This window comes from Stigmatopora nigra, chromosome 5 (assembly GCF_051989575.1).
Source record: "Stigmatopora nigra isolate UIUO_SnigA chromosome 5, RoL_Snig_1.1, whole genome shotgun sequence".
NCBI lineage: Eukaryota > Metazoa > Chordata > Actinopteri > Syngnathiformes > Syngnathidae > Stigmatopora > Stigmatopora nigra.
Genome location: NC_135512.1, coordinates 14932714 through 15076892, shown reverse-complemented (window position 1 = coordinate 15076892; position 144179 = coordinate 14932714). Strand labels below are relative to the sequence as shown.

Below are 144179 nucleotides of genomic sequence, written 5' to 3'. Positions count from 1 at the left end.
CAGCTTACCATGCATGTTTTTGGAATGTGGGAGGAAATCGGAGTGCCTGGAGAAAACCCACACAGGCCTGGGGAGAACATGCAAACTCCACACAGGTGGATCGACCTGGATTTGAACCCAGGTCTCCCACTGTGGAGCCGACGCGTTAACCACTCATCTGCCGGGCCGCCCTGTTGTGATTAAACTGATGGAAATTGTACATGAAAAGCGTCCAATCATTAGTGATCATAATGAGATAGATTTATTAAAACTGATGAATTTAGCATATGGGTATCATCAGCCTAATGATGGTAACCTGTCTGTTGGAGATGTCCTGCTTGCTTAGTTTCAATGAGAATGGGAAAATCTATCTAGACTTTCCATTTTCTCAAACAGAAAAAAATATTTATTTAAAATTTTCATGAGATTTTAATGTACTCATGCAGATAAAATAAACTCATGGTAATTTAAATATTATTTTTTTTTTTCATGATACAAAACTGAAAAAACAATGGCTGCCCTTCACCTTAGTTTTTTTCCCCACAAATGGTGGATGAAGTAGTCACGATGGGGCATACTTTAGATTCTACGCTGCAAGTTCTGTAGAAATCTCATGTTATTGCCTAATTGTGCCCAAATTCGCTTATTCTCGTGAGAGCCTTTATGATTTCCTCTGTTCAACTGCCACAGACAGTCGAAACTAATAGAGGTTGACCTCAGACATTTTTGTAGTGATGCAGAGGCAACCCAGCTGTTCAAGTGTAATTTTAGGGTTAGAAAAATCATTTCTCCTCTCATACGCTTTATCCTAGAGCAATGGTTTTTAACCTTGTTGGAGCTACCGAACCCTACTACTTTCATTTACGCATTCACCGAACCCAAGCAGTTTCATATGCGCATTCACCGAACCCCAGCAGTCTCATATGCACATTCACCGAACCCCACCAGTTTCATATGTTAATTCAGCGACCCATACCCTAGTGTAAAATCAAATGCGATTTTTTTTCCAATTAAATATATATAAATTACTCGCAGCACTGATTGGCCCAACAATGTCACATGATCATCTGCAGCCAGTGATGGTCAAGCGGGGCATGTTATCGTGAATAGACATGATGAGTCGATATGTCTTGGCAGAGGCTCCACCGAACTCCTGAGACCGACTGATCGAACCCAGTTTAAGAACCACTGTCCTAGAGTGTCTTATAGTAGAGAAGCTTAATAGTAACCCTAAATGCTGTTGTTGTTGTCATTGTTGTTTTTGTTCAAAAATGACATTTTAGTTTTACTTTTTAATGTAATATAAGATAAACGAAAAATGTTTAGAGCTTGGACATAGTCCAGGCAAAGTAAAACAAGACAAGAAAAGTGGGTCAGGGACAAATACTCTCGGGATCCCTGCTGAGTAGGAAAGTAGTTGTGGCTGACATCAAATTTTCAGTACCCTATGTGTGGTTGCAAGCATAATCCCCAATTTGAGATTTTGAAACTTGACATGCTGCGATAACTGGGATACTTTTGTAGTTAATTGTTGCCAACTTTTGCATTGAGCTAGGATCATTGTGGATATATCTCTAAAGTCCTGCTGAGATTGAGAAAATCTGTAAAAGGCAGGGTGTATTGTAATGATCATTTTTATGCATGATATGCCAATAATATAAGAAACAAAATCAGAAAAAGTACTTTTAGTGCAGTCTTGATTCATGTCGATTTCTTTACAAAAGACAGGCTTTCATTTGTTGTCATGAATCACCCCTCCTCCTTCCGACTGGGGAGTCCAGATTCCTCACAAATAAAATATGAAATTTCGGGTTTGCTTCAGGCTCGGGCCTGCAAACCAAACAAAGTACAATTACTTGTTTTTGCAGTTAAACGTGCCCTGACCATAGATTTTACCATGTCAGCACATCGCAATAGTTAAGGCGAATCAAATATCTAGCGGTCGATTGTTAAAATATAAACCTTGATACCTACGTAATTTGTATGCCACTAATGCACCCAGAGACTGGGTAAATGCTACATATAGCGCTATTAACATATTTCCTGGCTGTGCAAACGTTACTTACTTTTTTAATTTGTCTACGTGCAAACAACCCTCCCTTTCGGAACACAGAAAGGAAATGATTATACATGCACGAATATGAAATAAAACAAAACTACGCTTAGATTTTTTTTAATTACTTGTTTGAAAGTGACAACTATTGCAGTGATATGACAAATCCAAAGAAATCAAGCTATTTCGACATTAGAAGCAATTTGGCCACCACATCTTAAACTTCTCGTAAGAAAATTCTAATAAATGTCATTAAAAGCATCGGGTCCTCTTCAAAATAGACTTTTGACGAAATAGACGTTTCTGTTTTAAATTTGATAATTTGATATTTTGCATTTACAAAGGCATATTAACGTATGATATTAACCCTAATAATATGCTTTTGATTCATAGTATCTCAGAAATACCAGGTGTTGATTTTTCTTAAGATTTTCCCTTCAAAGTAACAAAGTACACCTATTAAAACAATAAATATGGAAATGAAAACTGAGAATCAGGGGGCGGCTTATACGCAATAAATTGTAAAATTCAACAACATCAAGGCAATATTAAGGGTGCGGCTAATAAGCAGGTGGTTTATATGCGAGTAAATACTAATGAGTGGAGTGGACTGGTCCCGCGCTGCCAGTATGGCTCCAGATGGCACACCATCTATGATTGGAAAGAAAGCATGTGTCTTGACAAAGTTGAGAAAGTACAAGCCCTTAATCAAGAAGACAGTTTCTGGACATTTCACTGTAATTTGCACCAGGAGGCATGATGTTGTAAATCCTTGAAAATTGATCAAGTCATGGAGGTGGTTGTTCGCATCGTCAGTTCCACAGCGAGAGCAACATTACACACAGCCTGCCATACCACACTGAAGTGTGATGGTTAAGCCGAGGTGCTGTGCTGAGGCATTTCTTTTCTCTACGAGTGGAAATCAAACAGTTCATGGAGAAAAAAGGAATCCCTTTGTCGGAAATACATAAAATAAATGGCTTGCAGGACCTTGCATTTTACATGACGTTTGTGAACAAATTTTCTATGTAATGAATATCAATAGAACAAAAATGCGTTCAAGGCTCACACACAAGCACTTAAATGACATTCTGAAAGTGACAGCTAGTCGTGACATGACACCTGATGTTCATGCACTTCAACAGTCTAAAAAGTTTCAGGAAGAAAAACAAGTCCAGACTAGACTGATGTACTTCATGAGACTCATTTCATCGTAAACTTAATTAATACAACTTTCAACACCAGTTACTTGTTAAAATGTTTTGTAAATGTGCAGTTCAATAAGTTTTAGGTTAAATTTAGAATTTCACAATGTTCTTGTGCTTCTTTACACCAAAAAAAGGAAAGACATGATACATGGTAGTTTATAGCTACAAAGTATGCTATAACTTAAATGGTCTGGCCCATGATTTATGCTTAGGTGTCACATGTGGCCTGCGATCTGAAATGAGTTTGACATCCTTGTCTTATAAGAAGAGAAAATACCTTTGAAGAGATGACTAAGTAAAATAGTCAAGAGTCTGATCAGATTAGAGCAACAGAAAAAGGCAGCCAGAATCAATTTGGAGTTTATTTATGTATTTGTGTGCATCCGAGTGAGTCATTGCTCGGTTCACCAATAGGTATTCCCAAATGCACGCACAAATAAACTGACAGGAGACTCATCTAAGGTGTTTTTGCAAGAGAGAAACCGAACCTGACGCGCCTTTGTCCAAAGTTCATTCTGCCTTTAGACGCATCTCTCTTGCTGTTTATTAACTTCAGACATACAACAGACATCTCAGGGCCCACGGGAGGCGTGTGAAAACAGTTTTGAGAAGTCGATAGGGAGCGTTGTTAACAACAGTATGAGAAGTTGATAGTCAAGGACATGAGTTGCAAATAGGTTTAGTTCTCAAAACAAAAGAAGGTCCACCAGATCTTCTCCATATTCTAGCTGTCTAAGAGGAGTGACCTTCCTATTGTTTAGGATAACTCAGGAGCATGCGATTACACGGTTGCAAGCAGATGTACTAAAATGAATTTTCTAATGTTAATAAGCTAAATAAAGCAAAGTGTTCTTCATTGCAAGCAGATATATAATACCGTAAGACTAACAGTCATTTTAACTTGTAATCACAGATCAGGTTGTTGTTTTTTTTCAAGGATAAGCATTATGGGAAATGAATGCATATTTTTCGAGTGCATAGTACTGCAACATCTGCAAGATGTTACATTATATTTGTTTAGCGGATATCATTTCAGTCTAATTAAAAACATTTTATTAGGACGCTCTCAATGTCCCTGAACTATTGCCTTTGCTTCCCTGATGATGAAATATTTCCCATTTGTCACTTTAATTCTTTGGGACATGACAGAAATAAAACCACTGTGCATGCTATTGTCACTTCTTACGGGAAATACTGAGTTATTCTCATGCATTTCACAGAGGTCATTTTCAAGGGCTTTTTCCAATATTGCCAGGGGTCATATGGCATGCATGAATACCTTGAAGCACATCAACCTAGAGGGCAAATTATTAAATGTATGTGGTGGGTTCAGTAAAATCACCATAAAAACATGGTTTTGCTTTTAGTGTAATGCCTGAGGTTAAGAACTTTGCTGTTTCACACTACTCAGAGCAAATTAGAAGATTAAGCCTGTAAAGAGATGTGTTGCGAAGTAAAATATCAGGAGTCCGTTGAGTTTTCTCACAACTGCTTTTATTTTACAAATAAAAATGCCCATATCAATACCGAGGTTAAAAATAATAATAACATAGTAATCCAAAAAAGCAGAATTATCCTCACAAGGTTTGGCTGGAGTGTAATCCAGCCAACCATGGGCCGTCAGCAGGGGAACTTGTTGCCAGTCAAATGCAGGACAGAAGGAGAGCAATCAGTATTGCTCACTTCCATACCTAAGGACAATTTCGTATTCAGCCAGCCTACCATGCATGTTTTTGGGATGTGTTTGGAAACCAGAGTATTCTGAGAATAGCTATGCTGGCATGAGGAGAACATTCCTATTTCATACAGGAAGGTCAGAACCTCAGCCTGTTCCACGATGCCTAACACTATATATAGGTATACCAATTATGGATATGCATGTTTTTGGGATGTGTTTGGAAACCAGAGTATTCTGAGAATAGCTATGCTGGCATGAGGAGAACATTCCTATTTCATACAGGAAGGTCAGAACCTCAGCCTGTTCCACGATGCCTAACACTATATATAGGTATACCAATTGTGGATATGAACCACAAAATGCATATTAAAAAGATACAAAATGTATTTAATAAGGTACTAAAATGAATCAGACACACACAGACATTTTCAATTTGGGTGCATGGTTGAGGCAAATGTTCGGGATTTAAGAAAACCGAGGAAAACACGTATGTAAACACAAAACTTAACTTACAAATGTGTTACGGTTGATGAAATATCGATCTAATGACAGTTGGAAACGTTTTTATTGTTCTAAAAACTGCTGGCTTCCTTACATGAAGTATGCTGCTATGAAAGAATAACGATCCAATAAGCAGACTAAGAAAAACTCTAGAAATGTGTTAGAACTCACTGACGAACGAGGGTCGAAGGCAAACAAATCAGGAACTCACTGCCAGAGTGGGTTTATACTCTTCCAACCAGCAAATCTGACAGGGAAAAATATTTGATGTTTGAGAATGCAGGATACAGTGACAGAAACTAGCCGTGAGCAGATATGGACATTATTGCATTCTACCATATGTCAGGATGTCTTGTGTAAATACCATGATGTTCATTCATTCAGTCATTTTCTGAACTGCTTTATCCTCACAAGAGTTGCGAGGGGTGCTGGAGAACTTTCCCAGTTACCTTTCGGCCACGAAGCGAGGGACACCCTATCACGTCCATGGGGATGACGTCTAGTCGAGGTACAAGGAATTAGGACCCAATCGCGGGGAAGCAGGCGAGGACTAGGGAAATAGTGCTCATGACCTGAACTTTATTAACTAAGCGGCACCTTACAAAATAACAAAGACTTAGGGAACGAAACACAAAACCAAACCGGATTAGGGAAAACACGGGGAATCGAGGAATTAGGTAACATGGATAAATACATGGTAAGGGAATTTAGACCGGCTATCCGACAATGACATTATACTCAGTGGGGTTTGAATAGAGACAACAGGGACTAATTTTGAATCACGAATAGCTGCACGAGCACAACAGCATGGCCGGAAGGACAAACATGAGTAGGGAAAAGGCAAAGGGAAAAACAATGGCAGGCTACTCCTAACACACCTTGGTTCAGTGGCCAGCCAGAGGAGACATAGAACCATTCACGCTCACACTCATATCTCGGAGCCCTGGCTGGACGTTTTGTCGCCAAAATATTATTATAATTATTTAATTCAAGCGGTGTGGAACTATTTTCGCTGAGTACAGTACTTAAACTATTTACAATTTGTTTATTTATTGATTATATTTAAATATTAATGAAATACAATCCTTTCATATGTCTATAACTGTAATATTTAATAGATACACTTTTTGATAATTGTACTTGTTTGTTCGATTATTGTGGACATGTCTGGTCTACATTATCTGCAATATTCGAAGGATTACTGTAGTGTGTTTGGCAGAACTTCAGAAAAAGTTGAAGTTTTATTTATTTTTTTAAATCAACATACCCCAAGACAGTGTTTCCCAACCTTTGTTGAGCTGTGGCACACATTTTGCATTGAAAAAAATGTCTCCCACAACCATCTGAAAATCTTCTAATTTAAACATATGTCAATTATATTGACATAATAAAGTGGCTCTTATAAAAGTTTAATCAACAGGAATCAAACAAAACCAAAAGACAGACCACAAAGGCAGGTGAGCTCATCAGACAATATCAAGTTTTTGTGTAATTCCCACATTTTTTGCCCCAACTTGAATAAGGCCCCGGTCTTCTCAACGTAAGAACAACTGAAATATTGTAGTTTAAGGTGATGGGAAGTGATTCGGTTGAAAACCTTAAGGAAGGGGAAAGATGTTAGTAGTAAACTCTGTGTTAAGGAAAACACAACTTATACAATTTATGGTTGAGTGAAACTTTCACTCAACCTTAAATTGTATCAGTTGTGTTTTCCTTTAACCTTGGATTACTCATCATTCTGAAATAAACAGCATTAATGAAGTGGAATCCAAGTAGTACCCAAGTCTGATCCTATAATCAATAGGGTGTGTATTATTGGCGTGTGTACATGTTTTTAAATTTATGTGCTCCGGAATCGGACTTCTATTACCGTCAATGGCACCTGATGGGTTAAATGAGTGCTCTATAAGGGTTAAAAATAATATAATTCAGTGTATCAGAAGCTTACGTGGACGTTCTGATCTAACCACTTCAAGAAGTGTTGGGACATGACAATAATAGTATCGAATGTGGGATTGGGACGGGCGAGAAGAGTTTGTCTATACTCACAAGAGAATAGGACGTTTCATTCTGTCACCCAGGAACACATAAATAGAAAAACATGTACACAGACGCCAATAACACGCAATGTATTGATAATTTTGATATTAAATATTTAGATATTAATTCTCTGAGATTGTCAACGCAATGACAAACTCGATCACTCCCATGATTATAATTTTGAGAGCGAACAAATCCGGCGACGAATTGTCCGGTCGACAAAATGTCCGGCGACGATTCCGGCGACAAATTGTCCGTCGACGAAATGTCCGGCGACGAATCCGGCAACGAATTGTCCGTCGGGGAAATGTCCGGCGACGAAATATCTGTTCGATTAACTTTCCGGCCACCAAACCTCCAGGGAGGAAGTATCCGTTGACAAAATGTCCACCATGTGACAGTGCTGATAGAAGCTGCTTTGAAAGTCGCTACACTTGCCACCATTGATACACCCGATGGGTCCCAGAAATCGTGAAGAGACGATTTGCGAAGAAATGGTTGCTCTGTCGTATTTAGTCGATGGTCCTCTGGAAGCAGTTGTTGAACTTTTTACATCCCCAATACAACCCCCTCCCTCTCTTTTGCCTTGTTTACCGACTTTACAACTTGATGGGTAAATGTTTGGTCATTGAACTTGGAATACTCAGTAAATATTTGTACAACTGTCACTGCATGGAGCAGTTCAATGATGCTCAAGGCTACTTCACCATGTGGAAAACCGATTGAATTTGTGTGATTGATTCAGGTAAGTATTAGATTTTCTTGCACGAGCTAACTCCAAACACGGCATTACAAATAACCATGATATTGTTGAGTGCATGAGATTTGTGGAACATTATACTGAGTGTTTAGTGTACTGGTTGTACGTAAACTGGGGCAAACAATGTGAATGGGTTTTCAACCTTTCTCTATTGAACAGACTTGACTAACATGCATGGTCAACAGATCAGGGATTTGGTTAATTGTCAGAGAAGTCCCATGAGTTAATCTGTGTTGGTGTGACAGAAATTGTTGTGCTGAGCCAGAGAAGTGGGAATTTCCCCAAGCTTCCATTTAAAGCATGTTGCGGTACAGTCTCACTAAGTTGAGCTGCTTTTCTTTCGACACACATGAGATCTGGTGATGGAGTGATAAAAATTGCGAACCACTCACATGCCTCTGCACACCAGATAAGACTTTTTTCTTCTGAAAGAGCCTTTTGATTGTGGCAGCAGCAGTGCTGTCCATCTTCTGGACAAAAGGTACATCCCTTTTGGATTGATTCAGCCAATTGGTTCAAGTTAGTTGCATTATTTAAATATGGCATCCCTGTTACCCATTCATGGGATCCCCTAAGCAAATACATTACCAAAATATGTGCAATAACAACCTTTTCCAAGTAGGCGGGACCTGCTTGTATTTATTTAAAATCACAGCCAGCACTATTAAAAAAATACTGCAACAAAAAAAGTTTTTAAAATCCTTTAGAAATAATTACCAGAAAAAGGCCATGAGAAGATCCATGCCAAACACCACTCACCCCTAAAAACAACATATTTAGTGGTAATAAGCCTTTGCGGAAAGGGGAACTCTGCCTGCCGCTTGCTCAAGGAGTCAGCAACACAACATTATTGGACAGCCCAAATCATAAACTAAAAGATGACAATGAAATTAAATATTATGTTAGAATAGGCCAATAATATGAATGAAAAGACATTTGATAAGTTAATTTGATAGAGAAAATTACATTCACAAGCATTATCAGTTCACCCTGCTCTCTAATAGCACTAAGTACTGGGTATAAAAAAATCTATAAGGAACACTGGTTAGAGTCTTGTAAACATTGATCTTATCTTCTTTAGTCCCATGGTGCAGGAATGCAATTATGTTCCCGATATTAACCCCTTCAAGAGCTCCCCAAATAAATGGGGGGGACCTAATGCCAGTGTTAAATGAGGAAACAAATTAAAGATCGAGAGTGCCCCTTCTGTTTTTCTCTTGATCTTACCACCTGGGGGCCCATAAATAAGACACTATACAGGATTAACACAAAATGGTAGTACATTAATCTCTATTACACCGGCACAGCTATTTCATGCAGGTGGGCCAATGACGTTTGATGACAAAGAATGTTGAAAAATAATTAGAAGTACAGACGCTCCCCTACTTATGAACATTCAAATTATGAACAACGGTCCATACAAATATATCTGCAAATTGCATTTGTGTCGAAAAATGTTCGTAGGTTCGATTTTGTATTGCACGCCATTTTCCGAGTAGTGCTTCTTTCCGCCGCTAATACCAACACCCGGCGTTGTGAGAACTCAGCTCACCCAGCATCCACCTTCCTCTGCAGTGCAGAAGTGCGTGACGTATCTACAGTGCGCAAATAACATTTTTCATTTATATCATTAAATATCTCGTGCATCCATTATTCAATATGGTTGGTGAAAGCGACAGGCTTCTAGTGAGGGAGGTGTGAGGAAGAGGCAAGCCATTTCCTTTGAAACAAAAGTGACAATAATAAAGAAGCTTGATGCGCATAAGAAAGTGGCAAGCGTTGCACAGGAATACAACTTGAATCGTTCGGCCATCAGTACCATTTCTAAACAGAAAGATTGAGCAGCAGGACCCAAATATTGTATGTTGCACAAAGGTTGCAAGTCAATTAAATGATGCCATAGAGTGGTACCGCATCATTTATGATGGAAAAAAGAAGAAAACTGTGCAATCATCAAACATACAAATGCACTTATATAAATTTCCAATATACTTATATAAAGCTTAAACATAAACTATAATACAAATTATAGCACTGAATCAACTTACGAACAAATTCAACTTATGAACAAGCACTCGGAATGTAACTCGTTCATAAGTAGGGGAGCGTCTGTACCAGACAAAATTTGACATACATACCAATAATGGAGAGCTGCATGGATAAAATGCCTTCCAAGAGGACTAGTTCAGTAGGACGGGTATGAATGTGCGTGCTGTGTGACATTGGTTGAATACTCCAACGGAAATCCAATGTGACATGTTCTCAAGTGCTGTCACATCTGCTCATTTAATGTGTTCTTTTTTTTCATTTGTTCCCTACCAGATGGCGCTTTTTAAAGCAGCTTGTCATTGTGGACAAACAACTGCTTGCTTCTCCGACCTAAGATTTAGCCCATGGAACCCCTTAACATTCACATAAAAAGCGTACACAATTCAATTCCAAAATCTCAAAAGACATGAGATAGAATTATTAGTTCTTACATGAGCAACATAATATTAATAACAAACAAATAAAAATGTGGGTGTGATGTCTTTGCTTGACTTCTACACAATTATTTAACCAGAACGTAGCCCTGCAGCTGAGTGGTTGGCGCGTCGGCCTAACAGCTCAGGCGTCCTGGGTTCCATTCCAGGTAAGTCCTAATATTTGGTAACATGTCCCTTGGCCATTTTCACTTCAATTAGGCGCTTTTGGTAGCCATCCACAAGCTTTAATTCTTTTGAACGATCCTTTCGAAATAACGTTTGGCTAGCAAGTGATACCGCGGTGTCAGGGATTTGCGGGTGTAGCCACGTTTGCGTGATGAGAATAATGTTGCAGTTCCTAACAAAGTTGTTGGTAGTAATCTGAAGTTCCAACTCATCCATTTTGTGGGTGATGGATCTGGCGCTGCCTTAGCTTAGCAGTTAGGCCTGCCTGGCATCCACGCTTTTGCTTCTGTTCCTTACGCCGTTTCCGACGTACTCTGAGTGGGCTGACTATCCACGGAGATCCCGGATGTCTCGAGATGTCCTCGGGGATATCGTAGAATAACGAATGACACCAAACTGGAGAGCATAGAGCCACTGCACCCATGAGCATCGCCATCTTGGATTGTATAATATAGTACAGACGCTCCCCTACTTATGAACGAGTTAGTTTCCGAGTGCTTGTTCATAAGTTGAAGTGTTCATAAGTTGAAATTGTTCAAATTGAAGTTGATTCAGTGCTATATCTTGTATTGCATACTTCCGCACTCCAGAGGAAGGTAGATGCTGGGTGAGCTGAGTTCTCACAGTACCAGGCGTCGATTTTAGCGGCGGAAAGAAGCACTACGCGGAAAAAAGTGCGCAATACAAAATCCAACTTACGAACATTTTTCGACATAAACGCAATTTGCAGACATTTTCATATGTACCGTTTGTTCGTAAGTTGAATGTTCGTAAGTAGGGGAGCATCTGTATATAAATCTAAATATCGTTTAAAGTGACTGGGAATACACTAGAACTACTACGTTGTGAACGTTATCTGTGGTTTATACACTACAGCTACGCCATTGTGAACGAGGCAGGGACAAAACCGTAATTTGAGATCATTAGCAGTGGTTTTACACAAGCTGTTACGGCTGGCAGCCTGGACACACACTATGTAGGAGGTGTGTGCTTTCTTTTCTTTACAGGTACCTGCAGGTGTGGCTCCACCCCTGTGACAAAGCCCTGCCCAGCCCAACACAGCTGTAATTAATTCCCCAATCATCCCTCCTTCAATCAAGATTCACTTCCTGCCCTTATTTAAACCCTTTTCAGTTGTCACTTCGCCCTTGCCTTTGCCCTTGATGCCTTGCTGAGTTGCAGGCTTGCGAGTACGTTACTCCCTGTTATATTTTGTATGTATTGTTAATGACTTTTGGGTTGCATTGGGGGACTTGAGATAAGTTTAGACACCCCGGGGTATACATATAGTTATACCCTGTCTAGATTATATTACATCAGTTTAACAGTGGCATAATTCGGTCTTATTTCCTGTATTTTGTGGGTGTTCATTTGGACACCTGTCTGGAAGGGGGTTTTACCGTGTTTATTTGAGGGTGCCACTTTAATATCTCATGCTTTCCCTATGTTATCCCGTAGTCTGTGTTAATGACTTCATTGTAAATAAAATATAACTAAGGCTACTTGCAGTGTTTGTCCAAACTCATCTTTGACCGAACCTGTCTTCTGTGATAGTTGCGACTCCCTGGTATATCATACCCCAGGGGGAGTCGTAACACAAGCAATCAACTTGTTTTTCGTCTCTAAACGTCACCGTGAGGCTAGCTTGATTATTTTGCGTGTTCTTTTAGTTAATATTTCAAATTAATCTTTGTTACATACTAAAAAAATAGCGCATTTCACCAAGTATGCTTTGAAGTTTTCCTAATTCTGATTAAAGTAGCTAGTGTGATTGACTCTGGAGGAGCAAGTGAACGCAGCATTTGTGAAAGGCTTAGTGATCAACATTAGACGGCTATATTTAGATTTACAGAGCCCTGTGTGCCAATGGCACCCTGACACGTTTGCAATGTTGATGTGACTTAAAAGGGACAGGCACACTGCACACAAAACATTTATGTAGACATTTTTCTGCAAAAAAATAAGGAACTTGGCCGTGGTGTTTGCTTAGTTATGAAGCTAAGTGATTGACTCTAAGTTTCTGAAGAGAGTGAATGGTTAAGTTTTCTTGTTGTTGGAAAAAAAGCTTTTGTGTGAATTGCTGGGATCGGACGAACTTAACCTACTGCCTTATTGTTTGCAGAGAGCACACTTTGCACAATAGCACCCTTGGCAACTTTTATAGTGAAGTCTCTTGAGTTTGTGTAGCAGCATCATGACTTCGGAGGTCATATGTGCAGATTGAACAGATGTGACCTCTGTCCATGGTGCTGACTAACCAGTAAAACAATGGTTTAGGGAAGCAATAATTCGGTCAATTTCCTATGTAATGCTGATTAGTGAATGTTGTTTAATGTCGGCTTTTCTCCAATGAATGAGTTTTCCTGTTCAAACAACAATATATGGACAAACCAATGGTGATAAACAAATGGCCTTTATGTTGTAGTATCACCTCTGGTCAGTTTGTTGTGCTGTCCATTGAATAATCTGCCAGTATTGATGTGTGTGAATGTGTGTGCAATTCAGGACATGAATGAATACCATATTACATTTTGCATGTTTTCTAGCCTTTTAAAAATAAAATGTTTCAGATAATGGAAGTTCCTATTAAAAAAGGCAAGCTCATTTGTTTAAATCATTCAAGGCACATGGGACTCGACTGCCTAATGATTAATTACAGGGGGAAAATGAGCAAGAAGTATCCTCTGACCTGTTCTGGCCCCTCAACTACAGAAATGTCATGTTTTATCAGAAATTAGTGTCAGCTGGTTACTGTTTTGGACCTGCAAATTAATCAAAAATGCGACAGTGAGTAGGAAGTGTGACTCTCTGACACACCACTCGTCTACCTGCAATGTGCGCTGGTTTCGGAGACATACATCAAAGTGTGGGAAAGGACAGGTGGGGGCCATGAGAGATGGCAATCTCAAGGTGTGCAGGGAAAAACAGCAGATCCACTAGGTTGAATGGTGATTAGGAAAGATGATGTGACACAGTCGGGAATAGAGAAGACAAAGGAGAGGGTTTGCCGACAAAGTGAATCTTTTATAAAATTATAAAAGGCATAAAATGCTGGAGGATAGGAGTTAGAAACACAAACAATATGGATCTTACTTTGTTCCACTGCTCACTGTCATTATGGCAGATGGACTGTGCAGCTTTGTTTGTCGCACTTGCAATATTTATGGTAAATCTTTTTGAAACAGTCAAATCAGATTCAGTTCACCCATTGTACTTCCTCAAAGTTAAAAAGATAAAACATTGGGATACATTGAATCAGAATGAATTGAATGCTTTTCGTTTAATAATACAAGTATAATTTAAAGCTTTCACCACATAATGCACAAAAAACAACAACAAACAAACAGATGAATAACAAATAAATAAGTAGTCCAAGTGAGAATAGCAGAGAGAGTGGCCTTCTTTGGTCTGAAGTCCAGGATAAGTTCCATGGTTTTGGAGACGTTCACCGTTGTTAAGACCGCATCACTTGCTCAGTCTAAGGACCTCATGTAAGCCGGTTCATTCTTCCCTGTGATAATCCCCACCACCGTTGTATCATCCACAAATTTCCCAATGATATTCTCAGGGTGCGATCTCCAGCGAGTATAGTAGTGGACATAGCACACAGCCTTGAGGCGAGTCGGTGCTGAGGGTTTGGGCAGATAAGAGGTGGCAACCCAGGTTCACGCGTTGGGGTCGATTGACCAGAAATTTCTTAACCCAGGAGAATGAGGAAGGTGGGAGCCCCAGATTAGCCAATTTGGTGATAGGAATGTAAGGTTTTATGGTGTTATAGGCTGAGCTGTAGTCAATCAAAAGCTTTGTGACATAGCTCCCTCTTTTCTCAAGTTAGTTCAGTGCAACGTGGAAGGTGGTTGTTATTGCATCTTCGATGGATTTATTCTGCGAATATGTGAACTGATGCAGGTCGTGGGTGAGGGGTTAGACAGGCTTTGTTTCTTTGCCATTTTTTCAAAGCACTCAGTGATTATTTGTGTGAGAGCTTCAGAGCAGTATTCACCCAGATTGTTAGCGTGTGAATTCTTGGGTACTGGAATGATGGTAGTCGGTATTAGACAGGCTGGAACAGTGGCTTTTTCTGGTGAAAGGTTGAAATTGTCTGTGAAGACTAGTTAGTTGGTCAGCACAGGCCTTAAGTACTTTGCCTGGTATTCCATCCGGTCCTGTAGGCTTCCTGGGGTTGATTGCACGGAGCACACGTCTCAATCCACTACTTCCACAGTGAGTGGGGTGAAGCTCTTTCCCGAGCTTGTTGTGGGATCTACTGGAGGTTGAGGTGGTGTGACTGGGTGCTAGGCTTGGGACTCAAAGCGGTCCAAAAATTCTTTTAGGTCCTCTGCCAGTGCTGCATCTGAGTCTGCAGGAGTCGCAGAACGGCCCTTGTAGTTGGTGAATGTCCGTATGCTTTGCCACATTGTTCAGGGGTTGTCAGGTTGCCCTTCTATCTTCCCCTTGTAGTCTGCTTTGGCAGCCTTGATGCCTCTCCTCAGGTTGATGCCAACTGCGCTGTAGAATGCCCTGTCGCCGGATCAGAAGGCTGCATCTTGTGCCCTGATGAGTGATCTGACCTGGCTGGCCATCCACAGTTTCCAGTTTGGGTACACCTGGATGGTCTTCTCCATAGTGACCATAGTCATGCAGTACTTGATGAAAGACAGTAATGTGTCTGCAAATGATCCCAGGTCCTCCTCATGGTGGAATGTGTCCCACTGTGTCTGTTCAAAGCAATCTTGGAGTCGGGGGAGGGCATTGTCAGGCCATGTGATAATGGATTTTTTTAGTCAGCTAAAGGGAGTGTAACCTGGGGCCAATAATGAAGAAATGTGGTCTGACTGTCCAGTGTAAGTGTAGTGTGGAGTAAACATGATCCATAGTTTAATCGAGTTTAATCTTCTTTTTGGACAATTAACGTACTGGTAAAATTTTGTCAAAACAGTTTGGATATTTGCCTGATTAAAATCTCCTGCAATTAAGTGAGCTGCACTTGGGTAGGTGATCTGGTGATTGTTTATTGTGTCCATTAGTAGGGAGAGAATATTGTGGAATTAGATCTAATGCATAGTGCATATAGTATAGAGACTTGCACGACCGTCAGCTGAACCTAGTTATTGTTCATACAGGCACCACCATTATGACTGAGGTCTACATCTGGGCCCAAAACAATGTAAGTTATTTTATTCTGCATCGTTATTTAGTTAAACTGCCAGCACATATATTTCCTTTCACAAAAGTCAGATTCAATTTGAGTCAGCATTAATAATAAATAATTAAAAATAGCATTCTTTTCTACATGCATTATCTATTTTTATGACAGTGAATAATGATGTCATTTAAATCTTTAATGCTTACATACAAGTTATTTTGTGGAAAAACTGTAAGAATTGTTCTTACATCTTCAAAGCTGGCCACAACCCTTTGATGACTGGATACACTATATCCACATAAATTCCTGTTTGTTTTTACAGTTGCAGCATAGTTTTGTATCTGTTGGTACATTAGGATAAGAAAAAAAACATGAACACAGGAACAGGAGTGTATCACAAAAAAAACATTACATTTATTGTATTTGACATTGAATATGTGAAACCAGTGTCAGATAAAGGTGGAGAGAGCCTCTTCATTAAAATGGCAAACCAACACTGCCACCCTTAGGTCATTTGGGAACATAGCACATTGACGACTGAAACAACATGAGGAATTAACGCTACTTCACAGCCCAAATGCAATAAACCAAAATATTGAATAAAACAATTTAACATTCATTAGAAACCTTACTTTTAAATATATCTTTAGTAATTAGCAGATATGATTATTGCACGATAGGTGCATAGAAAACACCATACTAAAAACTCACTCTTGTACTTACCCATTATTCATGGTGACTAGTTATCTATGTTGACGTCTATTTATTATGTCTACTACTTATTTATTGATTGTTTATCAATTCATATTGTTATTGGGGTGGCGGGGTGGAGGTTCGACTAGTGCCCTGTATTTGGCTGCCCACCGATTCAGGGTGTTTGTCCCCCGCCCTCTGGCCCGGAGACAGCTGTGATTGGCTGCCTGCGGCCCCAGTGAGGATAAAGCGGTTCAAAAAATGAGATGAGATTATTATTGGGGCGGTCCTGCGACTTGTGGTTAACGTGTTGGCCTCACAATTTTAGGGTCTTGGGTTCAAATCCAGGTCGGTCCACCTGTGTGAAGTTTGTATGTTGTCTGTGGGCCTGTGTGGGTTTTCTCTGGATACTCTGTTTTCTTTCCACATTCCAAAAACATGCATGGTAGGTTGATTGGAGACTCTAAATTGCCCTTAGGTATGGTATGGTAGGGTATGAGAGCTGTCCGTCTCCTCATGCCCTGCAATCGGCTATCCACTGGTTCAGGGTGTTCCCCGCCTCTGGACCGGGGTCAACTGAGATAGGATCCAGCACCCCCCGCGACCTAAGTGAGGATAAAGTGGTTCAGAAAAAATGAATACATACTATTGGTGCGGTATTCCATACAAGCACTTTGAAGCCAGGCAAACAACCAGTCTTCACGCATAAGATTGAACATAACAAACTTGTCTTTTAATTTTTTTTAATGAAAAGAATAAAGGCTTTTGTTATTGCAGCTGTTATGTCTGCTGGTCAAAAAAACTCTTCCACCTGCACGGGCTTCATCTTATTCAGATGTTCTCCTTTCTTCTTAACACAAATCACGGGAGTACATGCACACATTTTCATTCTACATTTTTAACTGAATTATTATGTATTATAAAATTAGGACACAAAAAAACATTGGCGTTACAATAGATCAAGTTGCTGCGAAAATACTCGTGGGAGGCAGGTGAAAAACACTCCATATTTCTTGACTGTGCCTCGATCCCATTTTACATTGAAAGGTCCAAAAAAGTAAACACAGGGGTTAGTAAACGAGGGCTTGTCTGCCATGATACTGGTAGGTCACACATTTTTGCCTGCCAACCTTTCCACTGATTTAGCGACACGCAACACACTTAAAGATATATTTTTTCTGATTGCTGAGTTGGCATATGGTATCCAATATTTGTCTCTTAGTTGTGACAACACATTATTGCGTCCATCATTACTTCTTCTCCAGGACCTGTTTAGCTACAGGTGGTGGTGAATGTCTTGTCTTTTTGTGAGTGTGTACAAAATAATTTTAAGCTGTGTGCTTCTAGGTGCATATATATAGTGTAACAAATTGGCTTCTAATGTTGAGGTTGTATTTGCATGCTGTTCCAGATCGCACCGTGTCACTGAAATGACTTGCAGAACAGTTCGATGTAATTACAGTAATTCCTCGATTATCGCGGTTAATTTAGACCGGACATGGCCACCACTATTATATTTTGTGTCTTCAGTGCAGTCCCAGTAGCAACAGTGGCTTCCGCTAATGTGTTTCAGCGTGGATTTTCACATTTTTCTTATTTTAAAAAATCAAAGAAATCCTCAGTGCTGAGTCCTAGTTGTAAAAATGGCTTACGCTTACGAGTAAAAAAATTTAGTAATTTTTAGCGGAAAAAAATCACAAAATAATGAATTTGCAACGAGGGAAGACACAGTAATGGAGGGATTACTTACTTTTTTTGTTTTGTCCTCAGTACACGTGTTGGTGAAATTTCAAAATAAATGATTAAAAACAAAAGTTGTCAACCTCTTGGTCGATATTAGAGTATGATTACACTCGGAATTCATTGCAAAACATATTTGGCCTTATCAAGAGATAGCAGAAGTAGGGGAGAATAAAATAACTATTAAAACAGACTTTTGGCAAACATAAAACAGTTTCTCTCTCTCTTTTTGACCGCTTTATCTTCATTAGGGTTGCAGGGGGTGCTGGCCCCTATCCCAACTGACTTTGGGCCAGAGGCAGGGGACACCCTGGTGGCCAGCCGATCGCAAGGCACAAGGAGACGGACAAAACGATGCACACCATACCTAGGGGCAATTTTAGAGCGTTCAATCAGCCTGCATGTTTTTGGAATGTGGGCGGAAACTGGAATACCCAGAGGAAACCCATGCAGGCCCAGGGAGAACATGCAGACTCCACACAGGTGAACATGACCTGGATTTGAACCCATGACCCCAGAGCTGTGAGGCCGACGCGCAAACGGCTGGTGGTGCCCAGAAAATTAAAAAACAAGAAAAAAAAGAACTCCAAATTTGTGTGAGTGCATTTAATTTATTGAATTCAAGAGTTTTAATCTCCAGGAAGCAACAGTTGTTGCCACAGGACAGATTAATGCCTTCTCAATGGCAGACGGCATGTTTGCACATTACATTGAGTTCTGTTTATTTTCATTTCAGTGGCAGTCATTGTTTTAGTTTTTTTCTTTTTTATTAATTCAATTGTTTTATCAGAAAATGATAAATACTCTACGTAGACAGTGGACATGTGATTAAGTGACTTTTTTATTCTGTAAGGTTGAACATTGACTATAAATTGTAGGCATAATGTAATTTTGTATAACAAGAATGTGACAATATTTTATTTTATTTATTTATTTTTGATTGTCAATTTTAACTTTTCACTTGTTGGTAACTTCGCAATTTATGTTTTTTTTTTTTTTAACCACTAGTTTCAATAATCCAGTTAATGTTCCACTGGTGTATTAGGTAGATGATATCATAGCGATGTTGTGGCAGTCATCAATTACCATTTCCTTAGGTCCTTTTGTCACTGTGCAGATGTTTCGTTTGCCTTATCTGGTTATCAGATAAGCTATTGACTCCTACATCATGCTATTTATATGCAAATACATTATTATACTACTTAGGTGGCATCACCATCATCTCCTCCCTTGCTTGCCTGAATATCAAAATAACAAGTCTTAAAGTGAGGCAGACTTCTTTCATGTGCTTCTTAGTAGAATATGTTTAATGTTTAATTAATTGAAATAGGACCATAAATCAAATTTGGTGATGTGGATAAATGTAAGAAAATGGTTTGAAATCAGTCAAATAAAACCAGTATTTCCAGAAAGTTGCTGCCTGACATAGATGAACACATTTTATCAATGACAATGCTATTCAAACTAATTACCCAAAACAGCTTTTTTACAACAACAAAAAAAAACTTTGTCTGAGGGCAGGGGTGTCCAAACTATTCCACAAATGGTTGCAGGTTTTTGTTCCAACTGATCCAGCACAGACAGTTAAACCAATGAGGTGTCCACTGAAAGCGGCAGCACCTGACGGCAATCCACTGATAACACTTTAAAGACACCAGATTGGTAGAAATGTATCATTTTCTTCGGTTGGAATGAACATTTGCACCCAGGAAGGGGCTTGATGAAGGTGGTCAGAAATTGACTTCCAATCTTTCTTTTAAGTTATTTGATACCCAAGCTCTGTAGTAACCCTAATATTCAAGTCATTTGAGAATGTTAAGTTTTAGATCATCCTGCTGTTAGACCTTATACACCAACCTTAAACTTTTAGTAACCTTGACCATTAAAAATAACACACGGCAACACTTTGCATCAGGGGTGTGAAAACTAGTCCACAAATGAGTGCAGGTTTTCATTTCAACCCATAAAGAATACAGATTTTGACTAATCAGGTGTCCTACAAGTGCAATCAGTGGATTGCAGTCAGTTGCTCCTTGTTTTCTGCTGAAATGTTATCAGTTAAAGTGTCTGTGCTGGATCGGTTGGAACAAAAACCTGCACCCACGGTGGCCCTCAAGGACCGGTTTGTCCACCCGTGCTCTACATTCATCAATGAAAGCTCATCAAAAAATATATAAATATTAAAGCAGTGGTCCCCAACACTGTTCCCTGAGAACACCCATTCTGTTTTCCATGTCTCACTACTGCAACACACCTAAATCAAATAATCCAGATTGTTATTCATTTTATGAAGAGCTTGCTGAAAAATTGATCATTTGATTCACGTGTGTTAGGGAGAGACAGGTGGAGAACAGACTGGATAGGTGCCCACAAGGACTGTAGTTTGTGACCTCTGTATTAGAATGTATAAGCTTTGTTTTCTTTTTATTTGCGGGGTCTTGTTCAATATTTTCATGTATGATATACCAAAAACTCACCATTATCGGTGGGGTTTTTCCACAAGTCGGTAAAAACCTATTAATACCTGAGATATTTCAATAAGCTCATCTGAATATAGTCACAGTACACAATAGCGTACAACTCTTAATGTTGCCTTAATCAATAGTTTACTCAGACTAGCTCAGGGTTCAGGAACTTATGGCTTGCGAGCAAGAGATGTCTCTTTTGATGGGTGCATATGGCTCTCTGCAGACCTGTAAACTAAAATGTGGAACCCCGAGGGTGACAGAGCTGGGTCCCGCAAACACCAATAAAAGCTTCGCATTGGCACATCAAAGTGGCGCTGACACTCACTCTAGTGCCACTGCATTGACCAATATGACACAATGGCACAACTCTGTGTTTGCAACTCCCTCTCGAATGCGCTCCATTGACCTATAGGAGCTTCGTATTGACACATCAAAATTTAAATGGCGCCAATACTAACTCTACCGCTGCTTTAGTCATATTTTTTTAATTCAGTAGAAACCTTTGCGCTTGCTGCATACACTCGTTGATTGTCAACAGCGTGACAATGTTGTTAAAATAATTGAGATACTTATTGTACTTAAAGTGTTTCCCAAAGCGGAAACCATGAAGGACCAGCCAGGTCCGATCACTTCTCCGGCCCTGTGACGCCTTCAGATCCGGCCAGCATCATCGCAGAATTTCCTACTGACGCCTACAGTCGCCTACAGTCTGAATGATTCCAACCCTCAAAAACAATTTTATTGCTATAAAAACGTTACTGCAGCTACAGCTGCGACACAAAAAAAGCACCAACAATGACCTCATACAATAGAAATATTATTCAGAAATGTAGCCATATTTTACTCACCAAAATCGTCATCGTCGTCGCCGTCGTCGTCATAGTCGTGGTCGCGATCGCCGTCACCGTCGCGGTCGCCATCGCCGTCGTCGCCATCGCCGTCGTCGCCGTCCTCGTCGTCGCCGTCCTCGTCGTCGCCGTCCTCGTCGTCGCCGTCATCGTCATCGCCGTCATCGTCATACGCTGTCATACACATGGGACTAACTGTTACAATACAGCAGAAGGAGCAACACCTCAATGCCGCTGGAAATCCGGAGCTGGACAAAAGTGCTGGGAGAAGAAGCGACACTGCAGACCAACCATTCCATCATGGGATAAGATGGAAGAGCTGTCGGCGCTTACCAGGCCGGAAACAGTGTCGAAGTGTTGTACTCTGCTACTGTTGATTCTTCAGCTCCAGACTACTGAGGAACTGTGCGGATAAGCTTGAAAATTTGACTGCATATTCTCTACCTTGGTCACAGTCTGCAGAGGTTCCCCATCTTGTGGAAGACTTCTTGTGTGTGGTTCCAGTTTTATTCAACTCTATAACGTCTTTTTCTTGAGTCTGTGTCCGTTTTTGCTACTGCAACCAAGATGGCGCCGCTCAAGTGAAAGCCAGTAGCGGTAGCTCCCTCCGCTTTTGCTTGTTTTGGGTTATTGCTGCTTTTCTGTCTTAATTATTTGATTTAATGCTTTTTAATGATACCATATAGTAATTTGCTTTGCTTTGAAACTCTGTGCTTATGCTTTGTTGTTGTGCGGCCTTTGCCACTGTATTACCTAACTTGTAACTCTGTATCTGCATTCTCATCCTCTTGCTACTATTACAATGAAATTTCCTGCATACAGGATGAATAAAGGTATCCAATACTTTAAGGCATCCTAAATGTTGTTGAACGAGCGGCACAGTGTCATGGACATGATAATAGCTCACCCTGACCCATGTACTGAGGAACCTATGTTGAGTATGTTTTGTTACCATGACAACCACCTTCCAAGGTACGGGTTGCAATGAGAAAATGAAGCCCGGAGTGCGGGGATAAAAGACAAAAGTCAATAAGTGCCTCTTCACAGAGATAGGTGTTCATAGAATACACTTCCAATGGTTTAAAATGAAATTGTCCATGGATACGTCTATGTGGCACATTCGGCACAAACAACCATTCAAGGTCGACATTTCCACACTACAATAGCAATTGCTCTTAGACAATAATAATCCACACATTAAAAAAAGTACAGGTGAACTTTCCCTCTTTTTGGCTTTGACATAGTAGTGTTTTGTACAATATAATAAAACTGTTGTATGTATATTAAATATACATCTTAATTTATTATATGCAGGGGCAGTCATGTGCTATGGGCAATGAGGGCGTCCGAGCAAGGTGCAATCTATTTGGAAATTTGGTGTTCTTCCCCGGCTTGCATATGTTTTCTCTAGGTTTCCGGCTTCCTTCCACATCCCCGAAAACTTTTGTTGTAGGCTGGTTGAACCCTTTAAATTGCCCCTAGGTATGAGTATGAGTGAGAAGTGTTATCCATCTCCTTGTGCCCTACAATTGGCTGGCCAGCAATTAAGGATTTGCCCCGCCAAAGTTGGATGGGATGGGTTTCCAGGACACACTTCTGCAAAATTAACCAGGAACTCATGTCCTCATTCAAGGGTAGCATTTATGAAAAAATGTCTGAATAACAGACATGTTTGTGGTTTATTTGGTTAGTTAAAATATTTTACAATGCATAAACAACAATGTTTAAGTGCTTTTTGAACGTGTATCAAATTCACATTAATTACAAAGTGAGGTATTCTTCTTTTTATCTACATTCTGAGGCATAATTAACAACAAGAAAAACAAACAAAGAACACAAGAACAACAAAACCCAAACATTACAGGTCTTCATGAGGTTGGACAACGGTACCTCTTCCTTTTATGTAACATCCACCTGTTCTCTCATGAATATATTTCATCCTAACCCTATATCTTACAATACGATAATGATTAAAGATTAATCCATTGTTTCAGGCAAACTGTATTATGAAGATGGACAACAACAATTGAACTATAAATATGTCGGAAAGTGGCCTAATAATAATGTTGACAGAGATTATTTATTGACTTAATTTCATTTAATAAAATAGCAGGAGAATGTACTCCTTTATTAACTCCACTTTGATCCTGTAATTATGTTTATGTTTCAATACGTACCCGGGTTAATGGGGTGAGATGGAACAAGTCTGGCTGGATTAGTTGTTACACAGGAAGGTGAACAACAAAATGTTCAAATGTTAATTACAAATTGGCTCAGCTTGTAGACAATAAAGAGAGCAATTACACTGAGATGGAATCAAATGATACATTTAATTTTGCAAGATTTTCAACAAACACTGGAGTATTTCATTCACCGTTTCCAATGAGCCGTCCATGTCACAATAAAGTAAAAATAAAATCTAAATAAGTACTGTTTATTCAGTTCAAAAGTCTAAATTGAATGTATATGTTTATATGAGCTGATACTCTCTCTCATAAATATAATTTTGAGAGCTGGTTTCAACAGTAAACTCTCTGTCATAATTTGAACCTGTTCTACAAAAGTCCAGGCGACCAAAGTCTGGACGACCAAAAGACCGGGCGACCAAACGTCTGAGCGACCAAACGTCTGAGCGACCAAAGAAGGGTCTGCACCTCACTGACATGTTTTCAAAGTCTGGGGAACAGTATCGATACACAACAGTGCTATTCTTACTGATGCACTGATGTCAGTTCTACCCACACACGTACTGACTAAAAGACTCGAGCAAAGGTGCATTGGATAATGGGTATAAATGATAGATCAAGGAAGGACGTGATATTTGGGATACTCACATTTGATTATCAAATATTATACCAGCATTGATAAACTCTGTGCCCCAATGTTGGCAATCACTTTCTGAAAATGATTCTTTCTCAACAATTAAACAAAAACATAAAATGAATAAGATTTTGTGTTTTTTTTCAGTTGATCAAACAATGTTTTACCACTAAGATGGTCACGATGATGTTGTCTTTACCTTAATCATCAAACGGCTGAATGAAGAAATATGGAAATATTTTAAATGATGTTCATGTTCAACTCTGATAAAAAAATAGAGCCTAACATTGGCCACATGACTCAGTTTTTATTTACCAAAGAAGCTGCATAATGACCATTTTTCAACAAATTATTTAAATAGCTCCAAGAGTCAGTCAAATCGATACATTTCCTTGTATACAATTGCAAAAATGATGAAAATGGATTTTAATGATGCTTACTGTGACTGCTTGCTAAATGTGTCTAGTATTTTCCCATCTGGCATTAAAGGTACCTTTTAGTTCAAAATATAGACATTTTCTGCTCATCTCAGTGGCAAATGTATCTATGAGCAAAGATCAACAGGCCTCCTTTGGAAGCAATAAAGGAGAGCCTTGAGTATATTTATGGTTATTATTTATGACAAACTCACATTATTACATAATTTATTTGGTCTTTCCTGGTGGTCACAGCAGATTACAAGACAGTGTCATAAATTTTTCGTGCGTCCAACCAAGAGGCCACACTCCATTTATGAGAGACTAGAATCAGCCCATACTACACGAGCTGTCGGAAAGAGTGCAACGCGTGGGCACCCATTGTTAGGGAGGCAGGCCAAGTAACTGTCAGTCAGTGATCAGCACAGAGGCATTCTTAGGTATAATTCCAGTGCTCCGCAGCAAAAGAGCAAATATATAAACCGACTTTGGACTTGTTTCCTTTGCTATTAACAGGAAAATAAAAGACAAGGGAGTTGGTCATTATTTGTGTAAAGATTGATATGACCTACACCTAGCAATGTGAATGAAGTGGGATGGATGCAGTTATTGTCATGGGCGATCGTAATAGTATAATCAAGCAGGAACATATTTCTTTAAAAACCAAACAGTATGAAGTGCTGCCACCCTGGGTGGGTTCAAAGACTGAGAGAAATACAGTGAAAGGGTTCAAAATGTTGAACTTCTTTTGACACAATTTCAAAGTTGTCGGACCAACCATTTTGATGAGTTACAACATTTAAACCTTTTTTTCTTGAAATGTAGCTATGTATATATATATATATATATATATATATATATATATATATATATATATATATATATATATATATATATATATATATATATATATATATATATATATATATATATATATATATATATATATATATATATATATATATATATATATATATATATATATATATATATATATATATATATATATATATATATATATATATATATATATATATATATATATATATATATATATATATATATATATATATATATATATATATATATATATATATAACAGATCTCTCTTTTCATGGTGCTGAGTGTCCAGTAAAACAGTGATTTAGGTAAGCAATAATTCGGTCTATTTCCTATGTAATGCTGATTAATGAATGTTGGTTTGTCGGCTTTTCTCCAATGAACGTAGTTTTCTATCCAAACAACAATAAATGAAAAACCATTGGTGATAAACACATGGCCTTCATGTTGCAATAGCACCTCTGGTCAGTTTGTTGTGCTGTCCATTGAAGAATCTGCCAGTATTGAATAGACAAAATTCCACAGAAAAGCTTGGACGAGTTAGTGTGTGAGGTTACTCATATTTTGCCTATGAAGGCAATAGGCGTCCAATCCATTTTCATTGGGCGATTGGCAGTTAAAGAGTCCATTCATTCACTGCACTTGTCAACAGCACATTTCAACCAGAGGTTCCACTTTAAATTTATTGGTCATCTGGCAACTGCATTTGAACTTTACTTGAGTTTGAGTTAGATTTATTGGATAAAGGAACTAAACAAATTAATGAACATATACATGTAATTACGTAAGATTATAGCCACAGGTTAATTCCCTTGGTGAAATTAATTGCGCACGCCTGCTTTAATATTAAACCTCTTTTTAAAGTACATGCTTAGACCACCAAATTTTGAGAGCGACCAAATCCAGCGACGAACTGTACGTCGACCAAACATCCGTTTGACCAAACATTAGGGGACGAAGTGTCCATTGACAAAACGTCTGGTCACGTAATCAGGTTACAGATGCTTTTTTATATGCAAATGACTCAAGAAACCCCCAAAAAGTACATGCATTCCTCACGCGTTATCTTAATTTCAAAATATTGTCGTGGAGGTATTTATTCTCACTTTAAAACCTCCCCACACCCTACTAGGCTTCAATTGGCTGTCTCACAACAACCACTATCCATGTTTCACGATTCTCTCTTATGTACTTTTGGCTGCCGTTCGTCGTCACAGAGTTCTGACAGTGTTTTTTGTTTAGTTTTTCCAAGAGTGGATAAAGAGGCTGCATCTTTTTTCATTCATTCCAAGAAAATTTTCAGTGCGAATCAAAAGAAGTGATCATCGGGGGACCCACCCAGGATTCAATAGTTGATCTCAGAAATGTGAGGTCAATGTGCCAACCAATCGGTCGAGGGGCATAACACCAAACTCTCTTGTTATTGGAACACTCGACATTACGTGGGAATAAAACAAGAAGGCAGACGAGGCGGAAGCAGCAACCATTAGATCAGCAAAAATCAACGAAATGATGGAGCTATTTCACGAACTTTGTCTTCAAAAATTCAATTCAAAAGCCTTTATTGTGATCATACACAGCTACGTATAACAACATTGGTGGTGCAACTCCAAACTTTTCAAAGTGTTTTCCCAGTAAAAAAAAGAAAAAAAACATAAATGGTAGTATGAAAGTATAAAAAGTCACATCCTGGCTAGGTGAATTCTAAAATATTACACAGTCTAAGATATTACACATTGTTATTGCACACTCCGAAGTTATTTCACAAAAGGGATTGTGTGTCGTGCTAACGCAAGTTCAGAGTCCTGATGGCTGTGGGGGAAAAAGTGTCCTTAAGTCTATTTGTCCCCGTCCTCGTGGAAAAAAAACACCATTCAGAAAAAAACGAGTCACACAATTCCCCCCCCCCTTTTTTTTTAAATGTGCACCAACCAGCATGGCAGAAGGCCAATTTAAATCCAACCAGTTAAGAACCTGTGGTGACTAATAAAGTGGGTGAAAATTTTAATTTGTATATATTGTGTACACAACGCTTCTAAAAATAAACAAATTCTCTTAGAGTTCATGAAACAACAAACACTAATATCACAATATCATCAGGGACGCATACTCATCTAATTGCCTGAACCACTCTATCCTAGGGTTGTGGAGGGTGCTTGAGCATATCCCAGCCGCCTTCGGACTTTGGGCCTGAAGCGGGGCGATCGGCTGGCCACCGATTCAGACAGCCAGAATCGGTGGCCAGCCGATCGCATGGCACAAGGAGACGGACAGCCATACACAATCACATACAATTTAGTTTCCAATCAGCCTACCCTGCATGTTTTTGGAATGTGGAAGGGAACCGGAGTATCCCGAGGAAACCGACGTAGGCCCAGGGAGAACATGCAACCACCACACAGGTGGACCGACCTGGATTTGGACCCATGACCCAAGAGCTGTGATGCTGATGCGCTAACCCGGATTGCCATGGAATGTATACTTTAGTAAAATTTTCTGCAATATTCAAAGAATATGGGACACATTAATTGGTATTATTAAAAATTAGTTTGGGCTAAATTAATCTTTCAGAAGAGAACTACTCAGTCACCTCTAGAACCACCTCTTGTTAATATGTTTGCATTCTTTTACAAATACTTGCAGTGGAAGAGGAGCTTTGTGAAATGAGTTTACAATCTACGGTGTCCGGATAGAGAAATAGGGATAAAGTGAGACGTTCCCCCAAGAGGAGGCCACGGGGCCGGCCCAGAACATACTCGGGAGGCTCCAGGAAGAAATTGATCAAAAGGCGAGGGAATTCTGAGCTTCCCTGCTGAAATTCCTGCCCCCGTGACCTGACCTCATATAAGCTGAGGAAAATGAAGATGAATATTCTTATATAAATATATTGATTACGTTGTCTGAGCTTTTTATTTTGAACAGAGATGCTCATTATAATCAAATCTTGGGGTCACGGGAAAAAAATTGGCCACACCATTCCATATTTCATTGGGGAAGTTTGAGACATTATTATAATTGTGCATAAATTATGAAACATTAATTAGTGCTTTCATTGGTTGCTCTTTGTTCCTTGTATTGATCACCCGAGACTGGTCCGTTCTAAACACAACTGCAGAGGCAAATTTTATGTCAAATTGTAAGCACAACCAGGTAAAGATGGAGGGTAATTGGATTTACTTATGCAAATAGTTTACTACTGCCATAAATCATGACAAGGGAAAGTCATGTGCCCTCTATTTAGTGACCTGAAATAGTGTGGGAGGAAAAATTAACTCTGCTCTGCAAGCACTTCCCTCATCAATTCAGTTGGGGTTTATTGGATTTTATCCTGCTGGGTTTAAAATGCAGTGTGTTTGCTTAAGAGCTATTGGGAATAACTATCTTCCCCTTTATGAAAAAGTTATTTAATATTGTCTTGCTCCCCACCTAAAATAAAATAAAATTTTACTGTTTTACAAAACAACCTCTGTATCGGTCTTCAATGCATAATGTAGGAAACTCATGCAGGGGTTGGGATGTATTGTCCATGATGGACATCATCTTGACAGTCCATAAGAGAGGTGGGCCGACTGACCATCTTATTCAGCCTGTTCTTGTTCACCCTGTCACCATTGGCAAGCAGACTATTTTTAGCCTCACGATAAGAAACTAAGTACATTTACCATACATATGGCTACATAAAAAAGTTGGATGGACTAAACCCATGATGTCTTCAGTTAATCATTTTATTTATTTCATATTGCACAGCAACTTTTGTTTATGGACGCCTCTCAAAATGTCTACAGGTTTTCAAAATCTAAATAAAGTCAAAATCAAAAGCCTTTATTGTCAATATACACAGCTGCATATAACTATTCGGATTGGATTGGATTGGATAACTTTATTCATCCCGTATTTGGGAAATTGCATTGTGGCAGTAGCAAGAGGGTGATTAGACAGAACAGCCAAGCAAAAGCACAAAGAAAATCAAAGTAAATGGAATCATCAATCATTAAAACATAAAAGCAGCAAAACACAAAACAAACAAGAGTGGACAAAGCTACCGTGGCCGCCGGCTGCCGCTTAAACAGCGCCATTTTGGTTGCGGTAACTGAATCGGACTCAAAAAGACGTTGTAAAGTTGGACAAAAACTGGAACCCCACAGAACAGCAAAGCAAAAGCACAAAGCACAAAGCAAATCAAAGTAAATGGAATCATCAATCATTAAAACATAAAAGAAGTAAAACACAAAACGAACAAGAGTGGACGGAGTTACCGCAGCCACCGGCTGCCGCTTAAACAGCGCCAATTTGGTTGCGGTAGCTGAATCGGACTTAAAAAGACCTTGTAAAGTTGGGCAAAAACTGGAACCACACACCGGAAGTCTTCCACGAGATGGGGAACTTCTGCAGACTGTGACCGAGGTGGAGAATATGCAGAGTCGCTCTTGCAAGCTTATCCGCACAGTTACTCAGTAGTCTGAAGCTGAAGAAAACAGCAGCAGGGCAGAATACCTCGACTCTGTTGCTGGTAGGGGCCGACAGCTCTTCCATCCCAGGTGTTGCTCCTTCTGCTGCGTATTGTAACAGCTAGTACCATGTGTGTGACAGCGTAGGCATTGCTGACTGGTCCCCCCCCCCCCCCCCCCAAAAAAAAAAAAAAGAAGTGGCCGAAAGATGCCAGGCTTACAGAACAAGGAAAGTCGTAAAAACATTAAAGTAAAAAGTATAAAGTACAAAGTAAAGTAAAAAGGAATGTATTAGGAAATATTAAAATGTCATTTAAAAAAAGATAGAAGGGCTGTAAAACATGAAAAACATAAGAGTCTGACACCCTTGGTGCAGAGCTACTGCCACAGGCTCCTACTTGAACGGCGCCATGAGAGAGTTTAATATCTAAGCACTGTTTAATATCTAAGTACTGTTGAAACCAGCTCTCAAAATCATATTCATGAGTTTAATATCTAAATACGTATCTAATATCAAAATATCAATAAGAGCACTCATCTAACACACTGGCTGCTTCCATTGACTGTCATAGGCGTCCAATGAACCTTCATTGTCTCTGGGAGAACTTGAAATGTTGAAATACTTTAGATGGTCATTTTTGTCAAAAAAATAAAAGTCTTAGTATACTTTTAGCCTAGAAATTTACATTAAAATAAAAGGTAATAAGTAAAATTAATTAATTAAAAATATGACAAAGCAAATTCACAGATGGTGTTTTTATTCAAGCAGTAAAACTTAACAAAAATGACATATACAAACTTTTACAAATTCTGCACAGAAATTACAAATACAAACTTACAAATTAAGTACACAGGGAATTCACAGATGGGACTTTTTATTTAAAAAAACAGTATTTTTGTATAGGCGCAAAAACATTTAGTATGATAGTAATAATAGAGGTTATCCTACTTCACGGTTTTTCGATTATGGCGGCCATGTTTGGTCTACATTATCTGTGATATTCGAAGGATTACTGTCCCACCGTTCTTTTTAGTCTTAAGGGCAGGGGACAGAAGGGTGTTTAGGGTGGTGATTTTTATTCCAAATATTACGTTCATATAATATGGAGAAGTTCAATTATAAAAAGCCAACAGGAGGAAATGATTAAAAATAGGTACCGAAGACAAGAGACAGGGGAATTAGCTCTGTCTTTAATTACACTATGTTGAAATTAATCAAAGTGAGGGATGAGGTTCATTTCCTACTCATCTTTAATCACCATCAATACGAATTGTGAGGAACATTCTTCTTTGAAAATTCTAATAGTATAGCATGCCCTTATTTTACTTTTTGAATTTATAATTCACATTGAGAAAACACTGATCAGTCATAGAGCTATTAATTTTTATTCATGTCCACTCTCATTACATTTACCTTCAAGGATGTACTACATTTTTCCAATGTTTATTTATTGTCTAAAAACAATAACAAAAATGCATTAAGTTCATAGACATTAATGTAAACTTTAAGTATAAATTAATTTGATATGTAAATTATATATAGGATGCAAGAGCATAGCAATGGATTTAGTGTCTTCAATGGGAGAGGAATCACCGTAAAGGACCAAGAAATCAAGGTGGAGAAAAATCATTTTTCATCCTCTCATACCTATATTTGACACTTTAACAAATCAATGCAGGGTTGCAGCTCTCAAGCTCATATTGATATGGTTCATCTAACTACAATGATCCTTCTACTTACAAACTTAATTGGTTCCAGAACTTGTTTTGTAACTTGGATTTTCTGTAAATAGAGCAACATTTTATATTTAGTACATTGTCTAATTCGGCTCTCATCTCATTTCATGAACCGCTTTATCCTCCCTAAGGTCACGGGGGGTGCTGGAGTCTATCCCAGGTGACATCCTGAATTGGTAGCCAGCCAATCACAAGGCACAAGGAGACTGACAACCATGCACTCTCATACCCATACCTAGGGGCAATTTAGAGTGTCCAATCAGCCTACCATTGATGTTTTTTGAATGTGGGAGGAAAACAAAGTACCCAGAGTGAACTCACACAGGCCCAGGGAGAGCATGCAAACTCCACACAAGTGAAGATGACCTGGATTAGAACCCAGGACCCCAGAACTGTGGGGCAGACACCCTAAGAACTCGCCGGGCCGCCCAATTCAGATAGTCAAGCTTCTATTTATTTGCAATATTTTTCCATTGGAAAACTCACGACTCTAGCTTATGGGCATCGTACATTGCTATTGTCCTCCTTAACTTCTTATAAACATGGCGCTTATTTACTTTTAGTTATTTAAATTGGCTGTTAAAATCACTGCACCCACTTTCTGTGCGTATGTGGGTTGCACTAAAATATTAAACTCTGGATTGCCGCATATCCAAAATATGTATACACTGGTACCTCGTGGTACAACATGCTTATTGGACGACATGCTCTTGGTACGACGGAAATTTCGATCGAAATTTCGAGATGCGACCAAGCCAGGTGGCCATGACATGAGAGTCTGTTTATCATTGTAGCACACTGTCTTTTTTTGCTGCATCTCTTTCGTGTATAACAATATCTACGAGCACCGAACTATATATTCAGGCGAGTTTCGACCAAGAAACGCACAACGCGCATACCCACCTCTCTTCTTCCTTTACACTTGCTCCCCTCAAGGCTGTGTACTGAGTTCTCTTATGTACTCACTGTACACATACAACTGTACACCAACCCACCAGTCTAACTCCATCATCAAATTTGCTGATGACACCACTGTGGTCGGACTCATCTCTGGAGGGGATGAGTCGGCCTACAGAGATGAGGTCAACAAACTGTCTTTGTGGTGCTCAGTGAATAATCTTACACTGAACACCACAAAAACAAAAGAAATAATCCTGGACTTTTGCAAACACACCACAGATTTGGCCCCACTCCTCATAAATGGAGTATGTGTAGACAGGGTCAAGTCATTTAAATTCCTGGGGGTCCAAGTCACGGATAAGCTCTCATGGTCTACAGACACCAAGGCAGTATTATAGAAGGCCCAGAAACGGCTTTGTTTCCTTAGGGTACTCAGGAGGAACAACTTGGACACTAAGCTTCTGGTAACCTTCTATAAAGCCACTCTGAGGAGCATCCTGGCATACTGCATTACAGTGTGGTACACTGGAAGCACGGCAGCAGACAATAAGGCCATGCAAAAAGTGATTAACACTGGCCAGAAGATTGTCGGCTGCTCTCTTTCCTCACTGGAAGACATTGCCAGCCCTTGTTACCTCAGCAGAACCAGAAACATCATCGGGGACCCAAACCACCCTGGTCACAATCTGTTCCAGCTGCTGCCCTCTGGCAGACGCTATAGGTCTCAAAAAGTATGGACAAATACGCTTAGGGACAGTTTTTTTCCCCACATCCATCAGGACTCTAAACTTGCGGTAACACAATACACAATCCCTTCTGTGTAATAACTTTGGGGTGAGCTAACATGAAAAGACGTTGGGCGGCAATCTGCTTCTTACTGGCTGACTGAAGGTAAATGAAAGACAGTGAGTGGTAAGTGATCCGCTCGGGGATGATGCGATGTATCATCACGGCAGAATACCAAATTACGAGTCTGAAATTATCACTTATTTGGGTCTTTTGCCGGGAAAATGCACCTTATGGAGAAGGACTACCAATTTTGTCATATGCAGTTTCTGGGTATGATGACAATCAGGCTTTTGTCGAGTCAATGATGATGACAAAGCCTATGTCTGATTATTATTATTATTCTATTTTAGGAGAAAGGCATCAGTGCCAAGAAAACAATTAATAGGCCCTTAGTTTGATAGAAATAAAACATTGACACACATCAAATGTAACTGTAAAAACGAGCAAAAGGCATAATACTAATCATAAGCCAGTACGACACTCAAGTTGCATTTGGTCATTCCTTTTTTATTTGAAAAAGACGGAAACTCCTTAGGCCATGCCACATTTCTATATAATTGACACTCCTATCAAGGCATCACATAGAACAGATAAATTACTATGCGCCCAGCTGATTAGACTCAATTTTTCACCTCTTCATCAACCATGTGTCAGAATTCTGTCTCTCTGAGTTGTATAACTTGTGCAAGACATCAAGTTGGTCTCTCTTTGATTCTCCAGCCTGTCACATTGCATTGAGTCTTGTAGGGAGAATGGAATTATACCACAAGGCATGCATGATATAAGAGCATGAGAAAAGCTGCTTGTTTACATACATACCACCATGGAAATAGAACAACTGTGCTGAAAAGTTAGCTCTTATAGTGTGCATTTTATTTGGTCAATCTTAGATTTTCTTGATGGTCATTCAAATGAATCACATTCTTAAACTCTTTTTTCTAATGTGACAGCAAAACAACAAGAATAAATAAATATATAAATGTTATCGAGTGATGAGTTTGACTTGTTGGCTTGGAAATTGGGTTAAATTAAGCAATTCCTATTTGTTCAGATCATCATGGAAATGACATATTTTGTCTCAATAATATGTAATTATGCTTCTCCAAATATCGTAATATTGTAAAGCAAGAAGGCTGATTGGACACTCTAAATTGCCCCTTAGGAATGAGTGTCTTCTTGTGCACTTTAATTGGCTGGCCACCAATTCAGAGTGTCCCCTGCCTATGGCCCAAAGTCAGCTGGCCTCACAGCTCTGGTGTCCTGGGTTCAATACAAGGTCGGTCCACCTGTGTGGTGGTTGCATGTTCTCCCGGGTCTGTGTGGATTTCCTATGGGTACCCCTAGGTACGAGAGTGAGTGTGCATGGTTGTTCCCCACCTCTGGCCGGAGTCAGCTGGGATAGGCTATAGCACCCCCACGCCCTTAATGAGAATAAAGTTGGTCAGAAAATGGGATGAGATGACAGGAACAATGGATGGATGTAAAAAAAGGATACATAAAGGTTTAATAATGAAGAAAGTTTAAATAAAATCACTATATATATATAACTTCGCAAATAAAAAGGCTCATTATGTTAATGTAAGAAATTGACTCACATAGAACATATTGTAATCATTTTATGAAACAATATGATCCTGAGTTGGACTGAAAAGATCCAGTGGTCACTGATTTGTGCTGCTTGTTTGAAATCTTTCTGCCGATGAATGGAGAATGTCTTTTTTTTTTTTTTTTTGCTGATGACCTTACAGTTATTTCCACTCGAGGATGTTGTAAAATATTTTTTATTTATCCTTGTGGGTGGGGAGGTAAATAGTCTACCACTGTCCTGTTGGACTTTTTGACATTCTTTGGAGGTGGTTTTTCATTTGCTGGCTTTTTATTTTTACACAAGTACACATTACATTTTGGGCAAGTCCAGATCTATATCTGACCATTTTATATTTTAGTGCCTGTTGCCATAATATATTTATATGGCCCTTGTTCTTTTAGGCAAAGATGCTTCTGAATAAGTGCCGCAGCAACCTTGGCCGACTGCTTACTTATTGAGTAGGCAACATATAGAAAGAGCTTCTTAAGTATGTCTGAATGGATTGTGACAGAATTGAGCTGAATTGCATTCTTTTAAAATCTTAATTTCCTCTGGTCAGCACAACCTCTGTATTAGAAAAAAATTTAGGTACTGGAATCTGAGTGGGCCAGCGCTGTACACGTTGACTAAAATGTTTAGAAATTATCAGTGTGAGCATAAGTGGTTCAGAAAATCAATGAATTAAACTTTTTTTTTTACAAAATAATTCTGATTATAATAATAATTAATCATTGTATTTTTTACTAACTATTCTTATCTTGAAGCCTTTCTCAGGATATCCAACAGCTCCTTTTTAATTGAGCATTTCAATGGAAATTTACTTTGGTTACACTTGCATAGGTTTTTTTGTGATGTAGCTCCCAAGGCAAAATAAAACTTTTGCATGAATCAAAAAATACCTTCAGTTCGATTTATTCCCTGCTCATTGCCATTAAGTGATGGGGGAATTTGTGAGTCATGTGACATTGAAAAGCTTCACTATGCATCCCTCCAGTCAACATCAATTTGTATTCATTTACCATATGTACATTATCCAAATCTTATAGGCGGTGCCAGCGGGTGACCCGTCTTCATTTTTTTTTTTTTCATCTCGAACCTTGTGTTGCCTTTCAAACTAACCAAGCCCGCAAGTATCCTCACTGTATAGAACGCTGTTTGTATCTTGTATTGTCCCTTGAACAAAGCAAGTCCCAATAAATACCCACTGATTTTGCCATCCGCTCTGCATTCACAATTGAGTTTAGATTTAGCTTCACCTTGGTCGGCATCATTGTTTAGACAAGGATGACGAATGGGCATGGTGTGAAGATGAACTAAATTTGCCTTTTCCCCCCACAATTTTCTAAAAATCTGCATCTAGCTTGATAGTTCCACTCAAATGTATAGCAAATGTTTAGAGTAAAAATCAGATGCCGAGGCATTTTAACATAACTTTAAGCAGAAATCTGATATTTAGGAGCAAACATTATTTTTTTTCTTGCTAAATAGAGCAGATGTTGCATTGGGAATATTCACAGTTCATGTTATTATCATTTAAGAACACATTTATTCTGAGAAATTTACTTTCCCAGAACAGTATCAATAATGATAATAACGCTGATTACCAAAAAAAACATCTACAGAAAATGACAGTAAATAACAAGCATTAATGGCCAACAGCAGAATTTTAAACTATGTTTTCATTTCATGAATGAAATCAGAACAGACCGTGGTTAATGTATTCCAATGAAGATAAATAGGTACCCACCGAGGTGACAGTTAGACTTTAAAGAACAGGATAAAAAAATAAATGAACAAATAAAAAAAAGTATATATATATATATATATATATATATATATATATATATATATATATATATATATATATATATATATATATATATATATATATATATATATATATATATATATATATATATATATATATATATATATATATATATATATATATATATATATATATATATATATATATATATATATATATATATATATATATATATATATATATATATATATATATATATATATATATATATATATATATATATATATATATATATATATATATATATATATATATATATATATATATATATATATATATATATATATCCTTTTTTTTATTTGTTCATTTATTTTTTTATCCTGTTCTTTAAAGTCTAACATATTGCTTTGCTAAGGATAAATGAAGTACTTGAATACCTATATGCATACATATATGGGTGAAATTGCGTTGGCTGGATTTTCTGACACAACTGCAACATAATATATATATATATATATATATATATATATATATATATATATATATATATATATATATATATATATATATATATATATATATATATATATATATATATATATATATATATATATATATATATATATATATATATTATGTTGCAGTTGTGTCAGAAAATCCAGCCAACGCAATTTCACCCATATATGTATGCATATAGGTATTCAAGTACTTCATTTATCCTTAGCATATATATATATATATATATATATATATATATATATATATATATATATATATATATATATATATATATATATATATATATATATATATATATATATATATATATATATATATATATATATATATATATATATATATATATATATATATATATATATATATATATATATATATATATATATATTATGTTGCAGTTGTGTCAGAAAATCCAGCCAACGCAATTTCACCCATATATGTATGCATATAGGTATTCAAGTACTTCATTTATCCTTAGCAAAGCAATATGGGCATAACTATTCTTCAATTTTGTGATCCTCAATTTCTTCAGTTTGTATTTTGTGTTAATGAGTTACTGCTGAGTTTGATCCTGTCTCCCCACGGTTCCAATATCCAGGGTTAAAGTGTTAAATTGGCAGCATCACAGCACTTCCTATAATAATTCAATAATAAATTAAAGGCTTTAACTTTTTCACACATACAGTTTACAAAAAATTACAATTAATATACATTAGATGAAATTTAGGATATGTTTGAGGAAAGACCCGTCCAATAGTACTGACCCCCGCTGGACATATTTCTAAATACAACTGTGTACAACACTACAAGACTTATGTGAAATTCTAAGTGTCTTGGTGAGAATGCTGGTGAAGACACTTTTATTTCTAGTTTAAATTTCAATCATTTCCCAATATTTTTGGAAATATATATCCAAATGATTTGCTGAGCATCTTAATCGAAAAATTAATCTCAACGTTTTCTATGCATGTGTAAATTTTCTGGAGTAGGATTTCTACTATTTTCTACTATTTCTTCTGTTCTGAATGTCCTTGTTATTCCTAAATGAATGTTATCTGTAGTAGGCTGTATATGGCCCGTGGGGCCGAGGTTAAAAAACATATACACTCACACGACCGGGGGCGGGGCAACCGCGTCGGCGCAGCGTCCGGTCGGCTGGCTATCCGGTCGGCTAACTATCCGTCCGGCTAACTATCCGTCCGGCTAACTATCCGTCCGGCTAACTATCCTTTGGCCCAAACGCCCATTCGGCGAACTGTCCATCAGCCAGACGTCCATCGGTGAAACGTCTTTAGGCGAATCCGACCGTCACATTAGTGGTTAGAATTAGGGTTAGCGGATAGTGGTTAAGTTTAGTGGTTAGAATTGGGGTTAGGGGAAAGTGGTTAAGATTAGTAATGATAATTAGGCTTACCGGATAGTGGTTAAGGTCAATGGTTGGAATTAGGGTTAGGGGATAACAGTGGCGGTCTGTGCATTTTCTAGTATTACCTTGAACGAACCAATCCAACCCTAAAAAAATATTTTATGGCTAAAAAATCTTGACTGCAACTACAGCGGCAAAACAAAAAATAATCAATAAATCTATGCACTACAATGGGGTAAAATCCACTTGCTAGCAGCATTTATTGATTAAATACAAATACTGGAGCTTTTCAGACATCACAACTGGGCCAGTTGGGTGATTTCCCCGGGAAAAGACATCGATGGACGGCAATAGCGAAACGGCAAACATTGCACTGAAATGGGGTAAAATCCACTTCTTAGTAGCATTTAGTGATTAAATACAAACACTGGAGCTTTTCAGATATCAAAACCGGGCCCACAATTGAATTATTATTTAGGAAGATAGCCAAATTTTAATCACGAAAAATATTTTTTAAATGTACACAATATCCATCCTCCTTTCTTTCTTCCTTCTTTTCTATCGCCATCAAAGCTAATGTTGAAAGTTGAGCCTGTACTGTCGTATTTCTGGCATAATCTGTCTTGAAAATGGCTTTAAATCAACACAAAAATACATTTGCTTGTGCAGCTAGCTCCAGATAGTTTAGTAGCTGTGGCTGATCACTAGCCAACATAGTTGGTGAAAGTGATGAAGTATCCCTATGCTTGCGACAAGGCATTGTGGTGTTGCCAACTCGAAACCTGATTGGTTAAAGCAACAGTCTTATTGATGCTTGCTAAATCCAGCAGACTGTGCAGAACTGATTGTGAAGGCCTTGGGGCAGATTTCAGACCCTGGCAAAAAATGTTGGCTGAAATTTGATTGGTTAAATGCCTCGGTATGAAAACTGAAGGCCTTGAAGGCCCCGGTGGCCCACCACTGGGGAATAGTGGTTAACGTTAGTGGTTAAAATTAGGGTTAGGGTATAGTGGTTAACGTTATTGGTTTGAGTTAGGGTTAGGGGATAGTGGTTTAACATGATTTATGCAGCAAAACAATCGTTCGAGAGGAAGCAACCTTTCGACAAAAACGCTCTTTGACTAAATATCCATTTGACATATCGTCCGGGGACATGTCTCTATAACGAACTGTCTGGCGACGAACTGTCTGGTGACATGTCTCTATAACGAACTGTCTGGCGACGAACTGTCTGGTGACATGTCTCTATAACGAACTGTCTGGCGACGAACTGTCTGGCGACGAACTGTCTGGCGACATGTCTCTATAACGAACTGTCTGGCGACGAACTGTCTGGCGACGAATTGTCCTTCGACAAAATGTCCAGTTGATGAACTGTCTGGCGATGAGGGAAAACAGTAAGAAGGAGAAAAACCCAAAAATACTTAAAATAAATGTCAAGATCAAGGAGAAACCGATATAAACAACAGACAAATTAGGAATTTCAAAATGGAAATGAAGGCATCGCTTGACCTTAACTATCTTTCTCTTTATCCAAAAAAATTCCAAAACATGAAAATATATGGTTTGGATCTGAGGTACGCTTTCACACTAAATTCTATTTAGAAGACCGCACCTTTGGATGAATTACCATGCATTTACATCACAAAATATTAATTTATATTGTACATGTAAAGGACTTATAAAAGTCTTGAGAATTTAAAATGCTATTGTTGAGTGGCTGTAGATATAGCTATATATTTTATATTAGAGAGAAGAACATCTATAAAACCTAGATTAGATCCGTGAGGTTACCAGTCTTTAAATACATTACTTGAATGAAATAAGCAGTGTAATGTATGCATGAGTTTAAATCCTACAAATATAATGAACTAAGCAGTCTTTTTGGCATGTATCTCTTCTTTTTGTCCGTCATGTACAAAGACTTTGTACATGACGGACAAAAATGACTAATTGGCCAAGAGGAATCTTTACTTGAATGGAAAAAAAAGAGTGTGATATGTGTGTGCATGTTTTTAAATCCTATAAATACAATGAACTAATGATTTTTTAAAAACATTAATCTTTTCTTTTTATATATCATGTATCAAAGACTAACTGGCCAAGGGGAATCAATCAAATAAGGCAGACTCGAGGAGAAAAGTGGTTTTCAACATGTGGCTATAATAGGGGCTTATGTTGTGTACTGAACAATTTTCTGATAACATTGACAGCGGTGACGGCCATGGCAGGACCACATGGAATTGAGGCCATGTCAGCTTCAATTTCCTAGCCAACAATCCTACAGGGACCTTTGCTACATCAATGGTTACAGGATCAAACATACAAATGTGACGATGTTGCACATATTCACTTAGAAATAACAAGCAGAAGGGCTTGGCTTCGCCAGTCACTCCTGCTTGGGCGAGGTTGTTATTGAGCGTGTTTGATAATCTCTTTGTGTAAGTAGAAGCGCAGTGGCTAATCCATGCGTGGGCAGATTGCAATAAAAAGTTGAAAAGTTAGGACAGAAAAAAAAGTTTTCCCCGGAGCACCTGGAAACTCGCTGGCGGAAATTATTCCAAAAATGGCGTTGGTAAATGACGTGGAAAGCCGTCCTACTTTATGACTAATCAGCCACGTGTGCGTTTAGGCATGTCATGTAATAACAACGATGCATACATCAACTCTGCGTTGAGCTCTCACAAATGGAAGATTCACTCTACACAATTATGAAAGGTAAATAAATCCAATCACTTGTGTATTAGGATCAGACAGCCGTTTCTGGACACCATAAAACATTTCAACTCTCTATGATGCACGGTTTAGAAAACTGTAGCAAGATAATACATTAACATACACACAAACACACACCTAGACATCCATCGATAAATCATGCTTTATAAGGTTTTATGGGAGAAGACACCAGACAGACAAAGTTATCTAGCATTTAATTTTTGGTAAACAAGTGAGCCAGTAAAAAAATCCCAGGGGAATTAAGGTATTTTATCTGTTCCTAAGATAATTGGCGGATCCCACTCCACTAATTAGAATAAGTGGGCATGGCCCTGATCAAGCCATTCCTTCTCCATCTATTTGTGTAGGAATCTGTGTTTGGAATTAATTATGTTAGCTATTTCTATTGGTGTTTTTTATTTTCCATTCCATCTCATTATGTTGCGTTAAATTATTGTTTGATGTCCCCTTTGTGTTTCAAAGATTTTGGCAACGCGCTATATGTACCCATATGTTTTCTGAATGAGTTACTCTAGTCGTGTCTTGTTTAAGTTCAACAATGTGGACATCTGATTATTTTTTGATCAAATATGACATATTTTACAAAATCACAGGGAAATACACAGTAAGTTGAAAGAGCCACACATGGCTTTAGACCCTAAGGTGCGACTAAATAAAAAAAATAATTCAACCCTTAAACATTACAAAACAAAAAGACAAAAAATACTAAAGTTCTATATCTACAAACAGTTTAAAATTATTAAACCGTCACTGCCCTATAGTGTCATATGTACTACTATACACAGAAAGACAAATATATCGTCCTACTTACAGACGTTTGAGATTACAATGATGCAAAAACAAATATTTGAAAATTGGAGTATCTATTTTGTAATGTGATATTTCAATTATCGTTGTATGTATTTTTTCCTGTTTGAAAGGGTCATCCAGCTGAGTGGTCGAGTGGCTACTTGGTGGCTTCTATTGACAGGCTGCTCCTGCTGCTTCTGTTTGGTGCGACGGATGAGTTCAGTCTTATTTTGGTATTTTGGACAAGGTGGCCCGGGGTCTAATTAGCACGCTGACCTCACAGGGCTAGAGTTGAGGAATTGATCCCTCATTCCTTACATTGTGAAGTTTGTGTGTTCTCCCCGGGCCACCGATTCAAGATGTCCCCTGCCTTGTGTTCATAGACAGCTACTCAAACTTGTCTGTGGGTATGAGTTTGAGCATGAATGATTGTTTATTTCATTGTGAACTGAAATTGGCTTGAAACCAATCCAGTGTGTCTAATGCCTGCTGCCTGTGGTTGTCTGGGATAGGCTCCAGCACCCCCTGTGACCCGTGTGGATAAGCAGTAGAGGAAATTAATGAACAAAAGAAAAAAAACATTGCCCATGACAGACTTCACATAACAATACATTTCCTGATGACTTCATCAATTCCAGCTATGCTCACCCCACAGAGGTGTCAAACTCAAATTATAAATGGGCCAAAACAATACGGTAATAACCAGGATAAAGTCTAGGGAGAAACTCAAGGTCTGTTAATTTAAACTTGACTGCATTTGTTCATTATCTCTGGGTTGAACACTGTTGTTCATTGCTTGTTCATACATAAAGCTCAAATATAAAAAATCCCAAATATCAATAAAAATATATTTTTTCAAAATCAGTCATGTATGAGGCTTGTTTATTGTTTATTTTCTTTCTTTTTTTAATTTTCTGGTCCTAAAATGATTACTTTCTAATTCATTTCTGTCATTTTATCTTATTCATCATAGAAAGGAATATAGACCAAAAAATCATACCAGTTAATATGATGAAGTAGTCTTTGAGTTGAGAACTCCTGCTGCATTAAATCAGTCAGAAGGAAAATGCTCCTCAAATGTTGTAATTTTGTAAAGCAGATACAAGTGTACAATGGCCTCGAACATCTAGAATTGCCTGCTAAAATATCTGACTTTTATATTTTTAGGAGAAATGGTCAAAAGACACTCGAAAACAGGTTCCAAGAAATACAATGATGAGCATTGGGATATGACCTTTTTGTGACTCCTTACCCCCAGAATGGAGCTGCTTTTAGAACAGACCGGCAAACCTTAGGTCATCGGGGATTAATTAGCTTTCTGAAAGCTGGCCAGCAGATGTCAAGGTAATCTTTGGATGGAAGCTGTAGAGGTCAATGTAATACCTCACAGCAGAGAATGGAACTCACCAATGTCTATGGGATGCCTACATAGAACTTTGCAATCCACTGTGTGTCGTGCACAGTGTATGTGGAGGAAATAGGGTTAAATATCCGTTTGGTTTCATCCGATACTGGTAAGATGTAGTTGATGGACAAATGTTTATTTTTATGTTTATTCATCTTTTGATTCTCCAGGAAAAACCAATGTTTGACAGAAATTTCATTTGAATTGCAGCTGTGTATTATATGTGTCATTCATTCATTCATCTTCCAAATCGCACATCCGTGAAAGGGTTGCTAGTGCTTAACCCAGCTAACTTAGGGCACTAGGCATACAGCACCCTAAACTGATCAGCAGTCAGCCGTAGGGCACACAGAGTGACAAACAAACACGCACTCACAATCATAACGCCAATAGCGGGAATTGAGCTCATGCCTGCCCGCATGGAAGTCACGCGAGTGAACCTCTACACCACAAGGCAGCCTATAAGTTAAAATAACAGAGAAATGTGTGATTGTTTAAACCGCGAATCTAAGTTGTTTTTTTTTGGGTGATCTTTAATATCTCGTTTGTTCGTACTTGCGTTGGAAATTTGACACAAGTATAATTAAGTCTTTTTTTATGTAAAGAATAAGTAAATAAAGAACATGTTCTTTATTTAAGTCAAAGTATTAAGTGGATACATCCAATGAATACAGATACAGCAAGTGAAAAATGTGTAATCAACATTACCAACTTCAAAAACAAAAATCAATCAAATAAAATTGTAGATTTTTTAAAAACTTTAATTAATACATTTAAATTGATAAATCTTAACATGAGTCATCAAATGTTAATGGAGCAGTCGCAAATAAAACAATTTATATAAATAATAATAAATAAATAAAGTATTTCCGAGATTACATTGTCAGATGAAAACAAAAAACAACAAATATATATATATATATATATATATATATATATATATATATATATATATATATATATATATATATATATATATATATATATATATATATATATATATATATATATATATATATATATATATATATATATATATATATATATATATATATATATATATATATATATATATATATATATATATATATATATATATATATATATATATATATATATATATATATATATATAAACAGTACACAATATCCATCCTCCTTTCTTTCTTCCTTCTTTTCTATCGCCATCGAAGCTAGTGATGAAAGTCGAGCCTGTCCTGTCGTATTCCTGGCATAGTCCGTCTTGAAAATGGCTTTAAATCAACACAACAATATATTTGTGTGCAGCTCGCTCCAAAAACAGTTTGGTAGCTCTGTCCTAGTTAGCGCACTGAAAGTGGCGGACACACCATTTTCCCGGCTTTAACAGACCTGCTAGCTTCGGAGTTGACAGCATTTTCTTAATGATGTCTATTTTTTGTGGAAAAGTCTGTCTTGAAAATAGGTTTGTGAGCAAATCTGCAACCAAATCCATTTGTCAGCCATTGTGGGTGGAGTTTGCGATCTCTGGCTTGCTCACTTTGGCTTTGGTCCGCCTCCTCTACTCACTAGCCAATCATAGTTTGTGAAAGCGATGACATATCCTTATGCCTGCGAAATGGGCTTGGTGTGACCAAATCAAATTCTGATTGGTTAAAGCAACATTCTCATCGACGCTTGTTTAATGCAGCAGAGCCCGCAAAACTGATTGTGAAGGCCTTGAGGCAGATGAAAGGAAGAAAGGAGCAAAGGAAGGAAGCTAACCGACAATTTGGAATTATATATATATATATATATATATATATATATATATATATATATATATATATATATATATATATATATATATATATATATATATATATATATATATATATATATATATATATATATAATTCCAAATTGTCGGTTAGCTTCCTTCCTTTGCTTTTCCCCTTGGTTGCAATGCTTCCAAATGTGCGTTTTCATATTGAAGCATTTAACTAATCACATTTCAGCCATAAAATTCAGTGCCGGGCCTTCTCTGCTGGCCTAAGAAATATCCTAATCATATATTATATTGTATTTGAATATATTATCTGAATATATACATATACCATATTTTTTAATGACCTTACAGGAATTTACAATTTGGTAAACATTACCAGTTTTTAATTTTATAATGAAATATTTTCTTTAGTTTCCTTGATGTTACATGCTACAGTTGGGGGCAGTGCATTCTCTTAGACAGCAAGGGGTCTATGAACTACACATAACCTTAAGGTGTCCCACAAGCATAGAGATAGAATCACTATAATAGCTCATGGGATTCTCGTTTGCTGATGACCCTGAGCTCTGAATGGGTTGACTTTGCCTTGAAGGATAATTCTACCCGCAACTTCCCATTCTTTTACACACAGAATCATTTTTCCTGCTTGATTGACTTACCGAATTTTCAGGAAACTGATGTTTAGCTCATATGTTTCTTACCGAAAGCTCTGACCTTCCTCAAATAAGACAGTATGTTTAATTTGACAATACATTCGCTGGTGGGTTGAAATCTCACCTTGTGGGAAACGTAGTTTCTAAGTGATAAACATTAACTATTATAGCAACTGCGCTTTTCTGTTGAATGCAAGCAAGACTAAACATTACCAAATCAATGCAACTGAAAAGAAAAAGTTTACTCTGATGCCAGCGCCTATGTGTAGTTAGAATTGATGGCTGCAACATTTTTTGAAACATACTAATTGCTGATTTGATTAGGCTTTTATTCAAGAATTGCACCTGTTTATAAAACCAGTCTTTACGTTATGTAATAAAAAAAATGCTCATGTGGAAGAATCCCATCTGGCTACATTTTCCGAGATATTAGCAACATCAAGGTAACTTCTCGTTGGCCCCTTCTATCCAAACTGGATTTTTTTAAAGTCAAAATTAAAAATTTAGTATTTAAGACGTACAGACTTTTCAGGAGATAAACAACCTGTACTGCTCGTTATAAATGCAGTATAACCAATTTTTTATGAGTATACTGTACAGGTTCTTAAAATATGTTTTACATGTACATTTATGCCATAAAAATATTTTGGAATGTATAATAGTGATTCACTGTGGCAAGACATTCTGTGATGCATCTTGTCATTCTTAGGCAAGGAACATTTATTTGGATAGCAGCATTCAACACACTGTAATTCAAACTGCATAAGCATTGCTAGCACATTTAAAATGCATATGTCAGGCCCAGGGCAAGATAGGTGGGTAGTTCCTCCTGTCACCCAATCACAAGTCCAGCAGCTGATGGGTTAAGTATAGACATGTGTGGCTCATCAAACATCAACGACTATTTAAGCCAACCAGATCATGACCACGTCGCTGGATCGTCTTAATCAGTTCACTGTAAAGTACCTTCTCCCGCTACCTTCTTGTTTGCCTCACCTGATCGCCGAACTCTTGTTTTGTTTCCAGGACTTTGACCATGGTCAGGACCACGGACCATGGACTACAGTCACGATCTCGACAACATCGGGTACCTTTGCTTTGGATTCCTCTACGAACCTCTCAACTATCGACTAGCATGCTATGCAAGATGACGCTACTACGCTTCTCCCCTTATGCCTTCGCGTGGCCCTACCTCACAGCCACTCAAAATAAACAGAAAGCTCCACGTCCAGCTTGTGTGCATTTGACTGCTTCAGGCCCCTCAGTTCTCGACTTCTTTTTCTTTTTTTTTTTTTTACAGTCAATAACTTCACAATTGGTTACGAGCCAAGTTAGCCACAGGGTTTTTTTTCTTGTCCTGGGGTTGTTACCAATGAAAATCTTAATAACCTGGTACTACGTGCTATCTGGTCACCAACTAGAGGTTGTTGTTGTTGTTTTTTTTCAGAAGCTGAGATGTCTTGCACAAAGCTTCACTATTTGGTGTTACTGTATATTTTGAAGATTCCTGATAGGTGTAAGGAGAAGACCTTGGTTCATATTTAGACAAATTATATCAGATACTACTGTATACTTTGAACCTTCCTAATGGGTATAAGGAGAAGACCTTCATTCATATTTAGACAGATGTGTCATGCTTTCCACAAGAAATGTAATTTTTGTCATGAAACATGATGTGCCACTATGTAGACTTCATGATTGCCAATTACATCGCTGTGACACAAATTTGTTGTGATTAAAATTTCAAATTTCAGCTCATGAAAACTAGTTCTACAACAACACACAGTTTGGGTATCATGTTATCAGGACCCCTTAAGACCTTCTTTTTTCCTTAGTTTGCATGTAACAGTCAATTAATCAAAGGTCAGCTCTCCAAAAGTAAGTTGTGGGTACTCACAATTAAACCGATACTTTCCGTCTGCAGAACCCTCATCGCCAGATTGACCCATTTGGCACTGCTGTCAGTTTTGCCACCTACATTACTTGCTTTTTCAAGAGCAGTTTGTGATTGAATTTTTTTTTTCTAATGCCAGGTCTCTTCTCTCAGGTTCACATGATCCCATAGTGTTTGACCTCTTACTGAACTGACACTTACATGTTGCAATTCGTGTGCTCCGAGTATCATGTTATCTTATTGCTGCCGGCTGACATGCTTTTTCTCTAGCAATCCAATAATAAAGTAGTTTTTTTTTTACTCAACAATTATCTGCTTTGTTGTTCACACAACTCAAATCCTAACACACAATTAAATTGGGTACCTGTTCAGACGTAACCACATTTCTCATCTCATCTCATTTTCTGAACTGCTTTATTTTCATTAGGCTTGCGGGGGTGCTGGAGCCGATCCCAGATGTCTGCGGGCCAGAGGCGGGGGACACCTTGAATCGGTGGCCAGACAATCGCAGGGCACAAGGAGACACAACCATGCACATTCACACTCATACTTAGGGGCAATTTAGAGTGTCCAATCAGCCTACCATGCATGTTTTTGGAACGTGGGAGTAAACCAGAGTACCTGGAGGAAACCCACACAGGCCAGGGGAGTACAGGCAAAGTCCACACAGATGGACATGACCTGGATTTCAACCCTGAACCCCAGAGCTGCGTGTGAAGGCGATGTACTAACCACTCATTGCACCGGGCCACCGTAACCACATTTCATGCCATGTAGTACCTATAACCATACATGTTGGGGATTTAAGTAAACAGATGAAGTGCTACCAAAGTTCCTTGTCAACAGAAAATAATTATATGGAAGGACCATTGGGATGAGAGGTTAAACTTTCGGCCTCACAGTTCTGGGGTCGAGGGTTTGATCCCAGGTTGATTTTCACTGTGTAGAGTTTCCATGTTCTCCCTGGGATTGCATCTTTTCTCCGGGTACTCCAGTTTCTTCCCACATCCCATAGACAAGCATGGTTGACTGGTTGAACAGTCTAAATGGTACGTGTAAGTGTGGATGGTGGCTCGTCTTCATCTGCCCCACAAATGGCTGGCCACCAATTCCGGGTGTCCACCACCGGCTGCCAAAGTTAATCCTTGAGGGGACAAGTCATTTAGAAAATGAGAGAAAGAATAGTAAATACCTTGACCCCCCCAGAAATCCTGTTAAAAAATTAAAGGAAATTGAGTTTGACACAAAGGGGTTTATATAAGGTAGATCTGGAGGTCGTCCACATCGGAGTGAAAGCATATTTTATAAGTTGACCAAGTGGCAGCATGTTCGGAATGGGCCTGGTGATGTATTCATGTGTTTCACCAGAAAAGATAGGTAGAAGAGTGTCAAAGCATGGCACCTTGCAAGCCGGCAGTGTGTCATAGTTAGAAGCAAGTAAATAGATATAATAAGAAACAGAATGATGATGACTATCTGCTGTTTAAAAACATTGAATTGATGATGTGGTACCATTTCAGAAAAGCAGTGTTATATACGCTTTTGATCTGAAGCAGCACAATTTGAGGTGGAATTACTCTCCACCACAGTTGATTGAGATGTTATACTTTTATTTTCTGTATAAATACAGTAAATAACAAATCAAAATTCCTTAAAAAAGAAAAAAAAACAGTCAGGAAGAGCTCATTTTATGCAAAAAGAGTAACAAATTATTGACATTAATGAAGTGCATCTGGAAATGGGATATGAAGACCAGCTCAATTATGGATCCATGTTTTTTTCTTGTCATCATGCCACAATTCACGGCTTAGAACATGTCACAGTAAAATACTCTATCACCTAATGAGTCATATATTGAAGTGCCTGGCTAGCACATCCTCAAAGCAATTCTTTGGTAATTGACGTTTCTGTCCAAAATTAGTCTGAGTACCAGGTTGATTTTTTTTAAATTCTCATTGTTGCTGTAAAGCCTTACCCCCATAAAGCAATCATTCATTGGGTAGAAGGACATTTTCTTTTTCAATTACCCTTATAAGTTAGATGACATTTTTGTGTGCCCTACCCTTCTCACCATTCGCATGTCCCATTTATTTATTTTTTTATATATACTTTTTTATGTCAAAATTTGAATTATGATTAGTGACCATCATGTGAATTTATGGAACGTGCGAAATCAATCACAAGGAAATCTGTCTGCTGCACGTGTTAAATATTGAATTCCATCTATAATTAAAGTGATATGAATATATGAAAGTAATTAAAATTTTCTCTCCTCATTTCCCCATTTTCCTCTCATGTGACCCTGAGGAATCAATGCAAAAGATGTTTGTGCATGCGAGGGACTTTCTTGTCAAGTGGAAATGTGCACCAGCATCCTGTTGATGTATTGCCAAACACATTTACATGTAGTGTTTAGTACCTAAATTATGAATTAATTCCATTGCCATGAACAACATGCTTCAAGATAACTTCTCTTACTTTAATTAGATATCCATTATTTTGAGGGAACCTTAGTCTGTATAAACACCAATGCCAGATTAGGGACTGATCTTCTAACTGTGAAATATATAGCAATCTTGATCTTGTTTTGCCCTCTCGCTTGTACACAGCTGGCTCTAAACTACATTAAATATAGTGTATTTACGCCGCAATTCCCCAGCGTTGATGGCATGGTAGATATAGCTGATTTACTTTATGCACATTTATCCTCAAAAGAATCATGGGGTGCTGGAGCACGCCAATTGTCGTCAGTAGGTGGAGGACACTGAATTCGCTATCAGCCAATCGTAGGGCACACTGGGATAAACAAAAAATCAAACTACTCATTTTTGAATAGCCCCTCTAAATATCCACAAGACCCAATATGGATCTTTCTGACTTTCTTTGGTAATGCTTTCTCAACAAGTCCATGGAATAACTCACAAACTGGAAAAATGCTGAACGCGTGCACATATTTTTTTTACCTTTTGTAGCAAGAACTGTTTCTTCCACAATTTAAAAACTAAAAGCAAGTAAGTCATGATACGAGCACCCTAGCTATAAGACCATCGTGATGAAAGAAAAATATGCTAAATTGTTATATGAGCAGGTTTACACTATACTATGGCTGTTAAATGTACTTAGAGATTAAACCCTAACCTTAACATTAATCCTAACCCTGACTCTAACCGTAACCTTCACCGTTACCGTAATCATAACCGTAACTTTAACCCTAACCCTAACGGCGAACAAAAGACCGGCGACCGAAGAGCGGCGACCCAAAGACCAGCGACCAAACAACCGGTCGTGCATTTTCTGAACCGCTTTATCCTCACTAAGGTCTTGGGGGGTGCCGGAGCCTATCTCAGCTGACTTCGGGCCAGAGGTGGGGGACACTCTGAACTATTGCCTAGCAAATGGCAGAACACAAGGAGACTGATAGGTTCACCCATAGGTATTCCCAAATTTGCCTTTAAAAAGAAGAGGCATCTGACTCATAACCAGTGTCTTGCAAGAGAAAATCGATCCCGACTCGTCCTCACCCTAGATCATTCTAATGAATCGAATCATTTCCTGCCCATTTATTTTCTTAAGAGTTAACAACAAGCAAGCATCTATTCAACAATTATTGAAGGTCAGAAATCAAAACAATTGCAGGTCCTTTCGGGGGGCAAGCGGTATTGCCACCTGGTGCGGAGTTCAAGTAAAAACAACCTTGCTTGTCACCGTGTGAGAAGTCGAGGTTTCAAAGCAATTGTGAGTCCTCTCGGATCCGTGTGAGAAGTCAACTTTGATAAGTCCAGCTGGATAGAGGAGCGAACATCATGTTGTTTATCACGGTTACAAAAGAAGTGTTATCCTTGCAAGAATTGTAAAACAATGATATTTCTAAATAAGGCAAAGCATTCGAGCAAATTTATAATTATACTACCAATAATAACCCTAACAAAGACAAACAACCATTCACGCTCACACTCATACCTAAGGGCAATTTAGAGTCCCAATCAGGCATGTATTTGGAATGTGGGAGGGAACCGGAGTACTGGGAGAAAACCAATGCAGGCCCGGGGAGAATATACAAACTCCACACATGTGAACCGACCTGGATTTGAATGCAGGTCCCCCACTGTGTGGTGGACGCGCTAACAACTCTGCCGCCAGGGTGCCCATCATTCAGATTTAAATAATTTAATTACAAATTAATAAAGAATGCAGATGATGGCGTCACATCAATTTTACAAAGGTTTAGCTTTTATTTGGTTCATATAAAAATGTTGGTGTTATAAATAAGACAGAGTAAAATCATAACTATAGCAACAATTCAGCAATTAATCTGTATTAGTATTGAATGTAACACTTGGCAAAAACAGATAAATAAAAGGGGAGATTTTTCAAGTTAAAAAGTAAAGTTAAAATAATGTGGAAGTGTTCTGTCTTGGTTACGTGGAACAATATATTTTCTTCTTTTTACTCTTTCAACAACATGCAGTGCTCAGAGAGGATGGGTAAACCAATGTAACTCAACCAGATGCTTGCTGGAAAAGATGAATTGCTCAAGACTCCTCACAGGAAAAAAAGGTATGCTGCCTTGATTTAGTCTGGCATAATCTTTTTGTATATTCATTTAATTTAGGTTCGAACTCAACACCAAAACAAAGAAATACATCTTACCTGAGTTTGCTGAAGAGGAATGAGAGAAAAAACATTGAAAGAAATGGTTTACTTTTGTGATGTTTCCTGAACAGATTTGCATATTTTTAAGTAAATCATTCATTCATTAAACAACCATTCAGGCTCATACTCGTCCCTAGTGGCAAATTATAGAGTGTACAACCAGCCTACCAAGCATGTCTTGGGGATGTGGGAGAAAACTGGAGTTCCCGAAGAAAACCCACGCTAGCTGCAAAGCAGGGTTCGAACCCTGGATCTCAGAACTGTGAGGTCGACGTTGTAACCACTCACTCACCCACAATAGGAATAGAAGGAGAGAGTTTCCCCACCCGAAGGTTTAGTGGCTCTTGTGCCTGACTTCGGTTCGGGCAGTCTCGGCTCAATTCCTATTCGGTGGCAGTGTAGTTGTAAGTGTGAATGGTCGCCCTACAACTGACTGGCGACCAGTCTAGCTGGGTGGGTTAGGCTCCGGCAACCCTTGCAATAATTTCGAGGATGGGCGGTATGTAAGATGAATTAATGATGAAGAGGTTGCATATATTGATGCAGATATTTGAGTGTACAAATTGTAACTTGTGACTAGATTTCATAGGAAGTGAAGAAGGCATAGTCATGGAGATCTTGATAGGGATGTTAAATCAAAATGACAAATGAATGTTAACTTGACACCCTAAATCAGTTCATTACATCTTTCAGATGACAAATAGACAAACCAATGATGCATTTCTCAGTGATGAATAGAATTAATATGGCACCCAGTAGTAGTAGTTTACAATACATTATAGCGGTTAATAAAGTCAGGATTGATTTGCCCTCATATAATCATCAAGCAAAAAACATGAGTAATAAACTGATGCAGCTATGATTGTGGGGGTAGATTTGGTCGAATGTCCGTTGTATCAATGGGGTTCATCAATCAAATGATGCAGACAGTCCTGATCTGTTCAGCTTATTGAACTTTGTGAAGATCATTTGGATATCTAACATGATAAAAAGCCTATTCATTTTTTGTTAGGGAACACATACCTCTTGCCTTCTCTTGGTTTATATTTTTCAATACACTCTTTCTTTCAATATTGACACTAATATTCACAAGACATTTGTCTGTAAGAGGAACCAAAACATTTTTTTAAATGTTATCTTTCATATTATTTTAATGTCTTATCAGGTTTAAAAAACAATTTACATTTTCTGGTAAGTTTAGGTTATTTTAGAGATTATTTTGGGGCTTTTGATATTTTGCCTTTTTCCTCTGCGTGACATGTCCTTGTGAATACCCATTGAGTTCACTTGTTGTATCCCGTCACCCATATTTTTCCTTATTCGTTACCGCTCGCATACCTGTCAACCTCGGCCAATTACTCTCCTTATTAATGACTGAAATTCGCCTTATTAAGCAATAAAAAAAAGGTACGAATGGGCGGTCCGGCGGTTGAGTTGTTAGCGCATCGGCCTGACAGTGGGGGACCTGGGTTCAAATCTAGGTTGGTCCACCTTTGTGGAGTTTGCATGTTTTCCACAGGCCTGCGTGGGTTTTCTCCACATACTCAGGTTTCCTCACATATTCCAAAGACATGCATGGTAGATTCATTTGACACTCTAAATAGCCCATAAATATGAGTATGGGCATAAATGGTTGTCTCCTTGAGCCATGCAATTGGCTGGCCACCGATTCAGGGTGTCACCCCCTCCAGCACACCCCTAGTGAGGATAAAGCTGTTCAAAATGAGATGAGATGGGAAAACCTTACAAATGCAACCCGGCACATATTTACTCACAACGTCACACATTAAAGTCTAAATTTTTCTCCAAAGCGGATGGCTTTCTGACGTGCTTTATTTACATTTACAGTGGAAAGGCGGATGGTTGAAAGAGGAAAGCGAGTATGCGTCTCATGCTTAAAGCATCGCAATACGATTAGCAGTCGCCGATGACGTTTTCATCTTTTTCCAGTGACCGAGACGATCAGGATTAGAGCCAAAATCTGTAAAACAAGATCAGTTTTACAAAACACGTATTTAAAAAAAAATACTGGAGAAAAGTTGCTATATGGCGTACACAGTTTGAATCTAGAAAAAAAACATAAAATATGGGAAAAACTTAAATTGGCAGGTATGCTCTCGTATCACCCAGTTTTTTCCGATTATCTCAACCCCCGTCAATCTATTTAATCCCTTAGTAATTGTCAGCTCATTGGCAGATTGTCAATGCATGCCCATGTCCAGGACTTTTTGTGCTCCTCCTGTTTTCACCTGTAAGTTTGGTTTTGCTATTTACAATTACTACTACAAAGTGGTTATTTTTATTATATTAATACAAACTCCCCCCCTTACCGTGTCTGCCGTCTCCCCTGCATTTCGATTGCGTCCGTTCCTTTTGCTTACCCCTCATGCCAAACTTAACATTTTCCAGCTTCTTTAGTCAGTACTTTTTGTTGTTTTTCTCTAAAATCTCAATTCTCAATTATACATACCTGGATGTTTCCAACTGGTTTGTCTGAATGGCCATCAAATGATTGAATGTTAAATACCTTTGTAGGTGGAATACAACAATGGCAGCTTTGGCAATCACAAAAATGCTTACACTTATAATAAATATAACATTAAAAAACTTGCCACTAACACACTCAAATGATACATCATAACTGGCTGTCATATTTGTGGAGAAATCTGACAGTGCTCTTTATAGGACAGAAAATAGGTGAATGAGAACCTGAAACTGAGAAATCTCTGCCAGTGACCAAATTAAGTGAAGTAGCTTCAATCCAGGTGAACGGTCACTCGCAAATAAGAAAGTCACTGACTGAAAGTGGTCTTTCAAAATTAGTATTATACAGAGCGGAAGAAAATGCATGTGTTATAAATTTAAATACTGCATTATTTACACTCTATGTTAGGGCAGGTCAATTTGGAATCAGTTAGTACAGTAATTCCTCGAAAATCGCTGTGAATGAAGACCAGACATGTCGGCATTATTCGAAAAATCCTGAAGAAGGATCACCCCTATTATAAGCATTTTTTTTCCTTTCAGTGCTGAGTCCTAGTAACCAGCGGGAGACAGGGGAGTGGCTTCCACTTTTCAGTTTCAGCCTGGATTTTCACATTTTTATGGACTTAAAAATATATATATATATCACTGTAGCTCACTAACATTTTATGTACACACAAACATATAGATGATGAGCACGACATGATTACACTAGTCTGAAAAATAGTCCATCACTGGTTTTATGTTACATATATTTTAATATCAATTTTATCTACAAAATATTGACTCCTCTGTATTCTGGAATTTTTGGAAAGTGCATTGTTACTGAAGCACAGGGAAATAAAAAAAATTCAAACAAACACCAGTAATTTTCACCATTCATTGCGTTTGGTGTTTACAGTAAAACTGAGCAGTCTGATGGATAATGATTAGATTTTCCTATAATGTCTGGTATCTGAATTTCTACTGCAGTATTCTTTACTTTTGCCTTCCTCTACATTGAAAACGATGCCATTCTTCCACCAAATGTCATACCCACGAGAGCAGTCTTTACAAAGCAGAAACTGCAGGCGGGAGTACGTTCTGCAGTTGCTCATTATTGAACGCTACATAGTTATCTGTTAAAAGACAGAACATATGTAAACAAATGCACCATCACTGGTGTGTCCATTAAAGTCCATGTGATCGTCATCATGTGACAATTTAGTGAGACCTTGCATCAAACAGCTGTTAACTGCAAAGCTTGGTGGTTTCATATTCCAGTGGATTGGGCAGACGGGAACTGAAGGCCTCCAAGGAGGCATTGATGCGAGCTACTTCGCTGGCAGTTAGTTTAAGCCTGTGTCGGAGAAGACAGGCAAACAAGTCCAACCGTGTTTGACCTTGAGGCGAAAGCCGGTTTACACGATCACGTATTTCCAAGAGCTGCAGCATTGCTGTGTCCTGTGAACCTTGTGTATAAGGGTAGTCCAGTTGTAGAATTATGTCACGTATAGCCTCTGGGTCAAAGTGCATACTGTAACCAAAAACCTGGATGCTGTTGATTTTCATGTAGCCCAGATTCCGTCCAGTATCTGTCATCTCCATAGGTTCATAATATACAGTTTCATTTACTCCGTTTGGTGTTGCTATCCTGCTCCGCAAGTAGACATGTATTGTTTCGAAGAATGTTTTCCATTTGTTACCAAGTGTCAATGTCCAATTGTAGCACTGAAAGGGCAGGTCGAGCTTCGTGGGTTGCCAGTCAGGAAAATTGTTCTCGTTTACAGGAATGTACCAACTCTCTGAATGGCTACCACCAAAGGGATTAATATAGAGTGTAAGGGCAGGTTCCAGTGTACTGTTCTTTGTAAGGCAAACCTGAAGAGATATTCCTAATAGCATGTGGACCATGTTTGATTTATATTTATTACTTTTTAATGTCAGCAGCATCCTTTTTCTCCAAGAGGGGTCAAACCAGGTATTCAGGCGCATGTCATTGCTGATGAAAATTGCATGAACCTGAAATGAAAAAGGCATGATCACCCATACTGTAAGGATATTTGCTTGCATCTATTGCGCAAAATAAAACATGCATAGTGTCTTAAACCTTGTTACGATAAATAGGTTGAAAAGATTCAGCCTTGCCATTAGCTTTAGGATTTGTAATGTTGAGGATTATGTGATATTTTGAATACGGTACCCCAATGCTTTTTAGCATGGCATGCTGTTTTTATTTGTAAATTGTCTCTAAAAAAACTATGTTGACAAAGAGTTATTGGTTTTACATTTTTTAAAATACCTCAAGCCTACGATCCGCTCGTTGAAGAAGGTAGCCTAGTTCCAAATCTTGGAGGTCTGTCTCCAAACCCAGGTAGTTTTCTGTGGAATCCGCCACCATTGGCTTGCAGACCCCTTGTATTAGAACAAAGGCTGGATTGCACCCCCCGCAACGGGTGTGGTTGTCAAGCGCACATTCTACACAAGCAGAGCCTTCGCCAACAGAGCAGGGTGGAGGGAGCTGACAGGGGATGTGTTCATATCGACAGCTGCAGCTGTGGAGCTCCTCAGAGAATGCACCAAGCTGGTTGTTCTCTGAACAATACAAGAGAGACTGGAAATGACTCAGCCAGTACGACTGAGACCTGCAGGAGGGAATGCAGGAAAAGAGACAAAGAACACACTTTATCCTTCCAGCTTTTTCAGCATTGACATTCAAGACATGTTATTAACATATTCAAAGTCTTGGAATGAATGCTGAGAATAACATTCTCAATGCTCTCAGGCTGCTATTTTTAAGTGCAGTCTTGCTGGTATATTTTATTCAGGTTCAGCAAGGAAACCTTATAATCCTTTTAATTTTTGTCACTTAGTACACAGTGGAAAATCATGATCAAGGTGTTAAATTGTGTTCAAACTCAATAAAACTTCAATAATTACAGAAGGGTATCAAAATAACTCAATTTAATTTTGAAAACAAGCATAGCTACATAAACCTTTGGACCTCTACTGAAAGTGCTATGTTAAAAAAAAAAGAAAACATCAGTGTATTTGTACTCTTCATGTTAACAAGGGCTAAGCTATCTTTTGTAAAAAATAAAAAAATTAGCGTAATTAGCATAAGAAAGCACTCTCAGTATTCCCTATACTCATTTGTTCATTTTCTATTCCGCTTAGCCTCACAAGTGTCAGGGGGTGCTGAAGCCTATCCCAGACAACTATGGGCTGTAGATGTGGTAAACCCAGAAGTGGTTCCTAGCCAACCACATAGAATAAAGATACAAATAACCATTCACACTCATACGGAAGGATAATTAAGAGAGGATTTTGGAAGAAACAGGGAGTTGCCTGAGGGTGTAGAGCAGAGGTCTCCAAACCGGTCCTCGCTACGAGTGACTGTTTTTGTTCCAACTGATTTAGCACAAACAGTTCAACCAATGAGGTTTCTGCTGAAAAAAGAAGCACCTGACTGTAATTCACTGATTGTACTTCCAGGATACCATATTGGTGGAAAGGTTCCTCTTACAAGTTGAAACGAAAACCTGCACCCTTTTCTGGGATAGTTTGGGGACCACTGGTGTAGAGGTTCACTCGCCTGACTATGGTACAGACAGGCGCAGGCTCGATTCAAACTGATGGTATGATTGTGCATGTTGAAGGTCGCTATGGCTGACTGACGACCAGTCTGGTGTGCAGTCTACCTTTCGCCCAATGTCAGCTGGGATGGTCTACGTTAGTGGTCCCCAAATTATTCCAGAAAGGGCCGCAGTGGGAGCAGGTTTTCGTTCCAACCTGTAGTATGAAGAAACCTTTGCCACCAATCTGGTATCCTAGACGTGCAATCAGTGGATTTCAGTCAGGTGCTTCTTTTTTCAGCAGAAACCTCATCGGTTAAATTGTTTGTGTTGGATCGGTTGAAACAAAAATCTCTACCCGCAGCGGCCCTCGAGGACCAGTTTGGAGAACTCTGGTCAACCTCAACCCCTGCAACCCTTATGAGGATGTTTAGTATGGAAGATGAATGAATAAAGTAACTGGTCTATCTGCAGGAGAAAAAAAACATACAGCCAGAGAAAGATCATGCAAAATCCACACGGGATGTTCAGAACCCGGTAGATCATGATACCTATTTACCCTATATAAACAATATTTGGCTACAATTAAACAAATACATTAACAAATTCAATTTCTTTTTGTGAAATAGAAAAAAGGATATTAGATTTTTTCTTGTTTGATTGAAAGTCAACAACAAACAATAACAGGCTTAATCACCCAAGTTGTTTAATTTCTCTCTAATTGCCGTATTGTGCCAGAGTGGGACAAAGCCAAATTATGTCGATGGGTTGTTTTGTGATCAAATGAATGTTAAAAAAAGAGGCAGTGAAATTATGTGATTTGGATTAGTGTTTTCATAGTATTTGTAGCAGTGATGCTAGTTGACATAACAAAAATGTTCTAAGATTTATTGCAAAACATGAATCTTATGATGATTTTGCTTACCTTTGTCTCGGTGAGCGAATTTTTGGTTGTCGGTGACATCGTTTGCTTAAACCGAAAAGCTTAAAGATGACTCTTTCTGCACGCTTGGCAAGGACATGCATGTTGTTCTCCAGCTGCTCATATCGCCCATGGAATAAGTTGTCAAGTGACCACAAGTGTTGGATTGTGGACATGTTAAGAAATTTGTTTTGAGGCAGCCTTGCATAGAAGGTTTTGAATTCATCTGCAACAAAAAATTATGAATTAATTTTGTAAAAATATCTCCCTATAATAAATTCAATAAAACCAGAGTTTGTCTCGAGACTACATCTGGTGAACTTTATCTTATCTGTTCAGGGGTCGCACAGAAAATCTGGAGATAAACACTTGAATTATCACTCTCTACTCTAATCTGCTATGCTAAATTGTATGGAATGCAGTGTTCATTTTACATCCAGGACTGTTTGTAAAATTGGATGTGCTTTCCCCCAAAAGTGTGCATCGCAGCTACAATTCAGTGTATCCCAAATAACTGTACAAGTACTGTGGGTGATGCTTGTTTTTTAAATGTTACATGGTAGAATGTACCTTATAATATTTCAACAACAAATAACTTCAATGTGTAAATAAATATTCTATTTATTTTCAGTTTCTTTTCTTAAAGCAACAATGCACAATATCAAATACAACACTGTGATATAATGCTTAATATATTGTCAAATGTATTTCAGTTTTATGGGTGACCCGGCGCTTGACTGGTTATCACGTCAACCTCACAGCTCTGGGGTCATGGGTTCAAATCCAGGTTTTTCCACTTTTGTGGAGTTTGCATGTTATCCCCCGTTCTCCTTCATGGGTTTTCTCCAGGTATTCCCACATTTCAAAAAGATGCATGGTAGGCTGAATGGACACTCTAAATTACCCCTAGGTATGAATGTGAGCGTGAATAGTTGTCTTCTCGTGCCCTGCGATCGGCTGACCACCTATTCAGGGTGTGCCCCGCCTCTGGCCCCTCTGGTCTGCTGGGATAGGCTGCAGCACCCCCCGCAACCCTAGTGAGGATAAAGCGATTCAGAAAATGAATTAATGATTGAAAATATTTCGGTTTTAATTTTTAGATCCTTCTCTCCTCGCTTTCCACCGTAGTTCTGGCAGTTCAACTCTTATTAGGCGGTCTTGAAAAAACACATATGGTTTATTTCTTCTTTCGGTCAATATCCTGGGTGTAAGATATGCTCTCCCAATTGGCTGTGTGGAGGGATGAAGTGTGGGGTTATTTGAGCAAAGGTGGTAGAGTTTGGAAAGTCTTCTTTGTCATACATTACAGTGCACCTCCAAAGAAGATGTATATTTTTCCTGCGGCATGTCTGTGCATGCACAACTTCTTTCACCAGCTCCCACTCTTTCTTTGTTGCCTGTAAAATCTTCACTCATTTATTCACTGTGTTTATCCTCACTGTAATGATCACATAGTTGACTCTAGCAATAATCTGTTATTGGGCTCATGAATATTAAAGCCCTCACTGCATTTTCTTACTGCATCAAGTAAATTGTAGAACAAATCCTTACAATGCAAGGCTTGCATCATCTAATTTGGAAATACATTATATCCATTATGAAGTACATATATGGTCAAGATTAATTTTACTTAAGCCACTTTTTTGTAGAGTCCAGCAGCAGAAAGGCACCGGACCGAATGTATGAATATTAATTTTCATAACAGGCTCATCCAAAATAATTTGAACATCATGCAATGATGCCACAATATTGTTGCTGCCATGTAAATAATAAAACACACTTGTGAAGACTTCTTGGTGGTTTTTGAGAGCAGCAACATTCTCTACAGCTTAGGATGTGCAGAAGGGAAGTCTATGCCCGATGCAGTGCAAATTTATGAGGTGAAGGTTGCTCTGTTACAAAATATCCCTAACCCATTTTTTTTCTTGTTAGCCATGAGCAAGACATCATCGCTGCCCAAACACATGCATTTTTACATTGGAGTGCATCACTTTGCCAGGAAAGGGAATCGCCAAAACCATCAATGCATGATGGTTTTGGCAATACCCTTTCCTGACTCTAAAATACATGATACATTACACAAATAGTCTACTTGGTTTGATGGTGTTTGCATTCATTATTTGCACATAAAAATCAGATATTTTCCAACTGGCTACAGCAGTTGACTCAACTGCCAATACACTAATAAACTAACAAGCTTGGATCTTTGTCTATAATACCTCTTCAACACCTTTGGCCAAGCTTTTCAAGAGGGAGGAGTCATATTGTAGTTTTTGATTGTTTAACAATTCAAGGTTTTGTACTCCTAATTCGTGCATATCACGGAAACACGCACTTTGTGGAGTAGCACCATGCAATATACATATTATATATATATATATATATATATATATATATATATATATATATATATATATATATATATATATATATATATATATATATATATATATATATATATATATATATATATATATATATATATATATATATATATATATATATATATATATATATATATATATATATATATATATATATACATATACATAACCCATAAAACACAAATAAGTAAATTAAAAATTCACGTCCGGGCAAGGTAATACCAATATATTGCACATTTTATTGCACATTTTATTGCACATGCCGAAGCTGTTGCACAGTCAAGGGATTGCGTTTTGTGCTAGTGCAAGTTCAGAACCCTGATGGCTCTGGGAAAAAAAAACTGTCCCTGAGTCTATTTTTCTGTATTTAGTGAGACCTGTAGCATCTACCAGAGGGCAGCAGCTGGAACAGGTTGTGACCAGGGTCAGGGTCAAAAGGGGTCCCTAATGATGCTCTGCTGAGGTAGCGAGGACTGGTAATGAAATCCAGTGTGGGCAGAGAGCAGACGATGATCTTTTGGGCAGTGTTGATCACTCTCTGCATGGCTTTTTTTTATGCTGCCGTTCTTCCAGCGCACCACATTGTAATGCAGTATGCCAGGATGCTCTCAAAAGTAGCTCAATAGAAGTTTACCAGAAGCTTAGTGTCCAAGTTGTTCCTCTTAAGTACCATCAGGAAATTGAATCGCTTCTGGAACTTCTTTGCCATGGTGTTGGTAGACCAAGAGAGGTTGTTTATAACGTGGACTCCAAGGAATTTAAAGGACTGGACCCTGTCTATGCATATTCCATTTATGATGAGTGGGGTCAGATCTGTGCTGCGTTTGCGAAAGTCCAGGATTATTTCTTTAGTTTTCATGGTGTTTAGTGTGAGATTGTTCACCAAACACCACGGAGACAGTTTAGTGACCTCATCTCTGTAGGCTGATAACCTTGCACACTCTTACCCATACCTAGGGGCCAATAAGAATGTCCAATCATCCTACCATGCATGTTTTTGTAATATGGGAGGAAACTGGAGTACCCTGAGAAAACCCACACAGGCCGTGACATGATTTGGATTTGAATCCAGGACCACAGAGCTGTGAGGCCGACGCGCAAACCACACGTACCCTTTATACGAACTGCCTGTTGTATAAACTAATGCCTCATTTTATTATTAAACATCATAACCACTAGTCATGGGAACATAACTATTTTATGTCACGTAACGGGTGCATCCGTTAAGTGGCTCTCTCAAATGGGGACTTACAACCAATACAAATATGTTTTTCCATTGTTATATCTTGTTTTATGGTGGTTTTCTTTCAAAGGGTGGGAACGAAAATAATCTGTATTCAGTTTATTTCTATGGGAAATGTTTATTTGAGATATGAGTAAATCAACATACGAGTTCAGTCCCGGAACATATTCATCTCGTATCTCAAGGTACCACTGTACATGAAAACATTTCATGTTTTTTCTTCCTTTTAACCTAATGTGAAATAGTGGAGAGCTGCCATGAGTTTTGTTTTCTATCCTTGCTTCGTGTTTAGATGACTATCTGTCTGGACTAGTCACAAACTGATAAGGTGGCAGTATGGAAATCACTGATATCCTTGACTGAAGGACATAATGGCACCTTGAAACTTTGGATTCTGGGCATGCGTCAACTGACTTCACTATAACCTTGACCATCAAAGTGTAAACTTGGAATGTAATTGTAGCTTTAAGATGAGAGAGGGAAAATTGTAATTTATTTAATTTAGAGTAATAATCACTTGTTCAGGATGACCAACCACTGCAATAATAACCAAACATTAGGCTCAATTTCAATTCCAATTCCATCCTCATTTTTTTACAAAATGAATATTTTGATGATTAATTGCCTCCTGATGTAATATAAATAATTTGAGACTAAAGCATTTTCCCCACTTGGTTATCATGTGTTATGAATTGCACAGCTTGCACAAAACTTTCTTTCAAGTAGTCTGGAAGGATAATTTGCAAACCTAGGGAACCAAACTTTGTTTAGTAAAATTTAAAAGTCCCTCTTTAGCGTAATTTAATTGAACAGTCAACAGTAGAGCTAAAAATAGTACATTATTACATATTGCTGTACAATAGGAGTTGTACAGTTTGTATTATGTGATCTGGCAAAATGTCATTACAGTGCTAGACCAAAAGTAAATAGTTGTCGCAGTCACACACACACACACACATATATATATATATATATATATATATATATATATATATATATATATATATATATATATATATATATATATATATATATATATATATATATATATATATATATATATATATATATATATATATATATATATATATATATATATATATATATATATATATATATATATATATATATATATATGTTTTTTTTTTTTTTTTTTTTACAAATATATTAAAAATTACAAATATTTTTTTACAAAATGAATATTTTGATGATTAATTGCCTCCTGATCTAATATAAATAATTTGAGACTAAAGCATTTTCCCCACTTGGTTATCATGTGTTATGAATTACTTATTTAAACACATTACACCTGAGGGAAAAAAACATTCAAAACCACATACCTAAGGTCACCTTTTAGATGCAGAAAAATGAACAACAAAAAAATAGAAAAAAGTATGGAATTGAAGATGCAATCCTTTCCAATTCAAATACTTTCCGATGAATAATTTATATCATGAAAGTTTGATTTTGCTGTGGCATTTACGAGGTGTGAAGTTAAAAGTAATTTTGCATGGGAAAGCAAGAATTGATTATCCTTAAGGATATCTCACCTGATTCTTCAAAATCTTTGTAAAGCTGCCCCCATGTCTCAGTGATTCTCTGCAGACTTTCCTCCATGGCTTGAATGTCCATATATGGGCAGTTGCATTCTGGGAACTTGGTGTCGCATCTGCACCAGCAGTTATTATCTTTGCAAACAAACTCTCCTTCACCATTACAGGCTATGTAACTTAGAGCAGCTTGCACAAAACTTTCTTTCAAGTAGTCTGGAAGGATAATTTGCAAACCTAGGGAACCAAACTTTGTTTAGTAAAATTTAAAAGTCCCTCTTTAGCGTAATTTAATTGAACAGTCAACAGTAGAGCTAAAAATAGTACATTATTACATATTGCTGTACAATAGGAGTTGTACAGTTTGTATTATGTGATCTGGCAAAATGTCATTACAGTGCTAGACCAAAAGTAAATAGTTGTCGCAGTCACACACACACACACACACACACATATATATATATATATATATATATATATATATATATATATATATATATATATATATATATATATATATATATATATATATATATATATATATATATATATATATATATATATATATATATATATATATATATATATATATATATATATATATATATATATATATATATATATATATATATATATATATATATATATATATATATTCCACACTGCCAGTGAGTCATTGTGTTCATTTGTGAGTTGTAATTAACTCATAAATACAAAGTATTCATCAGAGAGAATAAATGCATTTCAATTGGAGATCAAAATGAATATTATTAATGATCATCATAAGAAGAAAAATGTACAGAGCGAACTAACCTTGTAGCTGGACCTTGTTTTCAGGGCTCTGAACCAGCACTGAGCTAACCGAGTCAAGGTTGTCATAGTTACTGCATCCCAGGGGACCAGTACGAGTTTCTGTCACCTGGGCAACAAGAAAAAAACATAAATAAGTCACCAATAAAGTTTAGCCCAGTATTTTTGGTGATATAGATTATGTTAGGGAGGGCATCTGGCACAAAACATGCGCCAAATCTATCATGCGGATCAACTGTTACGCTGTTGCGATCTCTGAGGGGATAAGTCGAAAAGCCAATCATATTCTGTCAACAATAATTAAAATAAGAATTTAATAAAAGTAGTGATTGCTTCAATTAAGACAAAAAGTGCTTGTGAAAGTTGTTTGCCAAGTGTTTGACTTTCAAAACCATTTACATTTACAAGAATGTGATTAACATATTGTTCTCTCTCTCTCTCTCTCTCTCTCTGTTGCAAATCAAATATATTATATGGTTTTAAAAGAGAGAAAAATGAGCACTTTTAACTGAATAATTGGAATTCTAACAAGTAGAATTATAAAGACTTCTCTTAATATTTATTTTTTAAATAAAGCAGTATTTATCATTTGTCCAGATAAAGGCAAAAGAAAGCACATTTTCATTAATTGTGACATACTAAAAGTAAAAGGCTCAAATAAAACAATGTCTCTTTTAGACTTAATGTCTGATTGAGGATGTTTACTTTATATTTTATTTCACCCTTCACTCTAATAAAAACAGTGTCAACTCCAATCAAATAAGGTAACAAATTGCATTGACTTTTTTAAGAAGATCCATCTAAAACCTTTCAGTAAATCTACAGAATTTCAATATTAGAAATTTAGTTATTTATGGACAACTAATAGGATATACTCCCTCCTGCAAATAGTTAATTATTTTGAACCAGTTTAACTTTGATCATATATCTTAGAAAAAATATGTTTATGGTAAAAAAAAAATGGACCTACTAACTCTTAATAAAAAGAACAAAGTTAAATTGAGCTGAACAATGTTAATGTTAACAAATATTTCGATGAAAAATTCAACTCAACCAATTACATTTAGTTAAAAAGTGTATAATAAATACAGGTTAATCAACAGATGAACCGCCTTGGTTATAATAAACTGTTAAATGTTAAATTGTATTTGAATTTAATTTCAACTCTGATAATTTTAGGTAAATCAACTAAAAAAAATACCCCTGAAGAATATTCCTTATTTTCAATATATAGTCAATAATTTCCTGTCTGAATCAATACAACCCCCAATACCATTTTTTTCTCTTTAAAACCTTTACTGCAGCTACACCTGGACAAAGCACAAAAAAACATCAATAATAACCTCATAAAATTGCAATATTATTTAAGAATGTTGGCACATTTTGATAACATGATTTTACTCACTAAAATATTGTTTTATTTGTACACAAATTCCATCTTCCGTTCATTAGTAAGGATGATTTCAATTACTCTGTCACACAGATTATTCATGCGTTTCCCTTTTATCAGGGAGTTTTTATCGCTATCGAAGCCACTCCTGTGAGTCAAACCAGCTCTGTCGTACTTCTGACAAAAGTAATTTCCCCAAAGTCAAAGCTCCTGCTTGCCCAAAAAATGACACAACCTCTCAATCTTATTAAAATGTCCATATCTTTTCTTCATCTTTTTGTTGTGGAGCTCCGTTCTATGCGCACTTGCTCGGTCAGCTGTAGATCCACTCTGCTTTCCTCAAAGGTTTTGAAGAGCATTGCGGTTTGTTAAGGCCTGGCAATACTTTGGTGTCGTGTTGCTTGTTGGCAAGGCAAGTCACATTTACAAATTCCGTCTCTCAAAAAACATGTTGATCTGTGTCAAATTTCAAGCACTCCCCAGCAATACAGTTTGCTGTGTTCCTCGCAGCCTGTGAACCAGGGATACTGCTCCGTGTTAGTGCACTGAAAGTGAAGGATCATTTTCCTGGTTGTGACAGTGTTGCTCTATTTGGAACTTTCTTTAGCTTTGCATGAAAAGTCCGTCCAAAAATGGATTTAACAGTAAATTGGCAATCAACTCAATTTCTTCTCTTCCTTCAGCCATTTTGGGTTGACAAAACCAAAATTAAATCAAAACAACAATATATGTATTTGCTTGTCCATCATGCTACATAGGAAATTTGCTACTAGTCGCTGACGTTTCCTTATGCCTGCAAGAAAACCTTGTTGTCGCTAATCTAAATCTGATTGGTTAAAGCAACTGTTTTACTGGCACGTGTTTTATGCAAGAGGGCTCACAAAACTGATTATGAAGGTAGCCAGGTAGATTTCTGACCAGGCAACAAATATTGGCTGACTTGTGGTTTCCCAATTTCTTAAATATGAAAACACATTCTGGAGAAAATGCAATGAGTGGAAAGGCAATGAAAATAAGTTGACAATTTGGAATTATTTAAATATTCATTGACCTTATATAATTTACATAAGTCTATGATTCAGATATTTTAGGCCAGCAGAAAATACCTTGCAGGCCCTGACTGCCCACCACTGGAAAATGAACATATATAGAAATGTAAATGTCTATACCTGATCAGCAAGTAACTGGCAACAAGAGATAATTATACAAGAAAGAACACAATTACAACTGAACATTTATGGAATTAGAATACAGCATAACATTTAGTGGAGCTCTTTATCTTTTAGAGACATCACCATGGGACTAGCCCGCAGAGCATTAAGCTCAAGGGATATGTTTTGAAATGCCTCAAAAAAGTCATTTTTATTTTTTATTATGTAGCTCAAGGTGAGTGAATATACTTGAGTTCAATGAGCAAGGCACATGGTCCCGCCGGGACAGTCAGACCATCCAGGACTTCGACTCCCCCAATCACTACCGTTGCACTGGCTGGTTGGAATGTACCTTAGGTCACAAAAAATCTTCTAGCTTCATCGCCTCCCTGGCATAAGTAGGTCAGAATCGGTGTAAGTCCTTTTTGTTATAAGTACGTAGAAGTAAAAATAATTGCAGTCTATCTTAACTTATAGTTTAAATTCAGCATTTATTCTGGTCTTTTCAGGCCGGCTGTTACTAGCAAATCAAAAACATTTTGGTGTTATACTTATGACAAAGAATAAGTATTACTGCAAAATCCTGTTCGAACTGTATGAATATTCCTTTTCCTTTATTTAATTTTAAACATGTTTGGACTGGATAGTTAATTTTAAACATATTTGGACTGTATAATTGTTGTTACCTATATAAAGTGATTTCCTTTGACAAGTTAATTTAATAAGAGAAAATTGTATAAATTATTTAAACCTAATTTGTGGTAACATACAGTGATTATATTTTTAACACCCTGCTATATTGCAAGTTTTCCTACTTAGAAATGATGGAGAGTCCTGACATTTCCATCGCAGTTGCATGTCCACTATCACAATCTAAAAAGAAAAATCCAGAAATCACAATGTATGTGTTTTTTTTAACAATTTATTTTTATGATACAGCTGCAAGTAAATATCTTAACACCTGAGAAAACCACTAACAATATTTGGTGTAGTAGACTTTGTTTGCAATTTAGAAAGGTCAAATGTTTCCTGTAGTTTTACACAAGGTTTGCACACACAGCAGGACGGAATTTGGCCCACTCCCAGGCCTACTACAGCCTTCATGAACAAAACATTTTTTCTGGCATTTTTAAGAGAAAGCTATCTTTTTGAAAGGTGCACATGAAAAGAGATTAAACAATTAAAGACTAGATAAAGGGCGCCCAGCAGATGAGTGGTTGGGCGTCGGCCTCACAGTGGGGCATCTGGGTTCAAATATTCAAGTCGGTCCACTTATGTGAAGTTTGCATGCTCTTAACGCCGGTTACTCCGGTTTCCCGCTTCCACATTCCAAAGACATGGAGTTAGGCTGATTGGACACTCTAAATTGCCCGTAGGATTGAGTGTGAGTTTGAATCGTTGTTTGTTTCCTTCAGGCCAGAGCCAGGTGACATCATAGGGCACAAGAAGATGGACAACCGTTTACACTCACTCATACCTAGGGGCAATGTAGAGTATCCAATCAACATGACATGCATGTTTTTGGAATTGTGGGCAGAAACCAGAGTACCTGGGGAAAACCCATTCAGTCCCCGGGAGAACATACAAACTCTAAACAGGTGGACTGACCTGGACTTGAACCCAGGAGCCCAGAACGTTGAGGCTGACTCACTAACCGTTCAGCCGCCGGGCCACCTTGTGCATGAATGGAAACTTTAAATTTGGACAAAACGATAAACACATTTCTCTTTAACCTTCACTGCGAAACAAATATCATTGAATGCTAATTTCAAACTTTAGGCTGCTACTGTGCACAACCTCATAGACCGTGTGGCAGAAAATGCCTGAATCAGATTGTGACATGACACAAGATGAAAGACAGAGTAGCTACACAGGGTCAGTGGCAACAGGAAATTATGTAGCAGAAACCGGTAGCACTAGTTCAAGGGATGTATGTCAGCAGCTACATATACAGCAGTTTGACATGAACTGAACTCAATAAATTCATGTTTTTCTTTGTAAAAAAATGAAAAAGATCCAATCTAAACATATGGGTCTGGCTCGGTTAATTTATCACTTCATGTTTTCAAGTTTTACCAAGATTACAGCCAAAAATGTGACCTTGTAGCTAACCAGTATTAGTTCACTTCATTCGAAAATGCTGAAACACATTGGTTCTGCTATTTTGGAGATGCCATAACAACGCTCAAAATAGGAAACCAAATGTTCAAATAATATATCCAACCAATTTTTCAAAATAATAGCGTAAATTAAAATGAATACGAGCGCTGTTTTTTTTTGATAGGAGACGTTTCATGTGGTATGACACAAATCACACAACTCAAATGCTTTTAAAAGAGCTGGCCTTTTTAAGATTTAGAAAAACAAAGTATGCAACCACTTATCCGAAAGCATGATTTGAAAATTGTACAAAAACTCATACCTCAATATTTTTGATGACGAATTTTTGGGTCATACTAATTTTACTTTTATTCATTTAAATGGATATTCATTCATTTATTCTTCCTCATGGTGCCTCCTCACAAAGCTTGCTGAATCCTATCCTTGCGGATTTCGGAAAAATACAGACTACACCGAGACTGGTTGCGAATCCACCAAAGGGCACACATAGAGACAGACAATTACTTTCACTCACATTTAGGGCCACCGAACGGGAATTGATCCCATGTACGCCTGCACCGAAGTCAGGCAGTGAACCACTACACCTACAGTATTTTGCAGTTATTTAACTTCTTCCAGTTTCCAGCTATGACTAGAGCCATAAATAGAATAGATAATTGAATGTGACAAATTTCAGTCCCTGAAACATCTAAGTAAGATCGAAAGAAGTTGATATTGGTTAAAGTCATGCTTATTTTGTTGCTGAAACATTATTTAACCTAAAAATGTTCAGTATTTTAAGCCGGTACAGGTACATTTAATATGTTAACAACATGTTACACTGAGCACACAATTTTATTATTTTATGTAGAAAAACGTCTTGATTTTAAACACAACTCAAAAACCCATATTTTCTGACTAATAAACCTTTAAATTAAGTCATGAAGTTATTATCACAAGTTCAGATAGCAAACACATAATTTTATTTTCTCATTTCATCTCATTTTCCGAACTGCTTTGTCCTCAGGGTGGCAGGGTGTACTTGAGAATATCCCAGCTAACCTCCGGCCAGATGTGGGCGAACACTCTGAATTGGTGGCCAGCCAATCGCAAGGCACAAGGAGACAAACAGTCATTCACACCCACACTCATACCTAGGGGCCAATTAGTTTGCCCAATGTACAAGCTACCATGCATGTCGTTGGAATGTGGGAGGAAACCGGAGTACCTGGAGAAAACCCACACAGGGGAGAACATGAAAACTCCACACAGATGGACCGGCCTTGATTTGAACCCATGTCCCGTACTGTGAGGCAGACACACTAACCACTCATTCACCGGGCACCCTAATTTTATGTTGAAAAAGCTAATAATTTTATTCTCAACCTAACTCCATGTCTAAATTCTTAGAGTGCAGTCAGTCTATGTCACAAAAGTATTATTACATGATGATGAAGTAAAATTTCATATTTTCTACAGAATACATTTATTTAATTAGGTTATCAACTTGTAATTATAATTAAGTCCATGTAGCAATTATATTATTTCATGATGATAAAGCTTGTGATTTCATGCTCAACTGACTAAGACAGTGAATCATTGCTTGGAGTGTTGGCACAGAGTAATTTAGGAATAGCATCATCTTTCACTTCATTTACAAAGCATATTACTCATATCATATATCATGGTTTGCCCAAGTTATTTCACATTTTTCTTTCCTTGTGGTTCGAGACACAATTTTTTGAGCCACTACCGTGTTAATGCTTTTCATTTGCCAGTTAGAATACTATGACAGAAGAGGTAAAACAAAGACAGTCAGTTGATCACTAGCTATCATAAACAGTAATATCTTGACATACGAGTGACCCGACATACGAGCAATTTGAGATATGAGTAAATTTTCGAGCAAATATTTACTTTGAGATATGACACAAATGTTGATATATGAGCATACAGCCTACGCGTATTAGAACATTAGCTCGTCGCAACTCCCTCGTGTAAATGTCTCTACAAGCACTGGGCGGAGCCTTGCAGGTTTTTTTTCCTGTTAGTCACTACAGAATAGTGCTTACTCACAAATATGAGAGGAATATACTACATCCCATTGGCAAGCGGTCGTGCATTAACCTTTTGTGAAGAAATTTGTGTGCATCATTTTCAGAATATTTTGAAGGGAAAACAAAAGGAAACAACCGGGATAGGTTCCTTTTACAAATTGCAGCTGAAAGTCAGGGTGGAGGCGAGGCAAATAGAACCAAGAAAGGTGTAAACATTTCAAACAAAATTTGAATTCAGTTTAGTGTAAAGCTAGAATAAACCTATTTTCGAGTGTCTGTATCGTAATCCAAATTTATTTAAGTTTGTTTATGTTATGTTACGAGCACGCCGTACAAAAAGTCTCTTTCTGTCTCTCTCTGTCTGTCTCTCTCTCTCTCTCTCTCTCTCTCTCTCTCTCTCTCTCTCTCTCTCTCTCTGTGTCTTTCTGCCCCTCTCTCTCTTACCTCAGCAAAATCTGTCTAAATTTAGTACTATTAAACATCATAACCACTAGTTTGTTACACTGTTAATTGACGGTGAATTAAAACAAATGAATGTTTTTCCATTCAAATATGATGTGCTTTGGTATTTTTTCAGAGGGTTGAATGAATTACTTTGTTTTTAGTTCATTTCTATGGGAAACATTGATTTGAGATACAAGTGAATCAACATCCGAGCTCAGTCCCGGAATGTATTAAGCCTGTATCTCAAGGTGCCACTGTATAGTCGAGGAGCTTTCAAACATAAATGACCAAGATTAGTGGCTGGTTGCGCCTGCCACCCAATCACAGGCCCCAGACCGGATTGGTGGCTGGTTGTGCCTGCCACCCAATCACAGGCCCAACCTCTAATCACTCAAATGCTTCCAGGTGTGATTCATCAGCCAGTGGGGAATATTTAAAGCCAAGAAGAACATGACAACAATGCTGGATGTCTTAATCAGTCTCTTGTATTGTCTCCTTGCCTGCCTCTGCTAATCTCCGACCTCTTGTTTATGCTCCCAGGATCCCAGCCACGCTCAGCCCCACGACCACGGACAACGACTTCACTCTCAATCATTGTACCCTCCACTCTGGACTCCACTACATACTTCATGGTTACCGACCTCCCTTCCACGACTAACTACTCGCCTAAGCTACTCCCTTTTGTGCCTTTGCCCGTCTGTTGGATGATTCTAATAAATATTTGATATCCAGTCTCGCTGCCATTGCATGCTTTGGGGTTCTCCATCCCCGATCATAACACCAAAGACAAGATACATTCGTGAATGCTCCATGCTAGTAGTCACAGAGACATGTCTACACCCAAAAATACCCAGCACTTCGGTGAAGCTAGCAGGCCACACGCTAGTTAGGTCAGACAGGACGTGCAATACAGGAAGAAAAAGAGGTGGTGGGATTTGCATTGATGTGAAAGAGGGATGGTGTCACAATACCATTGTTCTGGTTAGACACTGTTCCCAAGACAGAATTAACATCCGCGAGAGACATTTCTTATTCTATAGAGACATAGCCGTTGTTATCATCACTGCTGTCTACATCCCACCGGACGCCAAGGTAAGAACCACTCTGTCCCTACTAATGGACACAATAAAGAATCACCAGAACATCTACCGAAGTGTCGCACACATTAGTACAGGAGATTTTAACCAGGCAAATCTCAAAGCTGTTCTGCTGAAATTTTACCAGTACATGAAATGTGCAACAAGCGGGTATAAAACTCTGGATCATATTTACTTGAACATTAAAGGTGCATACTGAGCCATACCATGCTCACACTTGGGACAGTCAGATCACATCCCTTTGTTCTTGGGCCCAGTCAAAAGTCAAAGCCACAAAGGCAAACCATTATAGACTGACGATGCCCTCCCCCAACTTCAAGACTGGTTTGAACACACACAGTGGGAAAATTTCCACCACGTGGACCCGGGAACCTTCACAACACAGTACTGTCTTACATCAAGTACTGCATGGCTACGGTCACTGTGGAGAAGAACATCCAGGTGCACCCAAACCGGAAACCGTTGATGACCAGCCAGGTCCGATCACTCCCCCGGGCGCGAGATCCAGCCTTCTGATCGGGCAACAGTGCATTCAATAGTGCAGCTCGCGCCAGCCTGAAGAGAGTCATTAAGGCTGCCAAAGCAGACTACAAGGGGAAGATAGAAGGGTAACATGCCAATCCCCGAAAGATGTGGTAGAGCATACAGAAACTCACCAACCACAAGGGCTGAGCTTTGACTCCTGCAAACTCAACTGGGCACTGGCAGATGACCTAAACAACTTTTCTGCCCGCTTAGAGTCCCAAGTCCACCATCCAGTCACACCACCTCAACATCCAGTTCATGCCACACCAAGCTTTGGGGAGAAGCTTCACCCCACTCACTTTGGAGGTAGTAGATGTGTGCTCTATGCCGCCAACCTCAGGAAGGCCACAGGACCAGATGGAAAACAAGGCAAAGTACTTAGGGCCTGTGCTGACCAAGTAGCACCCGTCTTCACAGATATTTTAAACCTTTCACAAGAACAAGCCTCCATCCCAACTTGTCTAAAGTCGGCCACCATCATCCCACTACCCCAGAAGTCATTCGCTAACAATCTGATTGACTCCTGCCCAGTACCTCTCACAGAAATCATCACTAAGTGTTTTGAAAAAATGTGTACTGAAACACAATAGAGAGTGTCTTCCCCTCAATCAGTGTAGAAGTCTATTGCTGAAAGAGCTTCGAAGGAACTCCACAGACTCATGCAGAGGGTGGGAGGTGCTGTCCATGATGGACATCATCCTGGTCAGCATCCTCCGCTCTCCCATATCCTCCACGGATCCCAAAGGACAGCACAGCACAACAGAGCTGGTCTTCCTGATCAGCTTATTAAGCCTGTTCCTGTCCTAGCTAGCGGGAATATGGTGGTTAAAACACGAAAATAAATGCACAACTGCCAATTAAATGTTTTAGAGGGTTGAACCCATCACTTACACTAAACTTAATTTCAGTTTTGTAGTACATTTTTATATATCGTATTCTCCCGGCCGGGTTGGGTCTGTTACAGATGCAACCTATCGATGGTAGTTTGCTTTTGTATTCTCTTCAAAATAATCCAAAGATTATGCATACAAATGTCCTCACAATAGGATAACGCACGACCACTTTCCAACAGGTAGTATATATAACTCTCGTATTAGCGATCGCCTCGCCATTCGAAATGACTAACGGGAAAAATAACGGGAAAAGTACCACTCAAAAAATGCAACGCTACGCTCAGTGCTCGCGGAGACATTACAAGAGGGAGTTGCGACCAGAGAGACATTACACGAGGGAGTTACAGGGAAAGAGAAGTGCCCACGATGTTCTTATGGGCAGCCTCTCACATCCGCTGTCTGCTCGTATCTCAAAACGTGTCTCATATCCCAAGATAAATATTTGCTGGAAATTTTACTCGTATCTCAAAATGTGTCTCATATCCCAAGATAAATATTTGCCGGAAATTGTACTCGTATCTCAAATATCTTGTATGTCGGGCCACTCGTATGTCGAGGTACCTCTGTATATTGATTATCTATGTGTTTCTTTGTTTGTTATTGAGTCCATAGACGCAGCGAGTGGTGTGCTCTCAACAACTTAGTTGAAACCATGGAACTCATTCTGGACTTTAGAAAAATGTTCACAAGCAACGTAGGAGGGCTGGATGAGGGAAGGGGGCACGGCATCTATGGGAGGGTGTATTGTCATAGTTTTTCTGAACTTTTTCAACAATATTTCCATTAAAATAAAAAATCCCCTGCTTCTTTCATAATGAAATGTATTGGTGAAATGAATATGAGGAAAACAGACAACACTGGCATTCCGTGGGCATGATTATTAAAAGCATATAACATAATGTATTATTTGATAAGTCATATGATAAAGTACATAGCATAAATAGGGACTGATGAAGATATATTTTAAATTCATGTTTGGATTGCAGCCGCTACTAGTTTAGAAATATTTTATATAATATTATTTGTTTAATGTATTTAAGCATGGCTTGATTGTGGTATGAACACTCTGGGACATTTTCCCTAGCTTTTCTCGTTAGTTGGAACATTCATTTAAATAAAAGTGAGCAATGGCTGCTGTGCAAAAAGATAAGCGCGGTGGATAATTGAAATTGCATAAGATGTCAACTCTATACTGACAATTAGACACATTTTACAAGCAAAAATAGACAACTGAAGCATATATTCTCATACAATTCCCTTTTTTTTTAACTGTAATGAATTTTCTTCTCAACACTTCAACTGTATTCAAGAGGTATGGATCCAGCCTAAAGAGCACCTCAGTTATGTCTACTGGAGAAAAGGTCACACAATTGACTGATGATTATGAACCAACACCTCAGATATATTGGAAATCTTTTTCAAAGTAAGCATGTTGATGCATATACTTCTCTGACCATGCAGAAGCATCCAGAAATGTTTCATTTTGCACTGTTTTATGGTGTAACATTTTATCAAGAACACGGAGAAGGGTAACTCATGGTGTTGTGCAAAAATATTCAGCTAAAATGTGAGAAGGTCCAGTTTTGCCAAATGAGCAAAAGATTGCAATATTCAAATCACCACTTGTGTACAAATTATCACTTAATCAATAACTCAGTAAAGGCAAATTATTCCAGTAAATGTTATTGGATGACTCCTTTTAAATTTTAAACAATCCACATACAAAAACTAAAACAAGATGTAATAGAATATAATGTAAGACAACAAATGCCCCAAAAATATTTTTAAAAATACAAAATGATTGGGGGTGGCCCGGTGTTGCGAGTGGTTAGTGCGGTGGCCTCACAGCTATATATATGGTCCTGAGTTGAAATTCCATGTCGGTCCACCTGTGTGGAGCAATGTTCCCTCTAATTTTTAGTTTGTCTGGGCAGAAAGACAACCTCCCTGAGCACACCGAGTACTAGTGTGAGCAACATCATCATTGCTCGCTATGGGCCACACCATTATCACCCCTGCCATAAGCAGGTGCATGTCCACTACACATAAAGGATTTAGTAATACTAATAAAATGTAATGATTAATATCTATGAATGTGTGGCCGAGCGGATGACTGGTTTGCACGTCGGCCTCACAGCTCTGTGGTCCTGAGTTGAAATCCAGGTCGCTCCATCTGTGTTGAATTTGCATATTCTCCCTGGGCCTGCGTGGATTTTTTCTGAGTACTTCGTTTTCCTCCCACATCCCAAAAAATGCATGGTAGGCTGGTTGGACACTCTAAAATACCCCCATCGGTATGGGTCTGAGTGTGCATGGCTTTCCATCTCCTTGTGCCCTGCGATTGGCTGGCCACCGAAACAGGGTGTCCCCTGCCCCAGGTCCAAAGTCAGCAGGGATAGGCTCCAGCACCCCCGCAAGTGATAAAGTGGATAAAGCCGTTCATAAAATTACTAAAAAAATATCTATGAATAAAAAATCTTCATGAATCCCATTAGGATATACACAAATCCGACTTAAATTTTACCGTAATTTACACATCTGTCCTTCTCACTTCCCATTCTCGTTCAAATGACTTTTCTGCCGAATGTGTTACTTGAGATAGTCAAGTTTTCATTTATATGCAATATTTACCATGTTTTTGCTTTGATTTATTTAATAAGGGATAACACATATTAATGAACCTATATATATAAAATTGTAACCGAGGGCTGATTTCCATTTATAGTCCATTGTGTAGTTTGAAGACAAACGATCACCCATGCTAGACACACTCTCACACACATGCACACAACCACACACACAGCAGATTTAGATAGTTCTCACCTGATTTCACCGCTTGTTCTTCTATTTGCACAGTAAAGTAAAAATGAATGTATCAGTAGAGCTACTATCACTGGCTGCCGCGTGAACGCCGCCATCATGGGGAAAGGGGGGAATAAAAGGGTCAATCTTTATTGATACTCTCATTGTATATATATATATATATATATATATATATATATATATATATATATATATATATATATATATATATATATATATATATATATATATATATATATATATATATATATATATATATATATATATATATATATATATATATATATATATATATATATATACATATCTATCTATCTATCTATCTATCTATCTATCTATCTATCTATCTATCTATCTATCTATCTATATATATATATATATATATATATATATATATACATATATATCTATCTATCTATCTATCTATCTATCTATCTATCTATCTATCTATCTATCTATCTATCTATCTATCTATCTATCTATCTATCTATCTATCTATCTATCTATCTATCTATCTATCTATCTATCTATCTATCTATCTATCTATCTATCTATCTATCTATCTATCTATCTATCTATCTATCTATCTATCTATCTATATATATATATATATATATATATATATATATATATATATATATATATATATATATATATATATATATATATATATATATATATATATATATATATATATATATATATATATATATATATATATATATATATATATATATATATATATATATATATATATATATATATATATATATATATATATATGATTGTTGTCGTTAGAATTACCCATATTGGCTGATTTTTTTTTTATTGTGAATTTTTTTTATCATTTTCTCCAGCTCTAACTGTAATAATTAAATCATTTAGATGTTACTGCTTTACATTCATTTTCAAAATGTTTGAAACTGGAAGATCGCGGTTTGATGAAGGGAAAATGACTCCAGCAGACAAAATACTATTGCCTTCATAGAGTTTAACAGTTGAATCAGTATGGCACCAGTAGTAATGGATACTATTTAAAAGTCTGTCATAGTAAAGAAGGAGCTGACAAGCAAAGCTCTCTATCTATTGGTTGATCTATATCTTGACCCTCATTCATGGTCATGAAGTCTGGGTTGTGACTGAAGGGTGTCTGGATTATTTTACAGATAGGGTGAAAATGCTGATAATGATGATAATGTAGAGATACTACTAGTATGCTGTATATCAATGTAATTTACTCATGCTAAAAACTAATGCATCTCAAGTACTCTATTAGGTGATCGCGGAGAATAAGTTTTTCACCCACCACAATAGTAATGGACTTTTCCAGCAAGTTGAGCTTCAATTTCACCTTGCATGCTGGCACTAGGCTGGTGGGGCTTCAGGGGGATGCTTTACCTTTTTCCATTCCATCCTCAACTTGTTTGATTTCCAATCATTCGGAGAGCGCTTAGAGTGATGCATTCTGCTACTGTGTGGGTCACTGCCCCATGAAAATGATACACCGGGTGGGGGAATTATTCTCCTTTGCCTCATTTCAAAAAATGAAGGAGGTGAATGTACCTTTTCCCTGTCAGTTACGCCAGATGACTGCCTCAAGAGCATGAAAAAAAAACACTTTTACTACATTGCCAAATGTCTGTAGTTACGAAAAAAGAACACCTAATCTGCTTCAGATCCTAGGATGTACCCACCAAGCAAGCAGCAAGAAAAGGCCGACCGGCATTGCAGATGAAGCTCTGACATTCAACAGAAAGGCTAACTCAGGTTCCACTACAGCAACCACACATCATTCCCTGAGTGTTGCCGTGTTCCGAAGAATAAAAAAGACAGAAATAAGGGTCACCCTCTCGTCTGTCACCATAATTGCTCTGTGCTACCTGAAGGTGACAACCGGTGGCAGCAACCTGTCACTGGCACCATTTCACAAGATTCATTTATCTTCCCCTCGCCATATGCGCTCATCAGCGTTCCTGCTGACTCAATGTGCTGCTGGAGATTAAATCTTATAATGAGCACACGGATAAAAAGTCTTATCTCGTTGCTGTCTTTATTTTTACAACTCTGAACAAATTAATTGTAAAGTGGAAAGAGTCCAGATATCAAGAACCAGCATACTTATTACATTCCTCACTTTCCCATAGTGAAAAATTAAATTGTCATTAAAATCCAACAAAAATCTCTTTTCCACTAGATTGTTATGCCAAACAACAGTGTTGTACATTAAATACAGAATGTGTCTTTTTAATTCACTGGATAATGGTTTCATGAAATTTTTCACTGAATAGTTGCCGTGTTATCCCAAATGCTAAAAGATGCTTAAGTGATATGTAAATACATTTCTAAGGCGCCTCATGGAGTAGAAATTCACCCACCTGACCTCGGCTTGATTAGGCACGGGCTCAAATAATGCTGGTGGTTATATGATTGTGAGTGCGTGGTGATGCTCTGTGTGCCCTAATCTGTTTGGTTAGGCTCCAGCAACCCCCACAGCCTTTGCGAGGATGCGCGATATGGAAAATGAATGAATGAAAAAACATGTCTGCAGGTTTTATTTTTCATTACTTTTCATCGTGTAAGGGGGGGGGGGGTTCTTATCTGTATTGAACAACAGAAGCACAAAAACACTTCATGATATTTCATTCATTCATCTTCCGTACCATGCCGGTGCCTATTTCCTGACTAAAGGCAGACTAGTACAACATAGACTGGTCGTCAATCAGTCGTAAGGTACACAGAGAGACAAACGACCATCCACGCTCACAATGATCCTGCCACCTGCGGGAACCAAGCCACCACTTGCCGGCACCGAAATCAAGTGATCCACTGACTACACCATGCATAGGCTCCCCAAAAAACTTTTTAAAATCTCTTACTTTTCTTAATGTACAGTCACACAGTTTCTTTCATAACTGAATAGCAAGGAAAGTAACGTATTTAGTTAGTCAAAGAAGTTTGAAGTTTAAAATTTGAAAGACAAAACATTTGATAGTTATTGCTCTCTCTCTCTCTCTCTCTCTCTCCTCTCTCTCTCTCTCTCTCTCTCTCTCTCTCTCTCTCTCTCTCTCTCTCTATTACTATTACTATTACTATTAATACTATTAAAATTAAATAGATATCTATGCTTCTTTAAAGATTACCTGCTTTCAGTACAGCAATTTTTACCTTGATGGCATTGGAAGCAATTTGAATGTGATGCAGCTTGCGGAGAGTGGTTTCCCTGTCAATGAAGTAGGATGCAGCCAGCTGGTGTAGAGCTTCCAGGCTGACAGTCGATGAATTACTTGAGTAATCGCTCACTTCTCCTTTTTTACTGAGCTTTCTCTTGTCAACAAATATTGTCAACGCTTCTTCCCCTGCAAAAAAACAAGAATGTTTTTTTTTTCTTACCAAAATTGTACAAACAAGCAATTTGTTATTTCATGACAAGCTACTATGTATTATTCATTTAAATCAGGGGGCTCCAACTCCGGTCCTCGACGACTCCTATCAAGTCTTTTTTTTTATATATCTCCCTCCACCGAGACACCTGAATCAAATAAGCGAGATAGTGATCAAGCTCCTGAACAGCTTGCCGATTAGTTGATCATTTGATTTAGGTGTGGTAGATGTAGAGAGATATGGAAAAAAAAACTGGATAGGGGCCCTCGAGGACCAGAGTCAGAGACCGCTGATTTAAATACTATTGCCGAGTGCAAGTCTTCCCAAGCAATGGGATATATGTTCTTCCTTGAAAGATCCTCTAGGATGAGCTTAGTGCGTGATGGGAAGAGGGGTTCAAGAAGGCATTTGAGAAAAAAATCAAGGGATTGGGTATAGAACCAGAGATAGAAAGACTAGCAAAAATAAGTAAAAAATAAATGAATAAATAACTCAAATAAAAGTATTGTGATCTTGTTGAAATTTTAAAATGAAAAAAATGTATGGTGTATCTGTCACTGAAGTAAATGTAAAAGATTGCTAGATGATGATGTATAAATTCAGTAAAACAGTTTTTTTTTAAAAATCAGTTATTATGGAAAAACTGACTTCACTCCATGTTGAAATGCTGTTTAAAAAATGCACTTTTTGTATGCACTAAATTCAAGATTCTGAATATGTCACTGTATGACGCTGACTGCTTGATTGTCTGGGTGCATTTATTGCTGAGGCGCCATATTTATATAGTGAAAATATGGACGTTCGGCAAGTCGGGCATATGAACTCTGAGCATTCCAGGAAGTTTGAGTTTGAAACTACAAACTATGGACATTGCCATAAACCATGCATTCAAAACAGAGTTGCGAACGGCTTGGGAGAAATGGATACCCAATGGTATACATATCAGAGCTGCCAACTACTCCGGAATTTACGTAGTTTAGCCCGAAATGCAACGCAAACTCTGCGACTCTGAACAACCTTCCGAAACTCAGGAAAGCCAAAACATTGTCAATTAAATGCTTGTATAAATATGAGTACCTTTCACCTCAGTAAAGCAAAATCTAAATTTGTTTTGCTCATGTTGCCCTTTAAAAAAACACAATAGCATAACATATGCTTGCAGGCATCATGTCCTGTGTGAAAATATGGTAATTCAAATCACACAATATTTTGCAGTTTTTTGTTAGTTTCAATGTGTTAGGGCTAGAAATTGACAATGAGATATTGAAGATACAATTATGTTTCTTTTCATGTTTTTTATTTTAATTGAGCTTGCCATCTGCAGTAATGACTCGAATATAGCGTGTGATGTAGACCAGACAAGGCCTTAGGGTTAGTTGGGGTGTTGGTTTGTTTTGTTATAAATGTTTCCTTGTGTGTCCTGTCTGTGTGCTTTTCACCTCTTGTGTTTATCCGGGCTTCCTTTCCTCTTTTTCCAGCTCGTGATTGATAATCAGATATTGTCTGTTTATTTAAACTCTGTGTGTTGGTTAGTCTTTGTTGGCTCTGCCTGCTTTGTTTACTCCATGCCACGTTACCACACCATGTTCCATGCTCCTCGTTGCCCATGTCATTCCGTCAGGTTTGATTTTGTCATTTAATTCTTAACCCTTGTTTTTTTGTGAAATTCCTCCTGCTTCAGCTATCAAATTTTTGTTAGAGCACTCCATTCCACGTCATTGATTGCTTGCCTGCATTTGGGTCCTACTCAATATTCCACGCTCGACGTAGTCATAGACAACACGCGATCATTGAAAGACCGCAAAGTAGGATCACCCGTATTAGTATTTGTAACATAGTACTCTTTGTTTTCATGCTTATACAAAAATACAAGTACAATCATCAAGGAGTGTATTTATTAATTACTACAGTTATATACGTATGAAAAATCTAATTTTTCTCAACTCCCATCTCATCTCATTTTCTGAACCGATTTATCCTCGCTAGGGTAGCGTAGGGTGTTGGAACCTATCCAGGTTGACTTTGGGCCAGAGGCGGGGGACACTCTGAATTGGTGGCCAGCCAATCGCAAGGCACATTCAGCCATGCCCACGCTGTCCTACACATGCTACTAGCTGTTACAATATGCAGCAGAAGGAGCAACATATCAATGCCACTGGAAATGCAGAGCTGGACAAAAGTGGCGGGAGAAGTAGTGCTACTGTACAAATGCAAATCTCCTCTAGATCAGTGATGTTTTGGGGCTGAAGTTGGGCAACACCGACTTTCAACTCCCTCCACAGAATTTTTATGGGGTTGAGATCTGGGGGCTGGCTATGCCACTCCAGGACCGTGAAATACTTCTTATGAAGCCATTTCTTTGTTGCCGTGGCTTTGTGTTTAGGAGCATTGTGATGCTGAAAGACTCAGCCACGTCTCATCTTCAATGTCCTTGCTGATGGAATGATATTTTCACTCAAAATCTCTTGATACATGGCCCCATCCATTCTTTCCTGTCAGGCCTTAGACTAAACTGGAGGCTGGTTGCACCCGTCACCCTATCACAGGTCCAGCCCCTAATGACTCGAGTGATGCCAGGTGCGAGTCATTAGCCAGCAAAGTGTATTTAAAGCCACCAGGAATGTGACCATGCTGCTGGATCGTCACAACAGTTTACTGTTAGTTACCTTGTCAAGTTTTTCCTTGTCTCTCTGATTGATATATGACCTCTTGTTTGCCCCAGGATTCCTGACCATGCTCTTCCACCTGACCACGGAAAACGGATCACTGACCACGCCCTCACTTCCTACCCGGTACCCTCCACACCTACGCCACGTAAACCGACCTTGCTGTAACGGCCAATGACCCACCACCGATATCCCCTCGTGTGCTCGCCAGCTTCGTGGACGAGCCCAGTAAAGATTTGGAAAAGACTTATCTCACATCCTTGCCTGCCTTGGGGTCCGCCACTATCATCCGTAACATTTCCTTTACACAGTTCAGTCGGCCTGGTGCCGTTGCAGAAAAACAGCCCCAAAGCATGTTGTTTCCGCCCACACGCTTCAAAGTGGGTATGGTGTTCTTTAGATGCAATTCAGTATTCTTAATCCTCCAAACACGAGAACCTGTGTTTTTACCAAAAAGTTCTATTTTGGTTTCATCTGACCATAACACATTCTCGTAGTCCTAGTGTATAGCATAATGAACATAAGTTTATCTTTGTGTTTGGGTCCTTTTACGTGCATTTTACAGTCAGTAATTCCACCATGTCTGACGCTGAAGTCGCACTTGTGCAATGTGCAAATGTCGGTCCTTTTTCCACATGGGATATTTCCTCGAATATGAACCAATAAATCCTGGAGACGTACAAGACGAATCATTAGTCAGAACTTGTAACTTGGATGATTCATAATGCACTTGTGTTACTGAATCCATCCAATTTACAGTGCAATTGAATCAAATGTAGAAGTAAGATGGGTAAGCCGTAGCGATAGTGTGAATTTTGAGGTAAAAAAATTGAAGTGACATTTTTTTTCATTTCCGGAATTTAGGGAGGTTGTCCGGAGTCCCGGAGTTTGCGTTGCTTGACCGGGTAAGCTTCAGAAATTCCGGAGAAGTTGGCAGCTCTGTGAAAGGTGTCTGAGCACACATATACAGCATTGGTATGAGCACAAAATGTAGTACTTGATCCACTTTACTTTGTTTGCCCTCGCTGTTTATTATATTTTCCAGGATAATGCAGTGCTAATGCCCATGAGTAACGTTTCTTCTCACTTGAGTTCGGCTGCTGAAGAGTATCCTCTTGTAATAGAAAATATAATCATTCATTCCATCAACTCATCTTCGTTTAGTTTGCCTGTATTTGTTTTTTAATGTGTGAGGTATCCATTAAGATATTATATTATATTTCTGGCAGCAGTCCAATCTATACTCCTTACTCGCTTCATTTCATATCACTAAGTACTGACCAAAAGCCAAGAATCTGGTGTGGCTGGTCAACCTGTATTGTGTATACAGCCACTAACAACGGTAATCTTTTAAAAGAGTAGTCTCATGCTTAAAGTAATTAAGTGTTTCATGAAGCAAATGCATTTTGTAAAGTGTGCTTTGTCATCTGCGGCAATTCAAGCACGCATTTTGTGAGCGCCCAATCAATTTGATCAATCTTTCAATGTTCAGTGTTTTAGGTGATTTTTTCGATGGAAGATTTTCTGTGGATTTGGTATTTTGTTTGGAAAGACAATGTCTGTGTATTTAAACCCTGTTTTTGTGTGCGTTGGCGTGCAAGTCAGCCTTTGTCGGTGTACATCTCCCTCATTTTTGTCCTCCTCAGTTAAGTTTTTATTTTTGTTACATTTTTCCCACTTTTATTGTTTATAAGGTTATTTTGTAGTTATTTATTTCCGTTGACACCTCAAGCTGTGCACCGGCACTTCTCTGTTACCTTGCCTGTTTCCTGTCCTGGGTTCCACTCCGCAGCCGAGGCACAACATTACATTACGGGACTTTCCTGTACGAGTCGTTTGCACGAAGTCCTTGTGGACGAATGGTTAGCAAGTCATCCTCACAGTTCTGGGGTCTAAGGTTTGATCCCAGGTCGTTCCTCAATGTGTGGAGTTTACATGTTCACTCTGGGCTTGTAAATGTTTCCTCCCGGTACTCCGGTCTCCTCCCACATTCCAAAAATATTCATGATATGTCGATTCGACACTCTTAATTGTCCCTGGGTATGGGTGTGAGAGTGTCTCTTTTTGCCTTGCGATACCAATTGAAGGTGTCCCTTGCCTCTGGCCTGGAGTCAGCTGGGATAGGCTCCAAGCACACATCAAAAGTGTTAGTGGATTGGCTAAATCAGGCTAGAATTAAGGTTTTCGGGTGGCCTTCCCAAAGTCAAAGACTTAAACCTCATTGAGAACCAGTGGAGAATGCTGAAGAAACAAGTCCATGTCAGAAAGCCATCAAATTTAACTGAACTGCACCAATTCTGTCAAGCGGAGTGGTCAAAGATTCAACCAGAAGCTTGCCAGAAGCTTGTGAATGGCTACCAAAAGCGCATTTTTTTAAGTGAAAATGGCCAAGGGACATTTTACCAAATGTTAGCGCTGCTGTATATATATTTTTCATCCAGCAGATTTGATCATTTTTTTCTGTTCACCCATAATAAAGTCATAAAAGAAACAAACTTCATGAATGTTTTTTGTGACAAAGAAGTATATTTTCAGATCACTCTATCAGTGAAAAATCAGAGTTGCAGTAATAAGTGGAAACTCAAGAAAGCCATGACATTATTTTCTTCACAAGTGTAAGTAGACTTTTGACCACAACTGTATATACAATGCAAATCAATTTCTCTGTTTACCTCCAAGTGTAGCTGACAGTAGGAAGTGTGTTCCATATTTCTTGATCAGATTATCATTGATCAATTGGGCGCTGGGCCTGCGGCCAAGGAGTCGAATATTCCTGATAAACTCAGATGTCAAAGGTAAGGGGGACTTTGAAAACTCTCTTCTTTCTGATGCCAAATTGTTCACCTTCCATCTCCCAAACTCCCTGGATAAAAACAAACAAATAAAAAACATAGTCAAAATGCATGTTTAGAATATGTATTAATAGGATTTGAAATATGTTTGGAAATGTTCGATTGAGTGCACTCAACCATAAACATAAAACTTTGATAATCATCGTCATCATCGTCATCATCATCAGATGCACCGATGTAAAAGTGTATTCCCTATTTGCAATAATCAAACTGAAATGAATGATGATAGATGTGTGACAACAAAAGATGCTCTTGCTACTGTATAATAATCTATGAACTAAATTCACAATTGAATACTCTCCTCAACCATGGTAGTTAATCCTGAAATAGGGGCAATGTGTAGAGAAGAAAAAGGAAAACAATATGAAATGGCACAAATTTTTACCAATTACAGAGCTGACTGAATGTACCATCAAGTTATTTCTAATGTATTTACCTGATACGCTGGCTAAATCAACTATAGATTCTGTGATTAAAGGTAAAGTGGCTCTTGCTTGTTACAAGCTAATATATTTGATCTTCCCAGAAGTGTACTATTGGTATAGGAAAAAAAACTGACATTGCAATTCTTTGAGGTTTACAATATATATATATATATATATATATATACATATTGTGATATTTCATCTCATTATAAGAACCGCTTTATCATCACTGGGGTCGCGGGTGGTGCTCGAGCCAATCCCAACTGACTTTGGGCCAATCGCAGATATATGGCGATATGAATGATTTAAGATTTTTCACCAGGTGACTTGAATAGCTATGTAAGAGGTACCTTCTTGTGATACAGGATGCATATACCAGATGGTCGGAAGCCTGTGCATGTGGAAAAGAGGGTGCGACATCAGTGATTAAAGCATTTGCTTTTTGGGTGAGTAGTATGTGGCTATATTCCAAAATAATATTTCAATAATGAGCTTATTATTGGTGCTTTTTTATGTGTTTAGGTGTTATAGCCACCTTTTTTATTGAGGGTTAGATTGATTCACACATGGCACTACTGAAGGCCGAGTTGTGAAATGCACGGCCCGCCACTGGATTCATTAAATGTTCTCATGCTTCATTTTAGAAAGCAGACCCAGGACCATCATCAACATGAGAACGAGCAGGCAGTGAAGCGTGGGAAGTTTCCCGGAAGTGCCTATTTAAGGACCTACAAAAGTGAATGGAGTCAACCCCAACCTTGAAGGTACCGAACTAGTCTCCTTGTCTGGGCAAGGCATGTCACAGACAGGCCTTTTGTTAACACTTAGTTGCAAAAACCCAGTTTTGGATTGGCAGAGGCAGGATAAAGGAAGGAGACTCGGGAGTGAGGAAAAGACCTGACTTTTTTCTGTGCCTGACGGGAAGGATATTTTTGAACTCCTGGAAAGAGCTCATATCGCTCTTCTTTAATTTGTATTTTTGTCCTTATTTACCAATGTACTTCATTTTGTTTGTATCATTTTATTGTCTTGCAGACAATTATTTTCTATCCACTTGAGAGAATAAAACAATTTGCGAATAGAAAAAAACAGCCTAGCTTTTCATTGCACCGTACACAAAAAAGCTTCTTCTTCAGAACAAAATGCAAGGATGCATGCTGAATCAAAACTAGGGTTTTTCTTTACTATACACAAAGTCGTATACAAAAAACGAAACCTTAAATACAGAAACAGGAGAAAATGACAAACTAACAACTTAACCAACAATACTCAATTTACCTGAGGATAACACTGAGGGGACAAAGAGCACTGCATGGGAACAAGCATTAACAGAATTGAGCAGACCCAACCAGGTAATAGCAGGAAAGACCAAAACTGAACACACTATTTAACAAGGGACTCAGGTTTTAAATAGACACCGGGTTTGATGAGACAATCAGAAAAATCTGGGTAAAACAAGATGCAGGGAGCAGAAAAGAAAACAGGGGGGAAACAACACGTGAACTCAATGGGTAATCCCAAGGAAAAGTCACAAGAGGAAAACACCAAGAATACAAAACTCTAAACTAAACCCCTAAAGAACCAATACCAAACACAAACAATGCTTGCTGTTGTTTAGTATTCATACTCATTTAATGCTTTATTATTTGTATTTCATATTCAATAATAAGCGAAAGGTTTTCTATCATTCAAATATTTTTATGGAGGAAATAATGTCCCTCATGAGAAAGTAATTACAGTCTCACCAAGCTTTTTGGTATGTGGGGATACCTAGATTTGCTCAAAACCCTGGGGAAATATTCAGAACAAAGAAACGACACAGAGCATCAATAAAGATTTTCATAGACTTGAAAACCAGCAACTGAGGAATCTGCTCTAAAACGCTCACTAAACTCTCTTTAGAGCACCCGTGTAGTCCCCTATGGTTTAGCAAATGTGCTGATTCTAATTTTACTTGAGGAGCTATTATGTCAAGAAAAACACCTGTATTATATTTGGTAATATCTTAATTGCCGGGAGCCTCCTGCAGGCCATGATTTTGCTAAACATACCGAGGCTAAGATTACAAAAAAATCAATTGGTTTTATACTATGATTTGTACATTGTGATATATATCTACTTGTCCAGCTTATAGTATGGCATCGTTTTTTCTTATTTAATATTTATTTTTTTCCACTCAAATTCACACTTTTCATATGATATAAAGCAGGGGTAGGGAACCTAGGGCTCGGGAGCCACATGTTGGTCTTTTGATGGATGCATAGGCCTCTCTGTCAACCTGTGATGTAAAATATGCACATCACTGGTGATGGAGCGTAGTCCCGAATGCACCAATAAGAAGCGTCACTGTGGCGTTGACACTACTTTTAGCGCCACTTTATTTATTTATTTTTTTCATTAGAACACTTCTTCATGCATACTCACATTGGTCCACATTGATTAGCAAGTGTAACAATTTTGTCTAGAGAATTTAGAGACTTTGTACTTTCAAAGTGGTGAAATGACCAAAAAATGCACCCATTTTCATGCATTTTCTTTTAAATTCTAAGTATGGCTCTCAGTGAATAACATTTGAAAATTGGAATTGTTTAATGCTCTCTCTGTCAAATAGATTCCCAACCCCCGATATAAGGTTAGATAAAATTATTACAGGCTGTCTGATAGTGTGAGGTTGTCTTGCCTGACTTCGGTGCGGGCTCTCTGTGTGCCCTTTGGCTGACTGGCGATCAGTCTAGTGTGTAGTCTGCCTTTCACCCGAAGTCAGCTGGGATAGGCTCCGGCAACCCCTGCAATCCTTATAAGGATGCGTGGTAGGGAAGATGAATGAATGAAAATATTGCTCATAGGCATGTTAGGAGTATACAAAATTCTGTTTCTTTTTTATGTAATCAATGCCTGTAATTGCACACAAAAAACTGAGGCTCAGAAAATTAATACATTGTTGGTTCCAATATACCAATACTGTTATTAACACACTTTAACTACTAAGTACATATAATAAACTAGTATTTGGAAACACGGAATACAAATGTTCCCACTCCGCTATCTTCTTGCCTTTGTCAAACTAGAGCCTGAAATTAAAGGGGACAAATTGTGAGTGAATTTAATTTGACAAGATTCACAATATATTTACTTTTAAGGATCATTTCCCCTAGTAATATCATCACTATTAATCAACGCCACATTGTGATAATGTGTATGGCTTCAAACACCACCTTGCAGCTGACAGAATCCTCTCAGGGGATTCTGCGATAATGTGGAGTAATAAGTGCTAAGAGATCTCTAATCACTTGCCCACATGATGAGACGATTAATCTTCCTGCCTAAATCCAGTGGACAACTTCCATTTGCCAAGGAGAGAAAAATTAAACACTTCTAACGTAGTGACCGGTCCATGATTGGATAAATTATATTTCAGCTTGAGACATAGTGGTAACATACATGGAACATGCCCCTTAATTTTCAGAACCCTGAGTGAAATCATTCTATGCCAACGTGGGAGTAGGCGTCAGTAAACTGTCAGTCTAATGCCCAATTGCCTGAATATATTACTAAAGTGGGGGGGAGTTCATGTAAGAAGGAGAGGGGTCATTAAAAATATTGTTGCAATCTCAATGTCAAGATTTGATCATATGGATATGGTTCAGATTTAAAGTGATGGGTCGTGAGCAAAAATGAAAAAAAAAAAAAACGACAACACATTCTGGAGGACAGTAAGAACACAGAGGTACCCTAACTGCATTTTTAAAGTTCATTTCATTTAAGAGGAAACGTGTTCTCTTTGAACACCGGTGTGGATTTTCAAATATGGGTCTTTATGTTCATCCCTGCCTGGTTTAGCAACGGGGTGATTTAGCATTCTACCTGACAACACAGGCAGGCCCATTTAAGAGAAGGTGGTTTGTGCTGCTACATGAGTTCATATAGTTGACCCCATCCAATGCCAATTGAAGCGTGGGAAGCCTGTCATTGGTTGAATTGTGGCACATTTCAATGTTGCACAGAGACATCTAAAAGTAGACAGCAATCTGTACTGTACACAGTAATCTTTACATGACAGAAGAATTGTCAGTGTGATAACAACAGATTTAATCAGCTACACAATTTTATTGAGTCGGGGATAACCGCTGGCAACTTCAACATAACTGCAGACCTCATATATTTATTCTTATTTTTGCTTGTCTATTGACATTACTTTGCCTTTGCATTAATTTGGCACAACATGGTAAAGTATATTGCTTACTTGGGCAAAGTGAGAAAGAGAAGCTATATTAGCAGAACTAATGACCAAGTGACTCAAATAGTATTATACTTTTCCCGGTATAAGTCTCATCTGAGTGAGTATTATTTGCACTAGCCTAAATGTGCCAAGTGAAAGGGGAATAAATATATATTTATATAGGTTGCACGGCAGTATAGGTTGTATTTTGGGAACATTTTATATTATAAAATTCAAAACATAGAACATATATGTCATATAAAATGTTCATATTGTAGGAAAAACAAACTTGATATCTAGATCACCGCCTAACCACTAGGTTTTTAAAGCTATATTTTTCATCATTATCTATGTCAGATTCATTTAACCCCTTTTTGCTCCCCACGCTCAATTAGTCTCAAAGGTATAACCATCTTTACGCATCCAAATTTGTGAGGATGATGTGCTATCACTTGATCATTGTGCTGCCTGACTTTTGTAATAGAAGTGATTTTTAATTTATTTATCACACAATCTTCACTTATTTGGACAGTCTATATGGACACTGTCATTGTAAATAATTTGACAGAATTTTCTAACCCATTTTAATTAAGATATATCAATTGGAAAATTCATTGGATCATTTGAGGGTGTTTATGAGGCATATATTAGCCATTCAGAATCAGTTTTACAGGATTTAAATATATATATTCCAAATTATAATCCTGACAACTTTTAAATTGAGGTTTATAATTGAAGCTATTCTTTGATTAATTACACAATCTTCACTTAGTATCTAGACTGTATATACTAATCCTGTCATAGTAAATAATTTGTAAATCATATTTTTAACCCTTTTTGATTGAGGTGAAAATTAGATTTGAAGACTTTTTAAAAAGGGCTAGTAGTTCAATGAAACATCTTGAAACTGTGATATTTCAGATATTCACTAGTGTAATCGTTCACTGACAAAGGTTTTCCTTTTAAAAAGGGTGCAAGTTAGATGCTTTTTTTGGCATATATTTCCAACTATATCCCTCAATAGACACTGTTCTTCCATATATTCCTTATTTGATTGTTTAAGAAAATAATCAAATTCACAAAATAGAAAATAGAAGGAAAAATGCATTGTGTGTGGGAAACTGGTGGGCTTTTACATATAAAATGGTTCACAAGAAAAACGGCTCCTCTATGGCAATTTAAAGTAACTTATCTCCCGTAATTGAGAGGGCTACCTTCCAGTTTTTTTCTTTGAATGTCAAAATAAAGCTATTTTGCAAACTTGTAAAACATTTTAGTCATGTTTAATTCTTAAATTTTAAATTTCAGTGTAGTATGCAGTTAGCTGCAGTGAAAATCAAGGCCATTTTATTTAATTATAAAAACTGAAACCTTGAAACCAACTTCGCCTATCACTAAATCACAATTTTTTCACAAGGAAAAATTATGTTACACACTAAACGATCAATCTTTAATAAATCTCATATCATCATTCAAACAGCTGGATGACATAGTTATTGAGTATATTAAGAACTTGCACATAAGAAGGGTTTTGCATTTTCTTTGGTCGTGTTGACAAAATAAATTGACACGTTAGGGTTTATCAATTGCTTAATGCTTAATGCGGCTAATTGCTTTAAAAAAGAATGTGTAGTCCCCAATGCCATTAAGCCAAAGCTAGATGAAAAAAGCCGATGGCAGGATTGCAAACATTGGGTTACAATATCTTCAGAAGGGACCATATGGTAAACCACGGCGGAGGAGTGATTCTCTATGTTAGGGAACACCTTAAATTAAACAGATAGCATGGGCCAACGTATATCAAGCTTGAATGCATCAGCCTTAAAATATCTCTATCTCCACAGATATCAATTACTTTGATTGGCATATATAGACCTCCATCCACCTCTAATATATTCTATAAGGAGCGTTGGGCCCTACTTAGGGAATGCAACACAAAAAAATAAAATTATCTTGCTTGGGATTTAAATGTTAACTGGCTCAATAAATCAAAAGGGAGACCGTTGAAATCACTGATAACTAAATTCAACTTTACATAACTAATCAAAAGTTCTACCAGAATAACTTTTCTTCGGAAACATGCAAAGATATGCTCTTTTCCAATAAGCATGATTCAATATGATTACAGCAGTGGTGTGCCGTCGGAGCCTTCTCTGCTGGCCTAAGAAATATTTGAATCACAGACTGATGTTGATTATATTTTGTCCACAAATACTTATTAAATAATTCCGAATTGTCCTTTGATTGCTTTCTCCCTGGTTACACTGCTTCCTGGTGTGTTTTTTTTCATATTGAAGCATTTAACCAATCACATTTCAGCCATTATTTGTTGGCACAGTCAGAAATCTGCTTTAAGGCCTTCACAATCAGTTCTGCAGGCTCTGCTGCATAAACCAAGCGTCGATAAAAACGTTGCTTTAACCAATCAGATTTCGATTTGGTGACACCAAGGCCTTCTGGGAGGTGTAGAGATACACCACCGCTTACACAAACTATGATTGGCTAGTGATAGAGTAGAAGGGCAAAAGCCAGAGTGAGCGAGCTAGAGTGAGTGAGCCAGAGCTTGCAAACTTCACCCACAATGAAATGCACAGGTATTCTGTACAACAGAGTAATTGAAATTGTCTTGAGGAAAGTAAGGAATAAATAATTTGGGGGGAGTAAAATGTGTCTATTTTCGTAAATATTTTTTAAATTTTTGAGGTTTTTATTGATTATTTTTTTATGTGTCGCAGCTGTAACTGCAGTAAAGGTTTCATAGATATAAAATACTGACAGTTGGATTGATTCCCACGTAGCACTACTGAAGGTCTAGCTGTGGAATGCATGGCCCCGGCACTGGATTTCAGGTCCATCAGACCATAACCTCATCCTATTCTAAAGAAATCTTCCTAAAAATAGATACTCATGTGTTCAGTTATCACAACCAACAACATACCTATACGCATCATTCAGTCTTTTCATAAATTATTTGTGAAGCTGTTGTCCTTCAACTGTCACCTGCCAAATGTTTGCGAATGATTTCCTTTGATATGTCCAAGCGTAAGACAAAAAATAGGCCCAGGAACTCACAGAAGATTACAAACATGAATAACTGCCTTAAAAAGTCCCAACTAGTCATCCCAATGTTTTTGTCCAAGAAGAGACAATCAATGTAGTCCAAGAATTATACCTATTATTCACTCTTGACTCTCAAATTGTCTTTGAACAACAGCGGAAAAAAACACACACAACATAAAATTACATTAATTGTGTCCAATATAGTTTAATTCAATCTAACACCTGAGTCAGCAAAATTATATTTTGACACAACGATCGTATCACACATGACTTACTGCTTACCAGGATGGTCATTGGCTTGCAAAACAAGACAAAAACCGATAGAAATACTGTTAAATATGCGGATGCCAAATTAGTTTACAAAATCTTCCAACTAAAAAGCTCCTCCTCCACTGCAAGATTGTGACAAACTTTTCCCAACAGATCAACAAGGGTTGGCTCTAAAGGTGACTCTGTAGTTCCCTTCAAAAAGGATGATTTCAGCCAAAAGCCCCTTCTCTGTCCGTTAGTAATAGAATGAAGGACGATCAGAAGTATAGCACACCACTCCTTTTGGCACTAAATAGGCTTCTGCAGCAAAGGCATGACAGAAATTTTGTTTGATCAAAATCACAATACAGTGGTACCTCTAAATATGAGCAGCTCTAACTACGAGATGCTCGAGATACGAGGAAAATTTTGAGCAAATAATTCGCTCTCGGTACGAGAAAAAATTTGAGATGCGAGAAAGTCAGGTGGCAATGACATGAGAGGCTGTTTATCATTGTAGTGGTCTTTTTTGTCGCTTCTCTTTCATGTGTAAAAGAAATCTACGAGGACTGAACGATTTCTTCACGAGTTTTACCTACACATGGACCAGAAAATGCATAACGTGCATGCGCGGGCAATGAAGAGAAGTGTAATGAAGTATATTCGTGCACACAAAACCGATAGCCAATGGCACCCTTTCGCAGAAAAAAACTTCACTGCCCACAATCAATACGTCGGTAGGTTGAGCTGTTGCATTTCCTATTTTCCTTCCTTAGTCTGTCAGCTCCAGCGATCGCTGATTCAAGACTACTTATCGTTGGCAAGTGGTCGTCCATTATCCTATTGTGAGGACTTTTGTTTGCATCATTTTCGAAATATGTTGGAGGGAATACAACAGCAAACAACCCATCGATAGTGGACGTGAGGGTGGAGGTGTGGCAAACAGCTAACCCAGAGAATGAAGGTAAAATTAAAAAGATAAAAGTTTTGTGTAATGTTACATTAAACATGTTTGAGTGTGTCAAACACTGTGTGTGCCATTCCCACTAATGTAAATAATAGAAGAATAAAGGACAGATTTTTTACTCAGAGAATTTATGGCCTGAAATTCTGCCTTTACCCTCCAGCTTCATGAATTCCTTCACTTTCAAATCAAATGATTAGCAGAATTAAACTTCTTTAAGTTAACCTGTGCTTTTGCATTTATTAGAAAAGTTCATTTCCATCTCACCATTTCTATTCATAATCAAGGTATTCATTCGTTTGAAATGCTTTTAATTCCTTTACATAATGCATAGGGCACGGTGACTGCCTGTGTGGGTTGTTAAAAGATATTTGTCTTGTTAAAGGTGACTTTAAGCTGTTTTCCAATATTTCTGGTCAATACCTCACCTCAATGGCATTGAAATGGGCATGTACTGTGGAAAAGTGGCGGTTGGCTGGGTATACTGACCTATATGTGTGCAACTCGTGGGGGGGGGGCGGTTGTTTAGATCAAAAGGTGCGTACTGGAAGGGGATAGAAAACATGCTTATGACTTTTAATGATTCTGAAGTTATATAATTCAGAAGTCCTGCCCTTTGTTAGCACTTTTATTAAAGCTAGTGATCCAGCATCATATGTCACCAAACTCTACTGGCTATGGATTATAGAACACTATTGATCATACACTCATTTCCCAGAAAGCCAAGTAATGTATGTTTTGCTCTTTGATCAAATAAATCATTATATGAATGTAATGAAGTAATTAGTGGTAGATTTCCAGGAACTCACCTGTATATCTTGTATCTGGTTGAAAAGCCTTGCCTGTTCTTCTCCAGAAAATCAATATACTCTGAAGAGTGGTGGAAGGGCCCCTTGTCCGACAGGAGCCAGTCCAAGGGGCCCCCAGGCTTGTCATTTGGCAGTGTAGATGTTGCTGCTTCTCCCAGTGAGCGTAAACAAACCCAGCAGAGAAAGTTGATACTATATATGGGCCATAGAGCCATCAGAGACTAAAAAAGCTGGTGAGGGATGTGGGTACTGCAAGTGGTTGTGGAATTGGTAGAGGGGAAACATTCAATGGCTAAAGTTTCTTTTTACAAGCTGGCTCCTCCACTGGTATACCAGAAAGTTCTGCATCACATCATTGTCCGTGAAGCACCTGAATGAAAGAGGTACAAAAGCAAATAATGCACAAAATACAAATGAACCACAAATATACATATATGTTTTGATACTGCCTAGCTTAAATTCTCTCAATAATTAATCAATTTTATCTGTTGGGTTTATGAAGGGCGATCGTCAGTATATTTGACGATACCATATGAACAATAAGCCCACAAATAAAAAATAAGATAAAATGTGAATGAAAATAAAAACCCCAAAAATGCAAAACACCTACTGGTCAGACTCATGTCTCTCAGTTTTTCCACCATCTTAACCAACCTTTGAGGTATTTCTTCTTCACAGGCACATCTAACTGCAATGTGCATGTTGCAGTGAGGCGTTAAGTCCAATTATATGGTAGTATGCAGATAACAATCTATCAAGTTTACTCGGGCATGTGACTGCGCCAAAAGTCATTATTCTCAGAAAAAAAACCACAACAGGCAATCTGGAAAGAAGTGTTGTGGGTGGATGGAGCAGCCAAAACTATGCAAAATAATGTTTGCAGATGTGTGATGTGAGTGTGAATTGTCCCTTTTAAAAGTTTCACTGAATTAAAAACTACCTCTTAAACAGGCACACCAACCTATACCAAGAACCTGATATGTGTATACATACGTACTTATTGAGGTAGATGGAAAAGAAGAATGAGAGGCTGTGTGAGTTATGAGCACAGACTGAACACAAAATTGCTTTTGGTATAACAGTAGGATTTTTACGTAATATTACACTAAAAAAGTAAAAGCTTAAAGTCATTATATTTCTAGGGAATATTTTTCAATGTTTTATTTGGAACTAAAAGCATGGAACAACTACTGTAGGCCGTAGCTGAAAAAAATATCAAATCCCCTCTCCCTTCAGTCAGGGACAACTTTTGGACATAACACCATCAAGGCTCTTGGCGACAAGCTTGGTGTTTTCATGTGACGGCTTGATTTGGCTCTGAACGCATCATATACGTATAAACCAATGTTCATCCTTTTTCCGATAATCTTCTAATTTTATGCCTCTTTTCAATGGGAATTGCTTGGAGAACACCTTGAATCGGTGGCCAGCCCATCGCAGGGCACAATGAGATAGACAACCATTCCAAATGACAAACACTCCAAATGACGCGAAAAAGAATAGGAATGTGGTCTTTGTGGTACATTGAGAAATCGGCAAGAAATGTTCAATAATGCTCCCAGTTTGAAACAAATTCTCCCAGAGATTGACGACAACATGGTCATAGCCATCAAACATGACAAACATCTTGACAGGTTCATGTCCTTGTATCAAAGCATATTTGTACAACAGACGAAAGAGCGGTTACAACTCCGCAGCAACATCTTACTTTGCGCCGGAAACCTCTTTCAAAAGGTCCCCCTGAAAATCTCCCTTGTGGTGTCTCTTGAAGATTCCATCGATGATCCAATGCCTCTCAAACCTGATGAAAAAGACATGGATTAGCGAGCTCTCATAACCTGTTGTTTGGATTTAAATCAAGCGGAGAGGAAGTAATTTCAATGGGAATACAGTACTTAAAGTATTTACATTTTTTAATATATAGATTATATCTTGATATGCATCAGTCTTGTCATATACCTATATCTGTAACATTAAATAAATATACTTCTTGAGAGTACTCATGTACTTCTCTTTCTGTATAGGCGTGAAAACATAAACTGTGATCCTTCACCACTTTATCGTTTCAATTCATTACGATTTTTTATCTTAAGTATAAAAAAATACATAATCATCACAAAATTCAAATGTCAAAAATATCGCTGAAACTCGAACACAGAAGACAGGAGATGAAAAATAGCAGTAAAAATGGCAGAAGTCAGGGCGCCGCTTCTTCTGCAGTGAATGCCACCCATTTGAATGGCGAAGAAGAAGCGGGCCCCTGACATCCGCCATTTTCACGGTGGAAGAAGAATGACGCACCAGTAATAGAAGCACATTGTTCCTTTTCTTCGGATTACATTAGTTACATTTCGCATCGTACATAGAGGACTATGCCGAGTTTCTTCCAGCATTGTATGGATTTTGAATTGGTGTTGAAAAAGCCTAATAAAAAGTATTGTGTCATCTAATGCATCATGAATTAATCTACTGTCCATTATGTCAAGAAGGAAGAAGCGAACATTCAGTAACCTCGAGGAATACGATCATTGGTAAGATGGAGAATGCCCTATCGGCAAAAATGATTCCTTTGGATACCAACTTGATTATAACCAAAGCCAAGACCTTTTATGATAGGTTAACTCCTGACGAAAACAATAAAGATGAACCGCAGCCTCGTTCCAGTGCCGCGAGTGACCCTCCTCTTCAGATCGGGAGGCTCCTTTGAGGAAGCGTTCCCTCACATAATTCAAGAGAAAGGTTGGTTCGCAAGTTTTTATACATGGATGAGACTAGCCTTTTTAGAATAGGATGCCTTAAAGGACATTCTTATACAAAGATGAGCTGAAAATGCTGGGGTTCACACGGATTGCCTGATGCTCGTCATGTGTCTGGATGCTCATGACTGGCTTGATGGTAAAGCCAACCTTAATCTAGAACTTTGACCGTCTTCATGCTTTAAAAAAAAAAACAAGAACAAAGCATTGCTGCCTATCCATTGGATGAGCAACGGGAAAGCCTAGATCACGAAAGGATTCACAAAGGACTGTTTCTTAAACTGTTTCATCCCGAACCCGAAGCTGTACCTTGCTGTAAGGGGGCTGCCCTCCAAGGTCAACATCCAACCAACACAATTGCACTTTCTTACAAAATGTTGAAATATCCTTACTAAATGTTTTGAATTTGATATCAATTTACCAGTATGATAAAATCATGCCGGTTTGAAATCCTTATAGAAATCATTCTAAATTAAAGGAGAGTATACTCTGATGGGCAACCGACGAAAATGTTTTTGGATGAACAACAATCTGCTGTTTTATATTCCTCAGTGGCTCTCTTTTCCTATCTTGAAAACATGTTTGTCACTATGTTTCTGTTCGAACCACCCACTTGCTTCCTCCTCTGCATTCTAGAATATCTTTAAATCCCCATTTTGAGTCATATCCTACATGTTTTTCCACAATTGCAATCGCAATCCTGTCAGCAAACATTCATCATCCTCAGACAGGTCCATGCCAGTTTCATAATCACATTATCTCTTAACAAAGCCATCCGCTGAGCCTTTATTGTCAGATGCCTGAATGATATTACACACACACAACATAGTACTCAGTTTACAAGAGCACAATCTGCCAAAAATTAAATTACATGCAAAATATATTTTCTCATTAAACAAACTATTTTAGTCAGAGGGTCACCATTGTTGGAACACATTAAGTTCAAGTGCATAATGTGGAGTATCTTAAAGAAAAAATAAAAATTCTTTTTTATACAGATCTATACAGATCTAAGATGTAGATTGTATATTAAGTACATTCCCATTCATTTGTAATGCTAGTGTAGAGCAGTTTTTTCCAACCACAGTGCCGCGGCAGAGTAGTGTGCCGTGAGCGATCGTCAGGTGTGCTGTAAGAATTTACAAGGATTCATAAATTGTAATATTCTGAGAGGATTATTTTCATATCCCCTGATTAAAATCTCATCATATCACATTTCATTTTTCGCTATATCCTCATTAGAGTTGGGGGCGGGGCTGCTGGAGCCAATCCCAGCTGCCTCCGGGGCATAGGCTGGGGACACCCAGAATCAGTGGCTAGCCGATCGAAGGGCACAAGTTGACAGACAACTATGTACACTCAGACCCATACCTATTGCATATTTTGGGAATGCGGGAGGAAACCGGAGTACCCAAAAGAAACCCACACAGGGCCTGGGAGAACATGCAAACTCCACAGAGATGGACATGGACCCCATAGTTGTGAGGCCGACTCGATAACCACTCGCGCCACCGGGCCGCCTGATTGCATTAATATTGGGATTAAAAGTTGTAACGTTCCAAGATTTGGTTTATATGTTACGTGAAACGGAAGTTGTTTGATTTCAAGGGCATCGACTTTTGAAGAAGTGAAGTCTGTGTGAGCACAACACTGCTTTTTATGCCAATAAGAATACCTAAGAATTATCGGGAATACATGACACTAAATTATGAAATCAAAAATGTCACATTACTTATTTTTACATAATGTGAACCGGAAGTTGTTCGGGGTCCATAGACATCAACTTTTTCCTGACATTAGTTCGGTGTAAAATTTTTAGAAGATTTTGGAATATTTTTTGGGGGTTTGTATGATTCCTGTCGATAAAACTTTGATGAGAACAACTTCATGTTAATATACCATATTTTCACGACTACAAGGCGCACATAAAACTTTTCTCCAAAATAGACAGGGCGCCTTATAATCAAGTGTCCTTTATATATGGACCAATAATAAAATTATTATCAGGATAAAAGAAATCAGTCAATAAATCAGTCGATAGGACAACTATGGCAAGCAGCCCCCGACTCTACTATTTTCCCGTGGATAAATTACTGTGCAGTGACTGCTGGGATATAGAGTTCTTAATACACCCAGTATGATGGCGAGCACACTAATATGGGTACTCCGGTTTCTTCCCACATTCCAAAAACATGCACGGTAGGCTGATTGGACACTCTAAATTAACCCGAGGTATGGGTGAGTATGAATGGTTGTCCGTCTCCTTGTGCCCTGCAATCTCCTGGCCACCGATTAAAAGTGCACCCCCCCCCACCACCTCTAGCCCGGAGACGGCTGGGATTGGCTCGGTGGGAAGGTAGGAAGGTGGGAAGGTTGGAAGGCAGTAAGCTGGGAAGGCAGGAAGGTGTGAATGTGTGAATGTGTGTATTTGTGTGTGTGTGTGAATGAATGTATGTATCTGTCAGTGTGTGTATCTGTTCGATCCCTATCGACTTTGAAATTACCAATTTTCATGAGAATTAACAGTTTTACTTTAGGCGTCTGGAAGTGTCATAGGCTAGATTTTGTGTCAGAGCACCCCCAATAAGTATCGAAAATCGATAATAAAAAAAATAGGGTTTTCAAAAAATTTTCAGATTCAGACTAAATTTGACTGACATTCCTAATGTGTTAATCTGGAGTTTCAAGTACGTCAATCTCTAAACAGCAAAGAAAATTGATAAAAGAAACTAACCCAACCAAACTCATTTAAACTAAGCCAATCAAAGTTTAATTTCATTGCTTCAGTCAAAAGCAAAAAAAATGACAAACCTTTCATAAATGCATTGTCTGTGCGTGTTTGTATGTGTGCGTGTGTGCGCATGTCTGTGTGTGTCTTTTTGTTCCCTAATGAATGGACCATCATGTTGTGGCCCAGAAGAGGTGGCGAACGGCGCAACGAAGGGAGATTAGGAAAGAAGGGCTGGACGCTCTGGACGCTCTAGCTCCCGAGTTAGCGCCTCGCTTGCCTTCACCCGTCTGACAGTTTATCTTTGACGAAGCCACGAACCAGTGTAGGCCCGTCAGTCATTGCCGTGCTGGCTGGCCCGCCAGTCATGCACGTGCCGAAGACAAGAACCAAGGTTCCTGTGCCCGGTTTCCCACCAAGTTTCTCCCCGCCCAAAGGCACTTTCCGGGCCCCCTGGACGAGGGGTTTGGCGGTCGGCGACTCTCTTGGCTCCCCTGACGAGCGGAACGGCAGCAGCGACTTTCCGGACCCCCCGAACGAGGGGATCGGCGGCGGCGACTCTCTGGGCCCCCTGGACGAATGGATCGGCGGCCCCCGAGCAGCCAGGGTAAGGTGGCCGATGGTCTTTCTGAATTTCTGATGTCTGTTCTGGGCAGGGTGCTCGGCCATCACTGAAAAGGCCGGCACGGACGCCCACCGGTACGGCCAATGTCACGTCTCGTCATGGGCCGGCGCAGACGTCCACCGGACCGGCCACTTCCTCGCATCATCAAGAGCCGGTGCGGGCGCCCGCTGGATCGGATACTTCCTTGCCCGGCAAACTATGTTTTGAGGTCTCCCCCTTCTCCCCCCCCCCCACCCCCCTCCGGGTTTTTTTCCCGTAGACATTCGCCCAATCTTCATTTGAGGACAACCTCTAATTTCTTTCTTTCTTGATATCAACGAGTTTCCCTGTTGTATGCAAATGATATGAAAACTTGTTAAATGTTTTCTTTTTTAAATGACCACCTGAGATCAGGGGTTTTTGTGAGCATAAATGTAATCTGCTTGCCAATGGAGATTATATCTTCAGTTGATTATAATATTTTGAATTGCACAGAAACGTTTGGTTTGAAGGCAACTTTATTTAGAGAAAATTATAAGAAAATCATTTATTATTGTTGTGTATGTATATAATTTATCTGTATTGATACACAGGGGACCAAGAGGAAGCTAATGGCATGCAAACTATAGATAACACACAACCACTGTCATGTCTTGTTTTGGGTGGATTTTTGTGTTTGTGTGTTTGCTTTTCGCCTTTCGTGTCCCTCCGGGCCCCGCGGAGCAAGACACAAGAGCCGAACAGCAAACAACCCCCCCCCCCCCCCACACACACACACACACACACAAACACACACACACATGCACACAAAACTCTAACAAGACATGGCAACCACACTCAAGAAATGCAACATTAAGACATTAATCTACAAAAAAATAACATTTTAGGATTTCTTTGGAATTTAATTTTTCACCAATTTTATTAGTTGATTTCACTTCCCCTTTTGCCCTGCTGATTGACACATGTTTTGAAAACTAAACTATCCAACGACATTTGCCTTTGAAGACTTTAAATAATGTTTCTATAATGCAATAGACAAACGTCATCAAAGTTATCGATCGCACGGCTCGTGCATACTTTTTCTGTGTGTTTTTTTCTACAAAGTCAGAACATTTTTTTGAAATGTCTCCAGCATTTCTTTGATTTTAGCTGTTGCATTGCTCGCTGCTTCCTCCTCGTCTGCTTTTCGAGTGCTCCATTAACTCAAGAGTTTGTTTTTATGCCCCTCGACCAAGTCAGCATTGTCCTCCATGCTGACCACATTCGCACTTGTAATTTTCTTGGGAGGCATGTTGATAAAAACTCGCAACTTGATACTCACCAGGAGCAATACTCCCCAAATGTCAAGTTTCCTCCTGGGATTTGGTTGGCAACTGCCTTACTAGAGCTTGACTCTCACCTTTTAGAGGACACAGTACATTTTATGAGGTATGGGAATTCCAAAGCTTAATCCTTCATAAGAGTATACCACCCATTAACATTGGAAAAAATGACAATATCTGGCAAACATCTGATTTGTAAACTCTTGTATGGCAAACTGGAATGGCCATCTACCTGAATTGTATGAGTGTGTTTCTGTTTTTTTTTTTCTCGTTGGACTCAATTGAGTGTATTACATGACCTCTGGCCAAAATATGTAAGAAAGTATGATTGTGGATACATCAGGAATAAATATTAGAGTGCACAGTCAACCAAATGATTAATTGAGAATTTCTTGTTTGTTTAACCTATGAATATACAATATTGTTATTTTTCTCTGAGTACGAATACCAGCTCTTTGTTTTATGGACCAAGGCCCCTTTCTATGTCCTACAGTTCTGCAAGGCCACAAACTCCTCCCCACCACCTTTTAAAGTACAGGTGCAGACAGGGTGACAAAATTAAGCATGTCCCTTTTTCCTTAGTTATTCTGATGAAGTACTGTAAAAACGGGTTGACAAAACCTAATAATAATTTTGAAGAATAGACAACTTAAACATACCCGTCCCTTTGCCGACAGGAAAATAGTCAAACGTATGTTAATATATTTGCCATTTTCAACCAAACCTTTTGTTATGACACACGGACCCTCAGTCTGATAACTGATTGACAGCTGCTTGTCCTGCCTCCTGACGATGTTTCTTCACAGAAGCATGTATAAACTCTTTCATTCCAAGACAAAGAACTTTATAACACCATGTCTTCTAATCTGACAATTTATAGGAGCAACCCAAAATAACATGCAGGTTAATTTAGCTTTGTTAAGTGCCTGAAGTCAAATTATGTGGGTGATACAATATAAATAGTACCCATGAAGTAAATGTATAATATTGACTGGAGTGGTGCATTACCATTACATTGTAGATATATTTATCAGAGTCATTTACCCCTTTGGAGGTTGGCACATTATTAAAAAATGTAATTGGAATTATTTCGACAGGATCCACTTTGTAAATTGACTGTAAGGCAACCCCTAAACCATTGTAAAAGAAAGAAAACAGGAACTTTTAAACTCCTCTCCTCTGTTCTGTTCTGACTAATGAGGGATTTTTTGGCACTAATTAACCTAGTTAACTTTCCGGCTACAACCGTCAACAATACCTCTTGTACGAGTGCCTAGGGTGAAACAGCCTTTGTTTGCAATATGGCTGCCAGTTGCATTTATCCGGCTGTCTCACAAACAAATACAAAGAAAGAGCTCTCAAATGTCCTGGGAGAAAGACATCAAAGATAAAATTGTCACTGTGTGGAGGCACATGAATGGTCATGAATAAACATGAAAAGATCTGAAACCTATAACTTATGAACACAACATGAAAATTATTTTGTAGAAGGATTGGCTTTTGGAGGTTAAATGGTTTTCCATGAAAGTAGGGCAAAAATTGTCGCATCTCATTTTCTGAACCGCTTCATCCTCATTAGGGTCACGAGGGGTGCTAGAGCCTATCCTGGGTACCGGTGCACTTTGAAGTCTAAGATTTATAATAAATTCTAGATGTAGTGAAGGTACCGTATTTCCGCACCGATAGGGCAGACAGGCTGATAGGGGGCTCTCCCAATTTCAGGTGCAATTTCTGTTTAAATTCTTTTATTAAAAAAAGTCCATGTCTTTCAAACCAAGTTCTCGTTGTGCGTTAATGTGGTAGACTCTGTTTCAGGCCGGGGTCTTTCTATCAGACGAAGCGGCCACAGCTGTCTGTGTAGATGTCTGATAAAAATGACTATTTTATCAGCTTTTTCTTTGTTTATCGGCCAATGGCCGATGATGATTAAATTTCATGTATCAGCCCAATATTTTGGCATGTTCTATAGACGTGAAAATACGATACTTGAGCTTTCATGCTAATTTGGTCATTTTACATTGTTTTGTTATATATATATATATATATATATATATATATATATATATATATATATATATATATATATATATATATATATATATATATATATATATATATATATATATATATATATATATATATATATATATATATATATATATATATATATATATATATATATATATATATATATATATATATATATATATATATATATATATATATATATATAATTTGCAGTTTAGCTTTGAATGCTCTGTTGACGCTAAGATCTAGCGGCAGGGTTTCTTTTGGAAATGAGCCGAAATGATCGCGAGCACCAAATTAGTGTGCACACCGTCATACTGGGTTTATTGAAAAACTGGGTGTATTAAGAACTCTATATCCCAGCAGTCACTGTGCAGTACTTTATCTACGGGCAAATAGAGTCGGTGGCTGCTTGCCGTGGTTGTCCTATCGACGGATTTATTTTATTTTATCGTGATAACAATTTTAGTATTTGGTCCATATATAAAGCACACTGGATTATAAGGCACCCTGTCTATTTTGGAGAAAATTTAAGACTTATATGTGCGCCTTTTAGCAGTGAAAATACGGTAATTCCCAAATTCACATATTTGTCTTTATTTACTTTTAATGCATGAGTAAATCCCAAATTCCTGAATGACATATTTTACTTTGAGAATGCTCAGATATCAACCTTGACTCATCTCTCGCTGCTTTATGCCACTTCAGTGCCATGTTTCCAAACTGTTTAGTAGAATGAATACTAACTTCAGTTTGCTCATTATCATAATATAATGAGCCGCAGATAATGAGCAGAACAGTGAAATACAACCAATCTACCAGTATTTCTTCTCTTTTCATCATCGTATTTGTGTTTTTCAGCCTTTCTTCATCTTCTTATGTCAGGCTTATTATGACTCCCACGTCCCAGAAAATGACGTTCCAGCAATTCACGCTGCTGTTTCATTGCATGTGCTTAATTTTATCATCAAAGCTTGTTTACAGATCTTTACTCCATGTGTATGGAAATCAGCTTTGAGTCTACATATTGGCACCAAAGGGACTTTCCGAAAATCTACAAATGTGCCTACATACAATGTCACTTTATCCTATGGTACAATTAGCTCTATTTTTACGAGATGTGAGCTACATTCACATCATCATGGCATTTTTAATAACACTAGTTGAGTGGAGGCACTAATAATACTGATCAATAATCTGTACTGGTCTGTAATACTTATAAAGCGTGATTTATGTGTGTGTGTGTTTCTGTGTGTTTATGTTAAGTTTCTCTCACTACAGTTTTCCAAACCGTGCAACGTAGAGTTGAAATTCTTTATGGTGGCCAGAAATGGCTGCCGTATCCTAATAGACGAATGATTTAATTTATTCACCTTCTCCAAGTGTGTAAACTTAACTTTTGTGTGTTACAGCTGAAAGCAGAGTTAATGTTTGAATCGTTATTTTTACATAGTGGCTGATTGGTCGACCAGTGAGTTCTCAGTGCTCTCGGGAACACTTTTTTTTTTGTCATGACGGTAGTTATTAACATCCACCCATCCATAAATAATGGTTTATCTAATCCCTAATCCTTATAAAGCGAGATGTTCAGATGGATGTGGGAGTGTGCAGCTGGAAACTTGCTGGCAGAAATTCCCAAAATGACGTTTGTAAATGACGTGGAAAGGCGTCTTGGGTCAGTGCGTCCAACACCAGTGTGTCTCGCCGACTCTTTTCGTCATGACAGGAAAAAAAAATGTTTTGGGAGCAGGAAAACATAAAGCGTGATTTCTGGGTGGATGTTTTATGTTAACATGCTCACGCTATTTTTTGTCCAAACCCTGCCTTGTAGAGAGTTGACATTATAGTGGCCAGAAACAGCTGTCGGATCCTAATAGACGAGTGATTGGATTTCTTTACCTTCTCTAAGTGTGTAAACTCAAGCCTTTAGTATTATCAATGAGTATGCCTGACCTGGATTATGTTATCTTGTTTCTCTCTTGTGCTATTGAAGATATAAGGTGGGAATAAGAGTAATACAGTAATAATTAATAAGTGGAATGTGTTATTGGAAAAACTAAAAGGTGTTCCTTAAACTACCTCGGTCACAGTCTTGCTCGTTTTGTGTTTTTGCTGCTTTTTCCGACTTAATGATTTGATTTGGTGATTCTTAATGATCCCATTTACTTTGATTTGCTTTGTACTTTCTGCTTTTGCTTTGTTGTTCTGCTGCAATTGTGACTGTACTGTTTAACTTATAACTATGCGTTTTCTTGCTATTGTCACAATGAAATTTCCCGAATATGGGATGAATAAAGTTACCCAATACAATCCAATTCAATATAAAATCATAAACATTATTTTCCCAAGGCATAGGTAATTAAACTGGGTGATGAATAGACTTGAGATACAACTAACTTTTGGGGCACTGTGATAAAAATATAGAATAAAACTTCTTAGATGCCCAGGTGGTTTCTGGCTACTCCGATTTCTTCCCAAATTCCAAAAACATCAATGGAAGGCCGATTTAGCACTCTAAATTGCAGATATGTATGAGTGTGAGTGTGATTGGTTGCCCGTATATTGGTGCCCTGCGATTGGCTGGCCACCAGTTCAGGGCGTCCCCCACTTGGTGCCCAGAGTTAGCAGAGATAGGCTCCAGCACGGACCTTGTGGGGATAAACAGTGCAAAAGTGTATTAAATGAATGCATTAAGCACATTTTTTACGATCGCGCCGCGACGTCGTGGCACGATCGGGGGGAGTTGGACCCAGTAGCGGGGAAGCGGGGGGAGGCGAGGCATGCAGTTCTCGTGACAGTAACTTTAATGACTCAAAGGCTTTACATATACTATATATATATATATATATATATATATATATATATATATATATATATATATATATATATATATATATATATATATATATATATATATATTTTTATATATATATATATATATATATATATATATATATATATATATATATATATATATATATATAGAGAGAGAGAGAGAGAGAGAGAGAGAGAGAGAGAGAGAGAGAGAGAGAGAGAGAGAGAGAGAGAGACCACAACTGTACCATGCCAGTGGCCACTATCGTACTCGTAGCGGCTCTCCTGTCTGCCTAGAGTGCCATAGTATAGCTTTTTTTTAAATTGAGAACCATGCATTACTGTATATAGCAGGGGTGCTCGAACTTTTTGGCTCAAAGATGTACTTTTTAAGGAGTCAGCGTCAACTCTGTGAGACTAGTTGACTGGCACTACTGGGACTGATCAATACAACCATTTTGGGGGATATACATCTGGGTCGGCTGTGGTGTACATTCACCGCGGTCACACCGTCAAGAACGTAACCAACTAATGATTCCTCCTTCATGTTGTCCACATTTTCAGTTTTATTTTTTTCTTCCGTCTTTGTCGGGCTTCTTTTCTTTTTCATATTGACTCCAACTGAAAAGGTTGAATGGTTGAAAGCTCATCAAACAGCCTGTCGCACCATTTTACGTCGCTAGTAATAAAAGCACATTATGTAGAAATATTTATCTCTAGTATTATACTAAACTGCAAATTATTTTTCAAGGTTGTCAATGTAATAGATTAGTTACTGCCATATAAAATTAGACATATAGAACCAGCATGGGATTTTACACAAAGATCCCTGTAAGCAGGCAATTTTAGCATCATGACCCAATATTACTACCATAGCTATGTATTTTTTTAAGCAGTCCATATGCATCCATGCATCAATAAGATGAGTGCATGTTTATGGTGAAGTGGATACATATTTTTCTTTGTCTGGAGCAGGAGAGAGCTTGAAGGCAAAATATATATCTTTTCAAAAGATGAGACAGTGTGCCTTTTAGGCTTGGACACGGTCAGGTTCGCCAGTCTCCTGGGATAGATGAGGACACAGCTGAACAGGGAAACTGTTGTGGCCCAATAAACAATCTGACACTTCGGCACTTGAGCCCAAAACTGGGAAGTGTCAGTGAAAATCACAGTTGTGATTGAGTGTCTTCCATGGAAAATTATGCTCCAGAACCACCCTGATCCTCCTTTCTCTGTACCTCTCACCTAAATGTAATTCCACTTATTATGAGTACGTCAGGCTAGTATTTGACACATTATTGCTTACTCTTAAGACATTTAGTTCATTACAAAAATTCTGCTTCATGTGTTTCTTGTCTATAATCTTAGAGTCAAATGTGTAATTATGAGATGAATGGGACATTGTCAATGACAAGTGGTAAGTACTTATAAAGAATATTTACCTACATGTTTTAACCATGTTCAAAGTGCTTTACATCTGCACCCATTCACCTACACATTCACACACCAATGGTGCCGTTGCCATGTAACACTTTGCCAACCCAATGGGGGAAAAATTGTATTCAGGGGAACTTCAACAGTGGTCAGTCATAAATTGGAAAGCTGACTCTTTGGTGCCAGGCAAACACAAGGTAAAAAATGGGCCACAGCCACCCTTGATAATAGTGTAATAAATAGGTTGTATCCTATAACCCAGCAAAGCATAAACCTTGACAAGCTGTGAAATGTGTCAAGTGTGTTTCATTTAGGATGCAGCTGTGTACAGAAATGTTGGCAATTTTTTTGTTTGTTTTTTTGTTTGTGAATGTCTGTGCCCAATGGCAAAGGGCACTGGTTCTTAACCTTGTTCAAGCTAACGAGGCAGTTTCATATGGGCATTCACGGAACCCTACTTTAGTAAAAAATAAAATATATTTTTTTTCTTCAAATTCAAGATATATAACTTCCTCGCAACACTGACTGGCCAAGCAATGGCAGGTAGCTGCCATTGGCGGCCCTGTACGTCTAAATCAATCAATTCCTACTCAGAGGACTTAATTCTACTGAAAACATTAGGACGTCTAACGAAGTCAATGGAATTGAAAGATGAACATTCGCAGCCAGCCATTCCTGTTTAAATGAATTGAACGTCTGTTGTCAATGGCAGGTATTGAGTAAATGTGCTGAAATAAAACCAAGGTTTATATAAGGAGTTTTGAATGGCAATAAAGGCGACCTGAGTGGTTAGCCCGTCACCCTCACAGCTCTGGAGTCCTGGGTTCAAATCCACATCGGTCCACCAATGTGGATTTTGCATGTTCTCCCTGGGCCTGCGTGGGTTGCCTCCCACACTCCTAAAACATGCATGGTAGGCTGATTGGACACTCCAAATGTTCCCTAGGTGTGAGTGTGCATGATTGTCCGTCTCCATGTTCCCTGCGATCGGCTGTCCACCGATTCAGAGTATCGCCCGCCTCTGTCCCGGAGTCAGCTGGCATATGCTCCAGCACCCCCCGCGAACCTAATGAGGATGAATTGCTTTAGAAAATGAATTAATGAATGAATTAATGAGTGGCAATTAAACACATGTTCTACGTATACTAAAATACTTACCGCAGTCTGGAGTGTCAGGTGAAGTTTATTCCCATGACATGTAATTGGATGCAGTAGCCTTCTAATCGTTGAAACTAATTATCTCAGACTACCTCCCTCCAAAAAGAGGAAACATCAACAGTATGACTGACTGAAATCCGTCGCGTGGATCTAGACCTGTGAGAAACTTTGAGCAAGCAGCCACCCACTGTGCTCAATGGGAGAAAGTCACCTTATTCACAGTTCCTCGAAGCACAAGCGTTGACCTTTTTATAATGACTTTACAAAATGATATCATCCGGCGGTGAGCCAGTCAAGAGAAGCGCGGAGTGGAGGAGGGAGAGACCCTAGAAAGGAGCGGGAACATTATGATACAATTCGGCAGAGAAGCCGTCGATGGATGTTCTGGAATCCGACAAGCAGACACGCTCCCACGCAAAAAAATATGGGTAAAAATCCATATGGCTACCAATCCGACGGGTTTCTACCAACTTGATCCACCTACTCCACAAGACCGTGAAGGAGCCGATGCACACAAACCGGGGAAAGTGTGCTGAAAGAGTCCGAGTGCAGATCACAGGCGTGGGCGACTCGTCTCTCCCCCATGCACCTCTCTCACTTAGTCACATGTTTAACACACAAGTACCCTTCTGTAAGAGCTGCCAGGGAGGGGACTCGAGCGTGGGCGACGTGGCGTGAATTGGAGTAAGCGTTTTGTCAATCGTCCCGCGCTTCTTCCTTTAGATGAGATGCACCGGCGCGCAAAAAAAGTCAAATGGAACCATTATCATTAAAATGCGGTCTGCTTGGATAATTTTGCAGTGATTTACAGTATATATAGACATTTCGTTTCATATCGTCCTTATGGGTGAGTAAAATGTGGTCCATGTTCAAGCGACAGTCTTGAACACATACATATAGTAGCCTGTCCTTTATCATGTGGCACTGCACTTGGGGGTGGGTTTCTGTCAAAAGAGCCTAGCAGGGAGACCATAAACCATAAAGTGAATGAATAGAGGCTGACATTTTTATAATGACTACAACAGCAAAAATTATAGCATCAGTTCAATCTCACCAAATTGTGCAGTGAGTCCCATTTTACTTCAAAATGCATTGATCAAAATGTGTTGCTGCATGAGGTAGCCTACATTTAAATTTGTCAAGAAGATGGATGCTTTTCCCTGCATTTTATATTAATTACATTTTCACTGCAGCCAGTAACCAATAAAACACCTTTGGCTGAGTTATACGACATTGACACATCCCGAGGAAACATCATGGATCTTTTAGGGTTGAACTGCTTGTGATTGGGATGCTATACTCAAAACTACTTGTTTTGAGCCACAGCAGAGTTCAAATGGTACTTGTTAAGTCATCTTCAGTCACATACTGGACTAAAGTGCCCTTCATTCTGACTCTGACTTTGACTGTGAATATTTCACACTCCCTTTGTGTTAATCATACATTTAAGTGAATCATACATTTAAGTGTAGATAATTCTACATTAACGTGGCACAATGTGAAATTCATGTGCTTCATTTTCTCCGGAAGAAACTGATTTTAATCTGTAAAAAGCAATCACATTTCATAACTCTACAGGCATAACCGCCTCAATGGCTTGCTAATTAGTCCACTCCTGCATGAACTGTGGCCATTTAGTATGCTGTGCAGTGCTGTGGGTGTCTGTGTCTCCAAAATTAAGTTGCATCCCACTGGGGAGTTCTGTCAAACTTGTGTGAAAAAGCCCCTGTCTGTTTTCTCCTGCTTACTGTTTTAAGATGCTGCTGAAAAATGTGATGCCTTATTCATTCGTTCGTTCATTTGTTCCTCCCTTCGTTCGTCCCTTCGTTCGTTCATTCGTTCATTTGTTTATTCGTTCGTTCGTTCATTTGTTAGGTTATGCGTTCGTTCAATTGTTCATTCATTTGTCCGTTCATTTGTTTGTTCATTCGTTTGATCATTCGTTCGTTAATTCGTACGTTAATTCGTTCGCTCGTTTGCTCGCTCATTTGTCGCTCATTCACTCCCCATTCACTTGTTCATTCACTCATTCATTCATTTGTTCATTAATTCATTCATTTTGTCCTTATCCTCATTTGGGTCAAGTGGGGTGCTGAAGCCTATCCCAGCTGACTCCAGGTCAGAGCAGGGGACACCCTGAATCGGTGGCCAGTCGATCGCAGGGCACAGACAGACGGACAACCATTCACACTCACCCCCATAGCAAGGGGCAATTTAGTGTCCAAACATACATACCATGCATGTCTTTGGAATGTAGAAGGAAACTGGAGTACCCAGCAAAAACCCACACAGGCCCGTGGAGAACATACAAACTCCACACAGGTGGACCGACCTGGATTTGAGCCCAGGACCCCAGAGCTGTGAGGCCGACGTGCTAACCCTCGACCCACTGGGCCGCCTGTGATGCCTTATTTATAAAATATTATTTGTTTTTTTCATGAAGTAAAGCCAACAGGACCTTTTCAATATTATGGACTGCAATGAAAATCCATGGAGGAACCCAAAACATCATTTGTGTGACAATCAAGTCACCTTAAATGGCAGGTTATCTTTATTCAGATTGTGTCTCTATACGGGTCAAACAGAAGGAGGAGGTCAAATGAAGTTTAGCTGGCAAAATCCCAACAAAACCTTTGCTGTGGAGAAAACTATTCAGTTCCCTTTTGGAGCCAATTTAAATCTTGATAGAATGAAGGTTGAATTAGTCTTTTTCCAATAGATGTGCTATCTTGTGTTTGTGGCACAATTTAATGTATTCATTTAGTTCTCTTAGCTATGCTTAGTGTTTGACAATAATAATAGGTGTGTTATTGGGATCACAAAAAACGTCATTGTGTTTTATTGACTTCTTTCTTAGCGTGTAACTACATTTGGACAATTTTATTATCTACATTTCTATATCAGAGAGTAAACTGTAATGTATAATAATTGTAATTCATGATTTAATAACTTTGGCATTATTATAAGAAAGAGAGAGGGGCGAGAGAGAGGGAGAGGGAGTGAGGGAGAGGGGGAAAGGGAGAGAGTGAGAGAGGGAGGGAGAGAGAGGGAGAGAGGGAGAGAGAAAAGGGAGGGAGAGGGATAGGGATAAGGAAAGGGAAAGGGAAAGGGAAAGGGAAAGGGAGAGGGAAAGGGAGAGGGAGAGGGAGAGGGAGAGAGAGAGAGAGAGAGAGAGAGAGAGAGAGAGAGAGAGAGAGAGAGAGAGAGAGAGAGAGAGAGAGAGAGAGAGAGAGAGAAAGAGAAGGAGAGAAAGAGAAGGAGAGAAAGAGAAGGAGAGAAAGAGAGAGAGAGAGAGAGAGAGAGAGAGAGAGAGAGAGAGAGAGAGAGAGAGAGAGAGAGAGAGAGAGAGAGAGAGAGAGAGAGAGAGAGAGAGTACATTAACATCCTAGATATAATTCATCATTTTGCACTTGGATTATTTAATGGAGATGTCTTCCAAAGCCATCAAGGTGTTCTTCACAATAAATTTGGATTGCCAGCTATATGTTTATGGAGCGGACCAACAAGGTGTGGTCTTATTTATAAAGCTTTACTTCTGCGGCTCCAAATCGGCCTTCAAATTGCTGCGGTTCCCTTTTTTTTCATTTGATTTAGCACAAACTATTTAACAAATTAAGTTTATGCCTAAATAAGCAGCACTTGATTAAACTCATCTGATTACACTTGTAAGACACCAGATTTCTGAAAAAGTGTTGTCTTGTCTGGTTGGAAATCTTGCAACCACTCCACCCATTATGGAATAGTTTGGACACCATTGGTTTTCCGTTTTTTTTTTTCTTATTCGGTTAGATTTCCCATTTAATCTCACTTAAAGCCTGCAATATGTGTAATCGATTAGAAACAAGGTCCCCTTGTTTTAAATGTTGCCCGTGTGAGGACAGAACATAGGAAAATGCCATTCATCATCAATTGAAAATGGAAGACCTGATTCCTCCAAATAATTTTAACTACCGTCTTTTAATGTAATTGTGATCGATGACCATTATGTATTGAGTTTATATTATTGTTTGATGTATGTGTATGTAAACATGGATTTCTTGGGAAAGATACCTTGCTCTTATTTGACTATCCTGAATAAATCAAGATGAAATTAAATAGTCACTTTGGAATATAATTATTGGCTCCACTGGGACAATGGCAATCTAGCACTGGTGGTATATGGCACTGGTTGCTATGCTACAACAGGGAGTGGCCTGGGGCTGTTTAACACTGGTTTGGATGTGAAAGGATATAACTCTGCTAATGAGGAGAGATGCAATATAAATGAAGCGTCTGCAACTGAGTGAGAGTTTATTTTATTTTTTCCTCCTATATCATGTCACGAGACATTTATCCAGTGTCCTAGAGCTAGTGTCACTAAGCATAAGATAAATGATCTATCCATATGTGCCATGCTGTTTTAAATGTACAACTTCACCTACTGTAAATGAACCAAGCTTGGTGTTCCAGTATAGTGAGGATGTTTCTTTAAAGAAATAGCAGGGACATGTGACAGTTTGGTGGCTAGAAGAATCTCTTTCGTTATTTTTTTCTATTCAGAACTATGTTGTCAATGGTCCTGTAGAGTAATTCTGCTGATTTTCTTTCAAATAAATGAAATCTGTTTGAAAATAACTTCCGAAAACACCTCTACATACCGACAAGTGTGTTCTGAATCTTTGAGTTATAGGCCGAATTGTTTTTATCTGATTTTATCATGGTTTTTGGGGCGTTTTGGTTGATGTGCGTGTTTGATCTTGTGTGTGCTGTCCTTTGATTGTGCGCGTTTTGCCTCTTTTATCCCTCCGGACTCCCCTTCCCTTATTTGGCCAGGTGTGTTTGATTGGTAATGTATGTGTGTGTATTTAAACTACTGTGTCTGAAATGTCTGTTGTGGGAGTATTACCTTGTGTTTTGTTTAGTCGCCTTCACGTAAGTCATGTTTTTGCCTCTTCTTCGATGTGTGTATCCTCCTAGTTTAGTACCCATGTTGTCCCTTGCTTAGTTTTGTATGATCATTTTGTCATTAAAAAGACCTTGTGAGGATAAGCGGTTCGGGAAATGAATGAATGAATGAATGTCTGCTTTGTCAAATGTGGTATGGTCATTGCAGTGAAAAAATGTGCTGTAGCTTAAGATGCAATTTGATTCATTTATGAGAGACCTATTTGTTTCATTATTTGCACCGGTTCCCCGTAGAAAGAAAATTTGGGGTGATTAAAATGCAATGATTAAAATGTTTTAGTTAAATATGTTTTGTATATTTAATATAGTTTTTTATGAGAGGGCTTTTTAGAAAATGTATATTTTCCTGCACTTTTTATTTTTTTTTATTATAAAGTAATGAGATTCCAGTTCATTGGTTGTACATGGTTTGTTCCACACAGGAAAAGCAGGATTATCCAGTTTAATTTGAAACAACGCTATGCTGCAGTACAGCTAAATTATCTCAACTTGTGGTTTGTAAAGGATTGTGTGCTGAAAGAAGGTGAAAGTAAAGGCATGTGAAGTGACCCAGTCCACATTACCCCTGTCGCAATCTGTATTTCCCAGCTTGGACCGATAGATCCATGGTCCCTCACTTGACAGAAATAATAAAAGGCATAGAAAAAGACTGTTATGTGACAACAGTGTGGAACATTGAGAAAGGAGGAAAGTGTATAGCTCAGCAAAATGTGCAGCTCCATTAAAATTAGATTTACAGCTGGTTTCAAACAAATCTGTATGCTCTAGTGCTGTAAGTAGAGGTGGTTCTGTATTAGGAGGACCTTACACATTGACACTCTACATCTTCGGACTACTGAATCATTTATTATGGCTACCATTGCCTCATACTGTCTACAAAGTGATGGCTTTGGCAATGTGCTGTCCTCAGGTAATTTAATGGCATAAGTCGGCTGTGCTGCTCTCTGCCTAACCCTAATTTTCATCCCGCTCTTTCAATAAAAAATATTTTATTACTGTTAAAAGATCACTTGCATAAGTAAGTATAAAACAGTTTCAAAAGACTTCCATCTATTCCAGACTATTCCAGCCTGGGTCTATGCAGTGGCAAGCCGTGCATTTCACACTTAGGCCTTCAGTAGTTCTGTGTGTGAATCAATCCAACCTTCAATTAGTAGTATTTTAGGCTATAAAACATTTAATGCAGCTACAGGTGCAAGACATATAAAAAATAATCAATAAAAACCTAAGAAATGAAATATTATTTAGGAAAGTAAACGTATTTTACTCACCGAAAATTATTTTTATTTATACACAAAATCCACCGTCCTTTCTTTTTTCAAGAAGATTGCAATTACTCCATAGTAAAGTTTACATGTGCGTTCCAGAACCATCAAGAAATTTTTTTTTTTTATATCGCCATCAAAGCTAATGCTGACAGTCATATCTGTCCTGTAGTATTTTTGGCATAAGTTATGATTATATTTCGGGCCTAAAATTTCCGTTCGACAGCAGCAGTAGACACGGGGGATGGTCACTGTCAAACCCACTAATGTGTACAGCCGCCCCATGCTCTTACTCAGATTTTTGTGCTGAAGGAAGTCAAGGAGATGAGTGGGAGATTTTCCTGTAAAATCATCTGTGGCATAGATTACAATCAGTTTTGTTCTTAGCCGAGACAGATCGAAAAGTGTACAGTGGCGCTGCGTTAAGATGGAGAAGGCTGCATGTGGGAAAGTTTTCAGGTATTCCTGAAACCTCTGCGGGTCGAGGAGGCGGAAAAACATCAGTCTTTCGTGTTCTCTAAATCTGGTCCACGTCTGGCAAATAATGTTGTCCAGAATCCTGTTGTGGAGTCGGTGGTAGTGCGCTAGAATACAAGAATATTGTGCTTGATGTTTTCGTGCACTTGGAGCACCCGCACTGCGTTCAGTGGTCTCGTAGATTTCCTCATATGGGCTCCTCTCGCGCACAACTTTGTCAAAAAACGTATTTACCTTTGCAGGACTCTGCATTCAGTTTGTTGTCTGTATTATTGAAAAAAAGCGTGTCCGAATGCTCAAAAATGCCATTAAATGCTTGAAGCAAAAAAACAAAATTCAAAATCATCCAGTTGTGCTTTAAATCCATCAGCACAATGCACTGAATCATTCACCATTACAGAGAGAAACAGTACTTATATTTACTTTCTCATCTCTTCCTCCATCACTTCAGCAATAGCAGTGATCAGGTTGTTGTGTATGTTGCCCGACATGCCACTAAACACTTTATTAGTGGACAGGTGGTATCATAAATCCGTGTTACTCTCAGCAAAGAGAAAGAAGTTCCACATAATCTCCTTTGTTTGGGGATGCAGCGCTTTCATCATGTCCCCGAAATTTAAGATTACAGAGTCTATCAAACTTTTTAGGGTTTCCCTATTTTTCTCTTCTATTTTGTTGTGGTGCTACGTTTCCCTGCGCACTTGCTCGCTGAACTAGAACTCCACTCGGGTTTCCCCAAAAGTTTCGGAAAGCACCGTCGCTTGTCAGTGTCCAGTAGTGCGTTGGTGTCTAGTTGCTGCTTTGGTTAAACAAGTCAAATTTGAAAATCCAGCGTTGCTCCAAACGCCATTTCGATCGGTGGAAATAACAAGCACTCCGAGCAATACAATTTGCAGTGTTTATTCTTGCTACATGTTCTCCAATGATCCATTCTCCACTCAACATCTATCAATGATTTTAGAATTCCAGCTTCAAATCCAACCATAGTGAGTTTATTGTGTCTTGATTTGATTTTTCATTTTTAAAATATGACCCTCCTCATCGAGACGACTCTCCATTCCTCATGTCATCCCTCATCACCTATTGTTTCCATCTGTGTCATGTATCTTTCTATGTGTAAACAATCATTGTGTCCATTGCCTTGTGCCAGAGAGTCCTCAGTTGCTGACTTGGCACCCAGACCAACATTACAACCACATCAATTATACACCAAGTAATCAGATTCTTTGGAGAAACTATTTTTGCTGGATACTAAAGTTTGTTTTCCTACTTTTTATTTTTGGCATTGTTTTTCATATTCTGTGTTTCAGTTTGGTGATTATTTATGCTCCTTGGCGCGATTGTGGTGCAGCCAGAGTTTCGGAGCTGGACAAAAGTGCCGGGAGAAGAGGCAACGCTTCTGACCAACCTTTCTATCGTGGGATAAGATGGAAGAGCTGTTGGTGCTTATCAGCAACGGAGTCGAGGAATGCTGCCCTGCTGCTGTTTTCTTGAGCTCCAGACTACTGAGGAACTGTGCGGATAAGCTTGGACGAGCGACTCTGCATATTCTCTATCTCGCTCACAGTCTGCAGAAGTTCCCCATCTCGTGGAAGACTTCCTTTGTGTGGTTCCAGTTTTTGTCCAACTTCACTACGTCTTTTTGAGTCTATCCGTTTTTGCAGCCGAAACTAAGATGGCACCATTCAAATGTCAGCCGGTGACAGTATCTCCATCCACTCTTGCTCGTTTCATGTTTTTGCTGCTTTTCTGTCATAATGATTTGATTTGGTGATTCTTAATGATCCTATTGAATTTGATTTGCTTTATACTTTGTGTTTTTTGCTTTTGCTTTGTTGTCCTGTGGCAGTACGACTGTACTGTCTAACTTATAACTATGCCTTTTCTTGCTACTGTCACAATGAAACTTCAACAAGTACGGGATGAATTAAGTAATCATATCCAAACCAATAAATATTTGAATTGTTGTACATACATACATGTGAATTTGTACTTTGCTTATTACTATAAGGATAGACTCATCCTCTAATTCTGAATCCATATGAAGCTTTCTTAATTCTCATCTCTTGTGGTATGCTTTTGTTTATGCATGTGTTGTACATTTTGTACAATTTAATTGACATTTTTTTCCCCTGGAATCTTTCATCAGGCGGACCGGCGGATATGGGGTCCTGGGTTCAAATCCCGGTCGGTACATCGAGGTATAGTTTGAATGTTGTCCAGGTACACCGGTGTCCTCCCACGACCCAAAAACATGCATGACAGGCTGGTTGGACAATCTAAATTGCCCCTTGGGATGAATTTGAACATGAATGGTTGTCTGTTTCCTTGTGCCCTGCAATTGGCTGGACACCCAGGCTGGTTGCCCCCCAATCCCCTCCCCCCCACCCACCCCCTGCCTTGTTCCCGAAGTCAGCAGGGATAGGCTTTCCCCCACAACCCTAGGGAGGATAAAGCGGTTCAGAAAATGAATAAATGAATTCATGTCACCTGCTCCACTGTTTAAGGAAATTGATCGGGATTATGATAGCAAACAATTAGCAATGCGTGACATACAATGTTCCCTCACTTATCGCGGTTAATGGGGACCGGGACACCCCCGCAGAAGGGTGAAAACGCGAAGTAGCTGGGCGCCATTAAAAAAAAAAAAAAACGCTGACACGTGACCAAAACCACCACCAGGCTAATATGCTGTTCATTCAGGTGTTTTATTCCACATTAGAATGCAGGTGTTATGTTAGTGCATACAAAAAAAATCACTGCAAATGTAATAAATGTAAACTTTTATTCAGAAAACTCAGAAATTCAAAAACATCATAGCAGCAATTCAAAAACATTATACGTACTAGTAGTCAGGATGGATCTTCCGCAGTTCTTTGGCGCATAAAAAACATTGTTATGGAGAGTTGGGAACGTTGTTTTTTTGGTCGGTGAGGATGCGCTTGTAAACAGCCATGACCTCATCGATGCGATTGCTGAACTCGACTGCCCTCACCATGTTATCGTCCATTTCTTTGGCCTTTCTTTGGAGGTCTTTGGCTGTATTAAAGAGGTCCTGCAAATTATGTAAAGTAAGGCCACCTTCGTCAGCGTCGTCGTAGGCAGCAGGCTCCTCTTCCTCCTCACTCGCCGACTTGGTCATCTCACCACTCGTATGCACCATGGCATCAAACAAAGATTTAGCCTTACTTCGGATTAAGTTTCCGTCCAGGCTGATTTGCTTCACCCTACAATCACGGATCCAAATAACCAGTGCATGGAGAGTGTTTGGGAGGCATCACAAAGGGCTTCACAAAACGTATGCTTAACTTGGCGACAAGCGTACTGTATAGCACGAGAAAGGCGTGGACTGATAATGGGCATCCGTGGTGAATGGGCCAATGGGGAGTCGAGTATATTCAGTGAGCATTCAGCTGGCCAATCAGCTTGCGTTTATGCCCGTGATGCAGAAGTGAAACGGCGTGATGCGGAAGTGACGCATGACACATACGTGACACGTGATCCCCCATGTTGCTTTGCGCATACGTGCATTTTTTGTGTTTTAGAATTCATAAAATGATGAAATTACTAATTCTAATTGAATATTTTGTTTCCACACCCTGTAGGACGATGTAATTTATAATTTTAATTTAATATCTTTAAAATGTATATATTTATTTTTCCTGAAAAAAATCCGCGAAGCTCTGCAGGCAGCAATAAGTGGAACGCGAAGTAGCGAGGGTTCACTGTATTCATTTTGTGAACCGATTTCTCCTCGCAAGGGCTGCCGGGGCTGCTGGAGCCTATCCTAGCTGACGTAGGGCACGAGGAGAGAGACAGCCATTCACAGACCCATACCTAGGGGCAATTTGGAGTGTCCAACCAGTCTACCATGTATGTCTCTAGAATATGGGAGGAAACTGGAGTACCCAGAGGAAACCCATGTAGGCAAACATGCAAACCGCACACAGTTGACCGGACTAGGATTTTAAGTCAGGACTCCAAAACTGTGAGGCCAATATGCTGATAAGGAAAGGGGAGAACAGGCAAACTGGAAGGACTGAGATCAGATTTGAGCCCTTGATCTAACAACTATGAAGCAGACATGCAAACCACACATTCATAAACATCATTTTGAAATTCATTTTTACCGATACCTCATGCTTTGTCTAAAGCAAAGTGCACCATTCGTGAATGGCATTTGCTCAAGCAAAGTTTGATATCCTGTGTCAACGTCTACTTGTAAATCAATCATTTTGTTTTAATCTGTTTGCAGTACATGATGACAGGATTTGCTGCATCAGCACCATTATTAGTGTCAGCAATGTCAATACACTGTCAGTCATTTCGATATATAATAAATTGATTTTCAAATACATCTTCATTTCAGTCATCTACACAAAATCTTTCAAAATTGCCCTTTAATAATATAGTGTGTTTATGGTTAAATGGCATAAAGACTGACAATTAATTTCCAAATATGTGTTCATCATTATACAAATGCTACTTTTCCTACAACAGTATTATTATAGCATAAAACTAAACCCTGCTGGGTACATCATCCCACACGGAAGCAAGTTTGACAAGGTTTTAAAGATGTATCCATCCTCCTACATACTTGAATATTACATATAAAATGCCCATAGCACACATATAAGACAAATTTGAGCTTCTCAAAATGTATTTGTGCTTTGGGGAGTGGAGATGAGTTAAAAACAGTAGTCGAAAAAATCATTGTTTTATATTCTACTTCTCAAGTGCTGTTCAAATATCAATTGCGTCAGTTAGGTCTTCCTGTCTTCACATTCACACACTTTCTGTATGTTATCACCAAAGGGTAACTTATATTTTTCATTGGTCGGTAAAAAGCAGCCCACACATCTTTTCTTCTTTTATTTTTTTTCCTGAGAAAAGCAAGAGCATGGGGAAACAGAAGGAGGAGGGAGCTGACATAACCTACTCCCAAAGATCCTGCTGTCACTCGTCCAACCACAACTATATGGCATGCAATTGCCATCCAGCCTTAAACTGGCAGAACACTTACGGCTTTAAATGCCTGCCTAGAGTCTTTCATCCATCCTTGTCCGGGCAGTGACTGGGATGTGCCTGCCCAGCGACCTCTATCCAGCAACATTGTGGTAGCATTCAACCAACGGCTGCCATCCAGTCCCATTGTAGCGGTGTGTACTGTGATAAAAAATCTTGCCTTCCTATTGTCTGGGCTTTGGGTACCAAATCTTCCTAGCTGATAGTATTAGACAGGTTATGTGGATATGTGTACCAAAGTAGGGAACAACACAATCAGCAATGCTACATTAGGTCAGTAACAATGCAATAAAGAAGTGCAGGTTTTTGACATGGCTTGATTACAGTGCTTAATGCAGGTGTCATATCATAGCTTTTTTCATTATCGCATTTCCATGAAGTGTGCTGTTCCTTTTAACAATTAAAATTCAAGTGAAAGAGCTTGTTTTTCATTAATGACCACACAATTGGTAAAGGTTGGAATTACAAAAAAATATAACATTTGACCTAACTCCAAGCAAAAACAAGCAGGCATTATTCTGAATGGTCTCATCTCAACTAATTATCAATTAATAATACCAATTATCCACTGTATCTTTACTACAATTGTGGAATGTGCTGGAACCTATCCCAGCTTACTTCGGACCAGAAGAGGGGGACACCCTGTATTGGTGGTCAGCCAATCACAGGGCACAAGGAGACAAACAACCATTCACACTCACACTCATACCTCGGTCAATTTAGAGTGTCCAATCAGCCTACCATGCATGTTTTTGGAATTTCGGAGGAAACCTGGATTTGGACCCAGGTCTCCCACTGTGAGGCCGACACGCTAACCATCTTGCATGGACACATTTTTTTCTTTGTTTGAAAAACAGGTTGTCAAAAATTCAAGTAAATTAGAGAGAAAAAAACATTGATGAAATGTAGTATTATCACTTGTCATTATGGGATGGGTTTGGTGGGCTCTCCCAGCTGGCCAGGCGGGGGATGAAAATAATCACCAGACAATTGCATGTTTCAGTGACAATCTATCATAAGACTGTAAATCTTTCTCTCTCCCAAAAAACAAACAAAAAACAACACTTCATATTGTAATTCACAATCTATGGTCCGGGCAGCCCAGCGACCTGAGTGGTTAGCATGTCGGCTTCACAGTTATGGGGTCCTGGGTTGAAATCCAGGTCGATCCACCTGTGTGGAGTTTGCATGTTCTCTCCGGGCCTGCATGGAATTACACCAGGGACTCTGGTTTCCTTCCAAATTCCAAAAATATGTGTTGGACACTCTTAATTGCCCCTAGATGAGTGTGACCATAAATGATTATGTCTCTTCGTGCCCTGCAAACAGCTTGCCACCGATTCAAGATGCACCTTGGGATAGGCTTCAGCACCTCCCTCTTTGCTTCACTGCTTCAAGAAGATTCATTTGGCCATCACAACTTTTGTCTAGCTTTCCATGCTTCGTAAAAACTCCACCTTATTCCAGAATATTGATATCAGGTGGGGAAAGCTGTAGATTGAAAATAGTGCCTCATGCTTTCCAGCATGCATTGTGGCGCTACAGATGTAAATAACATTCAAAATCAATGTTCTCTGTGCATTATTTACCCAATTTGCCTTCCATTTGTTATGTTATTTAATTTGTTGTCATGTGATAATTTTAGTATTGTTGTAAAACCATGAGTTTTAAAGAAACTTGAATACGATTGTTAATATACAAGTACAATGAAAATAAAAGCTTCCCCATAAAGTGAACACAAATCTATGTTGGTATTAAAAAATACAGTAATACCTTGACATACGAGCATCCCAACATGCATGAAATTTGAAATATGAGGAAAATTCCCAGCACCTTTTTGCCTTGAGATACGAGCCAAATTTGAGAAATGAGCATACCCGATTGTTTCTCCGATGCGGCCATCCAGGTGGCCTAGTATGCGAGAGACTTTCTTATTAAAACAGCATCGCTGTTTTTCTCACCGCATCTCCCTCGCGTAAAGATGTCTATGAGCACCGGCCATACAGTTTGCTAATTATTAGCGGAGATAGCGTGACCGAGTCGATAAACTGTGAAAAAGCCACTGGAATCTACTTGGACTTGAAAGCAAAACAAGCAGCTTAATAATACACCACCTAAACCGGCACTCGGTTTTGAGGCATGGAGAATCAGGAAGTTTCACCTCGAAAGCGGCGGTGGAATACATTAACAACATCTTTGCCTCGGTATCGACCAAGAATGTTTAAATTTATTGTAATGTAAGATTAAAATTGATTTATAACTGTATGTATAGTAAAGGTAAGATCGGCCGAAAAACTCCAGCCCGACATGGACTGCAGGTATGAAAGGTCGACCCGGCCTGAGCCCAGCGAATTAACTTGATTTGCAGGCCCGATCCCGAAGTAAACCCAAAATTTCATATTTTATTTGTGAAGACTCAGGACTCCCAAGTCGGAAAGAGGAGGGATGATTTATGATAACAAATTAAAGCCTGTCTTTTGTAAGGAAATCTAAGTTAAACAAGGCTGAATAAGAAATCTAAGTTAAACAAGGCTGAATAAACATTTACATCTTTTAAATGATAATATAGATGTTTGACGATCATCACTTTTGCCATTAAGTACAGCTGTTTAAATGCCCACTCAATATGGAGGTGCTCTCGCATTAAAGCAAAGTGCCAGATTGACTGCATTCAGCGAAACCCACGCAAGTTTCTGTTGAATATTCAACCATCAATTTGAAGCTTTTCCACACTTCACTCTTCTGGCCCGTGTTTGTCTTTCCAGTTCTCCTGTCTTTAGTTTATCTTTAACTTCTTGCTCCTCCATATTTTGAATACCAGGTCAAAATAGATGCAGATTTTCAGAGGGGAAGATTAAAGGGCGTCGGGTCAGGCTTAAGATTTCACCGCTTGTGTATAGTAATCTAAGTTTATTTAAGTTAATTTAAAGTTTATGGTAGGAGTGTGTTACCGTCAAGTCTCTCTCTGTCCTTTCCCTCTCTCTCTCTCTCTCTCTCTCTCTCTCTCTCTCTCTCTCTCTCTCTCTCTCACTCTCTCTCTCTCTCTCTCTCTCTCTCTCTCTCTCTCCTCTCTCTCTCTCTCTCTCTCTCTCTCTCTCTCTCTCTCTCTCCCTCTCTCTCTCTCTCTCTCTGTCTCTCTCTCTCTGTCTCTCTCTCTCTCTCTCTCTCCTGTCTGCATTAAGACACTTCTGTCCTGAATAATGTAACATTTTAGTATTGAAGATTATAACATTTAGAAAGGTATTTGTTACTTTGTGAGAAGGTAGTGAATTAAAACAAATACAAATATGTTTCTTCCTTATAACATCCTATTGTATTTTTCGGAGGGTATTTTTCGGAGGGTGATAACTGATTAATTTGTATTTAATTCATTCTTATGGCTAAAATTTATTTGAGAGATGGGTAGTGAAATCTGGCAGTGTTATGGCATTTTACATATTATGCAGTGACAGTACTTAATTGACTTTAGATTAGTCCTCGGTGCACAACTTGAGTTGAGTATGGTGACAGCTCTTGGGAATAAACTGTCTCTGAGTCTTTTTGTTTAGGCTGGCATGGTTCAGTAGTGCCTGCCAGGGGCCAGCAGGATGAAGAGGTGAAAGTCAAGATTTGTATTGTCTTTTGTGAAGCTCTTTGCCCTTCTTGGGCACTGGGAGTTGTGGATGGTATACTGTGGAGGTAGGGCGCAGCTGATGTTTTGAGCTGTGTCGACCACCCTCTCTATGCAGGTTGGTGTTGTAGTTGCTCCTTCCCGAGTACTCTAAGGAACTGTAGCCTCCTGTGCCTTCATGGTGAGTGCTGTGGTGTTTGCTGCCAAAGAAAGATCAGCAGATATGGAGCACAGGAATTTGAAAGTCTCCACTCACTCCAAAAATGATATGTTCTTGTTTCATGTGTCAAAATATTGTAGGTGACTGCTCAATCAAACAAGTGGGCCCGTGCAGAGTGTTTAGCTCATCGGCCTCACAGTTCTGGTGTCAAGGATTCACTCCCAGGTTGTTCCTCAATATGTGGAGTTTGCATGTACTGCCCAGGCTTGCATGGGTTTTCTCCGGTTGCTTCTCACATCCCAAACACATACGTTGTAGGCTGGTTGAACACTCCGAATTACCCCTAAGTATGAGTTTATAAATGGTTGTATCTATCCTTGTGCCCGGCGATAGGCCTGATTACCCCCAAGTACACCATGCCTACCGTCAAGTACGATGGTGGTAGTATTATGCTGTGGGGCTGTTTCGCTGCCAATGGAACTGGTGCTTTACAGAGAGTAAATGGGATCATGAAGAAAGAATATTACCTATAAATTTGTCTCCATAACCTAAAGTCATCAGCCCGAAGATTGGGTCATGGGCGCAGTTGGGTGTTCCAACAAGACAATGACCCGAACACACATCAAAAGTGGAATGGATTGGCTAAATAAGGTTAGAATTAAGGTTTTCGAATGGCCTTCCCAAAGTCCTGACTTAAACCCCATTGAGAACTTTGTGGACAATTCTGAATAAACCAATAATTCCATGTCAGAAAGTCATCACATTTAACTGAACCGCACCAATTCTGCCAAGCGGAGAAGCTTGTGGATATCTACCAAAAGCGCCTAATTGAAGTGAAAATGGCCAAGGGACATGTTACCAAATATAATCGCTGATGTATGTATATTTTTGACCCAGCAGATTTGATCACTTTTTCTGTTAACCCATAATAAAGTCATAAAAGAACCAAACTTCATGAATGCTTTTTGTGACAAAGAAGTATCTGTTCAATTCACTCTAGAAGAGAAAAATCAGTTGTAGAAATAACTTGAAACTCAAGAGAGCCATGACATTATTTTTTTCACAGGTGTATGTAAACTTTTGACCACAACTGTGTTAAATATAATTGCTTTGTGAATGCTTACATTTTGGTTTGTTTACTGCAAAACCTATAGTACCGTAAATAAGTGTGGATGAAATACCTAATGTTGCATTAATCAATATTAAATAAGGATGAGATTGATGGCCCCAGTTGTGAGAGATGTTAAAAATGTTGCCTGCCATCTATTCTTTGATTTCCTTCACATACTTATAAAAGTGCACGAAGAAGATTTTCTGTTTGTAAGGATTTTATAATTTAATGCTTGATTAAGTCTGTATTATTGTTCTCAATGAGCAAATTGCTTCATAGTCACCCGCAACAAAATGAAAACAGTCAACAACTATCCCAGAAACACAACAAGATTCCAACAAAGGTGAAAGAGAGCAATGTTTTCAAAAGGAAATGTTAACCTTTAAAATCTGATCCATTCATGTGAATATATTTAACCTCCTAGGACCAAGTGTCCACATGTGTGGACATTAAATGTTTGATTGTCACAAAACTACAATGTTAGATTTTGGACTACAAGCGCCTGGGGTCCACTCATGATGTTTTTTTTATCAGAAACAACATCGTGTAAAAAGATAATTATTTGTTTTTAAACTCGTCAGGTCCCAATTAACTTCAATATCAAAGAGAAAATAAAATCCCTGGCGTGCAAGAGTCTGGGTCTTAGGAGGTTATGAAACTGGCTGTTACGAGAGGTCGACAAAAACAGCATCTTAAAAAGGACAACCCAGGCATTTTCAACCATACTGTGAAATAATGTTAAAAGTAATCAAAGAATGTTTCAATCTATGACATAAACTTCAATCCGTGTCACGGCCATGTCATATAGACCTTCCATCCATATCACACCCATCAGTTTCAGAGCCATGCATCTTTGTAATTGACAATTTGTATGTCCTTTGTTTATATGTAGCCTTTAACATCATTAGTGTCACCACCCTCATAGGTGTCACTGTCCTGCTGCATCTTTGTCATAGAGCCATGCATCTTTGTAATAGGGATTTTTTTTTGTTCCTTGTCATAGAGAATGTGTATGTCTTGAATTCTTGCCCTAATTAAACAGTGAGTGTAGAAGTAGAGTCGTCGGACCCACCACCTCTCTGCTCTCCTTCTGCAGAAGCTTCAAAATCTCATTCATCTGTCTTGGTGTGCTTTACTAGTGTTCGATCTTGTGAATGTTCATAGTGGACTGGACATATACTATCTTAGTAACCTGATAAAAAGACATTGGATTTATTTAAGATTGGTGGCCACTTTTGGGAAAAACTGAAATTAAATGAACTATTATTGATTTTAGGGCTCTATAAATGTGTTTATCAGCCTCTTGAGACACAGTAAACTTTTTTTAATTTTTTTTTTACTAGTAGATATAACATATCCCCATACTTGGACTTGCCACACAGCCTCCTAGGTAAAGAAAACCCATGACCAGTATTTATTACTGGAGTATGCTCAGGAAGATCAATCTGTCAAAACAACTGCTTGTGTCATTCTATTGTGCCATTTAAAGTCCCTTGACCTATGTTATCCTAGAAAAGGCACACCGACAGTTGTTAAAACTACACTGAAAAATGCACACACAAATTCACACTCTTGCTGGAAGACATGTTCCCCTCTCTGGGACCTCAAGCATCTGAATAGACAAAATCCACCCAACACATCTATTGTTTGAAGTTTGTCCTCAGGCAAATGGAGATCTATAAATACTTGCAACAGAGCGTCTAACATTTTTTACCCTCAAGCAATTTCCAGACAAAGTACCATTTGAGTTGTATATCTATCGTAGTAAAATCATGAGTATTACATTCAAATGTTCTTGATGTTCATCACATGAATTTGCTTTTTCTTATTTTCTAACTTTCCTTTGAGTTCTGCTTGGTGACATAAAAATAAAAATGACCCTAAACTGAACACTTGTGTGTATTTAATTTTTCAACAGAATGTAAAACCCACAGCAACTATGAACTCAGAAAGATAGCAACAAAGATAAAGTAATCACATTCACCAGGTTTTGGTTATACAATCTTCACAAAATTGACATAACTGAAGTGGAGACACAGCAATCTAAATAGTGCAAAAAAATCACCCAAAAAAAGACACTTAAACATTGCGTGGATAAAATATGCCATTAGGAAGAAGACTTTCAAAAAGTAAACATTTTGATAAGGTTATTTGCTGCAAACTATATTGATATTTTATATTTAATACATATTTAATGATGTTGCGCTTCAGTTGCTCAGGCTGCAAAGAAGAAAAATATTTCGTTTGTTACAACTATTTTAATAAGTTCTAAAAGAAATGATATGAGTAAAATGGCATTGGTGAAATTACATTGTTTGCTTTAATGCACAGGGTGAACAAAAGTCTTCAAACCTAACATGAGTTTATCCTAACCAATGGTATGGCGCCAGCAGTAGTCAACTTTGAGTTGAGTCCAGAAGTTGATTGCGGCTAGATAGTGTATACGTATTATTCTTTTTTTCATTCAAGTTCCCTGCCACCCAACCTCAAATGGGTTGCAGGGGTTGCTAGAGCCTAACCCAGATGTCTACAGGCGAGAGGCAGATTACACCGTAGACTGATTACCAGTCAGTCGGAGCAGGAATTGAGCCCACTCCTGCCTGCATTGAAGTTAGGTGAGTGAACCTCTACACCACGAGACAACTTATATGTGTGTTTCAACTTCAATTCAGTGTCATGCATCATCATCTACCAATGTTGAATCTGGAATATTGGCTTGAAAGTTTGGCAGAGCTCATTCAGACTGGCCAACCAATAAGTATGTAGAAAATATTGTCCCTGCAAGGCATATAATTGATGAATAGAGGGGTCAGCATTTTGCAAAACATACCCTTAGAGGCCTAAGAGGCAGACAGATATTGAGGTGCTTATTGTAATAACATCAGGTGTTTCAACATGTAGACTGTTAAGTTTAGTTAGGTTATTTTATCTTTCATGACCCAATAAACATGCGAAGTGAATCAGAAAAAGATGCAATGTTAGCGAAAATGTCTGTTTTGTGCGCTTATTTGATTATTATACAAAGAAACAGTGAATCCAAATGAATTCAGTAAAGTATTCAGTAAAATGTTTTCATTTCTTTCATTTTATTCCATTTTTTTCATGATTTTTTTTCTTCTGAATACACTTAATTTTCTCATACCAATTAATGTGCTGGCGTACCAAAGAACACGATGAAGAAACATGGAAGAGAGGAAGAGTGCAGGTAAGCTTTGTGAAAAGGACAATCTATCCACAGGAGCTCCTGCTAATTGCCTCATTCAGGAGTTTGTGAAACATTTAATGTAGCTAGTGGATCAGGATGTAACTCTCACACCCCATAATTGTTGGCATCTTGCTTCTCCAGACGACAGCTCAGTATGACATGGATTTTTTTTCTCTTGTACTGATTTCAGCTTGTCTTCCCTGGAGGTTTGCCACTATCTGAAGTAGCTGAACAGTGATGTATTGGCACCCTGTGAGCATCAAAGAGCTATATAGTTTATTTAATGAGGCAAACAGGCCGAGGAAGCTTCCACAGCCAGCAACACTATCGACATATTTTTTAGTAATTTTCTTTTTGGGTGGCCTGGCGGCTTGAGTGGTTAGCATGTCGCCCTCTCAGCTCTGGGGTCCTGGATTCAAATCCAGGTTGATCCAGCTGTGTGAAGTTTTCTCTGGGTACTCCAGTTTCCTCCCACATTCCAAAGACATACATGTTAGGCTGACTGGACACTCTAAATTGCCCCTACATATGAGTGTGAGCATGAATGGTTGTTCTTCTCCTTATGCCCTGCAATTAGTTTGCCACCAATTCAGTGTCCCCCACCTCTGGCCCTGGGACATGCTCCAGCACCCCCGTGACCCTAGAGAGGATAAACAGGTACAGAAATTGAGATGAGACACACGTAATTCAGTGACTCAATAATAACAGTCATTTCAGTCTCAGTTTGTCAAGGGCTTGGTTTTTATTTCAAAATGCAATCTTGTGTAAGCCAGATGTTTCTGATTGTCCCATACCTCTCGACCTCGGCCAATTGCTCCCCTTATTAATGATTGCAATCCTCCTTATTATGCGATAATAAACCGTACAAATACAAGACAGCACATATTTACTCACATAGGGTGCACTTAAAAGTCTAAAGTTTTCCCCAAAGTGTATATGTCCAATCAGTCGCTGCGCGTTTTGTAAGCACTAAATTCAAGATTCGATAGATGTCGCTGTATGAGGCTGACATCTTGACTGTCAGGGTGCATTGCTTGCTGACGTGCTGTACGGAAGGGTAACACATATCATGCTTGAAGCATAACAATATTAACATTCAATGATAAGGTTTTAATTTTGTGAAGGAGCCGACCTGGGTTAGAGCCAAAATGGGTAAAATTTTACAAAAAAAAATTGGATTAAAAGAAAAGACATTTCGTACAAACGTTGTTATTAGATGTAAACAATTTGAAATGATCTAAAAAGGCATAAAATACAGGCAAAATGACTAAATTGACAGGTATGTTGTCTCATTAAACCCTGTCTGTCTTTTCTTAACTTTATACACGCATTTCTGTTCTAATTTTCAGCAAAAAATACCATTGCAGATAGCTAAATAACTTACTTAGAGAAAGACAGAGAGAAGAGAAACAAGAGAAACTTTTAATGACGTTCGATAAACAAATGAAATAGAATTGGCAACTAACTTTATTTTTGCGACCAGGGATGGCATTTAGGGAACAATGATTTGCATGCCCTGTGTGGGTGTGTTTTAATATAACGCTGATGCTTTGTATGCAATGTGGATGTTTCTATACACCGTCAAACTCATCTGATGTCTTGCGTTGATCTTGCATAAATTGATTATACTATCTCAAACGCTCAGCAAGTCAACACAATGATTTAGATTCGCTAGGCGATGTATGCATGCATTCTTGATGAGTCTAGAGACCCTTATTCCCTATGTAAGCATGCCATATCTGGTTTAATAGCAGTTTAAATGTATTTTATTTTTTTATTGAAGATAAAAATCATGTTATTTTACCACATTCAAATAATGTAAAATAAACACCTAACCATCTTAGTATGCAGATTGAAATATGTAAGCTGAAGTGCAATCACATTTGTAAGTGAATAGCTTGTGTTTTTTTAATTGTAAATTAACCAATCTACTGTGATATAACAAGAGAATTGCGTGACTACCTATTTATGTGACCACTTATTCACATTGAGTCTTCATCTATATTGACTCCTTATTTATGTTGATTACTTATTATGTTGTCTACTTATATATTGATTATTTATTCATGCACTTCATGGTGAATCTTAAAAACGAATTATACTTGTACTGGTACGCATCTTTTTGGGTCACCCTGTTTAATGCCTTTCCTATCTCCGTATCCTCACCCTCTTGCTACTCCGACAACGAAATTTCCCGAATACGGGATGAATAAAGTTAGCCAATCCAATATACCAGGCTTCAATTAAATTTAATTAGCCACCAGTGTTTGCTTTAAATGTATCTAATTGTATCTCGAATTATTCTTTTGGTTGTTTATTAAATTTTGGCTAATTATATCGTTTTGACATTGCATTTCATTTCCGAACCACTTTATCCTCACTAGTGTAGCGGGGGTGCTGGAGCATATCCTAGCTGACTCTGGGCCAGAGGCGGGGGACACCATGAATTGGTGGCCAGCCAATCGCAGGGCAGAAGGAGACATTCACACTCATACCTTGGGGCAATTTAGATTGCCCAATTAGCCGATCATTTATGTCTTTGGAATGTGGGTGGAAACCAGAATACCCAGAGAAAACTCACGCAAGCCCAGGGAGAACATACAAGCTCCACCGACCTGGATTTCAAACCATGACTCCCACTGTGAGGTTGAGGCGTTAACCACTCATCCGCCGGGCCGCCCTCGTTTTGACATCTACTTGTGTATTACTATCCACTCAATGTAAAATAAAAATACTAAAAAATAAAGAATACAAATTGAAAGGTACAGTCTGTATACCCAACACACATGTTGAAGCAACAGTTCAAGAGTACAATGAAGCAGCATGTATACATGCTCATGCAAGAGAGGCGTGGTCCAAAGGTTATGAGCTCATCATAATATTCAATTCCCACAAGAAAGGCTCTCTTCTTGCGCACTTTGTACAATTAACTAAAGGAATACACGCCTCTGATGCAATTCTAATTTCTATTCCACTCACATTTTAGCTTGCGTTTTACTAAGGTTTATTCAGAGCCTGTGAATTTTGCAGCGATTTCATTTGTATCACTTTAGAGAGATTCTTATTAAACAAAGAAGCCTTACCAGTGAGAGAATATTGCATTTTTCTCTAGTTTTTACACTTTAAATTTGTGCCTTCTTGAAATATTAGTATCAAATATTTATTATCCAAAGAATATTAATGTCATTTTAAGCTTATGGTATAGATTGGGGTTAGGGTTAGGGTTTTTACTAATGTGTTAGAGCCACTTGATAGTGTAGTAGTGGTTCACTTGCCTGATTTTGGTGCGTGCAAGTTCGGGATTTATATGTGCTAGGTGGTGGTGTGATTCTGAGTGTGAATGGTTGTCTGTCTCTATTTGTGCCCTAGAGATGACCGACAATCATTTTAGGGTGTAGTTTGCCTTTTACTCGAAGTCAGCCGAGATAGGCTCCCGCGACTCTTAGGATAAGCACGGAAGATGAATGAATGAATGTTGTGTTAGAAATTATTCACTTCATACTGAAAAACATACTAAATAGATTGACCCATTTGTCTTCAAATACGTATAATATGCATTTGTATTGTAATTGATGTCCCTAATATTTTGGGCAGAATTTCTAACGTAAAGTTGTTTTGCCAGTTATGTATTTTTGTTGTTGTGTGTCTATCTTTTTCCCAACTTGTGTGTGATGGTGTGTTTTTTTGTGTATCTTGTCTTGTGCAGAGTATATAAGTATATAGTCTTCACCCTGGTTTTTGAGAAAAATCCCAAATGCTCAAAAGTCTGTTTAGCAATGCATCGATGTAATACATTTATTTTAATTGCTCATGCTGTAGAGTCTCATTTGTGTGTTTTTCCTGTCGCCTGACTTACTGTTAGATAGATAGACTTCTTTAAAACAGTGCCAAGGACAAAAAAATGCCCCTGATTCAAGTGATTTTACAAAAATTTCAAATACAAATTACAGGTGATGTTCTAAGAGTAAAACTTGTCACTTTATTGACAAGGATGATCATCACACAGAAAAAATAAAATACTTAAGTACCCTCTAGTTTGACTTTATCTAATTACTAGGTTTACTTCATGCAATACTTAATACAAGTTTGATAAAGAAAACTGATTTTCTGCAGCCAGTTGTACAACTGAAAAGATGCCCTCCAACTTCGCTCGTTTCCAACCAGCCATCAGGTTTGATTAATAGCCACAGTGAGACCCCTCTGTCAGGTCGTACATCTGTGAAGAACGGACTCGCCAGCAGACTTTGAGAAAAAAAAATCATTTTGCAGTCTCAACCCGAGTACCAAATGTGAAGTGAAAGGCAAAATGTGCATGTAGGTATTAAAAAATTGCCATCCACGTTTCATTATATTAAATTGCTTTGAATCCAATATAATAAATAATATGGGTGTGTAACTTGAAATAATCATTTCATTTCCTCAAGTTGACTGATATTTCCGTCATAATAAAAATATCATATTCTTATCCAGAGCAAATTGAAAAACAAATATTTTTCACAAATTTCAAAATCGCTTTAATTCTGTGGGTTGTGACAGTACAGTGCATATAAATGCATGGGTGAAATTTATTTGATGAATATTACATACGTATATATATATAGGATAGTCCAATTCTACTAATTTAATCTACATAATATCCTTTCCAAATGATTGGATTCTAAACTAATGAGTCTTCTTTCCTATATCGCAATGATGTTCAGAATTTGAGTGAACTACAAAGGTCCATTATTGTCAGCTCTTTGGTGACTCATTTGAAGAAAAGCCAGATTTTTTAAAAAAGCTTAGGTTTCCGGTTGGTATTACACATGGACACAAGTAAAAACATGCTCTTGGACTTCCATACTTCAGTTACCGACTGGAACCTGAATAAGTTCAAAAATAATGATGGAGGTATTTTCTTTCTTTTTATTCGTGCATTAGCCAGAGTTATTCTGGTCCAGTTTTCTGATATTCGTCTTTAAAAAAGTTAAGTAGAATCATTATTGACAAAGCCCTAAAGATATTAAGCTTTCCAAACAGTATTATTCTCTTTTTTAATCGATGACTTGCAATTCATGAGGATATGCAGAAACATTTCTGAGTCATTCATTCATTTTCCAAACCACTTATCCCCACGAGGTTTGCAGGCCATTTATGAGTCAATGAATGCCTTTTTAAAATTTTCACTTTTGAGTCAGCCCATACTTGAAGATGGAAGATCAAATATGTTAACTTTAAAATATTGGGACAATTGTTTGATATTTTAATAAATTGAACTCGCCATGACTATTAGTAGTGGTTTTCACAATTTCACTATTCAGAATTGAGATGATTAGTCAGTCATTAATTTTGTCAAATTAAGCCATAATGCAATGTCTATATGATTAAAATACTCACACACTCTCCCACAGCAGCCCAAATAGTTTGATTCACCTTGAGCAACAAAGCATTACTTTTCATATTGGTATATTTTTCTCTGTAGATATTGACCGTATATTGCGATGACACCTGACTCTCTTTACATTGGCTATTTTGGCAAAAAGATGTAATTAATTCAAAGAAATTACAGTAAATAGCCTTTTAAAGTATGCCACAATGTACAACTTATTAGGAGGTAATTGCGTAATACCGAACATAATTGAAATAATAAATCTTTATTTTTCTTTTACCAACGTATATTGTGACGCATCTGCCAATTTCATAGGATCTACTAAAAATAAATATAAATATCTTACTTTTACGACCCTACATTCTATGAGCAAACTTTCCAATTGAAAATCTAACAATTGATCATCTGAAATTAAATCCAGACTTTTTCATTGACACACTTCTGTTGACACTGGCTGAGACAACAATGCCAGATAAAACTTTTGTTTTGGTTTGCATAAGAATTTAAATTGGAGTTAGCGAGCACGACAGTCGTTTCCGAGGGTGTCTCCGTCCTTGGCCTCCAAGTCATTGCCGAGGCGGTCTCCGCCCTTGGCTTAGCCTCCAAGTCCTTGCAGAGGGGTTCTCCATCCTTGGTCTCCAAGTCCACGTCGTCACCGCCGGGGCCTCCGCCAAAAGGATTGCCGTCGTCAGGTGCACAAAAGCGGGGCGAGTGCACAAAAGCGAGGTGCCAGGGCAGGCACACAGGGGTGAGCGCATGGAAGCGGCAGAGGCGAGCGGGCCACCACACGGGAGCGCATGGGTAGCTCTGCGGAACTGGAGCGCACGGGCCGCTAGCCGGAACGGGAGTACATGGGCGGCTCGCCGGAATGCGATAGGCAGATTTGGGCATTCCATGCCTGAAGGCGGCTAATGTCGTACTCATGCCACGCCCGAAAATGACCATCATCACCATCCCATGCTTGCAAGTGGTCATTATTTATATCACTTATCTTTAAAAATGTGAAATTTTTCATACTCCTGCAAGACGAATTCTTGCTTTTATTTTAGTCGTAAATGACTGTTCATGCCAGCAGGCCCAACTCCGAACCACCACAGAAAAAAGAATGAATACCTTAAGACGCAGGATAAATCAATTAATTTAGCTGAAAACAAATGTTCAGATGCTAAGACCCATGCAAACAGTTAATAATCTTCTGCCTCATGAAAGACGAGGTGAAAAAAAATAAAAATAAATAAAATAAACAGCACAGGCCATCAGGGCCTTCAAGGCCTTTTCTGCTTGTCCATCAATACTTAATACTTAAATAATTCCAAATTGTCTGTTAGCTTCTCTTCATTGCTTTCCCCCTAGTAGCACTGCTTCCAGATGTGTTTTCATATTGAAGCATTTAACCAATTACATTTAAGCCATTATTTGTTGCCAGGGTCAGAAATCTGCTTCAAGGCCTTCACAATCAGTTCTGCAGACTCTGCCGAATTAAACAAGCGTCGATAAGATTGTAGCTTTAACCAATCAGACTTCGACATGGTGGCACCAAGGCCTTCTCGCAGGCATAGGGATACGTCATTGCCTTCTCGCAGGCGTCAGAAAACGTCATCGCTTTCACCAACTATGATTGGCTAGTGATAGACTGGACTAGCCAGAGCCACCAAACTATCTGGAGCAAGCTGCACAAGAAATTATATTGATATGATGAATTAATTGCGGTATTGTCAACCCGCAATGGCTAAAGGAGGATGGATATTGTGTACAGGTAAAAAGGATTTTTGGTGAGTAAAATATGGCTATATTACTAAATAATATTTCAATTGTATAAGGTTATTATTGATTCTTTTTATGTGTTGCAGCTGTAGATGCAGTAAAGGTTTTATAGCCATAAAATAGTTTTTGCTGAAGGTGTCACTATAAAATGCACGGACCGCCACTGATATATATAAATACTACTTCTACTATATACACGAAATCTACACAGTAAGGACCGATCTCGACCCCAGAACTGTGAAGCTGACATGCTATGAATCACAATGGTTATTTAAATGACCTTTTTATATAATATTTTCTATTTCAAACAAGACATTTCTACAGACTTGCCGCACACAAATGTGTAATCTTAAATATGTCCAAACGCCCAAACTGAAACCTCTGATCCGAGAACTGCTCCTGGAGGAGTTAATAAATATGTAATTAAACAAGGCTGTAGTTTTTAATTTCATCCTGCTTTGAAAGTAAAAGCAGTACCAAAACAGCATACCTAAAAACTCTTACAGCACCTGGCTTATTAAGTGAACACTGATTAATTGGTCTCTCTGATGTTACTTTTAATGAACATAGGGGTCAGTCCTTTGGGGGCATATTAGTTTTATCCTCTTTCCACCAACATAATTAATGAAACCTCAATGGGTAAAGCTGAAGTATGTGCTAATATCATATTCAGATCTTCACAACCCTTTCAGAACTTATTAATACATCTCCCATTCCAATGATTTAAAGCTTGTGATACATTGACTAAAATTCCCATTAATATCTGCTCCTATTGAATTTCGTCTTGGTTTGTGCTCAAGGCAACCATCTATATATTTAAGCAAAATCTCCAAACGGAAATAGTCAGTAGTGATAGAAAAACAGTTACTTGAGTGAACAAATCCATTGGAATCACCCATTCCTTAACCCAGCTGATAAAAGAAACACAAACAGCAGATACAGCAAATTGGAAACAAGGAACAGACTCCTTCATGTCAAAATGGGCATCTCCATAACATTATCCTCAACCATTGTCCTCAACCCCAAGATTGCCCAGGGCTGTGTTCTGAGTCGTGTTGTCTCCACGCTATACATTAATGACTGTATCGCAACCCATAGCTCCAACACTCTCATCCAATTTGGGGACGATACAACCGTTTTTGGAACAATCAGTAATGACAAGGATGTACCATAAAGGGATGAAATTCAAGAACTGGCTTTCTGGAGCAGTGGCAATCACCTTAACCTCAACAACAGGAAAACAAGAAGACAATAAGTCATCAGTGACTTCCTGAAGACCACACCACACAAGGCCTGATTAGCAATGGAGAAGTGGAGTGGGTTAGTTCCTTGTATTGCACATCTAAGACGACTTAAATTGGACTGTGAACACCACCCACATCATTAACACACCAGCTTAAACATACAGAAACATACTAAAAACACATTTTTAAAAAGGCAACGGAAGCAAAACTGAGTTTGGTTGTACTTTATTTAGCCATTTTACAATGTGACCACGTTTTTTTTTTTTTTTTATCAATCATCACCCACAAAGCCATCAAAGTCCTCATTTTCTGTGTCCGAATTAAACAATTGTCCAAATGATTCATCAAAAACAGCGCTTTCCCTCTCTTTGTTGTTAGAGTCACTCACATTGCCATGTCGATCCGCAGAAATGATGCCGGCTTTGGCAAAAGCTTGAAAAATAGTGCAAGCAGACACGTTAGTCCAAGCAACCACACTCAATTCCCAAATAGTGGTGTAACTCTTCGTAAAGCTGTGTTCGCCACCTATAATCTATTGTTTCCATGCCGCTCGCAACTTTGCTGACTTCAATGCCGATGTCAAGCGGTTGGAGTTCTTTAGTCAAGCCTCCGGGAAAGACGGCAGCTCAGAGTTCATTTTCTTGACTTGGTTTTTGACCGTTGTTGTGAGATGGGCATGCATTAAGTTGCAAATCAACTGAGCTTCTTCTTGAATTGGCGAAGCTCGTTCTCCTGCTTCCTCCATTTGCCAACCATGGATTCGTTGATCTTAAATTCCCTCGCAGCTGTTCTATTCCCATGTTCCCCTGCATAATTGATGGCTTGAAGTTTGAACTGAGCTTCGTAAGCATGTCTATTTGTATTATTCATTTCCGGGGGCCTCAGAAACCAAACCCAAATTGTTTTGCAATAAGGCACATGCCCACACTACATACGGGTACCTGGTAGGGGCATGCTGTTAGCGTTTTCTTACACACACAAACCCTTCCGCATTCTTGACCCCACCCACGTCAGCCTTCCCTCTAACTAAGACGCGTGTCGGACAGAAGTGCTCTCAGTCAGGCTTTGGAACTTGGGGCATACACATGGTGCTCCACATTATAAGGCATCCTGTCTATATTGGAGAAAATTGAAGACTTTTTATTGCGCCTTATAGTTGTGAAAATATGGTATATTCATTTAGCTTTCTCGCAATGAAGAATATGCTTTGCTTTACTTTTAACCTTGCTTTTTCTAGTCATTATCAGTATCATATTTGCTTCCAATGAAGTAAAAGGTTTGCTCTTGTAAAACGTTGGTTATACTAAACAAAGAGAAGCCAAAACGTAATGGACTTCTTGGAGTAGACTAAACAAAGAGAATCTAGAATGCCTTGCAGTGCTGTGAATCTTATCTGTGAACTGCACCTGCATCCACCACAGACACTTCTCATGGCTTCCTGATTTTCACCTGTTTTGACTACTCATATATCAACCCACATGCAGACTCAAAATTTCACTTGTTTTCACCCCTCCCCTTAGAGTTGAGACGTACATTGTGATCAAGACCCTCGGATTTAATAAAACAACAGAAAATATGTGAAAGGTGAGAATGGAGTTGGGAGGCTGGCTCAACGGTTGGCCTCCTTGCAAATAAAAATCCAGTTTTTTCCTCTGTATTATTTGTCTATGAATTTGGGAATGTCTAATGGTGAACCTGACAGTCGGTAAGAGAATCTGAGGCGAAGGTACAGTTGACATGGTCTTAGTGCAAAATAAGAAGGCAACAAAAACAAGAATTAAAGCCTGGAAGGCACTGACAATAAACTGATGAAAAACGATTCAGCAACGTGGTCAAGCTCTAGCTGGCTTAGGATCGTCAGCAATGGTGATCGCTGACACCTGTCGCTGCTCTATCTGGTGTTGGAGTTGTTAATGGGTGACAGACTTATCCACCCACCTGCCTGGCCCTGGGCCTGCCATATACAACTAGAGACCAGCCTAACGTATGTTTATGGGATGTGAGAGGAAACCCAGGCGTTTGCATGTTCTCCCTGGGTGTTTCCTCCGGGTACTTTGGTTTCCTCCCCTTTACTCGTATCTCAAATTACTCGTATGTCGGGGCACTCGTATGTCGAGGTACCACTGTAAATGTTAAACTTTTTTTACCAACAACCGACTTTCTCTCCCCACAATTTATTTCCACCCCAGCCTTCATGACAAACTTTCCACTTAGCTCAAATGAATAAAGAAAAATACTTTCATTTTCAGATTCAGAACAAACAATCAAGTTCCTTGTGGCCCGTTATTGTTTTTTTTTCATATTTATCTCAATTATAAATATGTGCATTCGGTCGTGACAGCTATTTGACTACTGGTTGGTAGATCATTTATGTTGCTCTGACACACAAACAATAATAAATAAAAAAAACACTCAACCAATTTTCACAAAAAAATACTATATTTTTTTTTTTTCATTGAAATATTTCATCAGAGACTTAAACAGCTGCACCTCAATCACCATCAATGCTAGTACATCTGTGTAAAAATTCCTCAATACTCAAAACCAGTGGTCTCAAACTGGTCCTCAAAGGGCCGCAGGGGGTGCAGATTTTCATTCAATCAGAACAAGCGGAAAACTTTTGCAAGTGTAAATCGCTTGACTGCAGCAAGGGGCTACTTATTTTGGAAGACCCCTTATTTGATTAAACTGTTGACACTATCGGTTGAAACAAAGACCACAGTCCACTGCGTCCCTTTGTGAAATCGGTTTGAGACCCCTGCTAAAAATGAAGGCACTGAAATAATACTGAACATTCACTTCTCTGGATTCATAACATGAACCTTTCACTACCCCTGTGCAACCAATATTTGGGAGGTGAGGAATGGAATCTTTATATGTGAAGACCAGCTGCTCCTGTTCAGGATGCCAGCTGACACTGCTTTCGTCTCTGTGCATAGAGACTAACGCCAATATTTATGATTCATTTACCCTCTTGTCGATTGAACTTTTGAGTAAAAATGTTTATGAGTGTACATGGTCCATTTTTCATTCCCAACGCAAATACGTCATACCATTTGCTTTGTTTAGTTGCCTACCTGTAAGGCTGTGAAATGCCAGGAGAAATGTATAAAAATGTAAAACAAAATTAGTATATGTTCAGTGTAAGGTTGTTTGATATTGACATGTTGAACTTTCCATGACTATGAGTACTGATTTTCCCACGAAGGTTAGATTACATTTATTTTGAGTGTCTCCATCGTAATCCAAATTGATTTAAATTGTTAATAAATAAATAAATGTTTCTGTTTTAGTATGATTCACCGGTGCTAAAAGTCTCCCCCGATCGTCCAAAGGCAGCTTCCTTCAAGAAAAACTTCAAGATGACGAACAATGAACGCTGGTGAAAAAAATATGAGAATCTTGAAACGTGAAGTGTTGTTGTCAACTGCAAGTCTATCGAAGCAACTGAGCCACAGCTTCTTCCAAGCATTAATATAAGCAGACATCGGACTAAAGGCATAGACATGGAGGATTGTTGTGAGACAGCCAATAAGAGCCCAGTAGAGTGAAGCGATGTTCTAAAGTTTGAATCAATGCATCCGCGACAATATTTAAAAAAAATAACTTTTTCGGATCTTGAGACACTCATTTGCATATAAAAAGCTTTCGTAACCAGAATTTCATACCAAGAGTAATTCGTAAGTAGAGGTATGACCATATATCAATTCATTCATTTTCTGAACTGCTTTATCCTCATTAGGATCCAAGGGGGTGCTGGATCCAATCCCAGCTGACTTCAGGCCAGAGGCAGGGGAAATCGTTGGCCAGCCGGCCACAGGGCATAAGGAGGCAGACAACCACACACCCACTCATACTTAGGGGCAATTTAGTGTCCAATCAGCCTCTGTGCATGTTTTTGGAAAGTGGGGGGAATCGGAATACCCAGAGGAAACCCACGCAGGAAAACGGAGAAGCATTTCTAAGTCATTGATTCATTTTCCGAACATGTTATCCTCAGTCGGGTCACAGGCCCATTATGAGTCAATGGATGCTTATTTTTTCATTTTCACTCGATAAGGAGAGCGTGCTCGAAGATGAAAGATAAAAAATGTTAACTTTAAAATATTGAGACAATTGTTTGATATCGATATGTTGAACTGGCCATGACTATTAGTAGTGATTTTCCCACAAAATGCTACAACTGTTCACTATGGAGACAATTATTCAGTCATTACCCAGAGAAAACCCACACAGGCCAAGCCGGGGAGAACATGCAAACTGCACACGGGTGGACCG

The 144179-nt window shown here is 38.5% G+C and overlaps 1 protein-coding gene and 3 long non-coding RNA genes across 9 annotated transcripts; 2 read left to right on the top strand and 2 right to left on the bottom strand.

The window, feature by feature from the left end:
• The first annotated feature begins 10239 nt into the window (after positions 1-10239).
• On the top strand, positions 10240-12372 carry LOC144197007 (uncharacterized). Its single transcript, XR_013326453.1, has 2 exons — positions 10240-10851; positions 11878-12372. It is a non-coding gene; the product is annotated as an uncharacterized LOC144197007 (long non-coding RNA).
• Positions 12373-16330: 3958 nt separating this feature from the next.
• On the bottom strand, positions 16331-22937 carry LOC144196800 (uncharacterized). Of its 4 annotated transcripts, none has more exons than XR_013326379.1 (3): positions 22057-22937; positions 21766-21960; positions 16331-17314 (listed from the first exon to the last, which is right to left on the bottom strand). It is a non-coding gene; the product is annotated as an uncharacterized LOC144196800 (long non-coding RNA). The 4 variants fall into 4 exon arrangements; XR_013326380.1 differs by having other exon boundaries at positions 22099-22937; XR_013326382.1 differs by having other exon boundaries at positions 21766-21939; positions 22099-22937.
• A 7074-nt stretch (positions 22938-30011) lies between these two features.
• Positions 30012-43092, top strand: LOC144196874 (uncharacterized). 3 transcript variants are annotated; one of them, XR_013326394.1, is made up of 3 exons: positions 30012-30379; positions 31833-31905; positions 42613-43092. It is a non-coding gene; the product is annotated as an uncharacterized LOC144196874 (long non-coding RNA). The 3 variants fall into 3 exon arrangements; XR_013326392.1 differs by lacking the exon at positions 42613-43092 and adding an exon at positions 35705-36078 and having other exon boundaries at positions 30012-30351; XR_013326393.1 differs by lacking the exon at positions 42613-43092 and adding an exon at positions 35705-36078.
• Positions 43093-56054: 12962 nt separating this feature from the next.
• LOC144197128 (BMP/retinoic acid-inducible neural-specific protein 3-like) lies at positions 56055-112310 on the bottom strand. The gene is made up of 10 exons (XM_077717730.1): positions 111729-112310; positions 98593-98685; positions 96885-97254; positions 86979-87169; positions 81425-81615; positions 65783-65888; positions 64970-65206; positions 59796-60018; positions 57598-57940; positions 56055-57317 (listed from the first exon to the last, which is right to left on the bottom strand). Exons 3-10 carry the CDS (start codon positions 97097-97099, stop codon positions 56547-56549), a joined length of 2277 nt encoding a protein of 758 aa, XP_077573856.1. The 5' UTR covers positions 97100-97254; positions 98593-98685; positions 111729-112310; the 3' UTR covers positions 56055-56546.
• Positions 112311-144179: the final 31869 nt, after the last annotated feature.

What these genes read in the sequence shown, in the direction of transcription:
- LOC144197128 (XM_077717730.1), bottom strand. Translation starts at nt 97,099, where the DNA reads ATGGCTCTATGGCCCATATATAGTATCAACTTTCTCTGCTGGGTTTGT. An exon ending in ACTGTCAGCTACACTTGGAG is followed by an intron (nt 81,616 to 86,978) that starts GTAAACAGAGAA and finishes GTTTTTTTGCAG; the next exon opens with GGGAAGAAGCGTTGACAATA. An exon ending in CAAAGATTTTGAAGAATCAG is followed by an intron (nt 60,019 to 64,969) that starts GTGAGATATCCT and finishes TTTTTGTTGCAG; the next exon opens with ATGAATTCAAAACCTTCTAT.